At 41.9% G+C, this 144,179-nt stretch overlaps 1 protein-coding gene and 1 pseudogene across 1 annotated transcript; both read left to right on the forward strand.

Annotated features, from left to right (window-relative positions):
- Positions 1–19,480: 19,480 nt before the first annotated feature.
- Positions 19,481–81,901, forward strand: LOC126094866 (myrosinase 1-like). The gene is made up of 11 exons (XM_049909498.1): positions 19,481–19,627; positions 20,216–20,346; positions 23,048–23,182; positions 28,622–28,744; positions 28,829–29,009; positions 40,119–40,213; positions 40,369–40,516; positions 47,539–47,654; positions 63,300–63,434; positions 63,523–63,629; positions 81,735–81,901. The coding sequence occupies exons 1-11, from the start codon at positions 19,492–19,494 to the stop codon at positions 81,859–81,861; spliced, it is 1,434 nt and encodes a 477-aa protein (XP_049765455.1). The 5' UTR covers positions 19,481–19,491; the 3' UTR covers positions 81,862–81,901.
- On the forward strand, positions 72,994–73,111 carry LOC126095848 (5S ribosomal RNA; annotated as a pseudogene).
- Positions 81,902–144,179: the final 62,278 nt, after the last annotated feature.

Raw genomic sequence — 144,179 nt, forward strand, 5'->3', positions numbered from 1 at the left:
CTGAAAGGAACCCAAGGAGTTACGGAGTGGGAGGATGAAGTGGCAGATGATATTTTAGCGTTTCTGCATGATGAGCCAGTGGAATGTGTGTTGTCATTTACGCTCAACCGTGTGGACAATGTGCATGAGGAGTACAACGATGACGATGTGTGCTAATTAAGTGATATTGAAACAAGTGTCTAGCCATGTAGTTCATGATCCTTGTCAGATAAGGAGCCACAAATCCCTTGTCCAGTGGAACGAAGTAAAGAAGAATCTTTGCCCAAGAAGCGGGTACTAAACATAATTACGTACGGGGAAGATCATCAAGAAAAAATACATACACTCCTGGAAATTGAAATAAGAACACCGTGAATTCATTGTCCCAGGAAGGCGAAACTTTATTGACACATTCCTGGGGTCAGATACATCACATGATCACACTGACTGAACCACAGGCACATAGACACAGGCAACAGAGCATGCACTAGTACAGTGTATATCCACCTTTCGCAGCAATGCAGGCTGCTATTCTCCCATGGAGACGATCGTAGAGATGCTGGATGTAGTCCTGTGGAACGGCTTGCCATGCCATTTCCACCTGGCGCCTCAGTTGGACCAGCGTTCGTGCTGGACGTGCAGACCGCGTGAGACGACGCTTCATCCAATCCCAAACATGCTCAATGGGGGACAGATCCGGAGATCTTGCTGGCCAGGGTAGTTGACTTACACCTTCTAGAGCACGTTGGGTGGCACGGGATACATGCGGACGTGCATTGTCCTGTTGGAACAGCAAGTTCCCTTGCCGGTCTAGGAATGGTAGAACGATGGTTTCGATGACGGTTTGGATGTACCGTGCACTATTCAGTGTCCCCTCGACGATCACCAGTGGTGTACGGCCAGTGTAGGAGATCGCTCCCCACACCATGATGCCGGGTGTTGACCCTGTGTGCCTCGGTCGTATGCAGTCCTGATTGTGGCGCTCACCTGCACGGCGCCAAACACGCATACGACCATCATTGGAACCAAGGCAGAAGCGACTCTCATCGCTGAAGACGACACATCTCCATTCGTCCCTCCATTCACGCCTGTCGCGACACCACTGGAGGCGGGCTGCACGATGTTGGGGCGTGAGCGGAAGACGGCCTAACGGTGTGCGGGACCGTAGCCCAGCTTCATGGAGACGGTTGCGAATGGTCCTCGCCGATACCCCAGGAGCAACAGTGTCCCTTATTTGCTGGCAAGTGGCGGTGCGGTCCCCTACGGCACTGCGTAGGATCCTACGGTCTTGGCGTGCATCCGTGCGTCGCTGCGGTCCGGTCCCAGGTCGACGGGCACGTGCACCTTCCGCCGACCACTGGCGACATCATCGATGTACTGTGGAGACCTCACGCCCCACGTGTTGAGCAATTCGGCGGTACGTCCACCCGGCCTCCCGCATGCCCACTATACGCCCTCGCTCAAAGTCCGTCAACTGCACATACGGTTCACGTCCACGCTGTCGCGGTATGCTACCAGTGTTAAAGACTGCGATGGAGCTCCGTATGCCACGGCAAACTGGCTGACACTGACGGCGGCGGTGCACAAATGCTGCGCAGCTAGCGCCATTCGACGGCCAACACCGCGGTTCCTGTTGTGTCCGCTGTGCCGTGCGTGTGATCATTGCTTGTACAGCCCTCTCGCAGTGTCCGGAGCAAGTATGGTGGGTCTGACACACCGGTGTCAATGTGTTCTTTTTTCCATTTCCAGGAGTGTATAAAGATTTCGAAGAAGTCTGTACCAATATGACAATCCAGCGTGTAAGGAAAACTACGGAGCCGGCCGGAGTGGCCAAGCGGTTCTAGGCGCTGCAGTCTGGATCCGCGCGATCGCTACTGTCGCAGGTTCGAATCCTGCCTCGGGCATGGATGTGTGTGATACCCTTAGGTTAGTTAGGTTTATGTAGTTCTAAGTTCTAGGGGACTGATGACCTCAGAAGTTAAGTCCCATAGTGCTCAGAGCCGTCTGAACCATTCTTGGAGAACTACGGATATTCGAGGGAGGACAGAGCCCAAAATTTACAGTAACTGGTGTTTCGCGTTTCAAGGATGCTCGAAAGTATTTACAGAACGTGCATTATTGTGATCTACTACACTCTTCACATCAAACTACGCACGACATAGACTACAGTGATTAAAAGGGAAGTAGTGGATGGTTGCCCAATTTCAAACAGTGCTGCAGATTTGGAATCACGGAACCTCAAACAAAGCACCAACTTGACGATGCACAGCGAACTGCAGAATCGGCTCAAAAATGTCTAACAGGCATAAACAAACTTACCCCATCGTTGAGCAAGGAATTCGTTTTCATCTCCGACCAATCAGGGTGTGAAGAGGAAATGTGTATGAAAAGAACGCTGGATATTAGAGGTACCAAGGGAGTTATATCAAGGCCAATTGACATAAGTGATTTAAAACATTCGTATACAATTAGGCCGACTGTTAATCTGGATAGTTAATTGGCTGGAAAGTTATTTATTCTCCTGCAAGATACTGGATGAGCTCTGCCCCTACGATTCTTTCTAGTGAGCTTGATGTTGCAAGGTCCGCAGGGAATATTTACGTAACAGTAAGCAAGAGTAAGGAAATGGATGTATGAGAACTACAGCTATGATATAAGCACTGCTTTTGCCCCATGGCAGCTTGCTTTTGCTTGATTTCTGGTCCGCGCATAAAAATCATACTCTTTTAGAGCAAGCTATCCCTCCTGAATTACAGTTCATGCCACCTGGAACCATTGGACAAATTCAGCCTCTAGATGTTTGTTTTTTTTCCTTGCCTGTAAAACATATTATCATACTGTCAGCAGCTACGCCTTAAAGCATAGCTCGTTGACGATAAGCTCCAAGACAGACTGTTTCGCATTCGCTTGCATTCCATCACAGTCCATCAGTTTTCATCATTCCCATACGTCAGTATCGTTCTACACGTATTGTTTATCAATGGATACCTAGCTGAGCGTCCTGCAAGGTTCGAAAGTCTCAGGTATTCGCCTTCGATGTTAACGGTGCTACACTTTGTGACCACTGTGGTGCGCCAGTTACCATTTGGTGCTCATGGTACGAGCTAATGATTCGTTTTGAACATTTTTGGACTGTCGATGGTATCCATTTGGTGAAGCGTAGCACCTGCATCTGACAAAGGTTGATCTCTGCACCTCCCAGACTCTAATTTCCTGTCGCCCTCCTACTGCGCATGTAGGTAATACTGCCAGTAGGTAATATTTTTCCTGTCACAGTTGTTAACACAAAATTTTCAAATGTCATCGGTCTTCTGACTGGTTTGATGCGGTCCACGAGGAATTCCTCTCCTGTCCCGACCTCTTCATCTAAGAGCAACACGTCCTCAAATATTTGCTGGGTGTATTCCAATCCCTGTCCTCCTCTACAGTGTAAAATAATATATTCTACACGCATTCATAGGAGTGGACATCTAGCTAAACGTAGTGGACGGTTTGTGACTCCCAAAGCGTTCGCCTTCGATCTTCATGCAGCCAACCTTTGTCATCACTGTGGCCCGCCATTTTTCATTCGGCGTTCATGGTGCTAGTTAATGGTTTGTTTTGAATATTTATTGAATCTCGACGACGTCCATTTTGTGAAGTGTAATATATACATCGCATAAAAGGTTGATCTCTACACCTCTCAGACACTCATTTCCTGGACCTCCTGATGCACGTGGTGTGTCGTTACTAGGTAATATATTTCCTGTCCTAATTATTAACATGATACTTTGAAATGTGCCTTACTAAAGACTGAACATATCGCCCTTGCACTCAAGGGGTTCCTTGTCAGAAAAACTGTACTCTCTGACTGAGCGGTCCATCTCCCTTACACGGAAAAGACGTTTGCAGTTACACAGCCATTCAGCATGAATGGACGATTGCCGCTTAACAAAGAAAATCTTACACAGCCAAAGTGATCTCACAGAGATCAGTATTGACCCATTGGTCACTGCACCGGCTGCATACAGGCAGAATATCGGGCAATTCATACTGCAGAACCAGGAAAGAATTTGAAACTTTAAAACGTATGGACGCAAAGAATAACACAAAGCCAAATTAAAGTATGAGAAAGTTTAGCGAAGATGAGAAGAACAAGAAGGCCAGAGCTAATTAATGGTCCCACGTAGTGCTTAGAGGGCGAAACGAAATGAAGTGGCCTGTATGGGAAAACACTTAGTATATTGCTTATACACTGCCGAGGGACATTATTGTGAACACCTGTTCAAAGCCGCAATGGACATCTTTGGCAGCGCGGATGCTGTGAGACTTGTAGGAAGAGAGTCAGTGAAATTCTGGACGTCACCGAGAGGGATGTGGAGCCATGTCGACTTCTGCTCCGTACACCAGCTGCGCTAGGTTTCTCGGTTGAGGATCCATGGCATGAAGAGCACGCTCGAGTTCGTTCCACGGACTCTCGACTTGGTGTAAAACCCTGGAGTTTGGTGGTCGCGGGAGTACCGTAAGTGCGTCCTCGCGCTCTTCGAACCACGCATGAATACTGCGACCTGCGTGACACATTGCATTGTCCTACTGGTAGGTTCCATTATGCCGAAGGGAAACGAACTGCATCTAGGGGTGAACGTGGTCACCAGGGACAGATACATACTTGTATTGATTCTTTGTGCCTTTCAGAATGACGAGATCACAGAAGGAAATGCCACGAATACGTTCTCTGGGCCTTAACGCTGCCTCGTCCGGCCTGGACTCTTCCGACGATTGTTGCTTTCACATTTTCACGCCGATGGAGCATCAAAAGAGATTCATCTGAAAGGGCCACCCGTCGCCTCTTAGTGGACGTCCTGTTGTTGTACTGGAGAAAAAATTCCAGCCTTCGTCGTCGACGAACAGCCATCAGTATGGGTGCATGAATTAGGTGCCTGCTGCGGAGTCCCATATGCTGAAATGGAAACTGAACTGTAGCTGAGGAGACGCTCTTGGTGGTCCCTTGGTTCATCTGGGGGTCGCTTGCCCAACAGTTGCATTTCTATTCACCCATGCACATCTCCGTAGTTGTCTCCATCTTTATCTTCTCTCATCTATGGCCGCAGTTCAGACCGTTTGCCTCGGCATCGGTTTTGGTTAGCACCGTTTTGCTACACACAGTTTACAAATACAGCCGCTTCGGAAATGATTCCAACCTTGACGCGAAGTCAATGATCAAGGCATTCTGGAAATGAAATAAATCGGTCTATTTCCACATCACGACATCGACTGCACTGTTTTCCGCGTCCCAAAGATGCGCTTTATATACTCTCCAATGATACGTCTTCCACCAGCCGTCTGTGAGTGCTTATCCCTCTCGAACATAGGTAGTGGTGAAATAAATGTGACTGGACCGTGTATCAAGGCTGGCACCAGTGCACAACGCCCGAGACATGTAGGGGCCAACAGCGGAAATATGACAGCTACATTAAAATTCGTGTTATTACTAGGCCGCAATCTAACAAAACACGTGCTTGTATACAGTGAAGTTTATGACATCTACATTAACAACGCCTTTAGGAAGACATTAGCAAAGCGTTGCAAAGAACAGTACATCTAATTTGCTCCTGGTTTTAACATGTGACTCATACTAATTCTATTCACTAAAAATGTCGCAACTTTAACCAGAACTCAAATGTGTCTCACGTTTAGCAGGCAGTAACGAACTCCAGCACCGCTTTACCATTCTGTCTTCTGCGCTCCACCAAATTAACATGAGAAGGTCACACCATACCTGGCCTCCACTAGCAGTGAACATTATCGCGACTCCCAGGTAAGTGAGAGAGAATCCTGGGCAGATAGAGTGTTCTGCTGGGTCAGCTCCACTTAAGAAGCACAAGACAATTACAAGGCGTGTATAAATCCTTACACTATCTACGTTCGCTATTAGTTTTAAATATTTGCTTATATTAAATTCAAGTTTTCTTGTCTAAGTTTGATTTTTCTGTGTATGAAATTACTAATGAACTAAATTTAACTAGAAGTTAATTTTAATTATTAGTGTGTTACTCCAGTTAACTCTGTCCTGTGATTTGTTGAGACAGCATTTGGCGAGCAGCGATTGCTAGCCACCCTGCTGTCATTGCTGTCCGCAGAAGCCCACCTGCAGCATAGTTCTGGGCTTCAGGGTGGTGATTTCTCAGATCTCTCGTGTCTTTTATCTGCAAGTGGCACCACTGGTCGCTCGTCGTACTCGTTCAATCCAGATCAGAAAAACTAACGCACTTACAAATCAAGTAACTGCCTACATTAATGCATCCCAATACATGGGCGGGGATGCTCCATCGCCATACAATAGGCACAATCATCCGTATTATACACGTCTTTAGGCTTAATATTGCTGCTTAGGACATTTAAACTTCATACAGATCATACTTGGGTAGCTTTGAGTAGCTTTCAGTGGCATTTAGAAAATGAAATAGTGATTGCAATATAGGATCAAATACGTAAAGAGACAAGGACTAGCATTAATCCTTACATACCACACGAGAGATTGAATGTAGTTGATGAAAGGAGAAGAGATAGAAATGCAGCAAATGAAGCATGTGGAAGAGAATATAAGCGTCTAAACAATGAGATTGACATGAAGCGCAAAATGTCAAAGCAGGAGTGGCTTAGGTGGAAAAACAATACTGGGGAATGAAAAGAAAGTTAAAAAATTGAAGGCGTATATACAGGGTCTGTATAGCGGAAATTAACTTGAAGGCAGTACCATAGAAAGGGAACAGGACGAAGATGAAGATGAGATGAGAGATACGATACTGTGAGCAGAATTTCAAAAGCACTGACATACTTAAACGGAAACCAGACCGCTGGAGTAGCCGACATTCCGTCAGAATTTCTGATACTCTTGGAAGAGCCAGTGATGGCTGAATTATCCCATCTGCTGTGCAGTATGTACTAAACAGGCAACATATCATCAGACTTCAAGAATAGTGTAATAATTACAATACCAAAGAAAGAAGTTGCTGTCAGGTGTGACTATTTCAGAACTATCAGTTTAACAAATCGTAATTACAAAACACTTATACGTATTTTATATAGAACAATGAAAAGGAAGGTAGGAGGGAACGAAGGAAGCGAAAGGTTGTTTACAATTTTTATAGAAACCTGACATCAGATTCTAGGAGCACGAAAGGCAAACTGTGCGTGGGAAGGGAATGAAACAGCGTTTTAGCGTATCCCCGATGTTGTTCAATCCGAATATTGAGCTAATATAATGGAACCTGCCAGCCCGGCTAGCAGCGCGGTCTAACGCGCTGCTTCCCGAATGGGAAGGATTGCTGGTCCCTTGCAGGAATCCGCCAGGCGGATTAGTTCCGAGGTCCGGTGTGCCGGCCAGCCTGTGGATGGTTTTTAACGCGGTTTTCCATCTTCCTCGGCTAATGCGGGCTGGTTCCCTTAATTCCACCTCAGTTACACTATGTCGGCGATTGCTGTGCAAACACTGTCTCCAAGTACACGACCACCATAATTACTCCACCACGCAAACAATGGGCTAGCACTCATCTGGTAAGAGACGTTCCAGCTATGAACTGCGGTGTGTATTACAGTACATTGTTCCATATCAAAGGTGGCTTTCTCATCTCTACCATCCACTGAGCACGCTAATATTTACCACATGATGAGTAACTGACACCACTCGGTTGAGATGGAGGGAGCCTTGGTGGAACACCGCGTATCTGTTACTTCTCACTGTGGAGCATGGGATTAAATGTAGAGGTCAGCACCTGCAAACTATTGTTTGGTAGCGTTCCTCAGTGCTACAGACTGGTCCTATTACCATATGCTGCGATGCACTCTGTATGTTTTTAATTTTACCGCCACTATTACATCAATAGACACACAGTATAATGTTGCCTCGACGAAAATTATGTGATTGTTTCCCTGATTCACAGTGCTCCCATCTCAACGTTTTCCAGTATTCCTCTCGCTGTCGTATACTCGTTCCAATGTACAATAATTGTTCTGCACCAATCAGAAGACATTCAAGTACTCCCTGAATTTCCCAACGTTTCGGCGTATATTCCCTCAATTTATACGCATTTTCCGTTACTTTATCGATTTTATGTCACTTCTATCCACGCGATCATGAGATCATTTCTCGTTCTCTGTTCTAAAATTGCTTGTAAATATAGTACAGCTACCAACAGCTAGCGCAAATGTACTATTTTTCTGGTCAGGAGCGCAACCAGTCGCCTCCAACAGCATATTCTACAATAACAGCACATTTTCTCTGCTTTTTGTGTGTCTATATCTTGCAAGCGACATCGATCACTGGCCACCTGCCCCAATGAATAAATACCTGTATATTCAATAGGATCGCCACACATACTCAATGTTGGCAAATAGATGGTATTCGTTTTTGATGTATCGGAAGAGAGAGATGCGGTAAAAATCTATCAGATGAAGTTAGCGGAGCCTTTATAGTTCGTAAGTTTTCTCTGTTGGATGATACAAAACAACGATGATAGAATGTTTGGGTGATAGACGTGAATGGACCCTGAGGGACACAGATCTGCTACAGACTGTTGTACCTGTACGTAATTTTCCTGATGAGAAACAACAACGTAACTGCACGTACTGTCTTCTATACTATGTCGTGTTGCAGGAGATGGCTTCGTTTGGCGCTGAGCTTGCACATCGTACAAGGGTGGCGGACCTATCGCAACATGTTCCCATTTCCACCAAATGGTCAAAAGACAGTTTTATAGCTTTTAACTCATCTCCCTCTGTTCCTATACATGTTGCAGTATGTGACAGATATAGCTCTCTCCGACTTCTGGGTAAAATTGATCTCGCTATCAACTGCGGTGTGTATTACAGTACATCATTCTTATCAATGGTGTCTTACTCATCTCGACTGGCCACTGGATACCCTGATATTACCACATATGATTGGCTCACACCACTGGGCTGAGATGGAGCGAGCCTTGGTGGAACACCGGATATCTGCTCCTTGTCACTGTGGAGCATGAGATTAAATATAGAGGTCAACACCTGCATACTGTTGTTTGGTAGCGTTACTCAATGCTACAGACTCATCCTATTTCCATATGCTGCGGTGCCATCCACATGTGTTTATTTTTTTCCACCAATAAGGTGAAAATACCTCTTTACTTGTACTACCTCATGTGTGATGTGAACAGCACCCTTCTGTCGATGGTCAACAAAGGAACAGTAATCATGTATATGACTGACAAATGAAGGAAAAATGCTTTTCTTAATGGACCACCTAGACATCCGCTACCCTGTCGATGGGGAAGATGAGATTACAGATCATCATCTTGAAGCGCTCTACAGTACCACAAACTATTCCAGTTTTCAAATGTTGCTATCTCTTCCACATTTTTATCAATGAGAATCATCGCCTGTGTGTTTTATTTCTACCAGCCTGTATCGTGGTAGCCACACAGTTCAAGCCATGCAATGTTAAGCTTTCTGTGAGAGCCAGAGGATCTAAACCTGTTAATGTCAGTTTATCAGCAGCTGACACGGATCATGGTTGGTCATCCTACAGTACAGGTGATGAAACATTACACTGGTCTCTGGGAGCGAGTTCGATCACAACCAAGATGCAGCAGAGGGACTTTCCATAAAAATAGCGCTGGAGTTTTTGCTGTATGGGAACCCTAGCAGATAGATTCGAAAACGTGACTCGTTGAGAGTGGCACGAATGTGATTCACCAATGGCTGTAATCATTAAAAGATGTCTCTACATGATAAACTGCAAGTATGTGGTAGAATGGATAGACTGGATTCCAAATCGCAGACAGCATTTCTACCCAAAAGCGTAACACTTGTGTGTGCCTGTAGACTCAAGACCGCTTTTTATGCAGGGTGACGGTAAAAAAATCGCTACGATCGTGTTTTTAATAGCGCAGTTCTTACGCGAAATGGATCGTGTGACCTGTAGAATCCCTCTGCGGCTAGCATCAAATGTCCGTTTTCAATAGTGTTCCTCAAAAGTAACATCGTCTTCCCTCCACGGATTCCCATTTGACCTACCAGGTGACTGTAATCCGACTACTGCAGAAAAAAGAAAAAAATAATTCGCCATGCAAACTGCCTTTCATGATCAATTTAATTACTTAGCGCATCAAATTAATATAAATGACTTACCGCCTGGAGTGTGGAGAAAAAAATGTTCAAATGTGTGTGAAATGTTATGGGGCTTAACTGCTAAGGTCATCAGTCCCTAAGCTTACATACTACTTAACCTAAATTATCCTAAGGACAAACACACACACCCTTGCCCGAGGAAGGACTCGAACGTCCGCCGGAACCAGCCGCACAGTCCATGACTGCAGCTCCTTAGACGGCTCGCGCGTGTGGAGAAGATGGCTGTCGCACGAAGGAATGATTCTTGAAAGGCGTTTTTTTTTTTTTTTAGTTGTGACGATATCTTACAACGAAATTTCAATCTGCAACCTACACAGGGTGAGACAGGCTCTCACGATTTATTTCATAAATGCTAGTATGATAAAACATCTCACAGGTAAAAGGGAACCTGTCATAGTGTATAAATCTGCTATGTTCCCTTGAATTACTGCTTGATGTTATCAAACTTAATAAAATTAATGTGTATTTTTGACGGCCAATGTGGCCGAGCAGTTCTAGGCGCTTCAGTCTGGAACCGCACGACCGCTACGGCCTCGGGCATGTGTGACGTTCTTAGGTTAGCTAGGTTTAAGTAGTTCTAAGTTCTAGGGGACTGTTGACCTCAGATGCTAAGTCCAATAGTTCTCAGAGCCATTTGAACCATTTTTTCCCGACATGTGTGCCAATGGTGCGAAAGTTTATCTGAAATATTTGTAATACACACTTGCATGGCAGGTTATTTACAGACACTGAAAGTGAGAGACGCTCTCAGGTCATGTAATTTGTTCAAGCTGAAAGATGTTGCTTAACATAGATTTTTTTTGGAGATTATATTCTCGCTTTTCCTTTACTCCAATGATGAATTTGAGATAACGAAAACATCCTGCGGTGATCGGTAATTTTCGAAGCAAAATCTCTCAGCTTCATTTTCTTTTACTGTACCGTAACAGAACATGTGTGTTCTGCAAGAGCAACACATTCATGGATTCAATTAGAGTTACTCTCTGCACTGTGAGAAAGTCCGACGTGTTATGAATGTTTTAATTACCATGACATGCCACATCTGTTATCATTATTTTAGATTACTTGACAGATATTTGGTGGTAATGACAATGCATTGTCTTTTGTGGGTGGTCTGTATCTGAGTTTATTATGGACAAGCACTGCATCCACTGAGTCTGCTCTTAGTCGCCTCACAAACAGTCATGATTCAAGGCTTTCACTTGATAACCTATGATAAAGTTATAAGTGCTAAAAGACACTTCAACATGTGCTAGGTACAGCTTCGTGTACGAGATCCACGAAAAGACAATGTTTCCATACACATCTGCTACGACTAAAAGACAATGTAATCACAGTCAGTCTCACAAGCTTTTGTGCAGAATAACTACAGAAATAACAACCCTAAAATATCATTTTTTCGCAACTGATTACTTCGAATGCACCTGGTTACCAATGTAAACAACATTTGCAACTTTCCTTGGAGTGCAGCTGGACACGAAATGTACAAAGCTTTTTGAAAAATAATTGATGTGCGACTGAGCACCACTACTTACAAAACAAAAGCATTTTTCATGACTTCTTTACAGTGCGTAGATGCATGCCATGCACACATACACACACACATACCAATATAGTGTATTCCCTAATCTTCTCATGTTTATCTACGATGTATTGTAATACTTCCTAGATTACTACCGGTACTACTTTTGTGTAATATTATGTAGACGAATTTTTCAGTATAACTGTAGCTGTTGGAGAAACCAATTCCTTTATTTCCACATATATTTAGCAATAACTTAACACTACACACATGAATGAATTGTGTAGACATGAACAGCACGGAATAACTAACAAAAGCTAAGTCAAAGAATAACTATATCACTGCACGTAAATGAACACTTCACGGAATGTTTATGAAGCACTGTACACCTGTAGGGATCGATTGTCAGAAATAGGGCACTACATAATCTTTGCCATATGCAAAAATCATCCTGCAAAATTCTGGCCAGAGAGGCCGTCGGATAGCGAAACAGGTCTATTCGGAGTTTGTTACTTGCATTTCTGTAATCTGTGCATGCTTTCGAAATCTTCAGTCTTTGTTCAGAGTAGCTACGTCATTGGAAGATGCGCTTCTTTTGTCATCGCTGCTCGGTAGCAAGGAGCGTGGGAGTACTGTCGTTAGAGGAGTAGTAAGATATTCGCCGAGCAGAGGACCCGTTGCAATGTAGACGTAAACATAATACATCTGTGTTTAAGTTAAAAGATTTGTGTCTGAATATTGTGAAACAGAGGAGAAAGATTCGATTACTGCTTTAGAATGAAATCAGACGTAATGTGATTAGAAAAGCATGTGTAGAGGAATGAAGGGAATATTTTTTTTATTTAGTTGCATCTCATTCGCACGTAGTTGGGAATCATCGTAGACTGAGACATCCATATCAGGGACTTTCAGATTTTTCGTTCAGGATTGCGCAATTTTCACTGTAAGGTATTTCTCATGTTTATTAATTATTTCTCTAACATTTGTGAGACAAAGAGTTTGATCAATGTTGCCCTTTGTCAGTGATAATTAGTGCTTCAACATGAATTTCAAACTAGTAATAATATATCGTATAACTTAAAAGCAGTTTCTTAAAGAAATATTTTACCTACTAGCATCGCCTACATCCTCGATCCAAGTAATTTTTATTTAAAAACTCTGTTTCTTAGTGGTATGTATAAAATAGTTGTTTTCTAGAGCATTGCACTAAGCTCTCAGCAACTGTAGTTGCTGACGCACAGAGAGCAGCAAACATCGCGTTTCCAAGTGTTAAAATTACGAGATAAGAAATTTTCGTTTCAGGATCAGGTTGCTACGAAAATTATCAACGCACAGGCACCATTTCATCAACAACATTGTTAGGGCAGATCATTAACGCACAGAGACCACTTTTGTGTTTAAATAGATTGATGGTAAATATCAAGATTTAATCAGTTTGCACATTTTTAGAAAATTTTTAGAACAGATCCAAATTCATGTTGTTTTCTCGCTGGCAGATATATTTGGTTTCTCTCGCTCTTGTAAATGCACGAATTCACCCACAGCTACGCAACAGCTAAGTTACAACCAACCAACAAAGGCATTATGAGTTCAAAATCAGAAGGAAATAATTTTTAAAGGAAACTTTCAGTACCTTCGTTAACAATGGCACGGTGCCACTATGACACTGTGTCAAATGCTTGACAGAAATACAGGAATGTGATGGAGTCCACTTGTTGCCCTCATACACAGTTCTCAGTGTCTTATGTTAAAAAAGGTCTACCTGAGTTTCGCACGAGCGCTGCTTCCTGAAACAGCGCTGACTTCTTGACAGAAGCTTCTCCCTTCTAAGAAAATTTATCATTTTCGAACTGGGAATACGTTCAAGGTTTCTTCAACAAACCGATTAAAAATATTTATTTACTGCTTGGCCCATTTTTTTTTATTCCAGACAATTGCACAAAGTTTTCAACAGAAGTTTCAGAGAATTTAATTTAGGAAAAAATAATCGTAGTAACTCTAGCTGAAACTGTATGAATGTGTCAGATAATCTTCTTTTATTAATACAATAGCACACGTGAATTCATTTTAAACCGGAAAAAACAAAGCTCAGGAAATCGTACAGTGTTCATACAATTTCACAATACATTCACAGTAATTGTTCAAAAATGCTTCCACCGAGTTCAGTGCATTTAGCAGCATGTGTGTGAACAGATTTAGTTGCTCGTTTCAATTTCACAGGGTTGTTCCTAATTTCGTCTATTACATTCATAATGCCATCAAGTAATGCCTTACGTGTGTTGACTTCATTCTCATAAACTATATCATTCATCCATCCCCATATACAAAAATCCATTGGTGGGTGGGCGCAGACGTGTAGCACCATGACCAATCCCTTTATGGGGAAAATGTATTTAAATATGTAGTAACGGCGTTGGTGAAATGTGGAGTGCCATCATGTTGAAAATACATTTGCAATCACGTAGCGAGTGGAACATCTTCGAGCAAGCGGGTCATTTCTTCTTGAAGGAATCGTAAGTACAGGGTGTTTCAAAAATGACCGGTATATTTGAAACGGCAATAAAAACTAAACGAGCAGCGATAGAAATACACCGTTTGTTGCAATATGCTTGGGACAACAGCACATTTTCCGGCGGACAAACTTTCGAAATTACAGTAGTTACAATTTTCAACAACAGATGGCGCTGCAAGTGATGTGAAAGATATAGAAGACAAAGCAGTATGTGGGTGCGCCATTCTGTACGTCGTCTTTCTGCTGTAAGCGTGTGCTGTTCACAACGTGCAAGTGTGCTGTAGACAACTTGGTTTATTCCTTGGAACAGAGGATTTCTCTGGTGTTGGAATTCCACCGCCTGGAACACAGTGTTGTTGCAACAAGACGAAGTTTTCAACGGAGGTTTAATGTAACCAAAGGACCGAAAAGCGATACAATAAAGGATCTGTTTGAAAAATTTCAACGGACTGGGAACGTGACGGATTAACATGCTGGAAAGGTAGGGCGACCGCGTACGGCAACCACAGAGGGCAATGCGCAGCTAGTGCAGCAGGTGATCCAACAGCGGCCTCGGGTTTCCGTTCGCCGTGTTGCAGCTGCGGTCCAAATGACGCCAACGTCCACGTATCGTCTCATGCGCCAGAGTTTACACCTCTATCCATACAAAATTCAAACGCGGCAACCCCTCAGCGCCGCCACCATTGCTGCATGAGAGACATTCGCTAACGATATAGTGCACAGGATTGATGACGGCGATATGCATGTGGGCAGCATTTGGTTTACTGACGAAGCTTATTTTTACCTGGACGGCTTCGTCAATAAACAGAACTGGCGCATATGGGGAACCGAAAAGCCCCATGTTGCAGTCCCATCGTCCCTGCATCCTCAAAAAGTACTGGTCTGGGCCGCCATTTCTTCCAAAGGAATCATTGGCCCATTTTTCAGATCCGAAAAGATTACTGCATCACGCCATCTGGACATTCTTCGTGAATTTGTGGCGGTACAAACTGCCTTAGACGACACTGCGAACACCTCGTGGTTTATGCAAGATGGTGCCCGGCCACATCGCACGGCCGACGTCTTTAATTTCCTGAATGAATATTTCGATGATCGTGTGATTGCTTTGGGCTATCCGAAACATACAGGAGGCGGCGTGGATTGGCCTCCCTATGCGCCAGACATGAACCCCTGTGACTTCTTTCTGTGGGGACACTTGAAAGACCAGGTGTAACGCCAGAATCCAGAAACAATTGAACAGCTGAAGCAGTACATCTCATCTGCATGTGAAGCCATTCCGCCAGACACGTTGTCAAAGGTTTCGGGTAATTTCATTCAGAGACCACGCCATATTATTGCTACGCATGGTGGATATGTGGAAAATATTGTACTATAGAGTTTCCCAGACCGCAGCGCCATCTGTTGTTGAAAATTGTAACTACTGTAATTTCGAAAGTTTGTCTGTCTGAAAATGTACTGTTGTCCCAAGCATATTGCAACAAACGGTGTATTTCTATCGCTGCTCGTTTAGTTTTTATTGCCGTTTCAAATATACCGGTCATTTTTGAAACACCCTGTACCTCTCGCCAGTTAGACGTCCTGGGAAAATGAATGGTCCAATAAAGTATGTGTTAATTACACCACACGCCACATTTATGCTAAATCGCTGCTGAAAATTGCGTTGCACTGTTGCATGTGGGTTTGCTTCAGATCATATCTGCACGTTATGTAAACTGTTTATACCTCTCGAATAAACTGTGCCTCATCAGTAAGTAAAATGTATTTGTGTAACTGTCGATTAGTATTTAACTAGTTGCACAACTCCAAGCGAAGGGCAGGATCTCCTGGATGTAAATGATGCACATTTCGTTTATGCTAAGGATACAGATTAATGTACTTCAGTATATGCCATACCTTAGATTTTGAAATGCCCAGTCGTTGATACATCTTGTACTGGTACCCGAGCTGCGGTGAACAACGTCCACAATGTCTTCTTCACGTAACGAGCGTTAGTACTGAATATGAGAGCTAGGTAGACAACCTGTCCCCCATAACATTCGAAATACTCAACTAATGGTTCGTGCATTCGGAATCCTCCGACTTGTATAACGTACGCGATAGTCGTTAACTGCAGCCGTAGTATTATCACTAAATTTGCCATAAATAAACACCATATCGGCGTATTCCTCTGTCGCAAATTTGGAAGGCATCCCCATTTCATAAATAATCTACAACTACAAAAGTAACTATGTGCTTACACTTAAATACACCGTTGTTATTATGTTCTTTCACTGAACAATACAGAAAACTAATTCGTTTCAAGGTTAGGAAACGACTGAAACAATTCACTAATGATTGCCAACAATGACATGAACGTTTCTACATTCTTAATGGAAAGTAAACAAATTTTACTTGTATATAAATCTTTGCTTCTCTGGATGTTCTGGAAAACTTCTGCAGATAGACGACTGGGACATGTTTTATTAGATTCACCAGACCAATAACAACAAAATAGGTGGAAATCGTGCTTTACTTTTGACTTCGTACAGTTTTGCGATGGCTTCATATTAGTGAAGTTGCTAAATTTGAGGCAAAACCTTTTATTAGCCGTAACTCTGTAACTAAAACTTTGCGGACCTATGTTTATAAGAACTTTTTTCTTTAGTTTTACTTGAAAAATAACATACTAAAATATTTGAATATCTTCATGAATAACCCTGTTGTTCTTGTGGACTTCAGTCCAGAGACTGGTTTGATGCATCTCTCCATGCTACTCTATCCTGTGCAAGCTTCTTCATCTCCCAGTACCTACTGCAACCTATATCCTTCTGATTCTGTTTAGTGTATTCACCTCTTGGTCTACCTCTACGACTTTTACCCTACATGCTGCCCTCCAATACGAAATTAGTGATTCCTTGAAGCCTCAGAATATGTCAGGCCAAGCTATCCCTTCTTCTAGTCAAGTTGTGCCACAAATTTCTCTTCTCCCCAATTCTATTCGATACCTCCTCATCAGTCACGTTATCTACCCATTTAATCTTCAGCATTCTTCTGTAGCAAATAAGCCTGTATATGTCCATAAAATTATTTTTGTTGTAATTGTCGTGCAAACTAACCTTTACCGATGACAAAATGGATACAACGGTTAAATACTATTACACGTACACCAATATCCGTTTGAGATGAGAGATATCATCGCCGGGTGTAAGACTGCCTCATGTAACTACATAATGGCTTATGCAATTTGTCTCTTAGCACGCTATATGAAATTAAATGAATCCTACTGGAGCACTTAAACTGTGGAACGAGTGGCAGCCATGTAAAGGGTACCTGACTCTAATAATGTACAGATCTGAGCTTGAGCAATGACTGTAACAACATACAAATTCAACTAAAGAGAAACAAAAATATCCGAGCGGATCATACAGTCTACGCGATCGAAACAGTGAGCGCTCAAATAAACTTATTGTTATTTAAATTGAAGGTGGAAGGGGAGACAAAGGAAAGGGAACGAACTGAATCAGCCCGATATGGACTTCATGCGGAATAAGCGGCAACGAGCGAAAGTTTCGGCAGGCCCGGGTCTCGAACCCAGGATCTCCTGCTTACTGGACATTTGCGTTAACCACTGAACCATCCGTCCACAATGTTTATCAAAAATGTGCGTACTGTCTCGGCACACTCCCCGACCATCTCACATACCCACCAAGCTCCACCAATCTTCAGTCCCATTGGACATTCTGCATGCTCGCTAATTTTTTTATTTCCGTTGGAGGTCGAACGTCAATCCGCATCTCCACTGAAGGTTGTGCTGTCATTGCCCATCGAGATATATCAGTTGTATGAAAAAGTGGTGTCTGTTCTTCCCGACATGTCTGAATGAACAGATACCAGATGAAATCCTCAGTTGTGATAGATACTCTGTAAACTGAAGGTGGATGGGGGGAGAAATGAAACAATAGGAAAGGAACAAATGATCAGAAATCCGCGGCGACGAGTGAAAATATGCCGGCCAGAGTGGCCGTGCGGTTCTAGGCGCTACAGTCTGGAACCGAGCGACCGCTACGGTCGCAGGTTCGAATCCTTTCTCGGACATGGATGTGTGTGATGTCCTTAGGTTAGTTAGGTTTAATTAGTTCTAAGTTCTACTCGAACCTGGGACATGTCCGAAACAACAGACACCACGTTTTGATACAATAATATGTACCTTTCTTTTGTAATGTATATTGTGCGCCAATAGCAAATCCTCAGACATATCCAGTTGCAGCTCTGATTAGAGCACATCTAGTAGGCGAGAGTCGTATACCTAGCTCAAAAGCGCAAAGCATCGAGTCATTTAGTATTTGCACTAAAGTGGCAAAATTTGGGTCAAACGACTAACGTGCCTTTGCCGTATTTCTGATGCTCTGTAATGTCCTTGAAAGAGATTTGCTGACTTGGCTCCTCTGTTTCTTTGCCCAATTATTCCTAGAGTGTTTTGTACACCCTTTTGAAACAGATTCACCCGCGCCACATACCGTCGCATTCTGAAACATTCATCCGAATAGAAATTCTAATTCGACTGTGCGTAGCGATCTCTTAGCAACTGTGGTATTTCATGTGTAAAATCTGCAAAAAGGCTACGATAATTATACAGAATGCTGGTACGACGAGAAATGTCATGCACTGCCTTCGAATTATCGCAACACTGCATCCATTTTGTTTGTGATTGGTTGGAGGAAATGCATTACTACAACAATTTTGTTACTCTCACTGTCTGTACTTAATAATAAATATTCCTTGGACGAGAAAACTGCTGCAAAAATACTACTATCTAATAGAGCCAGTTTAAATAAAGTAATGATTTAAAAAAAATGAGAACTGGCTGTCCATGGAATTATATTGATTTATAAGCTTTTACCAATCATTCTTTTAGCATTATTCTCTTTGTAATTTTGAGTATTTAGCTAAGCGATGAGTAACATATAGCGTTGCAGTCGTTGACAACTATCCTTTTCATCAGAACCAACGTTGCTAAACATCCGACTCAAGCGTTTACAGCAGTTTTCGAGTGGAACAGGGAGAGTATCGAAACGCAATGGATAAGAATGTCTCTACTGATACCATTGTATAAAACGCACATACTCACGAAGTTCGCCTCCTTAAATCTCCGATAATATCGTTGAGTAGTACTTGTACGATAGAACAGAGGCTATCCCTAATGAAATCTATTGATTAACCGATGATAACAGAAGATAATCTAACTTAATTTTTTTGAGGTTTTGTAAACATCTTACGAAACTACAGCGTAGCTACATTACATATAGCTGTAAGCCTCGAGCAGGTCACATAGAGGCATTGGACATTGCCAATCATGAGGTTGCTGATCGCCTTTGCGACTGTGTTGGCCGTTGCTTCGGCACAGACAGCAGCTGACAGATTCCCGGATGACTTCATGTTTGGAGCTGCGACAGCCGCTTATCAAATCGAAGGAGCCTGGAATGAAGATGGTGAGTTGAGAACGACTAACAGTATTCCTCAGCAAAGTAACGAAGAACAAAGAAACTGTGTGTTACAACACGTTCCATTATTATTTTCCTGTTGTGGATTCACAGCCTCGACGCAATTGTTGAATGTTAAAACAATTTTAAGCATCTACCAAAGGCTGCAAATTTCCTTATACCGTATGACATTTATTGTATCGTATATTACATTATATTATTAGCCAGTTTTGGCCCGTACCTATTTTGAAATGCAGGTCCTGTCTAGTGCGACACTAGTATGCGTCTGTGTGTGTGTGTTAGTGTGTGTGTGTCTGAAGGAGGGGGCAGGAACAAGCTTCTCTTCTCATGTAGAAAAAAATAGTTTTGAAACTTGAAACATATGCGAGTATCACGGACGCAAGTGCCTTTGAAAGTGGTCACACGCCGGAACTGACCGACGAATGAAAGTAATACACGATGCAACAAAGGTTACCCTGTGTAAAGAATTTGGCAGCCTACGCTGAATGATTAAAATGATTTTTACCATGTAAACGTTCAGTTAAACAAGTCATAGTGTTGTGTTACATACTGTAATGTTCTGGCATATGTGTATAGGGAAGGGAGAGAACATTCAAGACTACCTTTTCCACAACCACCCGGAATATACAACAGGAGACACGGGGGACGTCGCTTGCGATTCTTACCACAAGTACAAGGAGGACGTGCAGATGCTGAAGGCCATCAATGTAAGTATACTTTCCAAAACAAAGAAAACTATCTTCGGGATTTTCCGATCGCAATATAAAGTCTCCCTTCATTTTGTTTTCTATTCACTTTGGACTACGAGAAACTGGTGATTTATTCACTCTCCTTATGTGCCGCAGAAAGTGTTCTGTAGCTGTATAACAGGGCAGTTTTTCTGGAAAACGGATGTCAGTTAATTTTCAGGTAATGTTCCTTTGAGTAAACATCTAACGGCGAAATAAGTGGTGAACCTCAGTTATGCGGAAACTAGTTGAATCTAAGGAAGTCTAATATCAAGAGGGACTACAGTTGAGGAGTGATGCGTGTTCTCTAGAGCTACATGATAAAGACCCCTGGATAATATTATCCAGGGTTTAGACGAATAAAATGAAATACAAGCGACATTCCAGCAGCAGTTTCCAATTTTATAAAATAGACAATGAACAACAAAGTAAAAAAATCGGTAGTACAAAAACGAAAGGACGGAGGTTTATGATATCATGTCCCGTCAGCGACGAGTTCATTATACTTCGGGGTAAATCCAAAAACGGTGAAGGATGCTGAAGCAAAACTAGCGTTTTCTTTCTAAACAAACCATTGTAAAGCACTAAATGATCGATTTGGGGAAACATGGAAAACGTAGTTGTGCAGAAAAGGGTATTTGAATACCACTAGTTGTACATACGAGTCAGAGCTGCAGACAATGTGTCACAATCCCTTTTTTCCGGAACTTCGTACTCATCTTCATAGGTGGTCGCATTAAGTCTACAAAAATCGAGGTACAGTGCTTCTACATTACTCACTGTGTCGAGTGTGTGTTTCTGCCCTATAAGTGACAGTGATGAGGGTTTGTAAATTGTCTTGGTTTTTCCTGTTACTACGGTCGATTGTGATAATGAATAAATGATAATCGAGTAGATCAAATACTGTCTCACAGCCTATTCCTATTCCATATTGCCGAGGGAGACTAGGAGCTTCAACGTCTCCGTGAGAATGTCGTCGACCGTGAACGTTCAAATGGCAGATACTTGAAAAGATAAGAAGAATGCTTAAACACGAAACGAATTGCAGTGAACAATTGAAATTAGGAAGAATTTCGAGCACATATTGTCGTTGGAATATTTAGGGGAGGGGGGGGGGAGAGAGCAAATAATCTTCAAAATAACAAAGTAAACGGTTTTCGCGAAGAGATTATTTATACTCAACAAATCTCAACGATTCTTGTGAATAGGGCTTAAAAAAATGAGAACTGTTATTTATCGGGAGCAACGTAAAATGCCCATGTGCAGACATAGAAATGACAGCAGCGGAAATTCGAACTGCATATCTGATTTTCTGTGATTCATTTCAATCCTACAGTAACAAATCCAATATCATTTTGAAGCTGCCATCGAAGCCTATGTCTTCTACTGAGTGTCGTTCCCAGATGAAAACACAATGGAATTACAATTAGCGTTATTCACCATTATTTCCACGTTTGTTTAGTGGGACGGCAAACTGGAAATGTAACTTACATCCATTACCTACCAAATAATGTGGTTGCCTTCAACATTTTCTTTTCTCCGTTTCATTCTTCCACATTATTTTGTGAAGCTCCACACAATCTAAAATTCTTATTGTGCTGTAAGTGGTTTTAACTTCGTCCGTTATATTGACCTTCATTCACGTTAAGGATAGATATATTTCTTTTTCAGGTCGTGATTGTAATGTGTTCCACATAAATTACTCCTCATCGACAGCTTCTTTCATTCTGCAGAAGAACTGCTGTTGTAATTCTAAAAGATTGTGGGTATTAATTACTAATCCACGTCTGTATATTAAAAAAAATAAGAAAAAGAAGTGTCATAAATGTTCGCCGTACAGCCATATTTACAAATTACACTGTGACTGTAAAATGAGTAGTTCCAAATCATTACGAGTTATCGTGCAAAATGATTCACGGGACATGCATCTAACTAACTATTCCTGTCTTTGTGTGTTTCTTCCACCTATCACGCCTTCCTTTGTCGTTTCTTAGAGCCAAAACGTGACTTCCACACAGCACGACAGGCATAGTCATTACTTTGTTCAATTTCATAATAGCCTTTCCTCTTCCTTAGTTCTCATTCGCTAACAGTGATGCATTTGGTTGCGTTGGTCAAAATGGTACCTAGTTCTCTGCAAAAGTTCCCCCTGAACATGTACCGAGTGATAACTTATTACGCATACAGTGCCACCTAAGCTGCGTGCTTCGTTCTTAATTTTGTAATGTTCACTTCCGTATCCACCAACCAATTTGATATTTACAAGGTACCCTTCTTGTATATTACACAGCTCAACCTCTCACATTTTTCGTTTTTATCGCCGTGTATTTCTAAATTACTGTTCATAGTACATATAGCTTTCCACAATGACAGTCAGTTTTGTGAGGTAATTTCATCGCATTTTACCAGATATACAAATATAAAAGCAGGATTTATCTTAAATGTTCTGGTTTTTTTGCGTTTGTAAGAGAAAATGTTAAAATATTTTTCACACCTGACCAAGTTCTGTGAATACAGTTTATTGTACTATGAAGCTGCTTTCTCCAATACTGGTTAAACTGTTACAATCTTAAATTATTCTGATTCCGTAGTTTAGCATTCATATATAAACTAACGATCAAATACTAGCTATTAATAGATAACCTTTCTTTGAAGCTGATAATACATTGTGATTGAACAGGCGAACGTATACCGCTTTTCGATTTCCTGGTCACGAGTGTTGCCTACCGGGGACGTTGACGTTATCAACCAGCCTGGTATCGACTATTACAACAACCTCATCAACGAGCTGCTTGCCAACGGAATTCAGCCAATGGTACGTAATAAATAATATTTTCCACAAAGTTAATGTCGTAGAATAAACCTCTGTTTTGCATGCAAACACTTCCAAATACTATAATATAATCGGTACTTGGAATCGATGAAACTATGAATAAAGTGACAGCTTTTAAAGAGCTACACTACTGGTCATTAATATTGCTACACCAAGAAGAAATGCAGATGATAAATCGGTATTCATTGGACAAATATATTATACTAGAACTGACATGCGATTACATTTGCACGCATTTTGGGTGCATAGATCCTGAGAAATCAGTACCCAGAACAACCACCTCTGGCCGTAATAACGGCCTTGATACGCCTGGGCATTGAGTCAAACAGAGTCAGACAGCAGTCGAACATTTTCTGTATCCATAATGGCCCGTACAGCACCTGCAACATGCGGTCGTGCATTATCCTGCTGAAATGTAGGGTTTCGCAGGGATCGAATGTAGGGTAGAGCCACGAGACGTAGTACATCTGAAATGTAACGTCCACTGTTCTAAGTTCCAACAATGCGAACAAGAGGTGACCGAGACGTGTAACCAATGGCACCCCATACAATCACGCCGGGTGATACGCCAGTATGGCGATGACGAATACACGCTTCCAATGTGCGTTCACCGCGATGTCGCTAAATATTGATGCCACCATCATGATGCTGTAAACAGAACCTGGATTTATCCGAAAATATGACGTTTTCTCATTCGTGCACACAGGTTCGTTGTTGAGTACACCATCGCAGGCGCTCCTGACTGTGATGCAGCATCAAGGGTAACAGCAGCCATGCTCTGAGCTGATAGTCCATGCTGCTGCAAACGTCGTCGAACTGTTCGTGCAGATGGTTGTTGTCTTGAAAACGTCCCCATCTTTTGACTCAGGGATCGAGACGTGGCTGCACAATCCGTTACAGCCATGCGGATAAGATGCCTGTCATCTCGACTGCTAGTGATACGAGGCCGTTGGGATCCAGCACGGCGTTCCGTATTACCGTCCTGAACCCACCGATTCCATATTCTGCTAACAGTCATTGGTTCTCGACCAACGCGGTCAGCAATGTCGCGATACGATAAACCGAAATCGCGATAGGCTACAATCCGACCTTTATCGAAGTCGGAAACTTGATGGTACGTATTTCGCCTCCTTACACGAGGCATCACAACAACGTTTCACCAGGCAACGCCGGCCAACTGCTGTTTGTGTATGAGAAATCGGTTGGAAACTTTCCTCATGTCAGCACATTGTAGGTGTCGCCACCGCCGCCAACCTTGCGTATATGCTCTGAAAAGCCAATCATTTGCATATTGCTACATCTTCTTCCTGTTGGTTAAATTTCGCGCCTGTGGCACGTCATCTTCATTGTGCAGCAGTTTTAATGGCCAGTAGTGTATGACAAAATCTATAAGCCATTGCCGACAACTGAATTTTCCCTTCGCTCAGACAGGTATTAAGGCTAAAATTCGTCATTCTGTCAGATTATCTAGTTCACTATCTAATTGGGTATAACGAAAATGAAGCCTCATGTTTCTTGACAGAACATAGGGGGACGATGCAGGAGACCACCACCGCCGTACTAGGCAAGGTCCTATTGAAGGAGGTTTGCCATTGCCTTCCTCCGACCGTAAAGGGGATGAATGATGACGATGAAGACGACACAACAACACCCAGTTATCTCGGGGTAGGTGGAAATACCTGACCCCGCCTGCAATCAAACCCGGGACCCCGTGCTCGGGAAGCGAGAACGCTACCGCGAGACTACGAGCGACGGACATTTGGGCATAACACATATGTAACTCATTTCTTTTAAATAAGATACTGACAAACTATGGATATGATTGTGACATTTAAAACGCTTCGGACCACACGTCTAGAACAGCACATCCCACAAGAGTTCACAGGGTCATGTTCAAAATTAGGGGCGACTGTTCCCAAAAATACTCTCAGAAACAAATTAATTCTGCGCGTCTTTGACAGTACCAGGAAAATCACAAGCGTTTCAAACCATGTGGATGTATGTTACCTTCTCAGCAAGTCAACAATATACCAATGTGAACAGAAAGAAATCAATCTTGGCAACCATAGAAGAAAACGGTGCTGGCTAGTCCATTGCATTAGTGAGAGTGATATCACAAATGTAGTTTCTGTTATTTCGTGGGGTAAAGTTGAATGACACTGACTTCCAGTACTGTTCCCGATGTATCTAACCGAATAGAATAGCTGAAGGGATTATTCTCAACACTGCTCTAGAGGATAGAAAACAGCAAAGAAAAATGTGTACGCATTAGTTCCACTAGCAAACGGATGGCACAATTAGCAAACAAATGAGATGGAGTAAAACTGAAGGAAAATAATAGATTAAGCATCGTCGTCGACGAGCCGTGTACAGATATGACACCAAAATGAAATAAGGAGGCATTGGGAGCGATTGAAATAACGCTGCAGTCGATTTACGGAAACGTTGGGAAATTTAACGAAGTCTATCCTAATCCTGAATCCAATATCTTAATCAATGATCCTTCGCCCATGACGAGTGTCATTGTAGTGTTAATACTACAAGAAATACTAATAGTTAGGTAGTGGGGCAAGAGGTCCGTAGTAGTCTTGTAACAGCAGCAAACAGATTTCTTAACTGTAGGGTCTAACAAGGAGTAATAATTAATGTGCGGAAAATGATGGGATTAATTACCCTTATACATTCTTATACGAATAAGAAATGGGCAGATGTATAAGTATAGATAAGTAACACAACATCTAATATTCCCAATAACAGTGAGAGCTATTTTAATTTTGTGCAATTTACGAATCTAGTGTATGGACATCCTCAGAATAAGAGAAAATGGTAACACGTGATTTTAGTTCGTATTTTGACTATGGTACTTTCATGTAATGTATCGTCAGTGACTGTTTCAGATGAGGAGTTTTGACGAAAATATGTTTGTTTGGTGAAGGCTTTGTGTTTCAGAAGTCAATCAGAGAATAGCTAGGATAAAATATAGCGCTAAGACAAAGCGTCGTGCACAGTACGGAGCTTAATGTTGCTTTCCAATCAACGAATCATTTCAGCTCTGCGCTATGTACATACCCGATTGTAGAGACGAGACTGAACCAAAATGTAGCACATAACCTGGTCAACAGGACGTGTACACCAACAATTCTTCTCCGGTTCAAGTGAGCTATTTGTGGTACTAATTTTCTTGACCGGCTAAATTTGAACAGATACTCCAGTCCGACTCTGTTAAGGGGTTGACAACCTATTTCTGTACCAGGTTTTCTCAACAGGCATTACCATTCTTCCCAGTTTTGGAACTTATGCAACAAGTATACTAAAAGTATCAGAAAATGAGCCAAGGTTACGGTTTTGGGGTACACCCCGTAATGTTAACCACTGACCATGAAACATATTACGCACTGAAATGACATTCTTACGTCGTACTGTACCGAAAGTACGCAGACTGCAACGACGTTGGTTACTTTGGTTTGCTCTACAAGGAGATGGAGTGGAACTGTAACATATAAAATTTTAGTCCACTTAATTACAATTTTTATGTGCACATCTACCTAACATGCATAATTTATTTCTATGGGAACTTTCTGACTATTTACAATCGTCTCTGAACTGTAAAGCATCACTTGATACACTCACTTTTACAAGTCTCTTCACTGGAAGAATGACCGACCTAATGATTAAGTAAAATTCATCCTATGACATTTAATACACAGATGGCATGTCTAAGACGACGCTGTCGTCTTGATCGTTGACTGCTAACTTGGCCGAGCCATAAGTAGACCATCGATTACGACGTCCTAGCGAAGCCCTAACAGACGTACCTACGACTGTATTTCTCATGCGTCATGCGGCATGTAGCAAGTATACATTTCTGTGGTTGCCAACCTTGCTTTAGCACCCCACTCTTCAGACGACACCACACTTGTCAAACCAGATTCTGGTCCATAACTGGAGGTCCATCTGGGAAAAGGAAAGATCTAAGGTCATTCCCAGTCTAGCACAAGATTCAATACAATCATACAAATGGCATCCCAACGGAGCTGTTTCGTAGATCTATTTGTGCACAACTAGTTTGAAAGCTGTCATTTTTATATTATTTTCCAATGCACTGCTTGAATTTAATGTCAGATCACGGGTGCCATGGTCAATAAATTCCTACCGACGTACTGTGATCCGTGCTAGGTACTCACCAGATAAATCCTAATGTAGGGTGCTCAGAAATCCTACTGAGTTAGACAGCATATAAATTTTTCGAACTCACGTATGTTTGTCAACTCAGTTGTGGTTGTAAGAAGCATAACTGGGAGACAGAGCATCTAACTCTTGCTCGTACTCCTATAATTTCATTTCCATTAGTTCCCATAAATCTGTTGCGAATTCTGCAAGAGTTTCTCTGATAAGACTGCGACCGATATCCGTCTCTACCCTTTTTCCTCGTGACCAAGAGTTCTGCTCTCGCAATGTTGTTGCTTTCCTTTTTGTATCAGTCCCGCTGTTTTAATGTCCCGCAGTTTAATATTTGGAATTCTCTTCTCGCAGTGTACCATATTCATAATGGATGATGAAAGCTACAGAATGAAATGTGTCCGCACAATATTTGTCCACCATTCATTGCTCTGTTAACCTCCATTGATAGTTCTTGTTACCTGTCATCTCTGCACACAAGATTACGTTCTGCAACGATTACGAAGTTATATTTAGAAAAATTCCATTGAATGTAATTACTAACCTCATGTTTCAAATCATTATATGCCCCTTTTTTTATCGAAGTCAGCATCCTCATTGTTATTATAACGTCCGTTAAGAATCATCACAAATCTCTGAAACACAATTAACGAAGAAACAGACATAAAAACAATCAACAAACTACCAGCCTGAGTCACTTCTGCAGAATCCCCAACACTTCAGGCATAATTACATGATTCTTATTGCTGCTGCTGTTGTCGTTATTATTTTTGTTGTGGTCATCAGGACGAAAACCGGTCTGATGAATTCTAGTCTATCCTGTAAAAGCCTCTTCATCTCCGAATAATTACTTCAAACCACATCTGGTTGAACCTGCTTACTGTACTCATCTTACGATCTCCCTCTGCAGTTTCAAGTCTTCACACTGCCCTCCTGTAGTAAACTGACGAATCCTTAATGCCTCAGAATGTGTCCTATCAATCGATCCCTTCTGTTACTCAAGTTACACTACAAATTTCCTTTCTCCCCAACTGTGCTCAGCGTCCACTCGTAATTTCCGCCATCTACCCCTCCAATCTTCCGCATTCTTTTTCCTGATGATGTCATTCTCCTGTGTAGTCACTGACCTGAGATCTGAATAACGTTAGTATTTCACCTTCGGAATATTTTACCCAAAAGGATTCCATCATTATTTACTATACAGCATTTCACAAATTTCACACTGCAGTATGCCATCTACAGGTGACTATGTACCATTGGGATCTTCCTCAACCACTGCAGTACATCGGAGGCTGGCCCAACGAGTTGCTGGCAGACTACTTCGTTGAATACGCCAGGGTACTGTTTGAAAACTTCGGAGACAGGGTAAGTAAAATGTTTCAAAACGTTTATAGGCTAGCCTCACATTTTCTTCGCCTAGGAGCATAATGGTGGTGTATGGTTCCTTAGGTGAAATGGTGGGTCACGTTCAACGAGCCAGCTACCTTCGTGCATGGCTACACAACTCTGGGGATGGCTCCTTCTCAGCCCGCCAAAGGAATTGGCGACTACCTGGCGGCACATACCATCATCAAAGCCCACGCTCGCGTCTGGCACCTGTATGATGAGCAGTTCAGAGTTTCGCAGAATGGTCAGTACCTGAAGACAATTGTAACATCGCCAGAGGCACTTAAACATTACATTATCTCATCAAATGCTGCCTATTAGTAGACATAAACATAAGTGAGTCACCTCTTCATCTTTATGAGGGCTTCAACTTTGCTGTGGACAGTTTCAATGAGACCTGTGACTGTCTATGGTATTACAGTAACCTATCCCCAACAAACGGAACCTGAGAAGGTAGTGGTGGTGGAAATTAGGTTAGTTCATGACCAAACTCTTGGTTGGCTAGCCCATTGCACGAATGTTATCGGCCGCAAATCAGTCCCATACAGATGCTCCTTTATGACATGGTGCATTGTGATGCTGATACACTGATCGGCTATATTTCTCTACTGCATGCAGAACACAATACAGTAAATTTTTTTCGTATCTCTCAGCGGTTGGCATTTTATTAAGTGATATTAATTGGACTGCACCAAAACTACAAAAAATATCCCTGCACGCTAACGGTAGCCCCTCCATAGTTCACTTTTAGCACCACACATATTTATAATTAACTTTCTCCAGGTATTCACCAAACCCAAACTCTTCCATCGGATTGCCGCTGCTTACAGCGATTCATCACTCCAAATTACTTGCTTTCACAAAAATTTGTGGATTATTAGGAGCTACTTTGCCATTGCAGTCCACGCTTTTTAACTCTCTCCACAGTGATGGTCCTAGATGGAGTTATGGTAGCAGTCAGGAGCGATTCCATCCGCTGATTTCTTTTCTTTTTTTTCAGTTCATTTGCATTCCGCTCGTACACGTTGAGCCACTTCAGAATTAGGAAGACGGTACGGCAGTGTATTGGAAGCCATGTTCTTGTCAAGTACAGCGATACGAACATAAGGACAATGGGACAACCAGTGTCCGACCAGAGAAAATCTCCGACTTGACTGATAAACGGGCCAGGGGCCGTTGTTTAGCATCCGCTGATTTCAGAAATGGTTCAAATGGCTCTGAGCACTATGGGACTTATCATCTGAGGTTATCAGTCCCCTAGAACTTAGAACTACTTAAACCTAACTTACCCGACGCAGAATTCGAACCTGCTACCGGCGCGGTCACGTGTTTCTAGACTGAAGCGAATAAAGCCGCTCGGTCACAGCGGCCCGCCTCCGCTGATTTCATACGACTTTTTATACAACCATCCTTAGCAGCGACCGATCGTGCCTGTCCTTCATTACATCAAGTCGGCATGGTCTTGGTTTAGCTATGGCTGTTTGTTCGCATTTCTACTTCACAATAACCTCCCCAACAGTAAACGTAATCATATTTAGAAGGGTTGAAATGATTTTCCATAGGTATGTTACTCAGGTAACATCTAATGGCTAGTCCAGATTCTAAGTCACTGAACTTTCATGGCCCACTTATTCTGCTGTAACTGCCTCTATACTGACAACATACTACACTACGCTACACTTGTCCTAACGAGCAACCCTTGACTTGTGTGTGGGCACAGAGTGAGCGGCGAGCACTATTCCTGTAGTACATGATTTCAGAATGAAAAGAGAACTGGCTCAAGTGGACTGGCCTATCGGATGCGATGCATCCATCGAGTGACTCACAACACGGCACTCCTCGTCTCCTTTTATACGCCGTGTCCACCTATCGAGACATCTAGTGGTCAGTTCTGAATTATATGAGAGTGTCCAGATTCTTTTGATCAGATAGTGGTAGGTAGACACGTACACTGACCAGCCAGTACAGTACAATCACTGTTCACTGTGGTATTAAATGTTCATGATTACGTTGAGAAAGATGATGCAGCAAGGGAAGTATATAAGCGAAGTAGAAACATTCAAGGAATCATTGTAAGGAAGATAAAAATCGCACATGAGTATATACACTACCGGCCATTGAAACTGCTACACCAAGAAGAAATGCAGTTGATAAACGGATATTCATTGGACAAATATATTATACTAGAACTGACATGTGATTACATTTCCACGAAATTTGAGTGCATAGATCCTGAGAAATCAGTACCCAGAACAACCACCTCTGGCCGTAATAACGGCATTGATACGCCTGGGCACTGAGTCAAACAGAGCTTGGATGGCGTGTACAGGTACAGCTGCCCATGCAGCTTCAACACGATACCACAGTTCATCAAAATTAGTGAATGGCTTATTGTGACGAGCCAGTTGCTTGGCCACCATTGACCAGACGTTTTCAGTTGGCGAGAGATCTGGAGAATGTGCTCGCCAGGGCAGCAGTCGAACATTTTCTGTATCGAGAAAGGCCCGTACAGGACCTACAACATGCGGTCGTTCATTATTCTGCTGAAATGTAGGGATTCGCAGGGATCGAATGAAGGGTATAGCCACGGGTGGTAACACATCTGAAATGTAACGTCCACTGTTCATGGTGCCGTCAATGCGAACAAGAGGTGACCGAGACGTGTAACCAATGGCACCCCATACCATCACGCCGGGTGATATGCCAGTATAGCGAATGACGAATACACGCTACCAATGTGCATTCACCGCGATGTCGCCAAACACGGATGCGGCCATCATGATGCTGTGAACAGAACCTAGATTCATCCAATAAAATGACGTTATGCCATTCGTGCACCCAGGTTCGTTGTTGAGCACACCATCGCAGGCGCTCCTGTATGTGATGCAGCATCAAGGGTAAGCGCAGCCATGCTCTGAGCTGATAGTCCATGCTGCTGCAAACGTCGTCGAACTGTTCGTGCAGATGGTTGACTCGGGGATCGAGACGTGGCTGCCCGATCCGTTACGGCCATGCGGATAAGATGCCTGCCATCTCGACTGCTAGTGATACGAGGCCGTTGGGATCCAGCATGGCGTTCCATATTACCCTCCTGAACCCACCGATTCCATATTCTGCTAAAAGTCACTGGATCTCGACCAACGTGAGCAGCAATACGATAAACCTCTATGGTGATAGGCTACAATCCGGCCATTATCAAAGTCGGAAACGTGATGGTACGCATTTCTCCTCCCTACACGGGTCATCACAACAACGTTTCACCAGGCAACGCCGGTCAACTGCTGTTTGTGTATGAGAAATCGGTTGGAAACTTTCCCCATATCAGCACGTTGTGTCACCACCAGCGCCAACCTAGTGTGAATGCTGTGAAAAGCTTATCATTTGTATATCACAGCATCTTCCTCCTGTTGGTTAAATTTCGCGTCTGTAGCACGTCATCTTCGTGGTTTAGTAATTTTAATGGCCAGTAGTGGTCATTTGTGACGAAGGGAAGAGGGCTATGGCCGAGCATCTAGCAACATTCATCTTGGAACAGCTGTTTGCAACTGATGTCGTGAGGACGAGTATGGGACAAGGTGTTGAATGTGGATGCCTCGTCGCGCAATGTGGATGTTAGAAGAGTACGTGTTGTGAAAATCTGGGCTGGCGGCGATCTGTCGCAGGTCTCATGACAGAGTACAATACTGGTGTAGGCACGAGTCTGTTGGGGCACACTGATGAACAGTGCACATCGTTCCTGATTGGTCTCTCAGTTAGACGACCCATATAAGTTCCCGTGCTTACCCAAGACATCGTCAGTTAAGGATGCAGGTAGTACGGGATCATCGCGAATGAACATGGATCAGCTGGAACGATTCAGCTGGTTGGATAAATCACATTTCTTGTCACAGCTGGTCGATGGACATTCCAGGTAAGCCATCATCCACGCAAACAATTGCTCGATACATGGACAATGCCATGAATTCAGGCTCCTGGGCAAAGTTTTCTGTCATTATGGGGGGGGGGGTTCCATCGAGTATATGACAGTAATCTAAGTTACAGTGATACCAGTGGACTACGTTAACGTTATTGACGATCACCTGCAACTTTTCTTTATCCGAATCCATGAAATGCAGCAACTGTGGTCTGTTGCGTTCCAAAGTTAAATAGACACGCTATTAAGCATACGGTTATAATGGATAGCCTCATCAAAGCCGTGCAAAACATAGAAGGAAGAGTCATACAAGAATGTACACTGCTTGACAGTTGTTAAAGAATACGCACGTGGTCCGTCGCCGGTAGAATTAGAGTCGTTTATAGTGAAGTGTTTCGTACTGACGGCAGTGGCATCGTGGCACATGGCCTGCACACGAAAATGTTAAGTGTTGGGTACCCAGACTTATAAAATGGCTTTTCTTAGCAATAATATGAATATTTATATATGTGTTTGGAGAGAGAGAGAGAGAGAGAGAGAGACTGATTTTTGATTGAGAATATTACTTCAAGTCGTAACTGGTACCTGAATTTTTTTTGCTGTCTCCTTGAATGATCAGCTTCTGAACCAGTTGGTGACGTATTACCATTTGGAGGAAGTTATTGTTCTTTAAGATTTAAAATACGACTCTGTTAGTTACTTGGCCGTATTGCAGATAGCTTTGAGCCCAAGTTTTCGTAGCTTTTTATAGATAAGGGACCACCGTTGTAAGTAAATAAGATCAAACAGCAATCTGCTTTTCGTGAGTAAAGGAGATTGCTTAGCACACAAACTTCCTTCAAACTACACGTCCTGCTACATCAAAATTGATCAGTGGAGTTCAGCACCATACTATTGTACAAGAACATAATCCACTTACTGTAATTAAGAAATCATGAGAGGTTGTTACTTATTGAATGAAAATTATAGACAATGCATTTCCTTTCCGGTATTTTAGTGAACTTTGTATACTTACAATTCTGTCGATTGAAAGACGGCGACGACAGTGAAGTTCACCTCTTTATCCATAAACAAGATATTTCTATTCTTCACTTCCAGAAAATTTGTATACATAAATGTTTGGCAACTCTTACATATACTTTACTCGGTTTTATCACTAAAATATCAATTTTCATTAAATGTAACAATACGTTCTGAGCGACGGCCTAGCAACACACCCTCTTTCCACAAGATACAGATTAACAGTCCTCTTTTCTTTTTTTAATAAATCAATTGTCTTTTTCTTAGAGTACATACTCAAAAATTCACAACTACTATCGTTGCATGGATTGCGGGCTAAAGAGTTTGTTGCTGTCCAGCTGCGCTTCACTTCACTTCAAGTACTTTTTGAATCACATTTACATTTACGGTATTTACGTACATTACTGAGCTTCTCAGAATAAAATCAGACACAAATTAGTTTAAAAAAAAAACTAATGAGGCACACATATCATTACAGACTGTTCCATTATTCTTCGATCGTTCCCCTTATGTCAAGGAGATTTGTCGGTGCTTGGTCAGTGGCACAGACATCTTGCTCCACTGTATCTCTCTATAGAAGCCCCTACTGCACTGAAGGTAAAACTAGTTGTATCGTTACAATCTTTTCACATTTTTCAGTCATACCTCAGTGAAGTCTCATTTGACATGGAGATGGCAGCCAGCACTGGATGCATGCTGTTTTGCCCTCCAACCTGCTCACATTTAAATGGGTTGCCGGACAGTACTTTTAATCGATGGCATGTGTAAACTGCACTACTCGACGACAGGGAGTGAATTGGCACCCCACTGTGAGCAATGATTGGAGGAACCAATTTTTCTGGTGTGAAGAGTTAATTATTAGTTACTTTTAGTCCTTTGTAGCAACCTAGTGTTTGTGTGGCTTTCCTCACACAATTATAACCAAAATCTGGTATGAGGGTATGGAGCAACCACTTGACACGGTGAAGAAACCTATATGGAACAATATTTATGGTATGTTAACACTCCTACCACGCGAATACGGTGCCTCAGTTAGCTGCCAGAACGATGTGGGTTTGGCATTTATTGCCCTACTTTATCTAGACGAACCCATATCATGTAGTTGTAGCAAACGTGTAGTGCAACTCATCACTACAGTCACCATTGACTTAAAGTATAAACAACGGTGGCATTTTTTCGCTTTTGCAGTGAAGCATCCATCAGACAGAAAGTATGTTGGGACAGTACGGTTACCCACCAACTGTTGGCTTCCATCACTAAATCTTAGAGTGTGTTGCAGCACTTTAAACCGTCTATACGGTGTTTAAGTTCGCTACAAACTATGACGACGCATGTCATCAACAACTTCGTGCCGTCAGAAATCAACATCTGACGGCAATTTGCTTCGCATTAAGGCACTGACGGTATCTGCTAGACAAAGTAAGATGTGGAATAGATAGTAACCGCCCAGTGTCGAAGATCGGCATGGCGATGCTAAATTTCACTGATGTCGGCATGTTGCACATTCTGCGCGCCACTAAGACGACATAGGCCTGTACGAAGTATCACGCTGTCGCCGTCATGCTAACATACTCCATTTGTCGTGGCAAAGGAGAATTTTTTTTCCAAACGAGAAAATATCTCTATCTAATTTTTAGTAAGTCTAAATATCAAACGAACAGCAAGAAGGTGTTACAATTAACGCAAAAGGGCAGGATTTTTCGCAATGGATGAAAGAGAGGGAAATCTACATTTAAAGAAAAAAATGGCCAGGAATATCATCTCTCCGTGAATAAAGTTCACGTGAGTTAGGCGTATATTCCACGGAGAACAACATGCATGGGCTTGGTACTTTTTCTGCTCACAGTTACCTTAGTGTGCTCCCATTCCTCCATCTGTGTACTTTACAAGTTTCTTTCTACACAGAAGCGCCAAAGAAATTCGTATACGCATGCGTATTCAAATACAGAGTTATGTAAATACTCCGAATACTGCGCGGCGGTCGGCAACGCTTGTAAAAGACAAGTGTCTGACGCCGTTGTTTGATCGGTTGCTGCTGCTACAATGACAAGTTATCGAGATTTCAGTGAGTTTGAACATGGTGTTATAGTCGAGGTACAAGTGATGGGACACAGCATCTCCGATCTAACGATAAAGTACATCTGTGAGGTAGCGATTAAGTAGGGTTTTTCCCGCATGACCATTACACGAGCGTACCGTGAATATCAGGAATCCGGTAAAACATCAGATCTCCGACGTCGCTGCGACCGAAAAAAGATCCTGCAAGAACGGGACCAACGACGACTGTAGAGAATCGTTCAACGTGACAGAAGTGCAACCCTTCTGTAAATTGCTGCAGATTTCAATGCTGCTCCATCAGCAAGTGTCAGTGTGTGAATATTCAAAGAAACAACTATATGGGCTTTCGGAGCTGAAGGCTCACTCGCGTACCCTTGATGACTGCACAACACAAAGCTTTACGCCCCGCCTGGGCCCGTCAACACCGACAACGTACTGTTGATGACTGGAAACCTGTTACATGAACGGACGAGTCTCGTTTCAAATTGTATCAAGCGGATGGACGTGCACGGGTATGGAGACAACCTCTTGAATCCTTGGACCTTACATGTCAGCAGGGTACTGTTCAAGTTCGTGGAGGCTCTGTATTGATGTGGAGCGTTTGCAGTTGGAGTGATATGGGACCCCTGATACTGGTGGCACGTACGTAAGCATCCTCTCTGATCACCTGCATCCATTCATGTCCTTTGTGCATTCCGAGGGACCTGGGATTTCCAGCAGGACAATGCGACAACCAACATATCCAGAAAAGCTACAGAGTTTTTCCAGGAACAGGCTTCCGAATTTAAACACTTTCACTGTCCATCAGACTCCTCAGATATGAGCATTATTGAGCATATCTGCGATGCCCCCTCGTACTCTTAAGAATTTATGGACAGCTCTGCAAGATTCATTTTGTCAGTTCCCTCAGCACTACTTCAGACATTAGTCGGGTCCATGCCAACTCATGTAGCGCTACTTCTGCGTGCCCGCGGGGGCCCTACACGGTATTTGGCACCTGTACCAGTTTCTTTGGCTCTTGAGTGGAATATCGAGTATGGAGTCATTCTCAAAGATATAATGAAATATCAAGTGACTCGGGAACACCGTCGCTTGATATTCTAGTGTATTCGAACACTTGTACACAAAATAATAGTTTATAAAACCACTAATAGAAGAGACAATTACAAAACAATTTTTATTGAACCTGGGTTATTTAAGAGTTTCACTGGGTAATCTTCAAGCTTATAATTTGTGTCAGATATCCGGGCTGTACTCGTATAGTAATCATCCTCAGTCGATACGGTATTTTCTCTCCAGTTAGAACTGCTTGCTGGGCTAAACAATAACCAGAGGCCAGTAAGTACCTTATTTGATTTAACCCTGCTACTCCGTTCGGATCTATATGACCCGAAATGGTTATAATTTTCGCTTCTTATTATTTAAATATCCAAATAACTTTATGAAATTTTGTAACTTTGTCTGAAAATGCAATTAAAGTCATATGGTCATAAACCTCGAGAGTTGCACTCAAAATATGTGGATCAATGTGACCCGACATTAACATGATTACTCTAAATTCAAATACTTCCTGGTTGTCTCATATTTTATAGTAGTAATGACTTTCAATGTTCATACATAATGTCAACATTCAACAAGTCAACAAAGGCGCTGCGTTAACTACAACTGAAGTGTCATTACGACTTGTCAACTGTTCGAATTATCCGTTTTCTCTACTCCGTTTGTGTTCTCCATAATTTGCAATCAGTCTGAACCGTGACATAATTGCTATTACATCAGTTACTGGCACTGAGTTGGACGAATCGATAAATATCTCAACAGACGAAAGACAACTTTCCGAGTTCGAAGATCATGTCAGTAATGCATCAGAAAGTGCGTGTCCCGATGAAATTGACGGCAGGCCTCAGCCTGTTCAAAGTAGTGTACAGACTTCTGTTTTTAAAAACTGGAACCCGGAATGGCAGTTGCAACCACCACCACAATACAGCCGTCTGCCTGCTTCGAACTTCGTGAGGAATACCACGGGAGTTATCAAGTATGTAAGCAGCAGAATAAGTGATGTAAGAAGTTCATTTGGAGTATTATTTTCTACAGCACATCTCAATGAAATAATAGAGGTGTCAAATACTGATCAGCAATGAGTTACTGTGAACAATGGAAAAACACTGATGATTATCTTTTTCACGCATACTTAGGACTCCAGTTACTGGCTGGTCTGTATTCCTCATATGGGGAATCTACAAAAACTTTGTGAAATAAGAATACTGGGCGGAATATATTTCGAGTAACAATGTCCCTAGGAACATTCTGTAAAATATCGCGTGCCTTGCCATCTGATAAGAAATCCACGACAGAGGAAAGACGATATACTGATAAACTCACCGCAATTTGAAGTATCTGGAAGAATTGGTTAGAAGTTTTTCCTACACAGAATAATCCAGGGGAAAATGTGATCGTCGACGACCAGCTTTTAGGATTTAGAAGCAGCTGTCCATTCTAGCAGTACATCCCATGCAAACCGGCAAAATATGGGGTCAAGATGTGGACTCTGTGTGGCAACAAATCTTCACGTATACTAAAAGCCCAAAGGAGACATGAGTGCCACCAGAAAAAATCAGGGAATGAAAGAAGTTGCTGATCTTACCTGTGATTTGCGACGTCAGAATGTAACACGTGAGAATTTTTCTACGTCGTACAATTTGGGACAGCTGCTCCTGAAAAAGAAAGTGCCAATGTTATGAACCATACATATAAACAAGCCAGAGACACCACAGAATATGACCGACTGGAGGTTCACAGCTTTTCATTTTAATTCGCAAATGACGCTACGATGGTCAGTTATATCCTTAAGAGAAATAAGAATGCCGTGCTAATGAACACTCTCCATCGTGGTGAGGATATAAGTGCAGGGCTGATAAGAAGCCAAGTATGATTTTAGATTATAATTCAACCAAAGGGGCTGTATACACGCTCGATCAGCTAACAGTACATATATATGCAAAAGAAAATATAATGGATGGCCCATGATAGTTTTCTACAATATTCTTGATGTTGCTGCTTATAAAGCATACGTCTTGTGGACTTCGATTGACCCTAACTGGAATGTAAGAAAACTGCCTAGGCGGAGGTTAATGTTGGAGGGACTTGGAAAGTCACTGGTCTCAGAGCACATTGCATCAAGGAAGCATTTTCCAAGAACAGAAAATTCTTTGAGAATGATCAGAAGCATCCAAGATCCTGAAGGAGTGGCAGGTGTGGCTGAATAAATAACAACAAGAAACTCTATTTAAAGGGCATGCTGTATGTTCTGTCCTTCAGGCAGTGACAATAAAATAAACATGTTATATGGAAAGCGTAATAAACATTATGCAAAAAACACGGTGACTATGGCTTACAAATGTACTAAAAATAAGCATGAATAGGAGTTTTTCACCATTTTATTATGTCGTGGCATACTGATCTGAAAAGTGCCTTTGTGTAGTAAAAGTGAACAGGACACCAGGGTTAAAAATGTTCATCTTATATTATGCATATGTTGTATACTTTAAAACCAGGGGAAAGGTCCCCCAGTGGTTCATCAGATATCTATCAATCTGGAAACAGAGCGTAGAGCTCAATAAATGTGGAAGAGTTCTGAACCTCACTGGAATTTCAGGCTCATGATAACATCTATTATTTCTTTTTGTACATGAAACAAGTTTCACTCCCAAAGATGAGAGTCGCACAGCAAATAATTTAACTAGTAGTATAGTAAATTGTTGCTTATTTGGAGTAGAACTTGTTGCATCCAGTTTCAGTCAATGAGTTCTAGAAAAAGTGAAATGTTATTATGTACTCAGAGTTTCAAGTAAACAGAACATTTTAAGTTCCTTTCGATGTAAAATTTAAATTTTTACCAAACATCTCGCATTATATAGTGATGGGCAGATATGTCAATGATAGTATAATGTCTTTTTCTAAAGTATGAACTGATAGGAAGTAATTGATCTCCCGTGAGCTTACAAATGAAGCATAAATAATCTGAGTAAATTATTTATTAAGGCACTTTTTTGAATTACCCCGTAATACTTATGCACAAATATATATATATATATATATATATATATATATATATATATATATATGTGTGTGTGTGTGTGTGTGTGTGTGTGTGTGTGTGTGTGTGTGTGTGTGCGTGTGTGTGTGTGTGTATAGTAATTATGCCAAGAAACACACTAGGTGTTTTATTCGAGAACTCTGAATACATAAAAGTTATAGTTGATGTTTGTACTATTTTGTGCATCATATCAATGACTATACACTATGGTCAATAGTAACATAATCTGATAGCTATGAAAGTGATTGTCTCGATATGTTTTACAGGTAGCGTGGGAATTACGCTTAATATGGATGGGCTGGAGCCAATGACGAACTCGACAGAGGATTTAGAAGCTAGTGAAAGAGCACGACAGTTTCAGGTTGGTACTGCAGCTCTGCCGTCAAGCATTTACGACTTTTCAGTGTGTTGCTAGCCGCTTAGAGGGTGCAAAAGATACTAATCACTTTATATGTATGGCGTATAAATAAAATTCTGATGCCTATTACGAAAGCTAATGTGTAATTTGTTTTGCAGCTGGGTCTCTATGGACACCCTATATACACACAGAGTGGTGATTATCCGGCAGTGGTGCGACAGCAAGTGGATGGCAACAGTGAGGCTGAAGGACGACCGCGATCAAGGCTGCCAACCTTCACACAGGAAGAGGTCGAGTACATTAGGGGTGAGTACCGAAATACATAGCAGTTGAAGACAATCGAGATTGATTAACGTTATCCAGCACTGTCTGGAAATGACTCTCAAATAAATTTTCTTCTCACATGTTCTCCATCTTAGATTATTAGTACCAGCCATATTTTCTGAGTGACAAATGTCACATCCGACATTGAGCGGTAACAGCTGCTGCTTTTCGAGACTCTGGAACTTCTCAGAATTCATAGGCATCTTCTATACCAATATACTGAGTAGAACCATGCCTGAAGAGAATAACAATAGATTATTCGATAAAACTTCGAACAATTACCAATTAAATTAATTTGTTTCACAGCGTGAAGCTGTAGAGTATGATAAGAAAGTGTTCTTAATTAAATACGAAGTGTCAAGTAAAAGTAAAGACAAGGACATTTCAAATGTATCCAAATAGTTTTCGGGAAGGTAACCGTTCGACAGAATCAATAACTGCCGATATTTCGAGAGGTGAAAAACTTGTGATCCTCAGGGCACAAATACTAATAGAGGGCGCTGAGCAAGGAAGTTCAAGACATCGGTATGAGGGGCATATACAGTAAGACAACACACAAGAACGGTAAACACTAGCGCCACTACTGTGAAGCTATAGATATTGAATATTACACTACTGGCCATTAAAATTGCTACACCACGAAGATGACGTACTACAGATGCGAAATTCAACCGACAGGAAGAAGATGCTGTGATATGCAAATGATACGCTTTTCAGAGCATTCACACAAGGTTGTCGCCGGTGGCGACACTTACAACGTGTTCCCAACCGATTTCTCATACACGACCAGCAGTTGCCCGGCGTTGCCTGGTGAAACGTTCTTGTGATGCCTCGTGTAAGGAGGAGAAATGCGTACCATCACGTTTCCGACTTTAATAAAGGTCGGATTAGGGCCTATCACCATTGCGGTTTATCGTATCGCGACATTTCTGCTCGCGTTGGTCGAGATCCAATGACTGTCAACATAATATGGAATCGGTGGGTTCAGGAGGGTAATACGAAACGCCATGCTGGATCCAACGGCCTCGTATCACTAGCAGTCGAGATGACAGGCATCTTATCCGTCTCGATTCCTGAGTCAACAGATGGGGACGTTTGCAAGAAAACTACCATCTGCACAAACATTTCGACGACGTTTGCAGCAGCATGGACTGTCAGCTCGGAGACCATGGCTGCGGTGACCACTGAGGCTGCATCACAGACAGGAGCGCCTGCGATGGTGTACTCAACGACGAACGTGGGTAAACTAATGGCAAAACGTCATTTTTTCGGATGAATCCAGGTTCTGTTTACAGCATCATGATGGTCGCATCCGTGTTTGGCGACATCGCGGTGAACGCACATTGGAAACGTGTATTTCTCATCGCCATACTGGCGTATCACCCTGCATGATTGTATGGTATGCCATTGGTTACACGTCTCGGTCACCTCTTGTATGCACTGACGGCACTTTGAATAGTGGACGTTACATTTCAGAAGTGTTACCACACGTAGCTCTACCCTTCATTCGATCCCTGCGAAACCCTACATTTCAGCAGTATAATGCACGACCGCATGTTGCAGGTCTTGTACAGGCCTTTCTGGTTACAGAAAATGTTCGACTGCTGCCCTGGCCAGCACATTCTCCATATCTCTCACCAATTGAAAACGTGTGGTCAATGGTGGCCGATCAACTTGCTTATTACAATACGCTAGTCACTATTCTTGATGAAATGTGGTTACCTGTTCAAGCTGCATAGGCAGCTGTACCTGTATACGCCATCCAAGCTCTGTTTTACTCAATGCCCAGGCGTATCAAGGCCGTTATTACGACCAGAGGTGGTTGTTCTGGGTACTGATTTCTCAGGATCTGTGCTCCCAAACTGCATGAAAATGTAATCACATGTCAGTTATAGCATAATATATTTGTCCAATGAATATCCGTTTATTATCTGCATTTCTTCTTGGTGTAGCAATTTTAATGGCCAGTAGTGTATATAACTCTTCTATCTGCGTTCCTGGGGGATTTCAATACCTCTGCGTCGCTTCAAAAGCCCTCGCGCTTAAGACCTTGCTGTCGTGTGCCCACAAGACTTTTTCATCGTCATCGTCGTCATCGACAGGTTTCTGATCTGGGTACGTGTGTCGTCACTTGGAAAAGGGTCGAATTGACACTGAGCCAGCAGTGAAGGGTTGTAGTTTCGACAGGAGTCCGGTTGCTGCTGCTGGCAGCGGTGGCTGTCTAGTTATGCCTTTTGAATGTGACGGAGTAACATACCGTCACATTTCCTGCCCGTTGGACTGTAGTGTAAGAATCTAGCTGCAACAGAGGCAGTGGTGTATGAATCACTGTTTGAACATTTTTAAATTCATCTGCATAAATTCGTAGTAAACAGTTCTTGTGTAACACTTCCCCCTCATGTCCTTCTTCCATTTTGATATTATATTATGGACACTGCCTCACTCTTACAATGCTCAAGCACGGAGTTCCTTCCTTTTCGCACAACTCTACGTCACTGACTGAGACTGAATGACTTCTTCGTTGTTGCCACACAACTACTGTGGACCTGTAGGTTAAAGGAACGTAAATGTGGCATATGGGCAACTCTGCGTTTGACGTGGTAGCACAGCAGTACTTCAAGATGACACATGCAGCAGACGTGGAAATTCCTATAGTGCAAAGCAACCCTACCATCAGAAACTGCCGAAGGGGGTTACATGTACCGTAACCAAATGTAGTTGTTTTGATGTTCTCTACCTTCTGTGTTGATGTGAACGAATGGTTCCAGAATATCCTGTATATCATTTCCCATAATACTTTCTCACAGTGTTTCCGTCTGCTTTATTTCTGAGAAAAAAGTTACTCCAAAAGCTATGCAATGTAGAATACTAACACCTTATTCTCTTTCTGTGCTCAAAATATCAGTTGCTGTAGAGGGATGCTGACTCAACCTCTCACTTGTTATAGAGGGATGCTGACTCAGTTTTGTGTGGGAAATTTGTAACCATCGGCGCAATGGTCATGACATCAGCTGGTAGTGTGTGTGTAGTGCTACATTATGAAGCATTGTGAGAGAGCAGTGGACAGGAATGAAAAATGAATGAGTAGTGTGCTACTAGCACATTATTAAATAACTCCTTCGTGAGACAGCATTGTACACAAGGGATAGAATAAGGTAGCGCTGTTTTAAACAGACTGTCCTTGTATTCCGGAGGTTGAAGGCTCCAACCTTTATCCGGCCATTGTGGTTCAGGTTTTCCGTGGTCTGCCTAAATTACTTCAGACAAATACTCATATAATGGAAAGATCGACTACCTACAAGATCCTTGTCACATCTGTCTGTAAATATGTAAATGCCTTTATAGATGCATAACGTTATTTTTGTTGTTCTTAAATTGCAATACCAAGACACGTACAATATCTTAGAATACGAAATCTACGGACGAATAAAACTACTATTACTACAAGACATTATCACATCGCTGTGAAGGCAGGAATAAAGTACTGTTTTGAGGGGACGGTAAGTCTCGGTACATGATGTGTCACTTATACACTCCTGGAAATTGAAATAAGAACACCGTGAATTCATTGTCCCAGGAAGGGGAAACTTTATTGACACATTCCTGGGGTCAGATACATCACATGATCACACTGACAGAACCACAGGCACATAGACACAGGCAACAGAGCATGCACAATGTCGGCACTAGTACAGTGTATATCCACCTTTCGCAGCAATGCAGGCTGCTATTCTCCCATGGAGACGATCGTAGAGATGCTGGATGTAGTCCTGTGGAACGGCTTGCCATGCCATTTCCACCTGGCGCCTCAGTTAGACCAGCGTTCGTGCTGGACGTGCAGACCGCGTGAGACGACGCTTCATCCAGTCCCAAACATGCTCAATGGGGGACAGATCCGGAGATCTTGCTGGCCAGGGTAGTTGACTTACACCTTCTAGAGCACGTTGGGTGGCACGGGATACATGCGGACGTGCATTGTCCTGTTGGAACAGCAAGTTCCCTTGCCGGTCTAGGAATGGTAGAACGATGGGTTCAATGACGGTTTGGATGTACCGTGCACTATTCAGTGTCCCCTCGACGATCACCAGTGGTGTACGGCCAGTGTAGGAGATCGCTCCCCACACCATGATGCCGGGTGTTGGCCCTGTGTGCCTCGGTCGTATGCAGTCCTGATTGTGGCGCTCACCTGCACGGCGCCAAACACGCATACGATCATCATTGGCACCAAGGCAGAAGCGACTCTCATCGCTGAAGACGACACGTCTCCATTCGTCCCTCCATTCACGCCTGTCGCGACACCACTGGAGGCGGGCAGCACGATGTTGGGGCGTGAGCGCAAGACGGCTTAACGGTGTGCGGGACCGTAGCCCAGATTCATGGAGACGGTTGCGAATGGTCCTCGCCGATACCCCAGGAGCAACAGTGTCCCTAATTTGCTGGGAAGTGGCGGTGCGGTCCCCTACGGCACTGCGTAGGATCCTACGGTCTTGGCGTGCATCCGTGCGTCGCTGCGGTCCGGTCCCAGATCGACGGGCACGTGCACCTTCCGCCGACCACTGGCGACAACATCGATGTACTGTGGAGACCTCACGCCCCACGTGTTGAGCAATTCGGCGGTACGTCCACCCGGCCTCCCGCATGCTCACTATACGCCCTCGCTCAAAGTCCGTCAACTGCACATACGGTTCACGTCCACGCTATCGCGGCATGCTACCAGTGTTAAAGACTGCGATGGAGCTCCGTATGCCACGGCAAACTGGCTGACACTGACGGCGGCGTGCACAAATGCTGCGCAGCTAGCGCCATTCGACGGCCAACACCGCGGTTCCTGGTGTGTCCGCTGTGCCGTGCGTGTGATCATTGCTTGTACAGCCCTCTCGCAGTGTCCGGAGCAAGTATGGTGGGTCTGACACACCGGTGTCAATGTGTTCTTTTTTCCATTTCCAGTAGTGTATGAGAGTCTGAGTGGAGACGATGATGTTCCCTTGTATTTACTCTGGCCACGACTTGTCAATAAAAAATTCAACAAATGTTTATAAGAAAACAATTTAAAAGGTGATTGTCTGTACAAGTGGTAACAGTTCGAAAACGAACACATCCTATATAATCTTGATAATACTCTGCACACAAATCAAAGCCCATTCCATCGCTGTTCCTAAAATCAAGCAAATTACATAGAGAGGATTTCTCAACATCTTGTCTAAGATTGCTTTGGAGTCGGTTGCCCTGTACATCTATTCACCCAAAACAACACAACAACTTTCCACCTTTCATCGTGAAGAACATAAAAAAACTCAACAAACCGTGCTTTACATCTGCAAGGTGACAATTATTGAACTATATGAAAAGTAACGTAAATTATTTACAAACTACGGCGTTCACATGCTTTATTCAGCGTGTAAACGTCACTACAGATATTCGGATTTCAGTTACGAGATGTTCGATATGCCTGCCATCATTGGCGACGATGTGGTGCGCACGAATAGCGGAATTCTGCATGACCCGCTGAAGTGTCAGAATATCTGTGCTGTCGATGACCTCCTGAATTGCTGTTTTCAGTTCAGCAATGGTTTTGAGGTTATTGCTGTACGCCTTGTCCTTACATAGACTCACTAAAAGGGGTCGCATTTGTTTAGATCCGAAGAATATGGTGGCCAACAGAGGCCCATGCCAGTGGTCTCTGGTTACGCCAGAGCCAGAATGCGGTCCCCAAAGCGCCCCATTAGGACGTCAAACACTCTCCTGCTTCTATGGGGTCGAGCTCCATCTTGCATGAACCACATTTCGTGTGAGTGCCACTTCGGATAATGGGGATGAAATCATCTTCTAAAACCTTCACGAATCGTTCGGTAGTCATCGTGCCATCAAGGAATATCTCAGCGATTACTCCGCGACTGGACATTGCTCACCACACAGTCACCCGTTGATGGTGAAGAGATTTCTCTATCACGAAATCCGGAATCTCAGTCCCCAAAATGGGCCACTTTTGCTTGTTGATGAACGCATGAAAATGAAAGTGAGCTTAGTCGAAAAACCAGACCATGCATGCATATTAATTTCAATCATGCCCTCCCTCGGTGCAGTCTGAACGTCCTAACGCAAACAGTTCAGAAGTTATGGCGATTGTATTTCATATAGTTCAACAGTTGTCACACTGTAACTGGACAGCGTTTCTCCGATGTTAAACAGTGTAATAACAGCATTGCAGACACTCACGTTACTTTAAACATGTCTTCCCTCTTTGGAAGTAAGAATAATTGCCGTCCAGAATCTGAAGTGATACGATTCCAAGAAAAAAATATCCTGGTAATACTGGACTATTAGAAATCTATTCTACACATCACGTTCATCTACATTGGTGTAGTTCGTAACTATCAACCATTGCAATACTAGTGTTCTGTAGCACTCTATGCATGTCCTTTATCAAGCGTTTCTTCTAACACGGGTGTGTCACCCGTATGAAGCATTAAGAAACAAAGTAATTTCATCCACTCCTATTTGGTATAAATTTATCGCGTAGTGAACTACCTGTTACGATCTCCGCTTCGACCTCATGCACTGACTATAATCTTTAACACGTCATTGGTTCCTTCGTAATGTACCTACATTTATAATACACAGGCAAGTAAATTATTATTCATAGTCGGTTTCTTCAGCACCGGCGATGCGACGTGGAAGAATGCGTTGCATGAGGGAAAGTCAGACAAAACTGCAGAACTTTTTTGTTAATAGTTCAATGGTTCGAATGGCTCTGAGCACTATGCGACTTAACTTCTGAGGCCATCAGTCGACTAGAACTTAGAACTAATTAAACCTAACTAACCTAAGGACATCACACCCATCCACGCCCGAGGCAGGATTCGAACCTGTGACCGTAGCGGTCGCTCGGTTCCAGACTGTAGCGCCCAGAACCGCACGGCCACTCCGGCCGGCTTTTGTTAATATTAGAGCTGTCGTTTCAGTTAATCAGGCAACTGAAATAGAGAAATTATATCTTGTTACAGGGTCAGCGGACTTCTTTTCGATAAACCATTACAATACGACTTTCGTGACGCCTGGACTCACGGGCGATTCACCTTCCAAACTGCGTGACATGGCTGTAAACAGATCAGAGGGTCAGGTAAGTTTAGTGGAAAAACGTGTGAGGCAGACAAGTGTTCATAAATTGGTGTGGAGTGAAATGTTCACCTCGAAGGTAAAATAGATCTAATATTTGATAATCAGATATTCCACTGGAAAATTCTCATAGCAGAAATCATCGAGCTTCAACTCGTGCTGTCCTATAACTCTTCCACAATATGTTGCCGAAAACAAGGTCTTCCAATAGGAAAAGGGTTAGCTCCAACATAGGCTGATATATTTATTAATGACTTGCAAAATATTTTTAAAATAAATTCTCAACCCGTAAACATCACGTAATTTACTATAAAAGTTATATAGGTGGTATGTTGGTCATGTCAAAAGGTAGCGCGTACTATATCGATGCCTTTGCACGACGGCACTGTCTTATGAACACCAAAAATTTATATTACCACTGAAACAAAGGAAATTAACGCTATTAACTATTTGGACCTGACGATCCCTAAAACTAACAATACACGTACGTCAGAACTGATAGGAAGACGAAAGTGCCCTTATAATACTATTCATGCCAAGTCCTATCGCTCACTGCGCCATATAGGAGAACTTTTTACCGCTACCGCTATGATACACCGACTTATTTGCTTACCCTTAGACAGCCAAAAAAATGACAAACGATATAGCCGTGGTAAATATCTTTTTTCTGAAGACCGTACAATAAGACAAAAAATAAGACCATAAACATTCAAGAGCACAAGAGGCATTAACAGTAACAAAAATTTGCCCCGATGAGATACCACGGAAAAGAGCGTTGCAACAGTTGGAGAAACAGCTTCCAAACAGAACCGTCAGATGCGCCTTTCAAATAAATAATACCCTAAAAATTCTGCTTAGATACAAGATGCGTAACAGATCTAATTTTTTATTGGAAAGACAATTAGGTATTTTAATATCAGAGTTAGGGAAACTGAACATCCGCAGAACAGAACTGCATGTGGACATAGGTAACAATATGACTGTTGTACATACTGCGGCAGAGGGCGGCCTATCGAAAACTTTGGAAGAACTAACGGTCTATAGCTACTGAAGGCGACACCTTACTAAAATTCTAAATTAACAAATCGAATATTCACCGGACGCTGTTTGTCACTTCAGGACAGACTACTGCAGTTCTTGCAACTCCTGATGTTCGGAAACTTAGCACTCTCAATTAGTAAATATATCTTTATAAAGACGGAGTGAAAGATTTTTTAACTCGTTCATGTAGTTGGTAAAAAGGAAATACCAAGATCTGCAACGAGACTTACGTTGCCTAAACTTTCTGAATGCAAGAAACACTAATAATGTCGGACTTCATCCAACTTTCTTCTCAAAATCTCAGTTTCTCGTGCTCCGAGCGCTTTGAGAGCTATGTCCTATTCAAAAGAGCGCAATGTTCTCCACAGATTCCATTACTAGAACTTTTATCTGCACCCAACACCAAGGGTGCTACAGTTTTTCAAATTTTGTGCAAAATGGCGAAATACGAAGTTTCTGAGTTCTTCTATTTCCGTTTCTGTTTATAAAGTAGAAATGTATTACACATTGCGTTCCAGATTGGAAGTGAACATCTCAATTCCTGATAACAATTATTTCATCTACATAGGGGTGAATCCTAGGAACGGTGAGACACCTTCTTCTTCTTCGTAATTTCGCCGCCCATTTCCTCAATAATTTCCATAAAATATACTTCTCCATCACTTTCACTGGTGCATTTTCACGGCTGACTACGCTGTAGTTATTGCCAACGGAAGCAAATTTCAAATCTGCGTTTCTACAGGACCACGCTGCACCAAATCTCAACTTAGATGAGCACGAAACAACGTGAAGAACTCACTCAGGTGCTGAATCTTGCCGCGTCATGAGCCTCGGACCGTCAGGAGGTTTCCAGTTTCCTATCCAATTTTTGACTTGCTGGTAGTTCCGTAAAGAATGATATTTCTCAACATCTTCTGTGGGTGTCAAGATTCAGTTCGCTCTTTGTGGCAAACTTAGCCTATAGCTGTTACTGCAAGTCGTCAAGTATATGGGAACTGCTGACATCTCCACTTTACAATGGGATTATAAATTGTCCTCCAGCTGTTATTAATTCTTCGCTCGTAGAGTCTGGTTTCTTCAACGTGCCATGTGCTAAGTTTAGGTGTTATTTTCCTCCATAATATTCCAAAACTTCACTTTTTCTTGAACGAAAGCAGAGGATGTTCCATACATCCACTAACAGCGTGACTGGACAAATTCTGTTCTTCCGCAATGGGCTACAAGTAGGTAAATATTGGCTTCATCCCTTCATCTATTTCTGTTGCAGGTAGGTACCCTAGTTGAGTGGCCTCAATACGGTAGTTTGTAGGGTTGGGAGAGAGCGCTTGACCTTGGGATATGGGGTATTTTTAATATTTTGGAAGGCGAATGGTGACTTTTAAGTAACCATAAAAATTCTAGTTCCGATCCACTAACCTGATTAATTGTGACTTTTAAATCATTTTCGTGTCAGAAAAGTACTTGACTACACAAGACCTGTGTTGAAACAAAGCCCCGGGAGTAGACAACATTCCATTAGAACTACTGACGGCCTTGTGAGAGCCAGTCCTGGCAAAACTCTACCATCTGGTGAGCAAAATGTATGAGACAGGCGAAATACCCTCAGACTTCAAGAAGAATATAATAATTCCAATCCCCAAGAAAGCAGGTGTTGACAGTTGTGAAAATTACCGAACTATCAGTTTAATAAGTCACGGCTGCAAAATACTGACGCGAATTCTTTACAGACGAATGGAAAAACTGGTAGAAGCCCACCTCGGGGAAGATCAGTTTGGATATATGGGAACACGTGAGGCAATACTGACTCCACGACTTATCTTAGAAGCTGGATTAAGAAAAGGCAAACCTACGTTTCTAGCATTTGTAGACTTAGAGAAAGCTTTCGACAATGTTGACTGGAATACTATCTTTCAGATTCTGAAGGTGGCATGGGTAAAATACACGGAGCGAAAGTCTATTTACAATTTATACAGAAACCAGATGGCAGTTATAAGAGTTCAAGGACATGAAAGGGAAGCAGTGGTTGGAAAGGGAGTGAGATAGGTTTGTAGCCTCTCCCCGATGTTATTCAATCTGTATATTGAGCAATCAGTGAAGGAAACAAAAGAAAAAGTCGGAGTAGGTATTAAAATCCATGGGGAAGAAATAAAAACTTTAAGGTTCGCCGGTGACCTTGTAATTCTGTCACAGACAGGAAAGGACTTGGAAGAGCAGTTGAACGGAATGGACAGTGTCTTGAAGGGAGGATTAAGATGAACATCAACAAAAGCAAAACGAGGATAATGGAATGTAGTCGAATTAAATCGGGTGATGCTGGGGGAATTAAATTAGGAAATGAGACACTTAAAGAGTAAAGGAGTGTTGCTATTTGGGGAGCAAAATAAATAATGATGGTCGAAGTAGAGAGGATATAAAATATAGACTGGCAGTGGCAAGGAAAGCTTTTCTGAAGAAGAGAAATTTGTTAACATCGAGTATAGATTTAAGTGTCAGGAAGTCGTTTCTGAAAGTATTTGTACGGAGTGTAGCCATGTATGGAAGTGAAACATGGACGATAAACAGTTTGGACAAGAAGAGAATAGAAGCTTTCGAAATGTGGTGCTACAGAAGAATGCTAAAGATTAGATGGGTAGATCACATAACTAATGAGATATTTAATAGGATTGGGGAGAAGAGGAGTTTGTGGCACAACTTGACTAGAAGAAGGGATCGGTTGGTAGGACACGTTCTGAGGCATCAAGGGATAACCAATTTAGTATTAGAGGGCAGCGTGGAGTGTAAAAATCGCAGAGGGAGACCAAGAGATGAATACACTAAGCAAATTCAGAAGGATGTAGGCTGCAGTACATACTGGGAGATGAAGAAGCTTGCACAGGATAGAGGAGCATGGAGAGCTGCATCAAACCAGTCGCAAGACCACAACAACAACAACACATATTCTTCTTTCCCTGAAAACTACGGATGCCTGTCTCCCAAACCCGCAACGCCACCGCTTCCGCTTCCGCTCTCGCCGCCGCCCCCTAACCTCATAAGTATGGGTGTCCTCCCCTTCTTTCTCTCAAATAGTTTAACTACGTTGAAATAGACTTCTGTAGCAAAATACCCGCCTGCAGCCACCAAGTCATTCAAGCTTTGAATTTAATCCACCTCTTGTTGCCAAGTTCATCACCAAGTCGTTTAGCTTGTTTTGGTATTGTAGATTGAAGCTGCAATGTCATTCCTTTCTTAACAAAATTTCGCTTGGCATACGGCAGTTTAAATTACTCGGTTAAAAAGTCATCAGGCTTTCCTTTTGCAAATAAGATGCACTGGTCTTTGAACTTCCGTTTTCCCTGCCACCGTCGTCACACACCTGTTGGTTCCTTAGGATACCGAATGCTAGTTGCTATAATTCCCCCATGAACGTACTCTTTGTAGCATAATTCAAGCATTGTCACTTTACTAATCCTTTTCAATAGCATGTGTAAGCAAATTCCTTGCTGCGTTTAACACTATTATCTATTAGTGTGCTCGGTCCTTTCTTTACCATAACAGATTCATGAATCATCACATTTTTTAAACTAATAAACGTGAATTCTAGGTATACGGACTCACTTTCAGCATCACAATATCACTAAAATATACCGAATGTAATCAATTACATTAATCCACGAACCTTATTATTTTATTTTGTGCCAATAGCTTTGAGTGTGATATGAAAATTAAAGAAAATTGTCTTATTGCTGATCATTAACGTCATTGTTTGGTAGATCATGTATGACACCTGTAAGCACTCTTATATGCGAAAAACAAAAAAACAAAAAACCAAAAAAAAGTATTCATGCAATCCCTAGTGACTGTGTTACTAGGTACTGACTGTAATCTGTGCGATGCTATATATGCTGTCCGTGCACGAAGTTCAGTTTCAGTGTACAGCACAACGTACAATATACTTCACTAAATAAACAGAAGGTGAAATGAAAGTGCTATAAACTCGGTATTTTTGCGATTCTGTACGAAATTTTAAAAATTATACTTTTCTGACGAACTGAAAAGCCACTGGTATTGGGTGTAGAAAAACAGTTGTAGCAATCAAATTTGTTGAGAATTTGGTGCACTGTTAAAAAGGAATCAGGCGCTGAAGCCCTAGGTGCTCACGAGTCTGAGTTTTATCGAGACAACTATAAAAAAGTTAGACATTTTCAAAATTTTTGGACGATAGGAACTTCAACCAACATAAATTTTGTTGACAAAACTTGATTTTCAATATTTTCCTGCTTAGTCTCATGAATTATTCACCTACCTTTCAAGGCTTCAAATCTGATATCGTATATTTAATTAAGTTTTTAGTTAACTTCTTACTTTTGAATTGAAATTAGATATGAAACCACAAGTTTCAATAAAACATAAATAGTAAAAATTATGATTCGTGTAAAGATGGTATTGATTGGTACACGGCTGGGCTCGGTGTAATGCTCGCTCATTGCATAGTTCGATCACTTTTTTTGCAAGGTTTGTAAAATTAATTAATGGCTGTTCGCAAGCTCGCTCGCAGGCTTATCAAACTCTCAATTTCTCCATAACAAATTATTTTTCTGAAATCTGAAACGAAGATATGAGAAATAATAAAGGGACTTCAGGAATCCCGTTTAGCCTCACCATATTTTCGGAGAGACGTTTGTTATTCAATCTTCCGTCATACAATTAAAAAAATGTTAGCACAATCTCCTGTTAACAAGTTTTGAAATAGAAAAAGAGGCAGTTGCGTTAAAACACTGTAGGACGGCAGAGAAAGACATGGGATATAAACTAGAACAGAACTGGACTCAATCCCTGACGCATATGATTATGATGACATATGGTAATTTCATTCTATGTAATTAAGAAAGTTACCATTTTTCGATAGGCCGTTGTCTCGACTTTGATAGCAGCCTTTCGTTACTGGATTTCGTCGACGTCTACGTAACAATAAGCTACCCTCAATCAGCTACAGAGTACCTAATTAAAAATGTAGAAGTGAATTTAATTAATTCAAATCGTTCCATCACACATATAGCTTAGTGTTCGTCGTTTAGCTTTTATGTTGTCTTCTGATACTTCTTTGTGGTGAAGTTTAGTAGCTATTTTCTTGTTATTACCTTAAACTTTTCTTTTAGCCCAGTATTGCTTAATTTTCCTGCTCAGCTCTATCTTGCATTCTTCGGTGCACTTCTTGGTCTTACTGTGGTTGTCTTTTGTTTGAAATATTAGAAATGGTCTGTTTTGTACAATTAAGTGGTAGTCACATCTGTTGTTTATTATATCTTGCCTATTAAAAAATTCTGCAACACCTCTCCCTATTGCATAAAATGTTCTCAGATTTCCAGCTGCATCAAGTGAATTACACGAGCTTTCGATGAATCACGCTTTGCGCATTGTCAAGTGATATGACTGCTATTGTGTTCCTGGTACGCCCTTACATACACTAACTGCCGGCTGGTGCCTGCAGGATCGCCATGTATAGGATAACGCTGGATCGGCATTCGATGTGCCCGTTTTGACCGTACTGTCGCTGGATCTCAAGTCGCACTGATCTGCAGGCCAACTTCTCTATTTAGGGTGTTTTCGGTGATTTTTATTTCGATGGCTTCTTCAAGTACATGGGCCTAGGTGTGTAAGGTTTAGTCAAATTCTACTCGGTGGCCGTTTTCTAAATCGTGCTTAACTAAAGCGTTTTTCTCGAAGTAGCATAGGCGATGCTAATTCTTTTGCTCCTTCCTGTGCTGCAGAGCCCAGGTGTTGTGAGACGTGCTGTTTCTTTAACTGGTCTCAGTAATTATCGGGTTTTTGTCAGAGGCATGAAGATCCATTTGATCTTGTGTCATCTCAACAGCTGCTTATCTTCCCCGATACGTAGTCAGAGAAAGGCAAAAAAACTAGTTTCTTTTCGTGATTCTCGTTGTTGTCTCATTCAGGTTCTTGCTTGAAGTAACTTTGTTTACTTGATGAGCGTTACAGGCATTGTTGCTCAATACCTTGGCTCAGCCCGTGGGGCAGGTTATCAGCATCTGATACCATTTTTACATGAAGCACCAATGTTTGCAACACAATGCGCCTCTGCATTGGGTGATAATAAAATTTCACGAAAATCCTATCGCGGCTCGCACTAGCAACGTCTCGTACTGTGTAATTAAAGAAGCCGTCGAAATAAAAATCGCCGATAGCACCCAAAATAGAGACCGTGGTCTGCAGCTCAGGGCGGTGTCTGATCCAGAAATCGCGCGGTCAAAACGGGCGCATCGAGGTGATGCTGCGAACACCAGTGACGTCAAAGCCGTCATCTGGAGCATGTAAGGGTGTACCAGCAGCCACCTGACAGTCATATCGAGGATTGCTTTGCCGAAACATCGTGCAATTTTAATCACTTGGTGCTACTGGAAACCCAAGAACCATTTTCTCAGTTTTAAAGCCACGAGTCTCTTCATTGTTATATCTTTCTCTGTTGGTTTGGTCCACAAGGATCCAGTGACTTTACGTTGTCGGCTACTTTTAAGATATTGTAGGATAGTAATGGTTGTCCATTCTCCACAGATGGCCGTAGAAAGCTAAAGGTCTTCTTTTGATGGCATCGGTGACCATTTTTTTTTCTAGGTGCCCATGGAGTTCACAATTAGGTTTCTATCTTCGTCTCCCGTCTGATAGGATCCCAGGTAGCACTATCTTTCGAAGGTGTTTTCTTTATTCTAATTCTAGGATTTTTGGTGAAGTCTTCCGGGATAAGGAGACGCACTATCCTGCATAGAAGATGGGTCTGACTACTGCGATATTCTGTCTTAGCTCGATATTCATTGGTAGATGTTTTTTGGTATATATCACAGTAAGCCCTGTTGATTTGCACCAGTGGTCTATGGGTAGCGTCATTGATTAATAATCAAAATGTCCTCAATCCCGGGTTCGGATCCCACCATGGATTTATTTTGATTAATAATCAGCATTGGCGGCCAAAGACTTCTGGTATTAGGAGTCACCCTCGTTCAGCCAACGGCCTTGTCAAAAAGGGCGAAGGAGGGGACAGAGGTTCAGGGCACTCCCTTGCCCGAGGGGCGGGAAACTGCCCCTAAAGGCGGAAGAATCTACAGTTGTCAACGGCATGAGGATGCCGAAGGCAATGGAAACCACTGCATTAAAGACACGTAACGTGTACCGACAGGAGATGTGGTCTGTAATTGAAGAAGTGTCATGATGATCTCTCCACTGGCAAATGATTCCGGAAAAATCCACCATTCGGATCTCCGGGAGGGGAGTGCCAAGGGAACGGGGGGGGGGGGGGAGGGATCGGGGGTGACCGTGAGAAAAAGGTTGAATAATCAGCGAAAGGATAATGTTCTGCGAATCGGGGCGTGAAATGGCAAAAGCTTAAACGCAGTAGGGAAACTAGAAAATCTGAAATGGGAAATGGAAGGGCTCAATCTAGTTATAGTAGGGGTCAGTGAAGGGAAATGGCAAGAAGACAGGATTTCTGGTCATATGACTATAGAGTAATATCAACAGCAGCAGAAAGTGGGATAACGGTAGTAGGAGTAGGAGGATAGAGCAGAGAGTGTGTTATTATAGACAGTTCGGTGACAGGGTTGTTCTTATCAGATTCGACATCAAACCAACACCGACAACGATAGTTCAGGTATATATGCCGACATCGCAAGCTGAAGATGAAGAGGTAGAGAAAATATATGAGGATATTGAAAGGGTAATACAGAACGTAAAGGGAGACCAAAGTCTAATAATTATGGAAGGCTGGAATGCAACTGTAGGGGAAGTAGTAGAAGAAATTTTAAGGGAGAATATGGGCTTGGGACAAGGAATGAGAGAGGAGAGAGAATAACTGAGCTTTGTAACAAGTTTCAGCTAGTAATAGCGAATACTCTGTTCAAGAATCACCAGAGGTAGAGGCATACTTGGAAAAGGCCCGGTGATACGGAAAGATTTCAGTTAGATTACAAATACATCAAGGTCAGACAGAGATTCCGAAATCAGATACTGGATTGTAAGGCTTACCCAGGAACAGATGCAGAGTTAGGTCACAATTTAGTAGTGATGAAGAGAAGACTGAAGTTTAAGATATCAATCAGGAAGAATCAATACGGAAAGAAGTGGGATACGGAAGTACTAAGGAATGACGAGTCACGCTTGACGTTCTCTAAGGCTTTAGATGCAGCAATGAGGAACAGCTGAGTAGGCAGTAGAGCTGAAATCGTGGCGGGCCGCATCAAACCAGTCAGAAGACTGATGACCGCCCCCCCTCCCCAAAAAAAACCCTGTCTAGTTTGAATATTCGTTTAATTGAGATCTACCAATTTACTGAGATCCATTCCCCAAGGTAACTGACGCTCTTAGTCCCTTGATTGCATCTAGGAACACTTTTATATTGGCAATGAATTTAATTTTTCTGACGTTATTCAATAGACCTGTTTTCACTGCTGTGAAAGGCCGTGCATAGCAGATCCTTGCCTGTCATTTGCCAGTAAGGGCAGGTCATCAGCAAGAGCTAGGAATTGGATCCTCATGGCTGACTCAGCTGGTAGAAATCTGGTCCGTTTATAACACGACCGGCAGTGATGCTACAGTCGACGTTAAAGCTCAATCTCTCCACTCCAAGAAGTTAATGATGTATTCACTTTTGCTGGCAGCTTCTAGGAAACTAACATTAACGGGTTAGACTCATAACAGATATTAGCGAATCACGGATTGCACAGACTGTTACCGAAATTATAACTCATTTCAAGTGATTTAACCATATTCACTTTGAGTAACATTCCGCGTGCCACCATGCGACATTAATCGTTTCAAACTGAAAGCTTAAGATCGTCACAAGGTGGCGTGGATAATTGTACTGAAGCTGCTATTCTAAAGCCGCTCGTTTGACGCGAGCGCCTTTAGCAAGCGCATTCGACCACTGACGACTCACACACACGTTGAGTATTGAGCTGAGACTCAGCAGTACCTCGAGTGCACCCAAAGCAACAGCAGTGACTATATCAGAACGTACTGCCAGCGGGCGATGGTTACTCTAAAACGCTGCACGAGCTAAACCAGAGGAAGAGTTCACACAGAATAACGCTGCTGGCAGATAGACAGTTGGCAGGGTACGTCCGGGGAGGGCAGTAGTGCTGGGGGGAAATGACGAGCGCTCGACGGGAAGTCCCATTCTAAATCGAAGAATACAAAGTACATGTTTGTAATATATATTAAGTGGAACCCTCGATGCCCACACTTGCGTGATGACCATTAAAAAATATCTACTGTCACCTCTGCTTTCATTAGTATCTACAAATAATTCCACTAAAAATGCAACAAAGACAGGGATTTAATTTCGCCAGGTTTGTTAGCCATTTGTAATTTAAAGAGCAACATTTTGAGTAGCGAATTTTGAGTACAACCTGCATTTCTCTTTCTTACATATTAAAATTTGCTTCTTTTAGCGAAACACAGTGCATTTTACACAATGTCAGCTTACTAACATGTTGTGCAGTAATTTATTGATTTTATTAAGTGAGGAACATAGGAAGAGTAAGGTGAATAGCTTACAAAAGGACCGTCCTCAGTATAAAAATAAACGCGTAATGACTTCATTTACGTTGTTCCAAAACCCACACCATCTCTCATTTCACCAGCAATCGATGGCCCTTAAAGATTAAATTCTTTTATCGAAGAAGTCTGTGGTTAATGTAATAACATGTTAGATAATGAAGTTTTGCGTGACCACGCGGCAAAATATTCTCCTCTTTGCATACTATCACTTGTCAAAACCTCATTTCGATCTCACAAATCGTTTTTGAAATATGGGGATTGTTGTAGATATTTCATTCTGGTTTTAACTCTGAAATTCGCGATCGCGAATGAGTGTGCTGCATTAAATTAAGTTTCTCAAGATTGGCGACAGTTACCGGTCTCCAACCAACACTGACGAAAAATACAATCTGTTAGCTAAATTTCATATGCAGCAATATTTTATGTAATATGCACCAAATGCAAAAACATAGCGAGTCCTATTTTTCCTTGCAAACCTTTTGCGTAGTGTCATAGGTTAAGCGTAAATATTACAAAAACTATGACTATTAACGAAATGATGGACACATCATGAAACTGACATACAAAGTTAAAAGCAATACGAACATGATTTTTTTAAAGAATAGCTTCTGTAAGATCGCATGAGAATGACTACAAGGCATGCGTCTCGATTCTGTCATCTCAACGTACCGCAGACCAACCGAAAGCTGGAAAACTATTTCGGCCTCACCTTCTGAACAAAGGAATGAACTCGCCTAGCACTTCAGACGAAAATTGTTCACTGCGTCCTAGTCTCATAATACTGGAAAGGGAGTGGCTCTATTCATGTATTCGAACAGCTTATTTGTTGCTGTATTGATGCATGAACTTGAGGTCTTGTTTTTGTTCAGTGAAGCACCACGATGCTCTGAAACATGCTTGATGTTCCCTTAACTCATTGTCTTACTGTCTTGTTCCGTTTCGTTCCAGAATGTTGGAAAATATTTTATAACTGCAAGGAGCAATATTTCACTCCAGTTACCGGAGTCTGTTTCCTTCCATTTTAGGATTAAGTACCCCAGTCGGTAAAAACAGAAACCTTTTAGGATGACTTTGTTAATCATTTTTCGGTCCATATGTCCGACTGTTGAGAATCCATTTTCGTAGGAATAGGTAGACGCAATAAGTTGAAATTTATGCTACATACTAAAATCTACCGTCTGTTGGTGCTGTACAAAAATAAAGCTTCTAAATCAATGCAATCAATAACTATGCCCATTTATGACATATATTTTCATACTCCCTAATTATCTCATCAAAAACTGCTGGGTACTACACGTTGACCTAAAATATTTGACAAAAAGCCGGGTATCACAGTGTAAGTAAATGAAAAATTTCGAAAATGTTTTTGTGATGATATCAAGCGAAAAAAATTGTTTTTTTATTTGTTAAGCGCCCTAATAATTAAAACATTCTCGAAAGTCTTGGAATTACCGGGATCGATATTTCCGTGGAATCGACATCGATAACAGACGTAAACCCCGACAGTCTCGATTCCCAGGATGCCTGAACTATCTACACACATAACTTAGTTAGTATAGAACCCTAAATGCGAGAGACATAGTCGCACTTGGCCAATTTTTTGAGAATTTGCTGGATAGCAGCTGAGGTACAGCCATCTGCGAATTTCTCACTACACTTTACGTCCATTGTTACTGTGAGCTTATGCCACTATGTCTGTTTTCTCCACCTTGTTTCCACATTTCTGCCACTGTCCATACTTGTACAGAAACTTTGTTCTTGTTTGTGAGGGTATTTACCATCTCTTTGACTTTCTTGTATGTCAGAGGAAGAATGTGCTCGGTGTTGGAATTGGTGGATTCTCTAACAACTCTGTTTTATATTCAAAGTATCTTGCACTCTTTATATACTTCATTAAAGACTTTCATATATGTACTTTATATAATGACAAGGCTGCTTGGTTTATATTTTTTAATTTACCAGGATGATATCGAGTGTATGTTCATCATCAGCAGTTATTTAGAAAATTTATAAAAATAATACATAATCAAAGCTATATGCATTTTCAAACATATAGAAAATACGCCTGTAGTCTTTTAATTGCATATGCAAATAAAATATGATTAATAGAATTCCGTTTTTAAAATTTATATTCGCATTTTTACTATTTTGCGAATTCACTGTTGTAGGTAAGAAATTGAATTTAAACTTGCAATTATATATCTGTTGGGGTAAAACGTAACTGTTTCTGCTGTTGTTATTATCGTCTGTAAGACTGATTACAAACTCTTTAATTTTGTCTATATGATCCTCTTACAAAAAGTATATCTGATAAACAGGTTAATCTAAGAATAAATTCACCCATCTTCTCGATGATGTACACACATATTTAGGCCCACTGACCACTGATTCAATTTCTTCATCCTTTTATATTATAATATATGACCACGCATTGGCAATGTAGATCGATTTGTGTGCCTCTGATGCTTTAAAGTTCTATTTGCCTCTCACTTAATTCCATAGCCACTGTGAATGTTAATATTCCATATCCATGTAGCCTTCTGATTTTCCCATAATTAGCAGTGATCTAAGATCATTTCATATTTAACGAATACGCAATAAAAAATAAAGACTGCCCAAAATATAATATGGATTAATAACATAGATACAGGAAATTCAGGAGCTGCACAAATCATATTACCGAATAGTGTACGAAGTTTTCTCGATAGTGCTATTATATAAGCGAAATGTATATTAATATAGTTATATTTTGGGACTTGCAAAATTTGGCTACTTAAGCAAATAAACCTATTCCTTGTCTCTGACTGGTTAACTATTAAGAATTACTCGAATGTACTTCATTACCATGAATGCAATAGTGGTGTCCATAGTCAATTGAAGAAATGTTTGTAAATCTGTGTAAGTTTTACAAAAGGTGAATTACTGACGAATTAGTAGAAAAAGTGATTTACAAAACCTTCAGTTGGCAAGTTTTAAATGGGTAATATAAGTAACTGGTATGGAAAGCTTCAGTATTTGCCCTTGAATATTAATTATTTTTGTTGGCTTTTATTGCCTTGTAAATATGAAATAATTTTATACTCTAAGTTACGAGCTTCGAAACAAACAAGTATATAATATAAATTCGTCACAACATCGTAATATCCATTGCACAAAATGAAGTACATAAAAGAATTACCTAACTCTCGTAATTATTGTAACATGTCATTTAACAACAACATCAATTTACGGATTAATTTAAATGACTTTTTATCAAAAGATTACGCTATGTACTCAGTGAAACTAACAACTACAACATTCAAATATTGTGTGCAGTGTGCCTTAAGTACCAGGATGAACAATTTCACAGAGAAAACAGAGACTAATGTAGGAGATACAACACAGCCAGTATCATATAAAAGTAACATGAAGACACTAATAAATGTAACCAATGAACTGTATAAAATTTCTAAGTGTTGCCTTTGTACATAAGAAAGATATATAATAACAGATTCAGCAAAAATTTTTGCATGAAGGCTAGGAATATTTATGTCTTACATAGTAATATGAAGCTTACAGATATAAGAATAAAAAAAAATTAATGAGGAAAGAAAAGAAGTCAATCATGTTATTGGTGGAGCACAAGAGATGGACAGATGTGTTTCTTTAAAAATGATAGCTCCAATTACGTTCAGATTTGCAAACACCAATATCTCACACATTCTGTTATGTGCTCCAATAAGAATGGGGAGCGATGGGGATGGAAAAATTTGGAATATACAAACATTCACTTGTGTGCAGAATTAAAGAAAAAACCGCTGTTTCCCCATCCTTGTCTAAATCTCGATATAACCACACAAACTGTCTACCAGATGTCCGTACAATCGCGTTCTGCATGGAAGATGGCATTCCAGTCAACGGATAACCAAGACAACAATGACGTCAGGACTCCTATGAAAGGAGGTAGTTTTTGCTGGGTAGCTCCACACCCACAATCTCTGTGTACACAGGCACAGACGATACAGTATGGCACAGAGAGTATACTTACCTGACTCTCTGCGGTTGAGGGCCATAGGGAGAATGGAAGCAGAGCAATAGCAAACTGATTTGGTTCAAATGGCTCTAAGCAGTCTGGGACTTAACATCTGCGGTCATCAGTCCGCTACACTTAGAACTACTTAAATCTGACTAACCTAAGGACATCACACACACCCATGCCCGAGGCAAAATTCGAACCTGCGACCATAGCAGCAGCGCGGTTCCGGACTGAAGCGCCTAGAACCGCTCTGCCATAGCAGCCGGCCAACTGATTTGGCCCAGTGGCTTAATATGAATCGTTCTGTTGTTTCTCGGATTTGGCGACAGTTCATAAAGACCGAAACTATATTCTGACGACCAGAGCAGGGCCGATCACGTGTGTCAGTCAGGATGGGTGCGTGGAGCAGGCGCCTGTTGCACATGCACATACGTGGCAACACTGTTGGTATACCCATGGTTCATCTGGACGGTCAGTTGCTCAACAGTTGCACCTCTGTTCACACATACATATTTCCGCACCATAGTTAACCCATGTCATCTATGGCCCATGGTGGACCACAGTTGCCGCTGTGCTGGTTTTGGACAGCGTCCTTTTGCCATGCATGATATACCTTAACCACAGTGGGACGTGAACAGTTTATAGACTTAGCCGTTTCGGAAACGCTTGCAACCTTGCCCTGAAGGCCATTTATCATGCCCGCCTGGTCTTTGGTTGATAATGGCTTTCTTTCCACATTACGGCAACGATTGCACTGTTTTCCGCCTCCCCCGACACGCTTTATAGACCCTAGTGCTGCCATTTGCCTTCTAGGAATCGTTATTGCACGTTGATGTCGAGCATATGCAGTTGTCTCAATAGTGTGACTGAACCTTGTACTTTCAAAGAAAAGACAGGAATGATTGTATGTAAGTAACTAGGCAATGTCACGTTGTAACTATTCAAGTGATAAAGCTTACAACAAGCTTGTTATTATACCTGCGCGTCCATTTTGAAGACGCAGGTGGTGGCAGAAGTAATGTCTATAATATGTCTCTCTCCTTTCAGCGATTACCTTGGGGATTTCGGAGTCAACTAAACTGGATTGCCAACGAATACCCAGGATATCAAATCATGATAACAGAGAACGGCCTCTACAATAACGGAGGAAGGAACGACACTGATCGCATCGCATACTTTCATGTAAGTAGAAATTGCTACAGTAATACAGCAGCCAGTTTCGTCTTCAGAAATTCATTCCTCTACCTATAATATGCTGCATTATTTCTAGGCATACCTTGGAGCTGTACTGGAGGCGATACACATTGACGGTGTTCCGATTATCGGATACACAGCTTATGGTCTCATGGACAACCTGGAATTTAACATGGGATTCTCGTGAGTAATTACAATATTTTTATGTGCTAAAAGAAAGAACATAGACTATACGTGGTCTGTGAGTAGGGTCTGGGTTTAGTAATCTAAACGTTTTCGTGCCCTGGTTAAAAACTCGCCATTGCTTCAGTATTGATTAATGATCAGCGTTGGTGGCTGAAGCTTTCCGGCATAAGAAGCCATCCTCATTCAGCGCACTGCCTTATCAAAAAGGGTGGAACAGCGGACAGAGGTTCAGAGCACTCTCTTATTCTTGGGGTGGGAAACTGCCCCTAAAGGCGGAAAAATCATCAAGGGTCAACGGTATGAGGATGCAGAGGACAATGGAAACCATTTTATTGAAGAAACATAACGTGTATACACAGAGCATGTGACCTGTAACTGAAAATATGTCATGACGATTTCTCCATTGGCAAAAGATTCCGGAATAGTTCCCTATTCGGATCTCTCGGAGGACACTGCCAAGGGAAAGGTGACCATGAGAAAAAGATCGAATAACCAACGAAGGCTAACGCTTTACTAGTCGGGAATGGAATGTCAGAAGCTTTAACATGACAGGGAACTGTGTTTGGTCTAAGGTTATACTTTCTGATCGTAATTTAATTGCTGTTGTAATAAATTTTGCTGCACCAAGAATTGCTGAGACACCGGCTAAGTGAAATGAAAAAGTGTCCAGATCTATAGATGCACCTCCATGTGCGATAGCTGACAGAAAATCTGAAAAGATAAGTGCAGAGGCTCAATCTAGATGCAGTAAGGGTCAGTGAAGTGTAATGGAAAGAAGACAAAGATTTCTGGTGAGACGATTATAGGGTAATATCAACAGTAACAGAAAATGGTATAACGGGAATAGGATTCTTTATGAGTAGGTAGGAGAGTACAGAGAATAGCTCAGAATGCTCTACAGTTGAAGAAGAGTGAACATTTCTAATATGGGCAGCCACAGAAGTTGGAAAGAAAAACGTACGAACAAAGAAGTTAACTGCAGAGACCCTTGGGTAACAGAAGAAATACTTCAGTTGAACGACGAAAGAAGGAAGTACAAAAAAATGTTCTCGGAAATTCAGGAATACAGAAACACTAGTCGCTGAGGAATGAAATAAATAGGAAGTGCAGGGAAGCTAAGACGAAATCGCTGCATGAAAAATGGAATACATCGAAAAAAAAATGATAGTGGGAAGCTTGTACTCAGCATATAGGAAAGCCAAATCAACCTTCGGTTAAATTATAAAAAGCAAAGGTGGTAACATTAAGAGTGCAATGGGAATTACACGGTTAAATGCAGAAGAGAGTGCGGATAGGTGGAAAGCATACATTAAAGGCCTCTACGAGGGGGAGGATTTGTCTGATGTATTTTATTGTACTGTGTTAAAGCCGGGACCTAGAAAAGACGTAGCCCTCCATGGTTCACAACCCATAACAGGGCAGAGCAGTCCACCTACCCCACCGCCGCTCTACACCGTATCCAGAGTTATTGTGCGGTTTGGCCCCAGTGGAACCCCCTCCCTTTCACCCCTTATGCGTACGCGGAAACGGTGTTTGCGCAGCAATCGCTGACACAGTGTAGCTGAGGCGGAATAAAGGCCTGGCCAGACAGAATCCGGCCTGCCGCTGCGACGGACGGCGCAGCGGTGGGCCGGACCCGTCGTCGGCCAGGGACGCCACACAGGCAACGGCCGGCCGCAGCAGTGACTCTTGATGCGTCAGCTGTTACAATGTGGAAGGGGCCGAAATCCATTATTAAGCTTGCTTGCATAGCGCAATTGTCTTGCGTTAGACGATTTAAGAGATGTTGGGTGCACGACATTGATAGCATGAAAGAAAGCTTAGGAGAATACCATCGTCTGTGTATTGATCTAGAATCTGACGAAGATAGGTTCTTCAAATCTTATCGTATGTCGCGAGAATGTTTCGAGGAAATGCATCGGCTGATAAAAAGGTAGCACCGAGAAGTGCACAACGAACTGGAGAAAGCCAATTGATACAAGCCACAGACAAGCCGTTTGTTTGAGGTAAGTTTTACCGTTTGTGGCCTCTTTGTGCTGGAAATAGAAGTCATATAAATTATTCCATTTCAGTTTTGCTGTATCATATGAAAGGTTCGGCGGAAGAAAGTGCTATCCCACAACGTAGTTACGAGTGAAGTGATAAATTTATCTGCAGTGTTTACGAATACAGAAACGATAGTTAACATCTATTTCCGTATGTCCCGCAAGAGAGAACTTTCTACTTAATAGATTGTTTTGTTTCATTGTATTCATAACATTGGCATTGAATTTAAACAAACATCTTTGGTCGTTAACTTATCTATTCGTTCTATCGGCATAATTGATTTTACTCTTTTCCAGATAGTTGACTGCAGGCGACAGCCACCAGACCATAGCCTTTTCTTTTTGGTTAGGACGTTCAACAGTCTCAGATATTGTGAAACAAGTGTGCCAGGCAATATGGACTGTTCTACAGCCCAAGTATTTACCTACTCCTACAACAGAGATGTGGAAGAAATCTGAAGAAGGATTTATAGAACTGGGGGTTTCCGAACTGCCTTGGAAGCATAGACGGAAAGGCTATCAGGTTAAAATGTTCTTTTCGCTAGTTCTCCCGGCGATCGTTGATCCATACTACCGAGTTTACAGTAGTTGATATTGGAAGTTATGGACGTCACAGTGACAACACTATTCAGCTTTCTATCAAGAGTATATCGAGGACAAAAGTATTCTACCTCCAAATCAGGATCGCGTGTATCATACAACAAGTTGTATTCTCTCACCTCCTCTATAAAAGTCTTCCTGTGTCCATGATGCATTCACTACGAGCTGCAAGACAAGAACCGCCTCACGCCGCTGCTTCTAGAGTGACAGCTGAGCAGTTGAATGCGCCAACAGAGGCAGGCAGCCGCTCCGGCTTGCGGCGAATCTGTAATCTGTGACAACCCGGCGGCGGCCGGTGCGGCAGGCCGCATGCCGGTGCGTCAAAGCCGCACTCTGTGTGACCGCCGCCATACAGTAACGAGCGATTCAACAGCGCGGCCTGCCGGCTGCGGTTCAAGGCCACAGGCCGGACGGCCAGGCCGCATTCTGTCTGGCCAGGCCTTAAGGGGAACCAGCCCGCATTCGCCGAGGTAGATGGAAAACCGACTTAAAAACCATCCACAGGCTGTCCGATACACCGAATCTCGACACTAACCCGCCGGACGGATTCATGCCGGGGACCGGCACGCCTTCTCGACGGGCAAGCAGCGCTTTAGACCGCGCGGCCAGCCGGACGGTCCTTTATCTGATGTGATAGAAGAAGAAACAGGAGATCCAATATTATAATTTAACAGAGCTTTGGAGGGCTTAAGGTCAAACAACACGGGAGGAATAGATAACATTCCATCAGAATTTCTAAAATCATTTGGTGAGGTGGCAACAAAACGGCTATTAAAGTTGGTCTGTATAATGTATGAGTCTGACGACATACCACCTGACTTTTGAAAAAATATTGTCCACAAAATTCCGATGACTGCAAGAGCTGACAAGAGCGAGAATTATCGTACAATCAGCTTCACAAATCCTTGTCTTCTTTCCATTTCTCTTCACTGAACCTTACTATAACTTGATTGAGGGTTTGCATTTACCTTCCAAAGTTTCTAGCTTCCCTACGAAATTCAAGCTTCTGACATTCCACACGCTGACTCGTAGAACGTTGTCCTTCAGTGGATGCTGATTATGAAAGAAAAATTAAGCGGTGGCGGATTTGAGAACCGGGACTCAGAACGTTTTGATTACGAATCAAAGAAGCTACCCCTAGACCACGGGTACTATCGTCGTCTTTAGTTTTATAAAATATTTTTTCCTAAAAATTTTATTTTTATTATTTATTGTTAATTTTTTATGGTAAGCTACGAAATAGTGCAAGTTTATCCTTTTCTTGTTGCTTTTTATGTCACTGAAAGTGTTTATTTTTATTTATGGGTCGTTACATGAAATATCCTTTTCCCAGAGTGATTAGAGACTGTTTTACCCTTGTTGATCGTTATCTTATTTCCATAATTGATATACATTCCAGACTCTGCACAGAATAAGAAATTTACTGACTACTCTGCTACTATAGTTGATACCGTATAAACTACTAGGTTTGTCATATGTGTGTTTGAGATTAGTTACGAAAGATCGCACTTTTTATTTCTTTTAGATGTTCCAAAAATCTGATGATGCTGAGTGCATCAACTAACTAAACTATTAGAATCCTATCTGATTCTCCAGCACAGCTTGTCGGTCGGGCGGTATATTTAATTCTTTGTGCTCAAATATTTTCTCGTAACAATACCACCGCCACCTACCTGAAAGGCGCCTAGTTTACGTGTGGGTTGTATTGACACATGCCCTTAGAAAAATTGTGAAAAATGAAACGTCCCCTTAGAAAAATTAAGAATGACTGTGCTAGTAAACTTCTACGTTATTTGATACAAAGACAGCTGAGTAAAAGTGAACGTACTCAGACAGTTCTGTCTTTCCTTATTCTTATCATCACTAAACTGATACACAATATCTTGAGCGCAACGCAATCTGACTTTCAAAAATCCCTACAAAAGAATGGCCCTGACTAATAATAACCTATACCTTTCATGAATCACTTACCCCACAAAAATCTTCGCCACTCGAACTACTGCAATACAGCGAGCGCCAATACTGCCAGCAAAACAAAAGATTCTAACTACAGAAGGCACTAAATACGGATAGGCATAGTTAGCAAATGAAAGACAGTGATAGAGAACAAACAATGTATTTACCTAAATAATGTTCAAAAGTCATCATATATATATCTATCAATTCATGACATCCATCTTTACAAATTTCCTTTTTCTGGCGGGCTCCTTTTTCTGGAAGGAACACGTCCTGATCGTCTGCTTATAGCGACCTCTCAAAACTCTGGCATCTCTCTCTCCACGTCCACCACTGCTGGTGGCTCACCTCCAATTGCACAACGTTACGGGCTGTTCACATCCAACTGCCCAACACTACACAAGCGAATATTCCAACAATGAGTCCAACCAGCCACAGACTCCACACAGCACAGTCAGAGATCTTCATACAGAGCGCTACGTGGCGTTACCAACATAAGAACCTAAACTGCCTACTTACAGTATTCCCTCGTCCAACTTCTGGTGATCATTCGTGAAATGTCTCATAGAATTTTCGACGTTATTTGTGATGTGATTTAGGTACATTGTGAAAGGTAATGGTCCTATATCAGTTTCCTGGAGCTTCCTAGAAGTTACTTTTATGTCTGAAGCCTTCTGTCCGTTCGGTACGACATTTTGTGTTCTCTTTTCCTGGAAATACTTCAACCCAATCATACTGTTGATCCGCTATTCCGCACGCCCGTATTTTGCTCACCAGGTGGGAGTATGGAAATGTATCCAAAGGATTCTTGGAGTCAAGGAATACGGTTACCACCTGGGCGCTATAGCTATTGCTTTCTGGGTCTCGTGAACTGACAGAGTCAACTGGGGTTTACGCGAAAGCTGTTTCCAGAAACCATGATGGTACCTATAGACGAGATTTCTGGCCTCCAGAAATGTCACAGTGCCAACGGCCTTGCCGCAGTAGGAACACCGGTTCCCGTCAAGTCACAGAAGTTACGCAGTGTTAGGCTTGGGTAGCACTTGGATGGGTGACCGTTCACGTCCGCCGAGCGCTGTAGGCAAGCGGGCTGCACTCATCCCTTATGGGGCCAATTGAAGAGTTGCTAGACTGAGAAGAAGTAGCGGCTGCGGATACAAAAGCTGACAACGACTCGGAGAGCGGTGTGCTGGCATCATAGCCGTATCCAGTGACGTCTTCGGCTGTGGGTGAAACGGCGATCGGTGGCGACTTTTGGGCCTTACGAGGTCTATTCGGACGGAATTTAGAAATGCCACAGTATGTGAGCATCAAAACAAGACATGCTTGTAGATTTGTGTGTACGACGACCCGTCTTGGACCTGTGGTTTCTTCCAACCATCAGGAACACTTCGTTCCTGCAAAGACCTACTGTACACTGCTGTTAGAAGAGGGGCAAGTTCTTTTGCACACTCGGTGCAGCATCGTATACGTTCCCTTCATGAACGATACGTCCAAATAACGGTTGTTGATAAACTGCCATATGAGGTATAATTTACATGATTTTCTCGTCTTAGTCGCTACGCGCGATGCATTTGGGAGGAATTAATGCCTTGTCCCATTCCTATAGAATCGTTCGCTCTTAGAATTTCAGAAGGAAGCTCTCCGTGATAGAGTACACCTCTCTTGAAGCGTCTGTCACTACGGTTTACAGGCGTGAGACGTTCACGTGACATAAGGTATTGCTATTTGTTGCATCTCCAGTATATATCCTATTAACCAATCCTCTTGAGGATCGCAGACGTACGAGCAGTACTCTACAACCGATGGAACAACTGCTATGCAAATGGCTTCTTTCCTGGTGCAACACATTTCCATATGATGTGTCCAATTAATTCCAGCATGACGTTTGGTTTTCCTACAACTAGTTTTAGATTGTCTTCCACTTTTCTTGCTGTGCTCAGTAATTTATCTTCAGTGGCATATTCTAATAGTGATGGATCTCTACGTCTATTTGTGCGCAGTACGTTAAATTTATTCAAATTCAGGGGAACTATTAGTAGCTGCTTCAATGATCAGTGCTCCGGAAATCATTTTGCATTTCGCTAGAGTTTTCTGGTATTGCAACCAATCTACAGACAGCAGCTATGTCGCCAATCAGCCTCTGGGAGCTTCTGATCTTATCCGCTAGGCCCTTTACTCGTACTCTCTAACGGCCCTATAACACGCATTCGTAAAAGAGATATTTTCCACTCTTCGAACGTTCTTCATAGGATTCATTCGTTCCCGAAAATCTCTGTGCCTTGTCGTGTGTGTGGGCAATAACAGCTTCACGCAACATTGAGGGTGTGGTTCTGCATGTGATGACTAGATGTTCCGTGTGTTCTCTGTTACAGTCTGCAGTAGTCGGCGTACAACTATCCTATCAACACGTCGTTGCCTACCACACACAGTCCACTCTGGAGGCGCTGCTTACTCCTGTTATCGAGCTGTTCACGGTTTGCCCTTGACTCTGTGGCACTTGAAAAGCTATAGACGGCCAACTCTAAGAGATGAAGAGTTCCATGCGTCACGTTCCCATTAATTAGATATTATCAAATCGATGATATCTAGCTTCTTGTCCAATCTTCTCTCGTCTGTTTCCAGTCCTGACAACATCTCAACCACATGACATGCCCATCTGTTACACTCCCTCCTAGAAAGCACGTAACTCTATATCTCTTCCTCATGACGGCCCTTTACTATGTAGTCTACAACCCGGATCGACAGGGTATACAAAAAGGAAGAAAACGACCAGATGATTACTCCATCCATCAAAACGACAGTTTGAACTTAGGTTTTTTTAAATGACTTATTTGAACTTAATATGTTGAATCGTTGGGTATAACGTGTTTGTAACAATACTACGACTAATTTATCGGCATTTGTGTCACATTAGGCTATCTTGTGTCATTTTATTATGCGAACTGCATCATAGAAATTTACCGTCGAATTGTGTTTCGATTTGTCACTCGGTTGTTAACATAATCGAAAAGTAAACAACACAGTGTAGACAGATTATGAACGTCGTCAACGGTGCACATACCCCTACAACACTAAAGACGATTGTGCGTCCACTTATAATACTGAGAGTGTCAAATGGGAAGAAAAGGGTGCACTAACTCACTGAAGTTGCCAATAGTTGTATGTTGAGTTCTACGGCAGCTGAAGTAATCCATTATTCAGAAATAAACGGCTTTCAGCTGTATATGATGTTTTATATTTACTGAAGTATGACCAGTTTCATGATATCAAATCACATCTTCAGGAGTACATTCGTCAGTAAAACATTAAACAGTCTATCTCAAAAGTACTACGGTTACTATATCCTAGTGCTCAGGCCATATTGCAATACTGCCAGAGCTGACTGTTGCTAGCCTGGCAGACGTTGATCGTAGGAAAAGAACACCATGTTTGACAATGCACTATTTTCCTAAGCAGGTCGCGTGTCCGTAAATAAGCGAGATCTCCAACCTCCCACACAGCCCCTACTGGCGCCGCACAGATCAAAGCCAGTCAGTTTCATTTCCACTCCACTACTTTGAGTTACCTTCTAGTTCTATGAGTCACCAAGCTATGGTCACCAGGAAGCCATTTACCGAACATCTAAATCTCTCTGAAGTATTTATGTTGGACTGGGGCCCAACCGATCATTCAATTTTCATAGATTAGACTTTCCTCCCGAGTGGTCTTTTAATTTACTTTATTTGGACTTCGCATTCTACATAATTATTTGCCCCTATTAGTTGAGACTTAGCAGTTAAACGATCATTTAACTCTCCTAATTTGGACTTGTATCAAAAGTGCTCGCTTGACTGTATAATTTGGAATTTGCATCTATGTGATAATTTGGGACATTGTGTAAGTCACATTTCAGCTCTTCATGTGAGCAAACTGTATACGCTGTTTGTTAATTTTGATAGGATTGTCATTGCTAATTACGTAGCCACCTGTAGAAACAGTGGAAATTTAAGGAGTGCAATTCACTACTGATTAACAACCATCACAAAACCGTCAAGAAGCAAATATTTAGATATACCTCAAAGGAGTTAGTGAGCACCGTCATCTACCTATAAATTTGCTTGTACGACTTATTTCAATGACATAATAATTATTTCTGCTCATTTTTCCAAATTTCGATATAGATGGCAGTCATTTTCGAGCTTTCACCAGTGAATTAATTTGCTATAGCAACAGATTTCAGTTGGTTCCGTATATTCCCCACCAATTGTAGAACGATTTGCTTTCCACCTTCCAACCTACCCCGTCGTCCGACAGAGTGGTAACCTGTCGGACCTCTAGCTTTCCTCAGCTGCAGCTGGTAAATGAAGGTGCGATGTTTACCCATAAGTTTGAACCACACATCCTGAAGTTGCTTGCAACTAACATTTGTGTAAATGGACAATCAGTCTCGAATAAATATTCGTGGAATCGTTAGTGATGTAATTACACAGACATCTATCTAAGAGATACTTTCAAAATAACTTAAACGTTGAAAGCCAATATTAATAGAAGATATACCAAATATATCAGAATAACGGCAAACGTTACTCGGATATTCGATTTATCTATGAAAATTCTGGCTCATAACACTTAAACATGGAACTGAACTTTGCAGTACCACTGACATCACAATTCATTAGCCACTATGACTTAAAAGCTATTTTGAACTGTGCCACATAACCAGGGTCATAAACCACACCATTTTTTGTATATTATGTTGCGGGGGGGGGGGGGGGGGGGGCAACAGCCTAGCCGCAGTGGATACACCGGTTCCCGTCAGATCACCGAAGTTAAGCGCTGATGGGCATGGCCGGCACTTGGAAGGGTGACCACCCGGGCCACCAAGCGCTGTTGCCATTTCTCGGGGGTGCACTCAGCCTCGTGATGCCAACTGAGGAGCTACTCGACCGAACAGTAGTGGCTCCGGTCAAACAAAATCGCCGTACCGACCGGGAGAGCAGTGTGCTGACCACACGCCCCTCCTATCCGCATCCTCAGTGAGGATGACACGGCGATCGGATGGTCCCATTGAGTCACTTGTGGCCTGGTGACGGAGTTTCTTTTATGTTGGTGGGAAATATAGATATGGATGAAGCACCGAAACGCAATGTACCCGCCCTGTTCAGTCTGAATAAATAGTATGATTTTTTAAAGAACAAGATACCTGACCTGTTGTGTAAAATGACACCATACTTTTTTTTTAAAAAAAAGTTGCTGTATTGTTCAAATGTTCATATGTATGTGCATTCCTAAGGAACCAAACAGCTGAGGTTATCGCTCCCTAAACTTATACACTACTTAAACTAACATATGCTAAGAACAACACACACACTTATAATCGATGGACGACTCGAACCTCCGGCGGGAGGCGCTGCGCAGTCCGTGACATTTGCTTATATTGTAGTATTTCCGAAATGCAAAAGCTTTAACTGAGTTGCGAAACCTGAAGCTATTGCCCCCTCTTTCTCTCACTTCCTCGCTTTCTCTCCCTTCCTACATCAATCCCTTCAGCCCCCCCCCCCCCCCAAAAAAAAAGTCTCTCCCTCATGCACGTTAAGCAGCTATTGTTAAAACCTATACTCCAGTGTTCGTACCGCGATTGAAGTAAGGCACAGACGACGTTCAAATTACATATTTCCACATCTCAGCTACTGAATGAAACATCTTACACTTACCAAATATCACAATGCTGCTTTCCCACACACATTTAACTGTCAAGACTGATATTTGAAATATGACTGTGAACGCTGAGATTAAGTGCCCCAATGGTATTTCCATGCGTAAATTGTTATAAAGCCTGTAACTGCACAAAATGCTTGTTGGTGAAAATATTATGATGGGCATGCAAGAAGTTATAGCTAACACATACGATCAGACTTCCTGATTACTGTCAGATCCTGGTAGAATGTAATTAATTTATAACTTATGACATGATTTTGTGATCTCATATTAATTTCCACAATGCCAATTGCTGTCTGAATTGTTCTATAACCGTACACATCCAGCAAGCTAAGTAACTAGGTAACATTTCATCCCAGGCCTGAATGGAGTGCCTGAATATGCACCATTTCAGAGACAAGAAGGTAATCCATCATGTTCTAGAGATATATGAATGGGTCTTAAATCTACATGCATTGATGTTCCACTGGTATTCAACAAACCTACAACACATCTTTCGACACTTCAGCACAACACATCGTTTAAAAATATTGCACTTTTGACGATGTGGTGAATATTGGCATTTCGATCGTAGGCAACTTGAGACAATGTTACACATGGTATAAAGATCAGACTATGAACACCTGACTTTTTATAAGATTTTAGATAATGCATCATGTTACCAAGCATGAATTTAGGGAGGAAGAGTGTAATGCGTCATGTTCTGGCCTAGAAAATTATAGTCAATGATATTGGCGGGCTAGGATTGCTTCTTATTAGATTTTATTTTCGCCTACTAAAGGTTAAGAACAAAAAACTGGGCAACTGTGGACAGGACTTATGGTGTGAGGGTTTCATACTAAATTATGAATAATAATAATAACAAAACAACTTCTTGTGGCTCAATGGCTTTTTGCGAGTCTTTCTATTGGGCTCCTCCTTGGCGACTTGCGTGTTATTAATCTACCGCAGTTATCTAGCTAAGGTAATGGGATGTGCAGTGTAACGTCGAATCTGAACCAAGTGTTGTTTGTGGTAACTCCTCACATCGATCAGAAATGAAGGCTAAGTTTAAACTCAAACTGAAAAATTCGTAGTCCTACCATGACCAGATCCCGCGACCACTTGTTTTCCTTGATGCACGCTTTACTCCTAGACCATCATGATTGACATGTAGATCGATAGGTTTTGCAAGTGACTTTGTGGGTATAAAGCAATGCGGCATATATGGCCATATATTTGACTGCATTTACTTAGAATCTTAAATTATTTACATGACTAATTAACCATAGACTTCAGTACTTGATATAAATTTCAAAGTGATACACCTGCTGCTTTTGATGTTACCCTATATTCGTCCTACCGGAAATGCTTATACTCTTATCACTTCACTAATCCCCACTTTATCTAGATAGGGTCTTTGCGTTTGTCTTTCCAGACGTCCTAGATACCCTACCACGTTCAGAGTTCCAAGTCCCGACTTAGGAAACTTATCCATTTCTCAGGTACACCACCCACTGGTCAGTCGTCTCCCGGAGATACGAATGGAGGATACGGAATCTATCGCCAATGGAGAAATCATCACGATAATTCTGCATCTTCATGTTTTCGCGGCGTAAAGACTGTTCCATAACATTTCGAGCATGCAGCCTCATAAATTTAGCTTCTTCTTCTAATATTTCGGCTGAATACCGTCCAGCCATCTTAAGAGTGAGCCGAGGTGACTCACGCTCCAGCACGTGCTCCGTTCTTTTAATCTCGAGGACCGAACCATTGCGTATGCGGCCAAAGATGAAGAGTATACTGAGTGACATTTCATACCAGAAGATCAGTAAAGACTCCAACCAGGTGGTAAGGAAGACTGCTTTGCTTCTGAATGCCTCTCCCCTTCCATCAGAAGTTGTACGAAGATTGCAACCAGGTGGTGCCGTTCCTCCAAGGCTTTATGAACTTCCAAATATTTGCAAGAATGGTGGTCCTCTACGTCCGATAGTGAGTAACATCGGATCTTCAACCTATGATTGTGCCAAACACTTAGCGCCGTTATTAAGGCCTCTGGTGGGAAAATGCGCTCATCACATACATAATTCTGTGGGCTTTATTGATTAACTGAAATAACTCAAACTGAACAATTCTGATATGTTAGTCGGTTTCGATGTAGTGTCGTTGTTCACAAAGGTTCCTCTTTCGGAATCATTGTCTCTCAGTGGAAATAATTTCGATAAAAATAATTCAGCTTTATTTAGACATGTTTCGACCTCGACATATTTATTATTCAATTACAAGTTTTATGAACAGACTGACGTTGTCGCCACGGGTAGTCCTTTGTAGCCATTGGTGGCCAACTTTTTTATGAAAGACTTCAAGGAGACAGCGTTGGAATCTGCTAGCTTGAAACCCTCAGTGTTTTGGAGGTACGCTGATGACACGTTTTTAGTGCGGCCCCTTGGTGAAGACAGGCTAAAAGAATTATTAAATCATCTGAATTCTATCCATAGACAAATTCAGTTCACGACGTAAATCGAAAAAGGTGGATGCCTTCCAATTTTGAACGTGTTGGTACGGCGCAAAGATAATGGCACTTTAGGATATGCAGTGTACCGAAAACGGACCCATACGGATTTATATTTAAGTGAAAATAGCTGTCACCGACTACCGCTGACGATGTGTACACTCAGAACTCTGGTACACAGAGCACACGTCATTGCTGCCGAGAGCAGTCTGGAGGACAAGCTTCTACACCTAAGAAGAGTTTTTGAAGACAACGGGTACTGTCCACAGCAGATACGTAAGTAACTACAAATGAAATCAATAGTGGACACAAGAAAAGCGAAAGAAGACACTGAAAATTTTAAATCCATGGCTTTTCTGCCATATGTGTAAAGCCTTTCCTCAAAACTAGGACGGATGCTCGGGAAACACAAAGTGAAAGTGATTTTTCACCCTCCACCAAAGACTGCAGCACCGCTGGGTTCCATTAAAGATGATCTGGTGTTTTGGAAGCCTGGGGTTTATAACATCCCCAGTGAGTGCGGCCGTCCGTACATCGGACAGATGACACGTACAGTCCAGGAGAGATGCACAGAACACCGTAGGTACACCCGTCTCATACAACCTAATAAATCTGCACTGGCGGAGCACTGTATTGACACTGCGCACTCTATGGTGTACGATAATGTCGAAATTTTAGACTCAACTTCATCTTTATGATTCAGTAGTGAAAGAAGCAATTGAAATTCGGTTGGCGACGAATTTAATTAATAGCGATAGCGGCTTCAGCTTGGACAAATCGAGGAACAAGGCAATTCCTGTATTTAAATCACAAAGACGTCGCGACGGTGCAGCTCTCCGTGATACATCGATATCACCTTGTGGATCGACTGTGCAGCCATAGATTTAATGTCCACGCATTTGTTACACGTCGTTGCCGCCTATCAACGTCTCTGGCGCCTTGTGTATCTTTGGCTGCATGCGCAGTGGTGCGGTCTGCGGGTTTGTAAGGACAGAGCATGTGCCGGAGCTTTAGTCACCTAATCTCACTCCGAAGATGGCTAGACGGTATTAAGCCGAAATATTAAAAGAAGAGGCTGAATTTATGCGGCTGGAAAGCCGAAATGTTATAGAACAATCAAAAAATGGCTCTGAGTACTATGGGACTTAACATCTGAGGTCGTCAGTCCCCTAGAACTAAGAACTACTTAAACCTAGCTAACCTAAGGACATCACACACATCCATGCCCGAGGCAGGATTCGAACCTGCGACCGTAGCGGTCGCGTGGTTCCAGACTGAAGCGACTAGAACCGCTCGGCCGCTCCGACAGGAAAAGAGCCACAGTGGTACAACAACCGAGTTAGAAAACTGCTGCGGAAGCAAAGGGAACTTCACAGCAAACATAAACATAGCCAAAGCCTTGCAGACAAACAAAAATTACGCGAAGCGAAATGTAGTATGAGGAGGGCTATGCGACAGGCGTTCAATGAATTCGAAAGTAAAGTTCTATGTACTGACTTGGCAGAAAATCCTAAGAAATTTTGGTCTTATGTCAAAGCGGTAGGTGGATCAAAACAAAATGTCCAGACACTCTGTGACCAAAATGGTACTGAAACAGAGGATGACAGAATAAAGGCCGAAATACTAAATGTCTTTTTCCAAAGTTCTTTCACAGAGGAAGATTGCACTGTAGTTCCTTCTCTAGATTGTCGCACAGATGACAAAATGGTAGATATCGAAATAGACGACAGAGGGATAGAGAAACAATTAAAATCGCTCAAAAGAGGAAAGGCCTCTGGACCTGATGGGATACCAGTTCAATTTTACACAGAGTACGCGAAGGAACTTGCCCCCCTTCTTGCAGCGGTGTACCGTAGGTCTCTAGAAGAGCGTAGCGTTCCAAAGGATTGGAAAAGGGCACAGGTCATCCCCGTTTTCAAGAAGGGACGTCGAACAGATGTGCAGAACTATAGACCTATATCTCTAACGTCGATCAGTTGCAGAATTTTGGAACACGTATTGTGTTCGAGTATAATGACTTTTCTGGAGACTAGAAATCTACTCTGTAGCAATCAGCATGGTTTTCGAAAAAGACGGTCATGTGAAACCCAGCTCGCGCTATTCGTCCACGAGACTCAGAGGGCCATAGACACGGGTTCACAGGTAGATGCCGTGTTTCTTGACTTCCGCAAGGCGTTCGATACAGTTCTCCACAGTCGTTTAATGAACAAAGTAAGAGCATATGGACTATCAGACCAATTGTGAGATTGGATTGAGGAGTTCCTAGATAACAGGACGCAGCATGTTATTCTCAATGGAGAGAAGTCTTCCGAAGTAAGAGTGATTTCAGGTGTGCCGCAGGGGAGTGTCATAGGACCTTTGCTATTCACAATATACATAAATGACCTGGTGGATGACATCGGAAGTTCACTGAGGCTTTTTGCAGATGATGCTGTGGTGTACCGAGAGGTTGTAACAATGGAAAATTGTACTGAAATGCAGGAGGATCTGCAGCGAATTGACGCATGGTGCAAGGAATGGCAATTGAATCTCAATGTAGACAAGTGTAATGTGCTGCGAATATACAGAAAGATAGATCCTTTATAATTTAGCTACAAAATAGCAGGTCAGCAACTGGAAGCAGTTAATACCATAAATTATCTGGGAGTACGCATTAGGAGTGATTTAAAATGGAATGATCATATAATGTTGATCGTCGGTAAAGCAGATGCCAGACTGAGATTCATTGCAAGAATCCTAAGGAAATGCAATCCGAAAACAAAGGAAGTAGGTTACAGTACGCTTGTTCGCCCACTGCTTGAATATTGCTCAGCAGTGTGGGATCCGTACCAGATAGGGTTGATAGAAGAGATAGAGAAGATCCAACGGAGAGCAGCGCGCTTCGTTAGAGGATCATTTAGTAATCGCGAAAGCGTTACGGAGATGATAGATAAACTCCAGTGGAAGACTCTGCAGGAGAGACGCTCAGTAGCTCGGTACGGGCTTTTATTGAAGTTTAGAGAACATACCTTCACCGAAGAGTCAAGCAATATATTGCTCCCTCCTACGTATATCTCGCGAAGAGACCATGAGGATAAAATCAGAGAGTTTAGAGCCCACACAGAGGCATACCGACAATCCTTCTTTCCACGAACAATACGAGACTGGAATAGAAGGGAGAACCGATAGAGGTACGGAAGGTACCCTCCGCCACACACCGTCAGGTGGCTTGCGGAGTATGGATGTAGATGTAGATGTAGATGTAGATAATTTTTCATTCACAAGCCACGTGTCTTGTGAATACAAAAAGAGTGTATTTAGAGCAGTGGTTTGCATTGCCTTTTACATCCTCATGAGGACAAGAGATTGCCCAGAAACTCTGCGCCCTTCCACCTTGTCTGACAAGGAATGTGAGTATATCCTTATATGAGGAGTCTTTGGATGCCATTTCTGACGGTTTTAATCAAAAGTAAACTTTGCCTGGAATCCAGGATCAAGGGCAATTAGGTTACAAGTGAAGACGTTACGCCTACACCAGGTCATTGTTTGAGAAAGATTGACTGTGTTAAGTTTTGATAGTACTTCAACTGCAGACGGTCCACAAGAAGGGCATTTCAAAACCAGTCACCATAAGAATTATGGTGTCACGCTATTAAAAAGCATAGTGTGTTCACGAGATGAGTTGTACCTCCATAACAGTAAATGCGAAATCTTCCTAGAATAAGTCACCATAAGAATAAACCAAAACTGAGCTACAGCGATAACAAACGAGCGTTCCCCTATTTATATTTTTTCCGAAGTGTCCCGTTACCATACAAGCAAACTTATCAAAGACAATAACTCCGTCTTATTAGGCAGGAAAAAGAAATTAAACTGAGTCAACTTACTCCAAAGAGAAAGCATTAATTTACTGAAGAAAAGGAAAATATTAATTCAAATAGCACATTGCGTAAATGAAAGGGTCACCTGAAAGAAGTCCTAAGTCTTAATTTACAAAGAATTATACTGATAACTTTATCTGATGTGTTTTAGAATGCACCAAAAGCCGGTAACAAGTAGTCTTGTGTATGCAGCTAGGAAACGGTATATTATTCACCTGTGGAAACTATGCAATTTTATAAACCGTTCTGTCTCGGGGTATTGATATTTATGTTTTGGAATTGAACCAAACTTAAGGCATGCAATACCACAAAACATTCCCTTGTGCCACGCGGGGTAGCCGTGCGGTCTAGGGTACCTTGCGACGGTTCACGCAGTCCCCCCCCCCACCCCCCACCCCTCCACCCCCGTCGTTCTCTTGTGAGTTATCAATTTCTTTTACCTGCCTTTGTTTAATAACGAAAGCTCGAAATCTGAATAAATTTCTCGTGAATACCATGGCATCTTGATGTACGCTAACGGAAAATGAGTTTGGTGTTAAACAAAGAGCAAATTTTGTATCTCAACTTGCTTCCTACGTTTTTTACTCACCTTGTTAATTGCTACTGACGTGTCTCCAACATATTCCCCTAGCTCTGCAGCATTGTGGCTGACATACACCGCGTGGAGTATCGGAGGGAAGGGGCATAATTTTATTTCGCCATTTCACAGTGTCTGTAATATGATCAAAGTTATTGTTGCGGTGCAGCTGGAAGTAAGTACAAGCTGGGTGCCTGTCACATTCTTGTACAGTCTCATCTTGCTGTCTATCTACAATTAACTAATCGTTCCAGATGTGCTTCTTAACTCAACCAGTTCTTCTAACATATTCTTTGCGCATGTACTACCTGTCTGATGGTTCTGTCTCTTGGCATACTGCAGTATCCCTACCAAAATGAGCATGACATTTAACTGTTCAAGGATTTAGGCACGATAACAAAATCATACTGCGAAACACCTAGTAATAAATGTTACCACTTAAACTCTGATGCACGCAACCTAGATATTACATTCAGAAAAATTTCTGTTTGCAATCTGCATGACAGTGGTATTCACTGTGAAACTATATATATACACTCGTGTAAAACTATTTAACAAGATATTGGCACTAGTAACATAAGAAATTTAAAACTCAACTTGTTACTAGACTGAAGTTTGAGCACTCGTTATTTGTTTAGTGTTTGGATGTACCTAGTGTTTGAATATGTGAAATACCAAACACTATCCCGAGGTTGATAACGATCGCTACACTATTCCTAGATAGGTTTAAATGAGTAAAACATACTTAGTTTTGATAGCTTCTGGTCTGTGTAATTGTACTCATACTCTCATGCAATGTTAGTGATAGCACATATTAGGTATGCATGGATGGTGACATTTGTTTAAGTGAACACTTTCTTGTTTACTATGCAGACGTAAGACTGGGCTGTACGAGGTGGATTTCAGCAGTCCAAACCGGACAAGGACGCCCAAGGCATCAGCCTTCTTCATGGCAGAAGTCTTTAGCAGCAAGCAGCTGCCCGACCCGTACAACCTGTAGGAGGTTCCACGCTCGAAAAGCGAGACTGATAAGCCATCATATCAACGGACTGTTTAATATGATCTCTTGTCAAATACAGTACTGTTATATGAAGTAATAAATGGATTGTCTGCAACTATTGAACATATATATTTCCAAGCACTGTCTCTGTAAATAAATTTCTGCAAATGAGCAGTTGAACCTTGCAGTTTCGGACATGGCTGTCTCTCAGCAACCATATCTACGTTTTAACGGAGAAATAACACAGTCAACCGTCTGAAGTTCTTCATTACAAGATATACATATCAAACGCTGGAACACTTTTAATTTTTAATTTTTGACTGGAGCATGCATGCATGCCCACTCGCAATCTAACTTCACAGTTGTTAAAATTTCATTGAGATGAAGACATCGTTAGAGGTGACGAAACCTACGTTAATGTATTAAAAATTATTTGCAGCATGTTGGCTGTGTTATTTCTCCGCTGAGCTGTATTTTGATCTCTTTCTTCCTTCCACTTTGCTAGGTGCGGCGTGGAGTATCAAGAGCTGACAAAAGCTGCACCCCACTTGAAGTATAAAATTGGGGAAAAGAGAAAAATGTTTAACCAGTCGCAGAGTGGTTACATGCAGAAAATTAGTACACACAGTTTCATTTGCCCTTATTTTTTCACACTCTTACAAAAATCGTAATCTATAAAAAAAATATGGGAACACGGCAAAGAACGCATACTTGAGTATAAATGCAGATGTTAGCCAGGCCTGCCGGTTTCCCTGTTCTCTTTGACCACGAACGGCAGCTATGCAACGTCTTAGATACGTTGCATGTGTCTCTCGGGGTCCAACTAGTGTCTTGTATAGTGCTGCGACTGCATTATGTTGCAGCAAACGGAATCCGGAAGTGGACAAACTATCTGTGCTCGTATGGTAGGTGTTTCCGTAAGCAAGGTAGACTGAAGATTTATTTCGCGTACAAGAGGCCCAGGAAAACGTCGTCCGCAATATCACAACGCGGTCGAAAATGTGTGTTGAGTGATCGTGATAGGCAGTTGGTGAAGAGGATTGTGAAGAAAAATCAGAGATGACAGCTGTGTAAGACACGGCAGGACTGAATGTCGCACACGCGAACCTAGAAAGCACCACAACAACACGAAGGTCACTCCATAAGCAAGGAATTCCAGGGCGCGCTGGAATTCAAAAAACATTCGTCACTTATACAAGTGCCCATAAGAGAAAAATGTGGTGCCGAAGCAATAAAACGGGGACTGTGGAGCAATAGAACAAAGTCATTTGGTCGGATGAGTCTTGTCTGACAGTTTACAAACTCTAACCGAGATTACGTGCCAAAAGTGAAACATCGGATGTGTTCGTGAGGATTTCGGCAGACATATCATCGTGTTCCATGGGATCCGGCGTACTTACCAAGGTTGCATCAGTGACAACGATTACGTTACCATTTTAACTGATTCGGTTAATTCCACAGAGTTCCCAATCGCTGATGGTTCCAAGCCAACAGGGCTCTTTTCCACACAGCTTTCATCACCCATGACTGGCTTTGTGAGAAAGACAATGAACTGTCGCATCTCCCCTAGGTACGACAGTCACAAATTCTCAATAATATTGAATGTGTAGGTCTACTTTTGTGAGAAGGATGGGTGATCATTATCCGATTCCATCATCATTACCTGATCTGGCCACTATGTTGCAGGACGAATGGTATAAAATACCCTTGAAAATCATACAGTACCTCTTTTCATCCATTCCGAGACCGTATTGACCATAGTAATTTGTTTTTTTTTAATATATTTCTATTCTGTTTGGATTGGCTCGTGTGGGAAATGTCCGACAGGTAACGAGAGGTAACTGGCTGAAAATATGATTACAGAAAAATTCGTTTCATGAGCAGAACACATTCCATTAAAACATGTGATTAAATAGACCGAAGTTTATTACATTAATATTACCAACTATTGTAGGAAAATTTTAGTGTATTGTTACAAATATTAGCACATCTAATACGCTGCTGATTTTGACACTTGACGCGTAATACCTCTGTCCACAAAAATCTGACAGTTCTAAAAGGAACATATGGGTGTCTTGTGTTTATTGGGCAGAAACTGGTTTCAGAACACCAACTACCAAGAAGGCGTACCAATTCTCCATCTTCACCTTAACCCGCTTACATGAAAAGCATAGGCCGCCAAGTCTCAACTAGCTGTTAACTTTACCACGTCTATCACAGAAGTGAGAAAGATTCATGGACAGATGCTACATTCTGCTAGGTGGATGTTAAGAGCGCCAGTCAGTCACATGGGCAGTAACACAGTCTCGAAACGTTTGAGACTGCTTTTTAAAAAATGCTTATATTTACTTCTGGTTTCTCTGCTCAGCCAGACTCGTGACTCTAATCAGCTACTATTAGTGAACTGCCCTGATTAGGTCTGTCATCTGATTTTGTGAGACAGTATTTGGTACGTAGCGACTGCAAGCTTACTACTGGAAGGATTGATAGGTGTCCTTACTGCACTCGGAAACCTACCTGCATCGAAATGATGGCTTTTAGAACGACCTTTTCTAAGAGTGTACGGTACCTTTGATCTGAATGTGGCACTGTTGATAGCTGGTGTCATCCCCTAGCTCAGCAAAAAGAACAATAACTATCAGGTTACCTTCCATTCGGAAAGCGGTTGCACTCATCGACTGTTATATTGACTTGTAAACTATAGATTGCAGCAATCAGTCGTCTTTTTTTAAATTTTATTTTGCAGATCTAGACTTCGGCTAGAAGCTAGCCATTCTCAATGCTGAGAATAAAGGAAGTACATAGTCACATGATGTCATAACAAGTTACTAGAAATCGCTTAACTCATATGGTTTGTATATTAAATACTACTATTATTTTCGCTCAAAGCATTTAAGTCCCTGTTGATTGGGCTTCACCCACAGTTCAATTAATACTACTGTTTATGGAAGGCAGGTTGTATGGAGAACACATCGGTTGGTTACATGGCGCCATCTACATGAACTGTGTACATAAAATTCAAGGGAAGTTAACCACTTCAAATTTACGTGAGAATCACATAAAATGAAACATAAGTAAAATTATTATATTTTTCTTTATTGTTATTTCACTCCCCAAATGGGGCTGGATGGCAGCAGCACAATACGCTGTCCTTCAGCTAAGAGAGTTACAGAAAAAACGTAGTCAAATAAGAAAAGAACACATAACATAGAATGGTATAAAGTGATGAATAAACAAGAACAAGAATAGATGAGTGTAAATGGTAGATTTAAAAACAACTTAGACGAGAGCCACACACACACACACAGGCGGAGAATGAACACTGTGAGTCGACACGAAAACAAAGAAAACCCCATAGTGAGAACACAAATGAAAGATGCTGGAGACACTGTTGGTGCTGGTGGAACATGGCACTGCACACGACACTGAAGAAACCCTGACACCACAACGAAAAACATTAAAAATCACTGTACCGAAGGGGGCCTACCACCAGGTGAAGGGAGGAGAGGGGAAGAAAAGGAAAGGGGAAAGAAGGGAGGGGGAACCCAGGAAGTGTGTAGGAGGGGGTCAGTGGAGGGGAGAAGGAAAGGATCCGGAATTCTGTGGTGGGGGGGGGGTGAAAAGGAGGAAAAAAGTATGTGGCAGGGAAAAAGGAGGAAGAAGGGAAGGGGGAGATGAAGGGAGACAGGGAGCCCTGAGGAGGGGGGGTCAAAAAAGGAGGGATTAGATTTGGTAGGAAGGGAAGATGGAAAGTATAAGGACATCATCATCCAGGAGGGGGAGTTGGCAGAAACCACCTGGGGTGAGGGTATGGAGTGTGTGGAAATGGAGACCAGGTGGGGCACTGTGGTACAGGTGTGACAGTGGGCTACGGTGGGAGAGGATGAGGGAAACCAAAGGATGGAGCGGTCCAGTTTGTAGGAGGCATTTAGGATGCGTAGTCGTTCAAGGAACAGGAGGAGATGGGGGAAGGGAGTCAGATCATAAAGGATCCATGTGGGGGATGGGAGATGGATGCGATAAGCCAGGCGGAGTGCATGGCATTCAAGGATTGAGAGGGATTTGTAGTAGGTGGGGAGGGTGGAGATCCAAGTGGGGTAGGCATAACATAGGATGGTGCATATGAGGGACTAATAGGTATGTAGGATAGTGGAAAAGTCTAATCCCCATGTTCGACTGGAGAGGAGTTTGAGGAGATGGAGACAGTTACGTGCCTTGGCTTGGACTGAGGGGGTCCAGGAAATGTGGCAGTCGAGGATGATGTATCTTGGAGGGATTGATCTTAAGGAGCCATTGCTTGCACCATGCAGTGAACAGGTGAAGGTGGGACTGGAGGAGAAGCTGGGAACGTTGGAGGGAGGGGGTAATAACAAGGCAGGCGGTGGCACCAGCATATTGCAGGAGATGGACAGGATGTGGGGGCTAAGGCACGTCTGCCGTGTATAAGAGGTAGAGGAGAGGGGAAAGGACAGAGACTTGGGGTACATCTGCAGAGGGGTAGGGATTTGAGGTGAGTGGAAAGGAGGTGTGTCAGGTGGAGGAGGACATCATTGGCAGAGAAGGACAGTTGGAAACCACATTGGGTAAAGGGAAGGAGGTGGTGCTGGTGGAGGTGGTGGTGAATGCAGTGGGTAAGGATGGACTCCAGGACCTTGTAGAAGACCGATGTGAGACTAATAGGCGATAGGAGGAGGTATCAGAAGGGGGTTTAGCACGCTTGGGAAACATAAGGATCCAGGAAGTCTTCCACATGTCGCAAAATTCTTTACATTGTAGTTTGACATGTTTCTTTTTTTTTCTTTATTGTGATTTGTATCACCTTACACAAGGCGGGCTGTCAGCAGCTGAGTACGCCGCTCTTCAGCCTTGAGGTTTACAATAAGTAATACATAGAGGGGGCACAGAGAATACAATCAAAACGGCGGGCAAAACAATGTAGACACTAAAAAAACAAAAAATATGGAGCCGTTCACGCTGGACGAGAAAACATCACTGACACCAGTTGACACGGTGCACAAAACATGGATGATGGCGACGGTACACGTGAACAGTGGCGGCGTGATGGCGAACAAACACTAAACACAAACGAAGGCACACACACGAGACCCTGATGGCGATGACATCCGGCGCGCGAATGTTCACTGTGCGTGTGCGAGTCCAGGGACCTGCCAAGAGAGTAGGAGTAGGAAGGAGAGTGGGAGAGTGAGAGGGGAGAGCAGAGATGCCACGGGCAGGGGAGATATGGGGTGGGAGGAAGGGGGAGGGGAAGCCCGGGGGAAGAGGGGTGGAGGGAGGGGATGAGGGAAAAGGAAAGAGAAGGGAAGGGAAGAGAAGGGAGGGAGGGTGCCTAAAGGAAAGGACACAGGAAGTGGGGGGAGGATCAAAGTTGATAGGAGGGGTAGATGGAGGGGAGGAGGACATCATCAGGGAGGGGGAGCTGGCGGAAGCCACCTTGGGAGAGGGTAAGGAGGGTGGAGAGATGGAGACTGGGTGGGACATGGGAAGACAGGCGCGGCAGCGAGCGGGGGTGAGGAGGATCGAGTTTACGGGAGGTGTACAGGACCTGTATCCTTTCAAGGAAAAGGAGGAGGTGGGGGAAGGGGATGAGATCGTATGACATGTTTCATATTTGCCAGCAAGTAATAAAATTTCCATGTTCACTCCTTGTGAGCACGTTATTATTATTAAAACATCTAAATTGCGTCTGATGGGTAAAACTTTTTAAATTCTTTAAAAATTTATAACAGACAAGAAGACACATGCTGTATACACCTATAGGTTGATATGACTTAAATATATTTATCCTTATATTATATCTCCCTTTATTAAAACATAATAAGTATATTGTTCATCATATTTACTAAATAGTTCATAGATCGCCAAATCTCATTCAGATGCATGGTTGGTGAAATTTGTCTATTCCGCTATAGATATAGGGGGTAAATGCAAAACAACCAATATATTGAATTGCTGTTATTAATACTATATATCCATCTGACCTAACGAATCATGAAAGTAGAACTTTTGGTTCAGAATTATGATCATTGTACTCATACATTATTATTCAAATGGCTGCTATATATTGGCAAGATGGCAGGAGTTACCTCGTTCCCCCTAGGTCAGACCCTACACTGTTTCCCAGCAACAAATCTTCTAACAATTCCCAGAACTGTGCAGTTTTCATAACAACCTGATCAATAATGAGGTTGCTGTCGGTATTTTTGTGATGGCAGAAGATCTCAAGCTCTTCTAGGAGGTCGAGGAACCTGCCCTTTTCGATCTTATGCAGCAACCGCACATTGGATGTCAAAGTCGGCAACTTTTGTTGTAGGTAAATGGGCACCCATATTCGATTTCTCTGTGGTATCTTTTCTTCCCAATGCGACGTGTTCCAAAAACCTTATTTCCAGCCTCCTTCCTGTTTGGCCAACGTAACAGGCACTACAGTCTGGGCAATCAATTTTGTAAACTCCAGAAACATGAAATATATTTATACGTATACAGAGTGTTGCAAAATACATCCCAAGCTATTTTTGGTACCAAAAGACACTATCACATTGTACTTTATAAGGATAGTTGTAATCCTAGTGCTCACTTTTCCATAGTAAAGTAAGCTGACAAACTTTGTATGTTCTTTAGAAGCCGTATTATTATTGGAAAGCATCATCCTATTTTTGTATTTATTAGCTATGTTCTTATATTTAGCACCTACCAAGTCACGTGGATAGTTATTTACTTTTGCAATGTGCCTTATTGTTGCCATGTCCTCATCGTGTTTGTCTTTTGACTACAGAATTTTAACCATCTGACTGATAGAAATATTGAAAAACGCCTTTCTATGTTGAACTGGGTGGTCTGAAGTAACATCAACAACGACATTGGTACAAGTCTCTTTATGAAATATAACATATGTGTACCTGCTATTTCCATTTCGAATTGATAGATCAAGAAAATTAATAGATTTCTTTATTTCAGTCACACAAGTAAATGTAATTGTCTAAGGAAATTATAAAATTTGGCTTTGTCCGCTAACAAAGCATTTTCATCGAAGAATCTGTTTTCTAGATAATTAATAAAGATGTCTGCAAGCATTCCCGATATTGAGCTCCCCATAATAAGACCATCTTGTTGGGAATAAATGCTCCCATTAAATTTAAAGTAGTCGAACTTCAAAATTATGGTAAGTAGCCAAATGAATTCATCTCTTTCCCTCACAGAAAGCTTGTTTTGTTCCATTAAATTACGCTGAATGATTTTCACGATTTTGTCAATAGCTATATTCGTGCATAAGTTGACGACATTTAGGGAAACAAACTTCATTTCATCTATTATTCGTGTTTTTCTAATTTTATCTGTAAGTTTGAGACTATTTTTGTTTGAAAATTGTTTATAGAATTTATAATGAGCCAGTTACGTTATAGAAAGGACTACTACTACCATCTACCACTGGGCGTATCGGATAACTTTGTTCCTATACCTTTATTTGAGCTCTAAGCATGGGTGCCATAGTGTTCATAACTTTTAGCCTCGATGCCTCACTTGGTGATATTATCTCACAGCAAGTTTTTAAGTGATCTAGGAATCTCTTCTGATCTAGCACTCTCTAATACACATCCTATCGAGTTTCTTAATCTTATTACCTTCAAGTAGTTATAAAATTATGGCAATATAGACTTCTTTAGCAACGATCACAATTGTTCCCACTTTAGCTGCCTTAGTTACTATGGCGTCATTTTTCGAAAGCTTGAAATAGATATTTTCAACAACTGTCTTCTCTATTATAGAATGAGGATAGGTTTATTAACCTCATTAGTAATAATCTTGTTCATCACTAAACAAATCTTATTCTGATCAAGTTTTGGTATTTTCAGTAAGTCAATCACATACTTAGCGTGGACTAGCGTGCCTTTATAGCCTTACGATCCACTTTCTCATTTATGTTATACTTCATACCCTTACTAAGCATGTCGGTTTCACTCTGGTCAAAAACAATGTTTGTGAAATTCAACACTCTTGGGAAGAAGTTAAAATTTGACACATATTCGTTATTACTCGCTGTTGCCCTATTTTCTAAACTCAGAATTTTATTATGATGTATTTGCTGTACTATATATCCACTATGTTCCTCAAACCGTGTAGCACTGAATCGAAAGTTACAGGTGAAAGTACACTAGCGAGTTCAAAATGTAATCTGTATAAACTATCACTGATCACTTGTTTTTCACAAACGGAACCCTGATCTCATTTTTCATTATAACTATTTCACATTTCCTCCTACATCTTGCCATTTGACTGTTTGTATTCTTATTATTGAACTGTGTATGTAGATACCTCACCGTGAGCTTCTTAGAAATGCACATTTTGTCAAATGCTGTATGCTGTATGCTTTATGTTGAGCTTGTTGTACTTGTAAAATACAGTACTGGCCCAGCTAGGAAAAAGAACGTAGAAACTAGTTACCTAACTTCTGTAACGTATCTTAATAGTTAGACAGGAGAGCACTGTACCATTACAATAGGCATGTCTTTAGGTGTAGTAGTGCTCCTTTGAATATTGAGATTTTATTTTGATGTTACTTAGTCCATGAAATGTAATACATATATCAGCCAAAAACTTACACATGCAACATTTTACAAAATAATTTAGCAATTTTGTGTTTTACGAAAACATTGTCATTTCACAATGACCTTTTTCCTTTTCTTCACACGATTACTGCAGTTGGATGTGAGGGGATCACAAGCAAAGGGGTATTAGAATTCTTCTAGTTTTAAGAAAACTGAAGTCAAGGTTCAGAAAGTTTCAGAATTCTCTTGAGATTTAAAATTGGAATCTCTAAATATTTGTGTATATTAGACATAAAAATACTTTTTATCGTTTTGTGTTCGCACATTGGACTAAAAGTTTAATATAAGTGATCGGTTATAAATCAGAATTCGTAAATGTCTGTATTACTTCTACCATACTGCTTCCAGAATACTGTAAGTCAAGAAGAATGTGATTTATGTTTTCAGTACAATGCTTTATTACTGCTTTTATCAATTAATTTATCATAAAGTTTCTATTTAGAGCTACATGAACGTCAAGGCTATTGTGGCTAACAATAGTGCAACTAAATGAGAAAGAATACTGTTAATACATACCCCAATATTGAAAATATTTTGAGCCACCTGTGTCACTTCCCTCTTCCCATGCATCATAAGAAGTCTATGTAGGTAATATACAGCATAAAAAATCAATATAATCTGCCTGAATGTAACTGTCTCATGACTTCTGGTAACTGAATTTCTGTTCGTTCACCACAGAGCAGTACCGAGTGCGAGATCACTTTTATCCCTTTGTCAGAACTATTTTACTCGTCTTAACATGCTTTAGATGCACTTATCTCATTTTTGTGGGAAATTTCACATGTATTCCTTTGCTTCCGATCCCCTTCTATGTGGATGGGTATTCAGTTTCTCGTAGTTCTGTGCTGAAGAAAGCTCTTGCTGCAGGTTACAATATAAATTTTTCCAGAAAGTACATTCTTGTTTATGTTTCCAGTTCTGCTCGCATTTTGCTTGTCTCAATACATCAGTTCCAGTGAGACATTCCTTGAAAACGGTGTTTGCTAATTCTATCAAAATTGCTGGTTATGAATTTAGTCCTTTGTAGATCCGTAATCTTGATGTTAGTACACACTTTAGACAAAAATCTATTATCTTTGACATCAACCAGTCTCTTATTAAATATTCTACAATATGTGAGGTTGTATTCACTTAGATCTTGCACCATATCAATCTATCTGGAAGAACCTTACTCAGCGAATCGTTAAAAAATATTGTTTTTTTTAATTACTGTCAACTGAGGCTTTAAAAATAGGTAACGATGCACAGGTAACATCTTCGCATTAGCTGATTAAGTGAATTACTTGAGATTCATTACCTAAGAGAGGTGATTAATAATTCAGGAAGGTGCTTTTTCTTCTGTATATTTTTCTGCTTCTTCGATCCCAGTTCCATTTTTACTTTAGAGCAATGACACAAGGATATTTGGAGTCTATGTAAAATACTGTTAAGAAGCGTTTGAAACTTTATAGATGTTTGGATATGAATCACATCAACTAAAACGGCCTGACGAAAGTCGTGAATGTCTTTCGTTCAACTACGCTCCTCAGACAATTTCTGAGTGCCCATCAATACACTCCTTCAGGTACCTGAACATGCATGCTGATTACAATGAAGTCCGCAACGTGAGCGAAACTTTGTCAAAGTGCGGAATCTGCAGTAAAATTTTTCTTTCTATATCACAGAGAGGAAGGTAAAAACCGACCAAACAAACAAAAATACTCTAGATATAAATTTTACTGCATCAACACTACAACGTTTCGACATTTAATTCTTTGCTGATACACTATAATTCAGAAATTATACATACACAATTTTAATAAAAATTCATTCCAATGTTCTCTAGCTTTTGAAATGCAATCTACAAGATCATAATCATCGCTATAATCATTAACATCAGTTGCTGAACACTGTAACTGGTACAGTACAGAAAAAATCACTATATATTGTATTTAAAATAACAATATTCCGTCATATTTAATGTTTAAAAACTGTGTTCCGTTATTAATTTCGATTAAGAGGAACTTGTGCTGGTCACTTGTTCTCTCTCTCTTTACAGAACGCATAGTATTTGATATCTACAATGCATTTATTACTATATGATACAAATCGTAGGAATGGTTACAAATAGGCGAATCTCCACACACACATATTTTTTCAGGTTTTTTTATGAAAATCGAAGTATATACTAAAATGTAGATCCATTTCTCCCTGTAATGGCTAAAGCAAATGTAAATACAGTGTGGGGACATTACTGTATTCCAACGAAAAGAGTTATCACATGCATGTAATTTATTAATTCTACATAAACAATGTTTTTAGAGAAGAATAAGCATATCAATGCAAAACTCAGCACGTCTCATACGCTGTTGCTTTAACAGTAATTCACTGCAATTCTATCCACTAAGTTCACAGTTGTACATGAAACATAAACGTGAAGTCTGCTGGGCACACGAGTTTCAACACATCAGCTACCAAAGTGGTATACTAATCCATGTTATGCAGTCTGCCAAGCCTACATGAAAAGTCAAATCCACCAAGTCTCCACTAGCTGAGAAATTTATCAGCCACCCAGGAAAGTGAAGGGAATTCCAGCAGGTATGACGTTCCTCTAGGTCAACAATTCTTAAGAAACGCCATCCAATCACAGGTTAAGATCTCCCAGTCTGTCTGGCATCGCCACTACTTTTTAACACTGTCTTACATTAAATTCCTTTGTTGGTCCCTCAGACAGCGTTGAACCTATCTTTATCTTCTAGTTCTCTCTCCTGCAAGCTAATTTTAATTATTAATGAGTCACTCTATGTGGCACTGTGATGCGATTTTCTGAAATAGGTTCGCTAGGTCGCGATTGCTAGCACCTTACTGGAACGAACATTAGGTGTTTTTGCTTCTTGTAGAAACTCACTCACGCCAATATTATACCCTTTAAGGTGGTGATTTCTGAGATTGTCAGGTCTTTCATCTGAAAATGCAGCCAGTGGGAGCCCACTTAACTTGCCCAGCCCTCCACAGAGAATCCAATGGACGGATGCCAACTGCCTACCTCCTTAATGCATTTCAGCAAGTAGACGAGTCTAATGTACTGTTGCAGCACACAGAGTAATTAAAAGTATAAGCAACTTTACTATAGAGATTCTGCGACAAATCCACGTGACTAGTGCCTGAAGGGATGTTATGATATCATCGGTAATGTCGTCATCCTTATCTGTGATGTCATCTTGCCTCTCAATGATGTCACTGTCCTTATATGAGACATCAACAGTGACATCATCTGTTACCATGAATTCAAGATGTAATCATTGAAATCATCATCTTTATCAGCTAGAAGATCACAGTGCAGTATTAAAAATTCTAAGATGGGGAAAAATCCAATTATATTAGTGGAAAGATTAAAAAAAACCATTCCCATCCCCACCCATCTCCAAACAGTCACAGTGCAGTACTACGTACGTCTAGCCAATCATAGAGCAAAAGATCCAAGGTGCGGATGTACTCCATTAGTGTCAATCGGAAATACGATACCATAAATTTTTCTTATGGAAACAGATTGATTGCAATCTTTGTACAACCTCCGATCCCTCTTTCTTTACAATCAGTCAGAGGGTTGTATTAGAAAATGGCGTCAGATTTATAGTAAACCTCAACTTAAAACTCTCTTTATTTTCTTGAAAGTCAAAAATATTCATTATTTCCAACTGAAAAGTGGTGACTCTTTACAATATTTACGCTAGGACCAATTGTGTACTGTATACCACGTTTCCTCCTATCCCCAAGCAATCAGAGTTAAAAATAGTTCCAGATCTCCAATAAAAAGTGGGAAACTAATGTAGGCTGCACCAACGTCTCACACATCTGATTGTGCCCATCTTTCCACCTATATATCGTCATTAAATCTAATCTCTAAGAAGAGTAAGGTTCCTTGAGATTTACTAGTATCGCGAATTTGAAATGAGATAATGTTTAAAGAAAAACTGCATGAAGTAGATCAATATTGTACACCCCAAGAACCCATTTAACTTTAGGAAACTTCAAAAGCCAACGTCTATATGAGAAGTTTCCCAATCCTGTTGCCGGCAAGTGTGGCCAAACGGTTCTAGGTGCTACAGTCTGGAACCGCGCGACCGTTACGGTCGCAGGTTCGAATCCTGCCTCGGGCATGGATCTGTGTGATGTCCTTTGGTTAGTTGGGTTTAAGTAGTTCTAAGTTCTAGGGGACTCATCACCTCAGAACTTAAGACCCATAGTCCTGAGAGTCATTTTGAACCAATCCTGTTAAAATTCTGATAATAAAATCCTTTGATAGTGGAAAACAGTAAAAATACACTGAAGCTAATTTGATAAGCAATGACACAATATACTGTAATTTTGCTTACAATTAACTGCAAAACCCAAATAAATTTTCATCTAAACATGAATGAATGGAAATACGTCGTTAAGTGTCATCTAAACAAAGGTCGCTTACTTTGACGGCTGTCAGATTCAAAGTTATCCTCTAATATGCTAACTTGAACCAATTGCGAATAAGCTACTTCTTTGTAACTGGTCCGTGTCAATAACTTCAATGGCGGATGCCTCATCTTACACATCTGGCCATGTTTCAGCCGGCCGGAGTGGCCGAGCGGTTCTAGGTGCTACAGTCTGGAATCGCGCGACCACTACGGTCGCAGGTTCGAATCCTGCCTCAGGCATGGATGTGTGTGATGTCCTTAGGTTAGTTAGGTTTAAGTAGTTCTAAGTTCTAGGGGACTGATGACCTGAGCAGTTAAGTCCCATAGTGCTCAGAGCCAGCCAGTCAGCCATGTTTCACAGTACAACACATAAATTCTCCTTCCTAAATACTGTATATACACATCGAAGCACACCTTCCAAAAGACCCATACAACGCCGGAAACGACTAATACAAATACACTGAGAACCAAATACAAGAAAATTATGGCAATGACAACTGTTAGTGGTGGGCTCAACAGGTGGACAGTCTTTACAATATACTACTTTTATCTACAGAGAGAAACATTAAGAGATAGTCTATTACAAAGCAGAATGATATTAAATTGGTTACATTAGTGCTTCTTGAAGAGAGGAATGGTTTTGAGTCTTTCCTGTTCTGGGTCGGTGTGATGTGGCGACGGTGGTGGAAGCAGTTTGAAGTTGCTAATATGAATCCTGCAACATCGTTCAGTCGTGTCCCTGGCATTAATATATCCTCTTTTTTTCTTACATCCTGTTTCCACTGGCGGTGGTAATATGATGTGTAGCATCCATTTGTCATAGGCTGGAACAAAGTAACTGTCTACGCAGCACCTGAAGGACGTGTTAGTTCAACTGCAACATTCACACACGAAAGTTTGGCCAAGTCCAGGCGAAGTGTTTAAATTAACATTCTGTTTGCTATAATTTGCCAATTCGAGGTTAGACACTCCATCTACAGTTAACATTCATAGTTCACGATAACATTGTTCCCGCGAAAACAGTCACTTATGTAGCAACACAGTTCACAGTATCCACATTGGCTGTTAGTATTTCGGCATATGTCATACATTGTAGTCAGGAAAGTGAGCAATATTAAATTCACAGTTTATGTGACGCAGCTCAATTCTAAACCAACGACAATACTGTCTGTTCACGAGTGCATTGTCACTGCCACAAGCATCAATCTGCAAAAACCAAGACGGTATGCATAATACAATTTTGGTTTAGAATATCTATCATAAAGCCCAATTTCAAACCAGGCTAACGCACGAATGTCCAGTATTAATTGTGCATTAAACGCACACCATTACTACACACAGTACTTGCTTTTGTACCACCACGCTCATGTGCCATCCGCGACTGTCTGCATTACTGATAGACTCGACAGCTATTCATACCTCCCTCGCTCCTCAGTTCTGACAACCCTTCTGCCTACGGCACTCTGTTTCACACAATACAGTTAAGAGAACTATCTGAAAGGTAATCAGAAATAAAGTCCAAGTCCTTACATAAGGAATTTGTGTAGAAAATAGCACAGTAAACATAGTCACATACACTTATATTCTACACTACATAACCAAATGAAAAAATTCTATGTGATCAGAAATAGATCAATGAAGTACAAAGTAGTACAGGAAAGGAAGAAAAGTATATGTATTTATTAGTCATGGCATCACACATCTCAACTTTTTCTTGAAAAGGAAACTTTTTTCACACGTTATTTAAAATATTCGTGTTACATTCTTTAAAGTAATTACATATATTTCACAAGTCTTTACTTTTTTAAATATAAAATGTAGTTGAGATACATAACTAAATTTTCCATCAGGAAAAGGTGGTACACACCTCTAGTTGCAATCTACAATTTACATTCAATACAATAAAATCAAATTGCTATGGATCACCAAATTTTGCCATCAAGAAAAGATATTAACCACCTCAAATGACAATCTAAAATTTATATTATTTACAATGACACTGAATTATAGTGGTTGACTAAATGTTTCAATCAGAAAAAAGTGTACTCACACAAAATTACGATTTACATCCATTTATGTTTCTACACATTTTTGTTTTATTTATAATCAATATTATATCACATAGGGTAATGACCTGGTCACTATACTGGATACGTCAGCAAGTATCAACCAATTACTGTCTTGTGCGGAAAAAGGAAGTTTGTGTTCCCCAGTAGTACAAACAAGATGATTTTTGGATTAAATTATGCCCAGCAGAGTCGATTTTTCATTGTCATTTCATGAAAAACGCAGTAACAATCATGTAATCAATAAGTCATTTTGCGTATGAATGTTTCATAACTCTTATTCTCTACATTATGCGTCTTGTATCAGCTTCTACAGCCTACATTTTTGCTCTCATTAATTACTCTCCTGACAATTCACCATCCGTTATACCAACTTTCTTTTTTGTTTACATGGGGATGCCATAAATGTTGTTCTAAGGGTATACTGATACATCTAATCACTAGAGCACACAATTGTATCATAAATATTTGATATTCTTACATGATATATTAGGCTACGTGCTTTGGTCAACCATATTATAATTTTTTGGATGAAATTTTTTCAGCTTATAGTAATAAAAAAAATCTACAAGTAATGGTTTCAAAATATCTAGACTAGCCATTTCCATGGCTAGCTACTTGTAGATAACAACTTTGAATTTGATTATTTCAATACCAACTACGTTTTCTTTGAATACGATGCTGCAGTAGATATTATGTCTTCGAGGAGAGCAAGAACTCAGTGTCTCCCTTCCAACACGTTACCATTTTCAAGTCCTGCGTTTTCCACATATATTCAACAGGTTTGATAAAAACGCCATTGTTCATCAAGTACTTTTTTCTTATAACATCTTTGCACTCATATGCGTTTCAGCGTTGATGTTAATACCTATATACTGTTTCACTCAGCCTAACTAACGGAATGACAATACACAGTGAATTTAGTGGAGAAGAACTTTTTCTTAAGGTACTGCTTTAAGTTTCTATGTTGAACCACATAATTTTTTTATTGTACAAGATGGTATTGAATTTCTTTGGAATACCTGATGTGCTGTTTGCAATGTGGAACAGATTCATTCACACATACAGGTAGATCATAGGGGAGACCATGCATATTTTCAGGGAACTATAGATCAACTTCTAGGATGTAGTCTGCGATTGAATAATTGAGTACGTTCATTCATCAAAACTCTTAACAGACATCTATGAAAACTCATATTAAGGTAGGTGGTTTATCATGGCCACAGTAAACAGCCTGTTATCACCAAGATATATAAGAGTCATCTTTATATTGTTCATAGTCAGCCATGTACCAATTGTTCGCAACTGCATGTCTATGGGAGCATAACAATATCACCATCGACGACACAATCAACGTATTACCGTTGCTCAATATGTATAATAAGTTGCAGATTTTCTTTAGTGGTTTCCAGCAACAGGTCTCACGCCCAGTCAGATGAGGTCACATAGTAGGCAAAACCTAGTTCGTTAATATAATGTGTACGGATGTATTCATACACATCAGCTAGAAACAAAATATCGCTTTTTAAATAGATACCGATGATACAAAACGTTATGACAACTCCACACCGTGACGGTGGATGCAACATTATGGCGTTGTGGGCACGTGACGCGGTAACAGAACTACCTAAGCGGAGCAGACACGGACTAGGTATCATCCTAGAGACGATATGGGCTGCGAATGAGGAAATCCTTTGAGATAATGGACGAAGGTCAGATATTCTTACGCAGTGCCTGTGAACGAGTATCTCCAGAAAGGCGAAGATGGTCGAATGTTTACGTGCTACTGTGGTGAGCATCTACGGATAGAGGTAGTGCAGTGGAACTAACACTAGACGCTAAGAGTTTGGAGGTCCACGGCTCTTCACACCACATGGGATTCGGAGGTTTATCTGCTCTGTAATGTAGGATAGTGCTGATCTTTGGCATCTCTGCCGAAACACTACAATGCTGGTACACCACAAGTGTTCCTGAGGACTCAGTTCGTAGTACATTTTTGGACACAGAGCTCCCCAGTAGACCACCCTTACATGTTCATATGTTGTCCCAACGAGATAGTTAATTATGATTCCAGAAGGCACGGAACCGATGGTTCGAGGGTCAATACAAACGTGTCGCCTCTTCAGGTGAATCGCATTTTTGCGACATTAAGCCGATGGCCGTCTCCACAAACGCCATCATCGAGGCGAACGGCCGCTCGAAACGTACAGCCCGCCACGGACGCAGGCTGATGGGAACAGTATTATGTAAGCTACAGGATACATTCTCCTAGGCTTTCGTGGTACCTGTGGTAGTAACCGAAGACACGCTGACAGCTGCGAACTAACTGCATCCCTTCATGCTTGATGTATTCACCGACGACGACGTCATCTTTCAGCAGTATAATTGTCCGTGTCTCGGAGCCAGAACCATGCTGATACAGTAGTTTGAGGTGCAGTATAGTGAACTCACGTTGATGACTCTGGAACCAAATTCGTCTTATATAAACCCTGTGGAACCTATCTGGGTCGCTGTCTACCTCATCATCGCGTACGCATATCAGCGGCCCGTTATTTGCGCGAATTACGTGGTATATGTGTAGACGTCTAATGCGACGTACTTCCACAAACTTAACTACGAACTTTTCGATCCTTGGCACGCAGAATAAGTGATGTATTTCATTCGAAAGACGGACAAAGAATCTATGAAGCAAGTGGTCATTATGTTTTGGCTCATCAGTGTATCTGTGTGTATTCTCCACAGGTGCTGCAGTCAAGTATGCTTCATCGATAGCTCACTACTCAGCAAGCTTTAGAAGGTCTCATTCGGTTTCTCCATCGAAACGTTTTCAGCAGTTACGTGCCCGTAGGGAAAGACAGCTTTCTTGTTGATTCAGCTGAACTGCTCGCTGTTGGGGAAACGATCACTTGTTATCTTTAACTCTTCGGGCATTAAATTTGAGACGAATTATTCCAAGGGACCTAGAAGTTGAAGAAATCTATAAAGTGAAGTCTTATGTCGCTGCTCTATCTCATAGTGACTTAGCGATTGTTTTGATTTTTTCCCATACATTCTGCAATCATAGAAACTTGGACTGAATTCATCTAACCTTTTTCTTTTAGTTGTTTGCAGATGTTCATGATTATGAAATGTGCGTTCTGATTTGTTATATAGTGAAACACAACAGTCACAATAAACTTAGATCTATAAAATACGCGGCACCACCAAATATGTCTGTAAAATGGCAGTGTCACATCTGTATTCGTAAAGTGTTTTTTTCAGCTGTCACAAAATTTCTGCCGTTAGAAATGCTTCTTCCTCCTCGGTGCTAATAATCATGGGCTTGTTCTGCAACAAGTAATTTTTTTTTTCGCTCAGCAATCTGATACAGATGATTGGTAACCTGTCTGCATCTCAGTACAAGTGAAACTCTGAATATTCAACTATGTAACTGCAGTGCACTTAGAAAGCTATAATATACTGTCTATGAGCATGAATTGCGTTATCAGCATCGGGCTGCGGCAGGCATTCTATGTCTGCATAGTTAAAATCAGTAATTTCACTTTTTTGTTAAATCACTCGAATTTAATGACACATTTGTCTACTTTTGGCATCATACATCAGTTCAGAATAGTAAGCAGTCAAGTAAACACGCTGCCAACTTCTGTTTAGAATGGAGAAACCGCAAACAGTGTTCACACACTACAAGGAGCTATGACAAGCGATGATGTTGCCTCGTGCTAATCTCGAAAGGTGTTTAATGTAGCAGAAATGGTAACTTTGTGAGTTTGAAACAGGCAGCAACATGAAATTCACATTCCTCTCATGGTTAAAATGTCTCGACACATACAGTTGAATCAATTGACATTTTTTCTTCTTGTTTTTTTTTCTGCTCCTCCTATAACCATCCACTCTTGCTCAGTTTACTGTATGCTACACTCAACAGCTATCGTTTTTCTCAAGTATTACCACATGGTTCAGTTCACTGGGTGTTGGAATTGTAGCAAAAATTTAATTTCCTTACATTTGATTGGTATTTCGACTCTAATTGGGCCTTGTTAATTACAGGATATAATTCTGCTACATTGGACCATTGTCCTTTGACCCGATGTTTATGACTGCATTTTTATCTGTTATTACTTTATGGAGTTTTATGTCTACTCCTGCATGAAATTCTCTGATTACGTCAATGTCAAAGCAAAATTTCATGATTTCTTTCAATGTCCACCAGGAATCGCGAACTTTATGAATTTCCAGTTGTTGTAATAGTCGCTCCCTGACATCAGATGGGTGACATTCAATCATGTCATCAGTTGGCAAAAGTGACATGTTCTTGGTGTTCATATACATTTCCTTACTCTCACCCGACTTAACTAACCAGTTCAGCTACAGCACTTTGAGAATAGCGGGAAACAAATGACAAGAAATTGTCTAGGAACATGAGTAACAGTTACGTCCCTACATGTTTGAGTTTTATAAGCCAAATCCTTGCAGACCAATTTTAGACCGTTTTTTGGGTGGCTCGCCGATAATTATGTAATGCAAACGCGTTTCTCATGACACACGATTCAGTGGTAATGCTGTACATATATTGGGAACACGAACTAATGCGATTTAGAAGTAACTGGCTTGGTTAACTATTGGGTGACCGTGAGTTTTAAATATCTCAAGCGTGTATTGGCGAATCGGACTTCACAAGTAATATAGCAAGCAAGCTCTATATGATTACTACAATTAGTAGTTGTTTCAACGATATAACCGTAATGGAGCTCGCCCAAGCCAGCATAAAGCAAAGTTCACTGACACTTCCAAATGATGGTATTAGCGTTAGAAAAAGTCAAAAGTACACTTCAATGTCTCTATTTGATGGTAATTATTATTACCATGAATGACTTACACATCTGCATACGTCTGTACAGATAGAGGCTAGTAGGAAAACAAGTAAGGCACTATCACCAGAAGGAAGAAAGACAAAAAAATATATTTGGCAGATATATTTTCTTTTCATAGTTTTCAACTCAGAGTGATTAGTATTTCAAGTTCATGCATTATGTGAGTCTCCGTCTTATAATAAAAAACCCAATGATCGAACAAATCATTACAAATGTCCATGTAAAATAATTCACAAAAAAATTTAGTCTCTCTTTACAGCCCCTTTCATTGTGGTACGAAGGCACGAAAATGATAGTATTTATTTGGTGAAATCAACTGTAGATACCTTTCACTAAATTAAAGTATCTATGGATCACAAATATTTAGCAGAATAGATGGATTACAAAATTTTCATCGTTACCAATGTTAAATTTCTCCACCTAAAGGTCTATAACAACGTATTACATTCACAGGCTTAATTGATTATTGTACTCCATTCAGCTGAAGCCAGCACAAAAATACTGAGGGTAAAAACTGTAGCAGGACTTTCAGACATTATTAGATTCATACAAATATTCACTGTGGCCTGAAACTAAGAATTTTGCTTTATCATTTTTTAAACTCTAACTTTATATCTATATACTTAGACAAAATAAAGTTTTACTATATTTAACATCCAACTTACACCAAAAATCTTAAATTTTCAGTACATGTCTCAGTCACATAGATACCACAACTAAAATATATGTTAGCCGTTCAGTTTCTATGATCACTTATTACTTGACAAAAGGGTATAAATTATTTAGTCCTTATGACACTTTCTTCCTTAAAAAAGGTTTTGGATAAATAAGGCCTGTCACTTATGTCAATTCAAATGAAAGTTTTTACTGGAACTGACGGTGATGACTGCGTTTCCGACAACGGAGGACTGTAGGCATGCTTGCATGACGTCATAGGATCCATTGTCCGCAGCCATGAATATCCTGGTAATGCTTTCGGGATCAGTGGAGAGGGTATCTAGAGCCTGCTCAGAACAGGGTTACAGGCAGTTATGTTTCCCACATTGGGCGAATCATATGAAAAAATACATAGGAGTGAAATGGAAAAGCTGCAAGCACAAGACACATTCGGATTGATTAAGAAAAGTTCATTGTAAGGTACAGTTACATTGTTTTCTGTAAATGTTGCTAATGAACATCACTTTGCTTCGAAATTCATAAAGAATTCTCGTGAGTTTCACGTGAGGCAGGAATATCACTCGATGAGCATGACAGCTGCAGCATTAACATAACCAATTTACTGTAAACATGTAGTTAGTTTTAAAATGTCTTCATTACTCAATGGTCAATCTAGAGGTAAACAGCCACTGGCATAGCATGCAGTGTGGCTGTCTTAAGTTTTCTTAGTTTGTAAACTCTCTGTATTTGTTCGCTTAACGTCAAGAATATTGACGTTTGCATCAGAATGCCTACTACAACTGAATTTAAACCATCGCACTGGACGGCATAAGAGTTCAGGTTGCGCCTAGCTGCCATCCTTGCCGTTACATGCATAGTTCGTGTTGCTTTTCTTAAAGTTCCGGACAAGTTTATGAGTCATCAGCGATTTCGCAACATTTGGTGCTATCCACAGGAAGAAGCGAATACCTTTTCTGACCTCAGTCACAGTCCATCTCCGCAGTACTCCAGCACTAACAAGTACAACAAACTTTCATTGTCAACTACCTTTCCCAGTAGGCGACTGTTTACTTCGCACCACCACCTACTACCATTTCACATTTCATTCATCTTCACTAAGAGTTCTGAACGTGCACAGCACAGTTAATAATATTGATACTCCTCTTCGCTTTATTTATACAATATTTTGTACATGGTCAAGCAACACTCACATGTAGTTTAATATTAATTGACTAAAAACTCAGATAGTGTCTCTAAATCGAAAAACAACTATTAAAACATTTATAATTTTCTTCTCTTGTGCCGTGAGAACGAACGATTAACAAAGAAGTAATACCTAGCGTTTTTATGTTATATAGTTTATATTGAATCCTCGTCAGCTATACACAGCAAGACAATGTAACTCACTCAGTTACTAAGGAGTAATTTAGCAACTCTGAATATACGAAACAGCACATTACAAGCACCACTACGCACAGATACTATTCTCAAAGAAAGAAGACCGAAAATAAAGCCCTCACCGCGAAATTTAAAGGGTAAGAATCTATTTATTTGAGAATCTTACATACAATTCCACAATATCTCTTTCATAGTAACTTTATAATATATAGGAAGTAGAATACCACAATGAAAATATTTTAACTGGCAATTATCAGCTAATGTTTCTGAGCAACAAACTTTTTCTTCAATCACAAAGATAGCACCTTTTTTATTAGCAATTATTCAGATGAGATATCATTTACTTACTACCTACAAATATATAAATATACTTATTCTCAGATTTACAGAAACGAGAAATGTAAATATCATGTGCTTCTCTAATTGTACATCTCCATTTAAATCCTTGGATCCATATTATCGGGACTTAGATTATTCTGTAAGTTCCAAAATTTCTAGCTAGTGGAACATTTTTAGCACATCAAGAGTAATGTTGATATTTGATAATTAACACTAACGAATAAAACCCTTATTAGCAATTGTTTATTATATTACATGCTGTATCAGTCATTCAGCGTAAATATTAATGTATCAGATTATTAGACAGCTATGGTTTTCCATGAATAGATTATCATTTTAGGTTTGTACTACTATCTTCCTGTTTCCTTTCACTGAGAACAGCTGTTTTCAGTGATCACATCCTTTTCATATTTTCATTCTATTACTCCCTCTATTAAAATTTATGTATTGTCAACATAGTTAATTTATGATAGCATAATCTATATGAAAAGATACCAAAATAGTCATTGCTCTTTGTAAATACTTCCATAGTTACATCACATTGTACTACGTAATCACCTGTGTACCAAGCGATTTATCAGACTGTAGTTAATCAGTTAGATAACATCAAATGGACATGGTTACTTACTGTTACAATTATGAGGTGGGGACATTAAGATCCCTTACATTGTATAAGAAGAATATTTTCACATTACGGCTCGCTGAAACCTTCAGGCCAAAGTACACATACTTATCTCACCAATCACCACAGTTAAGCTTACGCTTTCATGAGTGTTTGCCACAATATTAATTATTTGTCCAGGTCTTTGAGAATGCTATTATTTACCCTTGAGTTCATGTGAACTAATTACGGGCTTCTACACAAGACAGAATTTGTTTTATCCCATTAAAATTTCACAGAAGTTATAAATACCTGTTTACTGATCTATCGTTTAAATTCCATACCTGGTAGAAAATTGATTTATTGGTCCCTTCTGTGCCGTCCCAGCGACAATTGTGCTGTAAAGGCATTTTAAAAAATAAAAAATCAACTTGGAACGAGAAGTGTATATCGCCACGAAATTCCTTACGTGTTTCACCGACCGTACTGGGGCGTAAAATTTTACTATTTTACACTAAATAATAAATTTAATCTTAGTATCAAGGAGTAAAATTCTTAAATGTAATAACATCTATGCCAGTAATAAAGAAGAAGAACGCTCCTGGATTGTTCTTCGCTTCCCTTCTCTTCGCTTGTTTCAAGTTGACATCAAGCAGACATATTGCACCACGAAAATAATGTAAGCATTAGTGCTGTTAACCTTGATAATATAGTACGTGAAAGTTTATATGTGAATCATTTTTATGTGACCCCTCTCTCATTTTCCTTGGATGGAGTTAATTTTTCTTAAGACGTTTACAGCACCCCAATTTTAGCGGCGGTTGGAGCAACGGACGCCATTTGGCGTCATCGTATACGGCGAAATCATAGCAGATGCGCAGAGATCGCCCGTTTTAACATTTAACAAATATTTCTTCAGAGCAATGAGCCACAGGGGAGAGCAAATTTAGTTTTGAGATTTTGCTCTTCAGCCTACGCAGAGAGCCAGGATTCGACCACCAGAGCCCGAATATGATAGTAAGAGGAGAATTCTTCGAGTTTTGTGTAGGTCCACGATAATATCAATATTTGAGTCCATGTTCCTGAAGTACAAATACGCCGAGGCTAATTATAATACTGTTACATTTCCATTTTCGATTACTTGTAAGTAAATCAGTCCATTATGTTGAATGATTCTATTACTGAGTTGCGAGTTAGTCGAATATCAAAGTGTGTATTTAAGACTCTTTGAATGATATATTTCAAGTAAAAATCAATCAACAATTTTGGCTTATTTGACGACACTGTTACATTTACGCCTGTTTTTAAAGCCACCAAACAAATGAAAAAAATGTAAATAAGTAAATAAATATACTCCTCCCGAAGAGCCAATTTATTTCCTAGGTTACAACGTACTTAGCAAACTGCATTGAAGTAGCTGTGGCAATCGTATCCATTTCCCTTCCATAGGCTAACCTAATATTAAAGTGGTCGTAAGAAATTTCTTCTCTCACCATAACAAGCGCATTCCTATTGATTCATAGCAACTATTTACTATTTTATCACAGTTACGTATTAATAATAGTGAGAACAACATTCTGTAATATGTTCATCTTTCTCTTTTATCGACCCGGCCTAATCTTAATGTGAATAGTTCAGTTGTTTCTCAGAGGTAGGGTCAGTTTATGGAGACTGAGGGCCAATCATGTGTGGCTACAGAAGCGAGGACTGATATTTGGCTGTATGGGCACGTATTACCACTGAAGTACTGCCAGGTCCCTGGCATGTGAGCTCGCTGCATCCACTGGACCTGTTGCGTCGAGGCAAACGGTGTGCAGAAGGATTCGGCAGAATGGGATTTACTGTCGGTGACATGACGTATGTCTACCTCTGACGAGTCTTCACAGAAGGGAACGTCTAGTGTGAGTCATTACCATGCCACCTGGACGGTCGAAATGTGGGCCAATGTTGTTTTCACAGATGAGTCCCTATTTAGTCTGGAGAGCGATTCTCGATGGGTTCCCATCTGGAGGGAACATGGAAGACGATTTCGAGGCCTAAAAGTTGTGGAAAGAGACAGAGACCGAGGAAGATCCCTAATGGTGTTGGCAGTGATTATTTTTATCACTCCAACCACTCTTCATGAAATTTTATGGGTGAATCGGCAAGGTTTAACTGCTCCCAGGTATGGTGACGAGTCCTTCGAACCACATTTGTGGTTGCTGAGGCCTGCAGCGGGCCCAGACATCGTACTGACTGACCATAATGCTCGACCTCATGGAGCACGGTTGGTTGACGTTTACTTGGAAATGGAAGATGTCACACGCAATACGTGACCTGCTCCATCTCCCGATCTGAATCCCATAGACCATGTCTGGGATGTACTAGGGAGATGCCTTGAATCATGTCAGCATCCACCATCCACCCTCCAAGTCTGCAAACAACTTTGCAGGAAGAATCGGTGTTACTGTCTAAACATGAGACTGATGACACGGTTCACAGCATGTCTTGACGTTGTCATGCCTGTACTGCTGCCAGAGGTTGTCACAACCATACTGAGCACATTGACCAGTTGTCAGGATGTGTGTGCAAATCCGTCAGGTTGGGAAAACCAAGAACAGCTTTGTCTACCGTTATGAGTGTTGGAGTCGATTGAGTTCTGCATTGTTTAGTTTGTTCCTACTTTATTATTACCTGTTTATGCTGTTTAGAGGCAAAATAAACGCAGCGTGGCAAATTTCCTTTTGTTGCTTTAATTTTGGACACCATTGTAACTCTAAACGATCGATAATAGTGTGGAACTGAAAGTTTTCACAGTTTACGGACACATTTGTGACCCAATAACCCGTAATTTCTACTTGAGTCAAACAGAACACGTAGAATCTAAAATATTCTTGAGGCTTGTCAAAAAATATAAGTTATCAGAATCTTTAGACTTTTTGGAGCCTGAAATTCTAATAAAATCCTTTAGTGTCTGAGGGTGGCAACACAGGTATGTTCAGTGGTGCTCTACTCAAAAGCAGAAAGTTCGACACTTTGCGGTGCAAGAAATTTTTGACACCCAGTATGAGGCTTCCAAGAGAAAGAGCACAGTGACGCCTTCCTTTTTGGGAGTAACTGCAGTTGATTTAGAGAAGGGTGAGTTACCCTCTTTCATATTTCACGGGTTTAATGTTTCACTGCCGTGTATTACATATTGGTTGTCATATGGTTTAGATTATAACAATAGTCGTCCGGTTTGGATCATAAAGTCGGCTGTATATTTTGTATCTTATTCAGATGTACATCTGAGTATTTATCCTGATATCATGATATCGGTCGTGTTCCTGTAAATAAAGGTTCCTATTCATCAGAGAACGGTTTACCTTTCACAGATGGTGGCGTAAAGTTCCTCATCAGCAGACATTGCGCCAATGTAATGGGTTATAGTCCAACTTCCTCTCCAGGGTCTCGTGATGGGAGAGAACATGGCACACCTGATGCAGATCCGTCTGTCGGATGCAGAAGTCTAGTTCGACAGCCACTTGTTGATATTCAAGTCCAGCAGGTTGTATTCGGCATAGGTTTCACCTTCTCCCTTTCTTTCAACCAGAAAAACACAAACACACCATTACACTGCACAAGCACTCATCACTGTCATGCATACGACGATTGATGCTCTGTAACAGGTCATAAGAAAGAATGGCAGAACTACTCCACTAGAATCTTTCTCAGGAACGTGGGATTCTCGGAACTGTTCCAAAATCTTATTTCCTTAGGAAGGGATTAATTTTGAATCCTTGTTCTAAGAAATTCCTCTGGACATATTCATCGATTCTTCAGAATGCTTCAAATTGCTCTGAGAACTATGGGACTTTTCGTCTGAGGTCATCAGTCCCCTACAACTTAGAGCTACTTAAACCTAACTAACCTAAAAACATCACACACATCCACTCCCGAGGCAGGATTCGAACCTGCGACCGTAACAGTCGCGTGGTTCCAGACTGAAGTGCCTAGAACCGCTCGGCCACAGGGGCCGGCGATTTTTCGAGGGTGAGGTTTTAGGGAAGAAAGATGCTGCAATTAGTACACTGTGTTAATACATAAAAGAAAATGCAAAAAATTATTTGGATTTTACATTGTGGTGAGATTTCGGTCCTTTTAAACGGTCTAGTCACATTAACGTCACCACCTGCCAATAGCCTGAATAATCACCTTTTGCAGAGCGGACTGCAGCAAGGTGGCCGGAAGGGAGTCAATGAAGTTCTGGAAGGTACATCAGGGTTGTGGAGCCACACTGATTCGCGTCGTGACAAGGTGCGTTAGATTTCTGGTGCAAAAGAGCCCGATCAAGATGGTCCCATAGATTCTACATTGGGCATGGACCCTGTAGCTTGGTGGCCAGGGAAATATGCTAAACTCATCCTGGTACTCATTGAACCACACACGCTCACTGTGAACCGTGTGCCACATTGTATTGTCCTGCTGGTAGACGTCATCCTCAGTTGGGATATAAAAAACTGCATGTAAGGGCGGATATCGGCCCCAAGGATAGACGTATACAGGTGTGCATCTACTGCCTCTACCAGAATGATGAGATGAACCGGGTTAATGCCATGAAAACATTCCTCAGACCATAACAGTTCCCCCTCCGATCTGCACGAATTTTGCAGTGACGTACACGCCAATAGCCATCTCTCCAATGAAACCTTTAAAAGTGATTCATCTCACAAGGTCACCTGTTGCCAATCAGTGGACTTCATTGAAGTGTTAATTCCAGCCTCTGTCGCCAATGAACAGCAATCAGCACAGGGGCCTGCTGCACAGGCACATACGTGGCAACACTGTTGGTACCCCTGTGGTTCATCTGGTGGGTCAGTTGCTCAACAATTGCACCTCTATACACTCACACAAACTTCCGCAGCCATTGTTAACAGATATCATCTATGGCCCATAGTCCACCACAGATGCTGCAGGGCCACTTTTGGATAGCGCCCTTTTGCCATGCATGATACACCTTAACCATAGCGGTACGTGAACAGATTATAAATTTGGCCGCTTCGGAAACGCTTGCAACCTTGGCCTAAAGGCCATTTATCACGCCCGCCTGGACTTCGGATAATAATGGCTTTCTTTCCGCATTATGACAACGATTGCGCTGTATTTCGAGTACCCCGACAGGTTTTATCGATCCTTATGCTGCCACCTGGCATCTGTCAGTGTATATTGTACGTTGACGAACATACGCAGTTGTCACATTAAGATGGCTGGACCGTGTATTACGAATAGAAGATAGGGCAATGCCAGGTTGTAACTAATGAAGAGATAAAACTTCTTACAACCTTAACATTACATCCGCGCGATCGTTTTGAAGAAGCAGGTGGGGATATAAATAACGTCTATAACATGTATTTCACCTTTCAGCACTTTCCAAGGGGATTTTAGAGTCAACTAAACTGCATTGCAAACGGATATCCAGGATATCAAATCACGATAACAGAGAACGGTCTCTACAATTCCGGAGGACGAAATGACACTCACTGCATCGAATACTTTCATATAAGTAGAAATTTCTACAGTAATACAGCAGATATTTTCGTCTTCAGAAAGTCATTTTTGTGCCTACAATGTGCTGCAGTATTTCTATGGATACCTTGGACCTGTTTTGGAGGCGATACACATTGACGGTGTTCCGATTATCGGATACACAGGGAGTCACGTGAGTAATTATAATATTTTCGCGTGTTAAAAGAAACAACATAGACAATACGTGGTCTGGTGGTAGCGTCTGTGTTTAGTAATTAAAACGTTCTGATTCCCTGGTTCGGAACTCGACACTGCTTCCGGTTTCATTAATAATCATAATTGGCGGCCGAAGGCTACCGGCATAAGAAGCCATTCTCGTTCTGCGAACGGCCTTGTCAAAGACGGCGGAAGAGTGCACAGAGGTTCAGAGCAGTGTCTTGACCATAGGGGTGGGAAACTCCCCCTAAAGGCGGAGAATCAACAGTGATCAACGGCATGAGGATGCAGAGGGTAATGAAAACCACTGTATCAAAGACACATAATGTGTGTCCACATTACAGGTGGCCTGTAATAGAACAAGTGTCATGATGATCTCTCCATTGGCAAAAGATAGCGGAATAGCCCCTCATTCGGATATACAGGACCACGCTGCAAAGGAGGAGGTGACCATGAGGGTAAAAAAAACGAATAACCAACGAGGACTAACGGTCGACCAGGCGGGAAGTAGATCGTGGTAGGGAGGATAGAAAATCTGAAAAGGGAAATGCAGAGGCTCAATCTAGATATAGTAGGGGTCAGTGAAGTGAAATGCAAAGAAGACAAGGATTCAGGTCAGACCAGTATAGGCTAATATCAACAGTAGCAGAAAATGGTACAACAGGAGTAGGATATTAAGGTAGGGCAGTCAGAATATATCAGTGTGCAGTACAGTTAAAGAGAAACGGACGGACATCTCTGAAAAGTGCAGTCACAGGCACTGGAAAGGAAGACATACGAACAAAGAAGGTAACTGCAAAGAAAGCTTGGGTAACAGAAGAAATACTTCCGTTGATCAACGAAAGAAAGAAGTACAAAAAAAATGTTCAGAGAAATTCAGGAATACAGAAATACTAGTCGCTGAGGAATGAAACATATATGAAGCGCAGGGAAGCTAAGAAGAAGTCGCTGCATGAAAAATGTGAAGAAATCGAAAAAGGAATGATAGTCGGAAGGATTGACTCAGCAAATAGGGAATTCAAAACAACCTTTGGTGAAATTAAGGAAAGTGAGGGAGGTGACATTAAGAGTGCAACGGGAATTCAACTGTTGAATGCAGAGGAGTCTGCGGTTTGGTGGAAAGAGTATATTGAAGGCCTATATCAGGGAAAGATTTGTCTGGAACAGGAGTCGACTGAGAAGATATGGGGGATGCAATATTAGAATTTAAGAGAACTTCTGAGGACTTAAGACCAAATTTTGCAGAAGGAAATGATAACATTCCATCAGAATTTCTAAAATCGTTGGGGTAGTGGCTACAAAAAAAACTATTCACGTTGGTGTTTAGTACGTATATCATATACAACAATTCGGAAGACTGAAAGAGCTGAAATATGCGAGAATTATCGCACAATCTGCTTAACAGCTAATGAATCCATGCTGCTGACATCAATAATATAAAGAAAATTGGCATTAGGAAAATGTAAAGCTACAACAGAAGAAATTCTGACGTTGCGGCTGGCAATGGAAGAAGGACTAGCGAAAAATCAAGACACATTAATAGGCTTTGGCGACGTGTAAAATGCGTTCGACAATGTAAAATGGTGCAAATGTTCGAAATTCTGCGAAAAATATGGGTAAACAGTAGGGAAAGACGAATAATATACAAGATGTTCAAGAGCCGAGAGGGAATTAATAATAAGAGTGGACGAGCAAGAAGGAAGATTTCGGATTAAAAAGGGTGTAAGACAGGGATGTAGTCTTTCACTCCTGCTGTTCAGTCTTTATATCAAAGAAGCAATGATGGAAATAAAGCAAATGCTCAGCGGGGGCATTAAAATTTATGGTTAAAAGATATTAATGATACGATTCGCTGATGACATTGCTATCCTGAGTGAAAGTGAAGAAATTTACGTGATCTGCTGAATGGAATGAACAGTCTGATGAGTACAGAATGTGGATTACGAGTAAATCGAAGAAAGACGAAAGTAATAACAAGTCGCAGAAATGAGAAAAGTGAGAAACTTAACATCAAGATCGATGGTCACGAGGTATATGAAGTTAAGGAACTCCGCTACCTAGGCAGCAAACTAACCAGTGACGGATGGAGCAAGGAGATCAAAAGCGTACTAGTACTGACAAAAAGGGCATTTCTGGCCAAGAAAAGTCTACCAGTATCAAACATAGGCCTTAATTTGAGGAAGAAATTTCTGATAACATACGTTTGGAGCACAGTATTGTATGGTAGTGAAATATGGATTGTGAGAAAACCGGAACAGAAGAGAATCGAAACACTTGAGATGCGGTGCTCTTGTTGAGAATGTTGAGAATTAGGTGGACTGATCAAATAAGGAATGAAGAGGCTCTGCACAGAATCGGAGAGGAAAGGAACATGTGGAAAACACTGAGAAAGAGAAGGGACAGGATGACTGGACATCTGTTAAGACATCAGGGACAGACCTCCATGGTACTAGAGGGGCTGTAGAGGGCAAAAACTGTAGAGGAAGACAGAGACTGGAATACATCCGGCAGATAATTGAGGACGTAGGTTGCAAGTGCTTCGTGGCATATGAGGGGGGTTTGTGGCTGGCTGAAACCAGTAAGAAGACCTATGACTAAAAAAAAGAAAGAAAAACAGACAAGGCACAAACATATTTATTTATCAATAAAGCCCTTCCTGTGAGCTCAGTACAACATTGGGTAAAGATGATTATTCCACCATAAAACACGTCAATTCGTTGATGAGAGATGATAGAGGACTGGTAACAGAGACAAGGAAATGAAAAGCAGCGACATCTGCTCAACATTGCTGCTTGTATTGCCATGAGTTGGTATACGGGTTAAATTGCCATCCAATATCATAACGTTTACGTCTCAACAAAGCAAATGAAATATCTTACGCCAAACCTATTTGGGTGTTAGGACGGCTCATAATAACACAATAAAACTACTATAAAACCGACTTTTCGACCATATGAACAGCGGTCCTCCTCTGTTGAAGCAGTTTCTTCTCCCGAATACGCAGCTACGAAAACGGTCGAAACGTTCGTTGTATAACCGTTTCAATCTTTGAAAATTGGTCAGCCGAACAGCCAAAACCGTTTTATTCGAATTGACACGAGTTTTGTAAATGTACCTGATTACAGAAGCCGATATTTGGAGCAACTGCAATACACAGGGTGATTCCGTGTTGATGTTCCAAATTTTTAGGGATGTTGGCGAACGGTAAACGTGTCTGTGTCAGGTATGGGTCCAACGTATATAAAGGACCAAATCGAAAGTAATAAGCAACAATAGCTTTGGTACCTCTGACAGTGTTAAATGTATGCAGCTGCCGTTGTAGCTAAGATTGTGCGGTAAGCTATCCTGTCGAACACTTAGCTGTAGATGTTGGAATAACAACTCGACTAATCCAATGCAAACGGCGTGCTCTGTACTGACAAGAGAGTCCTGCTATACAGCACCTGTAATTGAGTGTAGTAGCTTGCAGTCTGTGTATAAAATATGTACTAACGTCTATCAGCTCTAACCATAGGGAGTTGTACCCGATGGCGGATCTTGACAGCATTATTTTCTTATATGGGCTATCAATTGGAAGCAGCAGGGAAGCGGAAATGTGCTGGACCAACTATCCGCGGAGAAGACATCCTACTCACACCATATTTACAGGACTATTCCCACCATTAAGTTAAACTCAGCGATTGGTACAACTGTTCAACGACTGCGGAAGACGACGAACTAAACAGTCTCCCGAGTTAGAAAATGTAGTGCTTGTTCGAGTGGATGAGACGTCTCCTATCAACTGTCCACAGTAGCACGTGAAATGACTGTAGAGAAGTGAGAGGTGAGTATTACCAGAAATACGGCTAAACCACTAGAGAAATTGCATACTTTGACTCCGGCTATCTTCGAACGATGGCTCACACCGTGCTTTACACTCGCTTTTCACGTTCCAGCGTACCTATTTTTCACTGATTAAGCCTGTTTCACCGGAGATGGAATGCAAAAGGCTGTAGTCATATCTGAGTCGAAGAGAATCCTCACGCTACAGTTGTGAAGAGGCAACACAGACCGAGCGAGGGTTAGCGCAATGGTTAGCACACTAGTCTCACATTCGGGAGGACTAAGTTTCAAATCCGCGTCCCGCCATTGTGTTTTAGCTTTTCTGTGATGTTTCCTTCGAAATGGGACTGCCGCTTTCCTTCTCCATCCTTCCCTAATCCGAGTTTTTGTTTCGTCTCTAAAGACCTCATTGTCAACGGGACGTTAAACGCTAATCTCCCCTTCCTCCTCCTACATTAACTCAGATCATTAACCAACGTGGGTACAGGTGTCGTTAATGAATACATAATAGACACGTTTCCGCTTCCATCCCGCTTAAATGCTCCAGTGCACAGAATATTTATCAACGTCATACTATCTATGTTCTCTGAACATGTTCCACTTGTTATTCGTCAACGGATGTGGTCCCAATATGACGAAACCCCACTTCACTTTGAAGGACAGCTTTATCTGAAATTCCTGAAAAGTGGATAAGCAGAGGAGGTACCGTTTCGTGGCCAGTACGTTAACGTGATCTCGCTCAAATGGATATCTCCTTTGGATGCATATAAAGAGTCTTGGGTACGAGAGGCTTATAGTGACTGTCAAACATTCTCGCTGCCTGTGGCACTATTCACGCTACGTCGGGGATATTAGAACTGGTGAAACAGAGCTTTCTGCGACGATGCCATGCTTACACTGATGCTGCGGGACACCATTTCGAAACTTTTGTAAAAGTAGCAGCTTGTGAAATTTGTACAGTTAAATAATTTTCAGTCCGTCGGACATCAAGTGACGTGCGCTGTTACTAGTCCAACAGGGATGTTACCTGTGGGTATTAGGGAGTACTGAGCGGAAATTCTGTATGTCGTGACCAGGGATCGGAAGGCGGGGCCCTTAGTTTGAGCCCCACGCATTTCTAACCTGAGTAGATTTTCGTTTATACATTTTCTAGCCTGCCTTTTCTAGACTGGGGTGCCTTATCTCTCGTTGGTTCATTCACCCATCTTCAATGACAGTTTGTAACAACTTCAAGGCATCAACCAGTAGATTATACCTGATAGTTTAGAACATTTCGTTAGTGTTTATTTCTTTTTTTTACTAGTTTTTGATGTCACTATTTATTTACTTCTTTTCTTTAACATTTTTAGTATCCTCTAATCAGAGCAGTCTCATTTATACACTGCTGAGTCAAAGAATTATGACCACCTAGCATGTTAGTTCATCTTTGGAAGAAAATAGAGCAGCGATTTTCTTGATATGATTTCGAGAAGGCATTAGTAGATAGCACAAGACGTCTAGTTCATTTAACGAGAATCCCCTAAATTACACACCGACGGTTTATAGGGACGAGTTGGCAAAAAACTGCATCCCAGACGTCTTCCATCGTGTTTAGATCAGGAGAATTTTGTGGCCAAGACATCGGTTTCAGTTCATTGCAATAATTGTGAAACAACTGTAGCATGATTCTGGCCCTATGAAACAAACAGTTATCTATCTAAAAGATGCCATCGCCGCCAGGGAAATCATCAAATACCAATTGATGCAGATGCCCCTCAGTAATGTTAAGGGAGTTGACAGCTGCATTGGTGGCTTCGATTACTACCACAGGTCACATGATAGTCCAAGTGTATGTCCCTGTTCACGGAGTTGACAGTTGCATTGGTGGCTTCGATTATTACGACAGGTCACATGATAGTCGAAGTGGATGTCCCTGTGGCATAGTCCTGCTGTCGCCAGCTTGCTCCGTGGCGTGGTGCATGTTTCGAGCAGTCGTTGGCTGACTGAGAGCGTACCTGAACACGACCGTCGATCCGGTGTAGCAAGAAAGGTGACCAGCCAACGCATTACTTCTCATCGACATTTCAACCTCGATGATTTAGTGCGCACTACAATCGTAATTTGACAATGCTGCCTACCTGATATGGTCAACCAAAACGTAATAACAATTTTAGAAACTAGGCAAAGGAAACGCGGAACGTCGAGGCAGAGTTCAGGGAAAACGCCTTTTACCCTGTAGTTCACGTACGAATACCAGAAGTTAAAGTCGGTCACTAAGTAGTCGAAAGACGACCAGAGCGAACGATGATCCACTTCAGAAGAACGCAAATACCTGTGGCCCTCTCGTTCTGAAAACCGATGGAGCCTCCTGTCAGAGCCCCGCCACCGACTGCCTTGCGTCGATCACTCCAGCCACCGTACTGCCGATCGCGCCCTCTCGCATCCACTGTCGCTTAAATCGAGCTGCTGCCGCCATGCCAGCGCCTCCACCACAACAAGAACATCTCATAAACCAACAAACAAAGGATAGGCTGACCCAAGAATTCGAAGGAAGGTGAGGCACAAGGCTCAGGTGCAGCATGGGAAGACGTCGGGACAATCTGTTGCAGAGTCCCATGTTCAATAGGTTCCACCACAAGATCCGCTCAAAAATATCGGAACTGTGCTGTGGTGTCAGACTTGCCATAGACCACCACCTTTCCTGCTCTACAGAGCAGCAACTCTTTCGATCTCCTCGTTCAGCGGTGAGGAACAGTCTTTAAAAAGTCGTGTGCGTATGCAGATTTTGGTTTCTAACAGCGTCCCTGAGTTTTTTTACTCGTAAATTGAGTGCCGTGATGGTATCTTTCACAGACCCATGTTCTCTTTCCTTTCCATACTTGCACAGTCGGAGCTTTTTCTCCATCTGTAACAACCTCATCATCAATTAAACACTGATTTCATCAATGCTTACTGGGAACTATTGTATTTAATTGATTTGTGTCTTTATTCATAGTGGTGGCAGGACCAAATGGTGTCTGTTCTTTCGTACATGCCCGAGAGGACGGACACCACATACACAATTAAAACGAGTAAGACTAACGATCACTTCAGTGTGGATGCACACCGTGCTCTAATTCTTACGGGGATGGGTGAAATGCAGCTAGTAATGAGGATAATGGGCAATGGGCACTACATTACTAGTTTGTGTGTGTAAGCTGGCAGTTTGGGTCTGACTGGAGGCCTGCTATGGTAGTCCACACAGTTGCGATGACCACTGAGTATAGCTGCCGCGTTGGTCAGTGCATGTGCCTAGCAAGCTGGAGATTCTGGTCAGAATCCGGATCTGCCACAAATTTTCTGTTTTACGCATTGATTCCGTCAGTACCAACTGGCAGCTAGTCTCTTTAACTCCTTCATGTCTTAAATACTTCCATTTTTTTCCATATGGGTGCAATTTATTTTAAGTCGGCACAGAATCACCTTCTAATAGCAATTTATCATCATGGCTTCTGGTGCAAAAACTGAGTAGCTCAGGGGCTGCTTGGGAAGACACCTTCAGAAACTGGGTTTTCTGGGCCACTACTTCCTCCTGGGATTTCGTTGCTTCCGCTTCCCCTGGAAGTAGTTGCACTTCGCATGTTCGTGCATCAGTCTTCTCTGGCTGGGCAAATTACTGTTTTCTCTTAGACGCTTCTGTACGTCCCCAAGTGACATAAGAGAAGGAGCTTTTCCATGCTCAGAAACTGTTTATACATCTCGCGCTTTAAGTTGTACCCCTGTACTCGTTGTGGCTCTGAGCACTATGGGACTGCACATCTTAGGTCATAAGTCCCCTAGAACTTAGAACTACTTAAACCTAACTAACCTAAGGACATCACACACACCCATGCCCGAGGCAGGATTCGAACCTGCGACCGTAGCAGTCCCGCGGTTCCGAACTGCAGCGCCAGAACCGCACGGCCACCGCGGCCGGCTGTACTCGTTGTCCCGAGTCTTACCGGATAAGGATGAATTCCTGCCACAGGTACCTGGGTCATTACATATACTTTGATCTGTCCTTACTCAGTTACAAAATAGCTATGTGGTAAAATATATCCAAGTTCTTTTCCGTGACATCACGTAGTTCCGCAGAAAATTCTCTTCCTACTACATGCAGCCACTTAAAAAATTGTTGTCGCGGTAATAAACACTGAACTCAATTATTTGTTTATCCCATGGTAAGCTGCTGCTTGTAATGGGAGTAGATACTGTTCTGGCATAGTACACATAGTGGTTTAAAAATACGCAGTGACAGAAATGAAAAATGTGATAGATGAAGTTCTGCAATACACAACAAGAACACCTTGTAATTATCAAATAAATGACTGTATATAGCAGTGGCGACACTTGTGTGTGCCTGTAAACCCGTGACTGCCTTTTATGCAGGGTGACAGTAACATAATCGTTATGATGATGTTTTTAATAGAGGAGTCCTTACGTGAAATTTATGGTCTGGGTGGCAGAATCCATCTGTGGTCAGCTTCAAATGTCAGTTCGCAACAGTGTTCCTCGAAAAGAACATCATCTTCCTTCCATGGATGCCCATTTGACGTACCTGGTAAGTGCAATCCGAATATAAAAAAAAACTACTCACCATTCAAAGTGACTCTCAAGATCAACTGAATTAATTAGCCTATTAATTTGATATCAATGACGTGCCATGTGGTAGGTACAAGAGATGGCTACGGCACCATGGAATGACTCTTGGCAGGCGTTCCTTTTCTTTTCGTTGCGCCCATATCTTTTAACGAAATTTAAATCTCCCACCTACACAGGGTGAGAGAGGCTCTCACGATTTGTTTCGTAAATGATAATGTGATATAGCATCGCATTGCTAAAACGGGACCTGCCATAATGTACAAAACAGCTAGTCCTCTTGAATTATAGCTTCTTGTTGTCTAATGTAAAATGATTGTGTTTCTTCCGACATGTGAGCCAATTGGGTGAAAGATTATATTCTCTAAAATTACATATGAGCCTGAAACGTTTGTAATACACGCTTGAATGGCTGTTTATTTACAGAGATTGATTTGAATGTGGGAGACACTCTCAGCTCTTATAATTTGTCAATCAAGCTGAAGGAAATTGCTTAACATAGATGTATTTTTTTTTAGTTCAAATTCTCACTTTTTCTTTACTCCAATGATGATTTCGAAATAATGAGGACATTCTACGGTGATCGGTAATTCTCGCAACGAAGTAGTGGAAGTTACTTTCCGCATTTTACACAGGGTGTACATTTCTCTGGTGATCCTCTGTAATGGGCTGCAGCGTACTCCGTTGGACGTCGCAAAATAATGAGATGCGAATTTTATCCCGCAGTTAAACTTAAAAACTATATATATTTTACTCATAAAACAAAAAGAAAATGGACTGCGCCTTATTTCGTTGTAAGAGCACTTACTGGCTAGGCTACTGGAGGCGTGGGGACTGAGTTCCATAAGAGGTCATGGCTGTCCTTCAGTCAAGCAACCAGAGACACGATAGTCTTCATTTATCTGAGGGACGCCAGCGTCGCGCTTTATTGTATGTGTAGCTTTTGTCGGCGTCGATAACTCTGACTGCCCAGACACATGCCTGTGGGGATGCGTTGCACTGAAGGCACAGTGGTGTGAGGCTGCTCTGTGGTCGCTTTAGGCCGAAGGCTTCCTGTTTTCCAAGCAGCCGACTTTGAAAAAATCATCTAGAACATTCTCTGGAAATTCGTTGTTGTTCCATAGGAGTCCAGTTTTTCCGGGATATACATTTAACTTGTTGCATCAAAGAGTTGTGTTGACATTAATTAAAAGTGATCTCCATTGCAGAATGACAGCCCAATTGAAGACATTGAGGATGTGGTTACTCTGTGTGAGGTCGCCGCCGCAGTTGCGCCCTCAGACCATGGGTGCAGCTTGTGGGGGGGGGGGGGGGGGGTGGGGTGGGGGGGGTGAGGCATGCACTTGGGGTAGTTCATCTTTTTTCTTCTATTGTTTAGGTTGGCTATCACGTTTTTTTACTGGCGAAGGTCCAGCTGCTCACTGACTTTCTGGGATACGGTGTTACAGTTAGCGAATAGGGGTACGTGGACAACTTTCAAAAACTGAATCTAAACACTCAGGAATGTTGACGAATGGCGTCACTGCGTTTCAGGATAAATATTTCCACATGTTTCGACTATACTGCAAAAATTTCGCTCGGAAGCCCTTACACATCCTTGAGACGATTTTCATATCTTTGGATCCCTAAAAATGGATATTCGCGGACGTGTATTTGCTATAGATCAAGAGGTGCACGTCTAGGTATGGTCATGGTTCTTCAGGCAACAGTAAACATTTTTGCATGTAGACACTGACCATCTTTTCTCATAGTGTGATTAATGTATCAACAATTTTTGCGATTACCTGTGGAAACACCTTACTTAAGGGGACTTGGAACGCCCTATCCCGACAATGTTACATTTAGTGACTTGACTTCCCTGTGTTTCACGAACCACTGCAGCCGTTGACATGAAACGTTTACAGTACATTAAACTGCAGGTAGTGAGTCTACTGAACTACAATAATAGCATTTTAGCCTCTGCTTTCGGAATTACCATTTTTTATTATAGGATTAAACTTTTGCGTACTTTTTTATACTTTAGCGTAAATAATTTTAATTATACATAACATTACGTTCTTCTTTTAGTTCAATGGTATTATTCCCAGAAAATTTTAATACTCTACTCGAAGGGGTTTCTGAGATTTAGGGAAAAATGCAACAGAAAATGTAAATTTTCACCAAGGGCTTCTAAAGTTTAAAAAGACTGTAACTCAATATATGCTTAACTTTTTATTTTTAGTCACTCAGAAGCACCCTGCACCAAATTGTATATCATGCTCTTGATCTTTTTCCAATTTTTTTCTTCTTTTCTCCTCTCTGGACTCAGTGGCCAACTGTGCTGCTTACTCTGCTTTATCAGTGCGAACCTTGTCCATCCGTTCAGGATTTGCCAGGTCTCTGTAAACAGGTTTTAAGATATCCATGACTGTTGCTGGAATGGAATGTTTATGGCTGTATGAACTGTTTGAGTGCTGGGTAATTGCAATATGAATCAGGTTCAGGAGGGCAAAGGTGGTGTACTGATTTTTCATCAGTTGACACGCTGTGGAAGAAGATAGCCCATAGTGTCTGCTTCATTTTCAACAAATCGTCGGTATTATTTCTAATGGCCATTCCTTAATACTGCTGTAGTTCATCAATCATTTTGTCTGTCAGCGTGCCTCTTACGATTCACCATCAGAAAGTTTCTTGTCTCACAAACTTTCTTTAAACTTCCTCAACCTAGTGCCCATCCTCTTCTGGACATGACCAACACATTCCAGTTTTGTAATAATCTTCTCACCATAAGGCTGAGCGGCTACTAGACTGTTATATGCTTTGATTCTCCATCACTAGGAACTTAGTGTAACACACTCCCCTTTCCTTCACAGATCGACTAAAAATTTCAATAGCTGCAGAGGCCTCCATACCACCACTTGTTCCTTCATAATTTCTATAACAGACATGTCCTTCAACATTCACTGATTTACAGTTATGACAATGTTTGTTTAAAATCTGGAAATCTATTACTTTTCCAGTATCCACACTTGTCACCGTAGCACCAGAATTCTTAGAACTGTAGCCGCACTTCTGCCAAGTGCCATCAAAAGCTATTGATATGTCAGTCACACCATCATTTATTTCAACAGCTTCGTTTGCAGCACCTTTCATTGACTCACATGCAACAGATTCCACAGCAGCTCCAATAAATTCTGCATACTTGTCGATTTTACAAGGTGGGCGTGGCATATTCATTATGGCACACACTGTTTCTGCTGCTGTGTGTCCCTTGTCAATAGCTCTCAATCTATAAAACCATCTAACATTTACTTCAAAATAATTATCTTTACACTTATCAGAATTCCAAAATTAATGATTATATTTAACTGGCACAATTAATCATAAGTTTCGTGGCAAGTCCATTTGATGTAAACTAACTGGCCCTCCACGTATTTTACAACATACACACACATACACACATACAGAAAACGCCCTTGTTTGGATGTGTAAATCTATCAGAATATAACCTAACCCACCATTTACATCACTTTCGTTATGAGAAAACTGTGTATCGCAACGTTTTATTTTGATCGTCGTAGCACTAACGCGTGTTTCTCTAGATACTGACGAATTTACCTGTATTTTATTGTCTGTAACTTCACACGCCACATGTTGAATGCACTGTTTCCCTTTATTCGAAAATCTATTACCATGTAATCCAAGTTTCTTAAAAACACTTCGTTTTGGCGCCATGCTTTACTTTTTGAGAGATTTGCCAATTTATTCGTCACTTTTCCTCGAAAAACGTTAAAACTTCGACAAACAACGCGTGTTTCTATTATGAAATGATACGATACTGTTTTTGACAGCCGTACCAATACAAACACGTAATTTAACCTTTATAACACAGCAATCCACAGCCTTCTATATAAAAAAATTACCGATTTTATTAGATCTTGAAGTAATGCACCTAAAAATTTTAACATTTTCAACTGGTGTAGATTACATTTAAAAAATTAAATAAAATACTTCTCATGTTAGTATATACACTCCTGGAAATGGAAAAAAGAACACATTGACACCAGTGTATCAGACCCACCATACTTGCTCCGGACACTGCGAGAGGGCTGTACAAGCAATGATCACACGCACGGCACAGCGGACACACCAGGAACCGCGGTGTTGGCCGTCGAATGGCGCTAGCTGCACAGCATTTGTGCACCGCCGCCGTCAGTGTCAACCAGTTTGCCGTGGCATACGGAGCTCCATCGCAGTCTTTAACACTGGTAGCATGCCGCGACAGCGTGGACGTGAACCGTATGTGCAGTTGACGGACTTTGAGTGAGGGCGTATAGTGGGCATGCGGGAGGCCGGGTGGACGTACCGCCGAATTGCTCAACACGTGGGGCGTGAGGTCTCCACAGTACATCGATGTTGTCGCCAGTGGTCGGCGGAAGGTGCACGTGCCCGTCGACCTGGGACCGGACCGCAGCGACGCACGGATGCACGCCAAGACCGTAGGATCCTACGCAGTGCCGTAGGGGACCGCACCGCCACTTCCCAGCAAATTAGGGACACTGTTGCTCCTGGGGTATCGGCGAGGACCATTCGCAACCGTCTCCATGAAGCTGGGCTACGGTCCCGCACACCGTTAGGCCGTCTTCCGCTCACGCCCCAACATCGTGCAGTCCGCCTCCAGTGGTGTCGCGACAGGCGTGAATGGAGGGACGAATGGAGACGTGTCGTCTTCAGCGATGAGAGTCGCTTCTGCCTTGGTGCCAATGATGGTCGTATGCGTGTCTGGCGACGTGCAGGTGAGCGCCACAATCAGGATTGCATACGACCGAGGCACACAGGGCCAACACCCGGCATCATGGTGTGGGGAGCGATCTCCTACACTGGCCGTACACCACTGGTGATCGTCGAGGGGACACTGAATAGTGCACGGTACATCCAAACCGTCATCGAACCCATCGTTCTACCATTCCTAGACCGGTAAGGGAACTTGCTGTTCCAACAGGACAATGCACGTCCGCATGTATCCCGTGCCACCCAACGTGCTCTAGAAGGTGTAAGTCAACTACCCTGGCCAGCAAGATCTCCGGATCTGTCCCCCATTGAGCATGTTTGGGACTAGATGAAGCGTCGTCTCACGCGGTCTGCACGTCCAGCACGAACGCTGGTCCAACTGAGGCGCCAGGTGGAAATGGCATGGGAAGCCGTTCCACAGGACTACATCCAGCATCTCTACGATCGTCTCCATGGGAGAATAGCAGCGTGCATTGCTGCGAAAGGTGGATATACACTGTACTAGTGCCGACATTGTGCATGCTCTGTTGCCTGTGTCTATGTGCCTGTGGTTCTGTCAGTGTGATCATGTGATGTATCTGACCCCAGGAATGTGTCAATAAAGTTTCCCCTTCCTGGGACAATGAATTCACGGTGTTCTTATTTCAATTTCCAGGAGTGTATATATATTCGTTAACCTTTTCATATCGTACCTCAGATTCAACATCTCAAATCTCTTTACTCACCAAAGCATTTTAAAATGCCAGTTCGGGTGTGGTCATTAAATTTGCCACTGTAGGATGCCCACTAGAGGATTTACATTGCCTTCTGTTTTAATTTGAAAACGTGGTATTTACTTGTTGATCCACACAGCTGTGTGGAAAAAACGTTTAGCCTCAAAAAATACGTCGGGGTCATGATGCAACTAGAAAGATATTCAGTCAATCACATACTACGCATTATTGTGTCATCTTCTCATTTAACCACTATTTTCCCAACAATGTTTCATCTGAACAAATTACTATTTCAAAGCCTGGAATCGATGTAATTTCATTTCGTTAAGCATTGGTCATTTGTAGAACGTAAGTAATATGATTCTGCGTAGCTATGTTGCAGTTGCTGATTTACGCTGAGTTACCGATCTTCCGGATGCCGTCCTTTTAAATCATTGCACACTCCATCAACACACAACATCGAACGTTTGTCTGTCAGCTTCCATTTAAAAGTTTTCGGCTTACGTAGGAAAATGGTGACTCTGCATCTCAGGAAGACCTTCGATGTTTAATGAAGAACGTTTAAACGCATTAATCCACAGTGATCCTCTCCATTGTGCTCGAGAATTGGCAAATGTGATGAACTGTGATCATTTCACCGTCGCACGACATTTGCACACAATGGAGAAGGTTAAAAAATCGGGAGTATGGGTACCGCATGCTCTAAGCCAAAATCGCAAAAATAGCGTGGTGGCAATATGTGCATCTCTGCTTGCTCGTCATCAACTGACTTATGAACAACACCCAGCATTCCTATCCCGTATCGTCACCGGCGACGATAAATGTATCGTAAGGAAAAGAAAGGAACGGTTGAACCCAAACAAAGCACGAACTCTCCGTGCAAAGACCTTCGCGCATCCACGAAGGATAATGTTACGCATCCGGTGGAACCGCCACGGTGTGGTGTACTACGAATTGCTTCCCCGAGGTGTAACCATCACTGCCGATATTAATTGTCAATAGCTGAGACGTCTTGCAGACTCAGTCCAAAGACGACGGCCAGGAACACAGTGTGAGGTGATACTAGTCCCCTACTACGCCCGCCAGTATTCCGCCAGACTGATGAAAGACATTACACAGGAGCCCGGTTGGGAAGTGATTCTGCTCCCACCTCAGTCACCTGATCTTACGCTGTTGGAGTTTCACCTTTTTCGTTCTCTACCGAACAATTTTCCAAGAGCTTTCTTTCCTGATGAAAATGCGCTGCAAATCTGGCTGGACGAGTGCACCTCATAAATGCGTGATTTGTACAACGGCGGAATCGAAAAGTTACTCCAGCGTTGGCAGATTGTTCTAACCAGTGAAGGAGAATATATTATTGATGACAAGTGTCTGTTATGTATCTATGTATATGTGACTGCATCTACAGGCAAGTAGGTAACACGTGCAGTAGCTCAAACGACGTGCAAAGCACTACAAGACAAAATATGCGTGCACCAGACTGCACGAAGGACAACGCGTTAGCTGACGCAACGCGCGCGAGATCCAGCTTGCATGACGTAGCAGTAGAGCTCTTATAGACTACATGCGTATCGTCACTATATCAAATGATATGCTGTTTATCGCGTACCATCTGCGTCGCAGTAAAGAAAATTCAGAACAGAATTTTTCGCTCAACTATGCAGGCGAGGGTAGGACTACATCTACACAAGATGCCTTTTTAAATGTTCTCATCAATTCTTATTATCTTTGCTGCTCAAATATTCAACGAAGTTTCGGCAAAATGGATTCTTTAGCATCGGTTCGTGAAGGGAAAACTGTGGAGTAAAAAATCGGCATACTTTTAAGCAAATATCTCCTATATTTCTTTTAACCAGTCCGTCTGTTAGCATGAATCCTAAGTGATGCTACGTTCTGTGCGATAAGGTGTTGAGCAGCAACGACCGTGATTTCACCTGCTGCTGGGAGAAACGTTGAGCATAATACTATCTTTAGTGAAATTTAAGATTCAACACTTTCTTATCATTGTAATTCAGTTAAGATCGTAATTGTAAATACATTATCTCATGATTTTTGATCTTTAATTTAACAATTATAGATCTCATAACATAGGAAACTGACGATGATGATGATCACAAAACAATGCCGACACAACAGTGTAATGAAAAGAGAGATGAAGCGTTGAGAGTAAGTAAATCTTTATTGACATTTAAGATATCTCAGATTTTATATTTACTTCCGATGTAAGATCGTAATTTTTCAGGAAATCAATTTATGTTTTTGTTCCCTCCTTTAACAGTTAGAGATCTCGCAACGGAAGACAATGTTGATTATGAAGATGATGAAGGAAATGTTTTAGGGTAAAGCACTTGAATACTCATATTTCACTGTGTGTGATTGCATAATGTATAAAACGACTAGGCCTATTAGACTAAATTCATAGTGAATTATTGTGTAAATGTAAAAAAAAATATATTAATATTAATTTCAATAGTATTTATTGTTTTGGGCTCTTCGTCTTATCCCGCCTGTGTTATAATGTTATTGCCTCAAAGTAAGAATTATTGATAAAAGAACGTTGACGATGATGATGATGATGATGATGTAGTAATATTGTACGCAATTTTTTGGTTTTCTCGCATTCATAGGAGATGAAATTTAGTGATGAGGCAGAGTGGAAAGAGTGTTAGGATATATAATCTGATGTATATCAGAGAGATCATGTTGATGATGTCGCTCACATGGAAATATTGTACATTATTCCTTTAATGCTGAGTGCACACAAGTGAACTGAAATTTAGTGATTAGGAAGAGGTGTAAACAGAGACAGGCAGTAAATCTTTTTTGGTGCGTAAATCGGAGATATGGTGAAGACGCAGGTAAGGAAATACATTACATAATTTCTTGATGTCTGCGTACAACTGACATGAAATTTCATGACTACGCACTTTGGATTTACAGAATTGTACAAATCGGAGAGATCATGACGTGACCGATGTAAAAATTGGAAATTTTTCAACTTGGTAACAATACAGGTATGGCTTACACAACTTCCTGGCTATATCTGAAGTTAGAAGGCTGTTTTGTGCTATTAATGGCGGTTTCTTTTGAACGAATGTAATTTTCTTAATTTCCCCCCAGCGGCCTGTGCATTTTAAAGTTTTCCCACCATCACCATATTGCATTTCTTAAAAAAAATTCTTGCCATCTCAATCTAGCATTTTTTCTTCTGGTTTGCTGCCATCTACTTTTTATTCGTAATTTCCTGGCACTATCATTTTGCATCTTTAAATTTTGCCTCCACTGCTATCTTGCATTTTTCAAGGTTCCTGTCAGCACCATTTGCAGTTTTGTAAACTTCCCCCCATATATGCCACCTTGATATCATCACGTACTCAAGATAATGACATTATCCGTGCATCTGATGGGATACATATAAGACATTCATGATCATATAATACGCACTTGATGACCCTGAAAGTCAAATGGAGATCACAGTGCGCCACGTAATTGGTAGCCATATTACTCAACATCCTCACCACTTAGGCTACGATGTAGTGGTTTCAAATGTATTCTACCAAATACATCGTTGTCTTGAAGCACGGGGAAGCTAACTCGAGTTGTTTGAAGTGTTTTTACATAGGGCGATATTTTCCACCATGTACAAACTCTAGGGACTGATCGATAACAGGATAGCGAACAAAAAGGTCTAGTGACGTCCGGAAATGCATGGTTTCCATACTAGAGAGCATTTATTCAATGATACATTGTTACAGAGACTGGGCTGTAATACGCGCTGTACCATGGAGCCACAGTTACAGTACGTGCTGAAAGTGGTTTCCATGTGCCTCAACGCATGCGTGTACACGCCGTAGCATGTTCTGCCTCACGCGTTCCCATCGGCCAGGCTGCATCCGAACAGTGTCAAAGGCAGCATGAATACGCTATTCCAGCGTCTCCACATCTGGAATAGGCTCTGCTTACACGATACTTTTGAGATGGCCCCGCAACCAGAAGTCGCACAGGTTGAGATTCGGTGAACGAACAAGCCGTACAACTCCCTCGCCCAATCCATCGACCAGGAAAGACACTATTGAGATGCTAATTGCGATGGAGCACCATCATGTAGCAGCCACATAAACCTTCGAATCATCAATGGCACTTCTACCAGCAGGGGTGGAAAATTCACCTGCAATAAACGCCGATGTTTCGGGCCTGTTATGTGACGTGGAAGGAAGACTGGTCCCAACATACGATCGCCAATTGTACCGGCCCACACATTCCAGATGCACCGGTGCTGATGAATCGCTGTCACCATACCATGGGGTTCTGCACACTATTGCACAGATGACTGTTATGAAAGCTGAAGGTACCACTCCGCATAAAGGTGGCTTAATCTGTGTGTAGAATAGATGACACATATCCCGGAATTGGGGTTGCGTGGTGAAGAAACCAGTGACAAAACTGCTCTCTAAGTGGAACATCTGTGGCTAGTAAGCTGTGCACACGACCTAAGAGGTAAGAGTAGTAACCATTGTCGTCGGGCTAACCCTGTACTGGCGGGCCAACTGCCTGGTATTGACGCGGCAGTCGCCTTCCACAGTGTTAATCACATTTTCCTGCATGTCTGGTGTCCGAAAATTTTTGATACATCGTAGTTGATGTCCTGCTTCCTGAAACGACCATATCTCAGACAAACGTCGAAACACTGTTGCAACTGTTGAATTCTGTGGTTGTTGCAGGCGGGGATAGATCTCCTGGTAGAAATTTGCTGACTGCCGCCCGTTGCCATTTGCCTTTCTATAAGTAAACACCATTTGGGCAAGCCCTCGATTCGAATATGGAACCATTGTGTACAGCGTTGTATCACATCCACTACGAGGTGACTCAGCAAGAGAAGTGAACCGGACAATTACTATATCAAGAGAAAGCGCTACGGCATGACGTATGGGGAACAGTACCACCCTCTAGGAGGAAAACATGCATACTGTAACGGTGACTGCGTGGTACAGCGCGTATTAGACCGCAGTCTCTGTAACAATGTATGATTGAATAAATAATCTCTAGCACGGAAACCATACATTTCCGGACATATGTTCATTAGACCTTTTTTGTTGGGTATCCTCTCATCGATCAATCCCTAGAGTTTGTACACGGAGGAAAAAATTATCTTGTATGTGTTTTGCCTGTTCTTTCAGACATATCCGAAAGAACAGACACCATCTTTGATTGAGATACCATAAATATAATAGTACATGCTCCTGATGGCGATGCTCCTTATGTGTACGGATGCACATTGCATCTGAACTCCTGCAGAAATCAGGTGAAGCTGCGAGCAATATGTAACATGCGACAAGTTGAGAACTTGGACACAATGGGAAGAGTGTTTGGGTAGCCGAAGTTGGTAAGGCAACTACTAGTGTGAAGCGGAAAATCCGGATTCGAGTACAGGTCTGGATAAAAATTTTCGTTTGTCTCCATTGATTTCAATGCTCGATTGCTGCTCAAATCTGAGTTTTTTCTTACATCATGTATATATGTGGCCTATGAACAAGACTGGCGTTTGGTATTACAGACATGTGTGAAAAAAGAGACAGTAAACATGGAATGATGTAAGTTCCTGACGGCAAATAATATCTTCAGTGCGGACGCACATTATGTATGCACTCTTGCGGGAATTAGGTGAATTTACTAGCAATGAGTGTAATGGACGGTGGGCACTACATGTGTAGTGTGCAACAAGGTGAGCATTTGAGTTGGACGGGAAGTGTGCTCAGATAGCCTCAAAAACCTCTTCTCATCGGCTGCCACAGTCATAGACTCGGCCCAGCCAAATATAAGAGTATGGGCGCGAAGTATCGATATCCAAATGGGTCCAATTGACCGTTATGCTCGCACGGCACAGTTACCCAAAAACAGGTCAAAAACCTGCATTCATTCTTTACTGCATAAATCACCACAATCTATGCGTTATAAGACTACTTATTTCTTAAGGGAAAATCATGTGCCAGTCGCAAATCAGTACATGCTCTAGGATTCTGTAATACAATCTCTAGTTTAATCACACTGAAGCAGATAAATTCATTTTTGTTTTCGGCTATGAATGACAACAAGACAATCCTACATCTGCCTGTTACTTGATGGATCTTCGGAGCCATAATGAAACTTTTTTTAAGTTAACCCTAAATATTCGCCGGCCGGTATGGTCTTGCGGTTCTAGGTGCTTCAGTCTGGAACCGCGTGACCGCTACGGTCGAAGGTTCGAATCCTGCCTCGGGCATGGATGTGTGTGATATCCTTAGGTTAGTTAGGTTTAAGTAGTTCTAAGTTCTAGGGGACTGATGACCATAGATGTTAAGTCCCATAGTGCTCAGAGCCATTTGAACCTAAATACTCGCTTGCAACAACTTCAAAGTTTCCTATTTCTCATCACTTTCACTTCCTCATGTTGTGCTTTGACTTTATGTGTATCGCGGTTCTTACACTTACTATAATCTATGAGATCTTGTTCTAACCATTTGAGGCGGCAGCGCCGTGCTTCTACGAGAGCCTGAAAATGTTTTGCGGTCAGGCATAAAGCGATGGAGAACACGTTGACAATAGTTTCCAGTCTGCAAGTCGACATTCTTCTTTGGTTCACTGAAATGAAATGTCGTGTGACGAGGGCCTTCCGTTGGGTAGACCGTTCGCCTGGTGCAAGTCTTTCGATCTGACGCCACTTCGTCGACTTGCGCGTCGATGGGGATGAAATTATGAGGATTAGGACAACACAACACCCAGTCCCTGAACGGAGAAAATCTCCGACCCAGCCGGGAATCGTACCCGGGCCCTTTGGATTGACAGTCTGTCGCGCTGACCACTCAGCTACCGGGGGCGGACTTTGATTCACTGAAAGAAATGTTTCTACTCAGCAGGGTCAGGAATTATAATTAAAATAAAAGATTTGAGTTCTTACTGATTCAGATACATCCAAGAGAACTTCACACGAACAACGTAGTAATATTTCTGATAGTAATAATAAAAATGGTGTCTCTATCATAAACAGCACTATGAGCAGTCCAGAGGCTCCTCTACGATAAGTTCCCTTTAAACGAATTTTTGCCCTGACTTCTAATAAAGTTAATTGCTGACCACAAAAGAGGAAAATAATGTCACCACTTGCCACGCGGTTTCGTTAACATTACGGGCGACACACAAACAGTTTCTTCCGCGAAATCTAAGCGATCTAGGACGGTGTATAGTCCCCGCGAATTTACATCGTATTTGTGCCATAGTAATGCGCATAGTTGCAGCCTGGCTGTGACGTCATCCGAGGCAGCGCGTAAACCGGCGTTCGACTGAAGCGGACCGACTGATAGCTGGGTGCGAAGTGTCGTTACTGTCTCCCCTGTCGTATTTATATACGGGCGCAGCGGACGACCGAAGGGAACATCTGCCCTCATCTGTTGTATGCCCAGGTAGCCACTCCTAAATTCCCGCTTTCTCGGACACATGTTATTGTACAATCCTGTCATACTTCAAATTAAAATCTTCGTAATTTTTATTTGAATGGAGAAACGTTGGCTTTATTCTCAGAAAAAGTTTCAGTTCGACTGCATTTAAACTTTGCCCTCTATAATGTTTATAACGCAGCTGACTGTAGAACGTGACCTCTTAACTACATCTTTAAGAGTATTTGTATTGATTGGTATTTGCGTCAAAGTCTTGAAATAGCTTTACTATTTAATGGGTTTCATCACGTGCTTTAATCAAAACTTTCTATCGTTAACTTTAAATGCTGAAGTACACACACATAAACAAACACCGCTAAATGCTTAAAGCAATTATTCCGTAATAATATTGTTATGATGTATATTCTTTGCACTTTGCGATTATGTCTTCACTTCTGCTACACGAACCTTGTACCCAGCTGATTCCAGACGCCATATTTGTTTGCAAATGTGGCAGTATACATGTGATGTGTTACGACAGCAAAAGGAACCTGTGATCACTGAAGGTACTGTAGTTTACTTATTTAATGTTTACCATTAAATATCAGTTTAATTTTTCGTCAAAAGTAATCCTTAACCATATTCTGAAATAGCGTTTCGTTTCTCTACTAGGCAGTGCCACAAGTTCCTCCAAAAATCGTAACACAACACACAGACAAATGTAATACTTACTAATGTAAATCCACCCGATGATGGAGGTTTAAACCTTCGAAACGCGTCGTGGAAATAAATAAAACGGTGACTGGTAATAGTGAATTTGTTGTTTCATTTAATTTCTATCGTTAGTATAAACGATACTTAATCTATTACAAATAAGGGCGTTTTTGTTCCAAATTTAGTTCTTACTAAATTGCTCGAAATCTATTAGAGGTAGCTTGATGGGGTCCCGTGTTTAATGTTTTTATATTGAACTGAAGCTTCATACGAATTTTCATATCTCTGTGTCTGATGTTTAGCGTCTTTAGTTTTTCGTTAGAACGCCGGTGTTGACCAAAATATAATTCCAGCCAAGTTGATTGTTGTAACAGTTGATTTTGACATGCATTTGCACATTCCGACCAGTTTTTGGCATTCTAGCTTTATTAATAAATCCCCCTTATTTTTTCTTAAAACGATGTATTTAGGAACAGATATTCATCTGACCACTCAGAGATTTGACAATTTAAACATTGATATACTGAAGCATATGCTGACAGAGTTCGGAAAAGCTTGTTTAATTTTTAATATCATTCTTAAATTATGGTGCAATACTTGTATGCTACACACAGACGCGTTATGATGACGTGGCGCTAGTAGCAGGGAACTGGGTAAGTGCGGGCACATTCGCTCGTTTCTGTATCTCTTAAAAGATACAGCTCTTGTTCCGCCGCAGCCAGTTTCAATACAACGATACAAATTCTTTAGCAGTCTCCTTTCTTGATCGCTGTGACAAACTAATGTCTTGGCGAGTTAGTTAAATCTTGACCTATTTCTTGGTGTCTGTGAGATATGTGACCGAGTGTAGTTCAGATTTGGTCAGCTGTTCGGACTTGGTAAGGTAAATTCGAACAGACGTTCCTGCAGTGTTCTGTTGTTTGAGAAGAAGCTGCTTTTCGTCTCGTGGAGGTCCACACTGTCGAGCAGACACTGTAATGCGTAAGGAATCGAGTGACATCAGATCAATCTATTTAATTTGATGAACGTTAGTTTCTCATCCATAGGTTAGTTTGGGAATGCCTGGTTGTGTTACTCTGTGCGTATATAACTCATCGCGTGTTTCCGTGCAGGCTAGTATGGCAAAGCTTGCTGTCACTAACCGTTTGGAAGCTACATGTTGTGTCACATATTGCTTTGCCTGGTTGGCAGTGCTACGCTGCTTGCTCGCCTTGTTGTTAAATTAACTACACGAGTCGCAGCCACTCTGACGAACGGCCAATCGATTACAAAGCTGGCACTGGGAATGACAAATGGTAATTAGCTTCCAAGTGCTGATAAACGTAGGTCACCTTGTGTGGGACTGCTCAGTGCTACTACGAGGCATTGCGCTGCATCACCTCACTCAGATAGGGCAATGGGATGTATGGAGGAAATTCAGATTTCAAATGATCACTCTGTTAATTAACTATTGCTGCTTTTGGAATTCATGCATACCCAAAAGGGGAGACAGCACACCATTTCACAGCAGGCCGCTGCAACTCGAGAGATAAAACATGTTTAAAGTATTGCAATGTGAACCTACCCATTTTGTGCTGCTTGCACATATTAGACACGCGGGGCCAAACTTCATTTATTTTTGAGAAGGTGTCTGTTGAATGACTATTTTCTATTACTTTATCGAGTCAGGTCGCGTGACTTAGTTTGTTCTACTGAGTGCCACGTATATTTGTGCATACACAAATGGAGTGACATGAAACATACTGAATATCTTCAAAGTATCGGGGCTTCTCTGTCACTACCTATGCGAGTAGTCTACGCCTTTCAGCCCACACACGCTTACCAACCTTTCTTATTCACTGTCCTTAGGACTGCATCAGAATATTTCAGTAACCGAACAGCAAGTAGCTAGTGCAAAAACATAGTTGACTGCTCCAATAAAGAAAACCAGAAACAGAAGAGTAAATACTGTGTAGCATGGTCGAAGACGTCTCGTCACGTAGAGTCTCCGTAGAGTTTCAGTGTCAGTGTGTTAATTAAGAAATTTTGTTGTAGTTATACTAACAAATGGTCCAATGAGGCACTTGTCGATTCCTTACTTCTTCTCCTAATTCGATAGTTTCTCGAACGTTACGTGCCGTCGACTATAGCTTCAAGAAACCCTTGCAACTGCACTATTGGGAAAAAAAATTCAAATAAGTTTCGATTTCGCTGGACGAGCTTATTCGATTTGAACAAGGAGCAGTGTAATCATAATGGAAATTCCTTTTAAAAATTGAGGTACATCGTATGATGTTCCACAATGATATTTATTCTATAGTTTAGGACCGTCTTTCGGCTTCCTTGTCAACCTCAGACAACTATTACTAAAATGATAGTCCACAAAACGGTTCAAATGGCTCTGAGCACTATGGGACTTAACTTCTGAGGTTATCAGTCCCCTAGAACTTAGAACTACTTAAACCTAACTAACCTAAGGACATCACACACATCCATGCCCGAGGCAGGATTCGAACCTGCGACCGTAGCGGTCGAGTGGTTCCAGACTGTTTCGCCTAGAGCCGCTCGGCCACTTCGGCCGGCGATAGTCCACAAAACATCATTTTATATCCGTACAAAGATACCTTCTATTATCATATATAAACACGGAAAACACAAATACGGAAAGAAGATACAAGCCCGTTTACCTAATACAGTAACTAATCAAAATGATCTGGACACCCGAACGTAATGTGAAATTGAGCGCTAGATGTCGTGTGAGGGGCCGCGCGGGATTAGCCGAGCGCTCTAAGGCGCTGCAGTCATAGACTGTGCGGCTGGTCCCGACGGAGGTTCAAGTCCTCCCTCGGGCATGGGTGTGTGTTTGTCTTTAGGATAATTTAGGTTACGTAGTGTGTACGCTTAGGGACTGATGACCTTAGCAGTTAAGTCCCATAAGGTTTCACACACATTTGAACATTTTTTTGTCGTGTGAGGTAGAACTGTCCGTAAATAAGAAGGCAGAGTGTATTATGTTGTCAATACAAAAGCGGTAGCTACCGCATCAGCAGCGTTCAGTGACTTCGCCCGTGGACTAGTCACTGGATGTCACTTGAGTACCTGTGTAAAACAAATCGATCAATCCTAAAATTGCACAGGTGGACTTTTCCTGATGTGATTATGAAGTGTAAAGGCGAACGAATAACCACAGCCGAATCAAGACCACCTCATCCACTGGCGAACAGTGAGTGTCGATCATTGCGGATGGTTGTTGCAAAAAGTCGCATGAAGACAGCGGGAGGTATCACTGTTGAGTTCTAAATTGCTACCAGCGGGCCAGGTAACGCAATGCCTGGACGTAGGGAACTAAAGATATTGAGTGAGGTACAATGGTCGAACAATTCATCATACCCCATACATTTCTATACGCAGTTTTAAGCGACGCTGGAGGTTATGTGAAAATTAGGGTTTGGCTGTGATTTCTCGTTGGCAGGGTATGATCCGCTTTTTGTGCTTCAGATAACGGTAAGTGCGGAAGGATGTGAACGCATTTTACAACATTGTGCACTGAGTACACTTGAGGAACAGTCTGGAGGCTGAGGAGCATGACAATGCACCTGGTCATAAGTGCATCATCTGTGAGGCAGTGGTCTGTGGACTGTAAAATTACGACCAATAGGACACCATGACGATCAGTTAGTACGTCGACTTCGCTGTATACCTCAGTGTCCTATATCACTACCGTCTCTGGTTTCGGGTCTTCAGGAGGAATGAACCGCCTTTTCTTCACTTACATTCAGACACCTCAGTAAAAGCAAAGTTGAAGGCCTTACAATCTCAAAGGGTGGACACGTCCGACATTAATGTCCTGTAATAGGCCCATACAATTTTGACCAATAGCACATTTGATTAAAATCAAAGATCAAAAGTATAAACTGCACAGGCCAGAACAGAACGTAAGTGATTAACGGCATATAAAACTATACATTGCGGATAAAATAACTGCTAAATTTGATGAAAAGGAAAAAATGTGAGGGAGGAAGGTGGGGGGTGGAAGGGTGCGGAAGGAGTCAATGGGATGTGGGTGGTGTACAGTTATGCTGCCTACTACAGGTATATTATCATTATCTTACGATGAGGAAAAGGTTAACTGCTTTCTGCTACTTTAACAATGATGAATAATAGAACTGTATTTGATCATTAAGGACTAATTCAGTATAATTCGTAGCCATAATTTACTGCCTTTAATTACCCTTTGGAGAACATCGCACTTGAAATCATAATTATTCCGTTCATTCACAGCATCTTCAGAAAAGCTGGTATATTTTGTTTCTAGCCTCCTACTCCTTAGAAAGTTCATCCTGTCTTGTGATTACAATCTTTTCTGACAGAAATGCGCACAATTTGACAGAAAAATTGCAGGAAATTCTAGAAATTCCATCTCTTATCTAAGTGTGCAACCTTGATTTTCTGTTCAGAATAATGTGGACAACAGTATTCCAAGTACAGAAACGTGGAGTACATTTCCTGGATTTTGGTTTGCTGGCAAATATCTGTGATATACTACCTACGTGGAGCGCAGAGGCCCATTTTTGTCAGTTTGATTTAGAGCTTCTGAGGAGTGTACAGATCGCTATTTCTCTCGTGTTTCGTATTTCTCCTGAGTATGTCATCAATTTCTTTCATTCGTTACAAAGATATTGGCAGTTTGGACATGTAGTACACTTCAAGTCTAAACTTGAAGAAATGTGTGATTTTGCTTGGCAGTTTCCTAGTCCCAATGGCTTTAAATAAAATGCTTCTGTTTCGTCTGCATAAACCTATCCCGTGAACATAAACATAAACTGGAATTTTTGAGACTACATAGCAGTTTTTAGCATCAGATTCACCGACCGAAATCAAAGTCTGTCAGTGATCACTGCAGCCAAAGCTATATGGGGCAGTGTCTTACTGGAGTTGGTTTGCTATTCCTCTCCTCCGACCTGTCAAGATATCTCTACACCTTCTCTCCTCAAGCCATCGTAAAGTGTGTGTTAGAGGGTACTTTGTGTACAACTGACACTTCCCTCCTGACCTGTTCCAGTCGACAATAGTTCGCGTGAACAGCGATTGATGGCAGGTCTCCGTGTTAGCACGAATCTCGAATTTTACCCACCCGTTCTTTTTGTGAGAAGTACGAAGGAGGAAGCAATATACTGACTGACTCTTATGGGTAAGTACGCTTTCGGAATTTCAATAGTAAATTGCAGAGTGATTCAGAATCCCTGTCTTGCAGCCTCTGCCACCAGAGTTCGATGAGAATTCCGTGACGGTTTCTCTTACTAAAAGAACTTCTAACGTAACGTTCTGCTCTTCTACGGATCTTCTCTATTTCCTTTATCATTCCTGTTTGTAACAGATCCCAGGCTAACGAATAATATTGAAGTATTGGACGAAATAGAGTTTTGTCAGATACCTCCCTCGTTGGTGGGTTTCACTCACTCAGAATTCATCAATGAATTTCAGTCTGACATCTGCCGTAACTGTGATGTTTTACGTGTGTGTTCCACTTTAAATCAATCTTCGCTCTTAGGTATTTAATGGATGTGACTACTTTGAGCCTGCCGTTGTGGCCGAGTGGTTCTAGGCGCTTCAGTCTGGAACCACGCAACCACTACGGTCGCAGGGTCGAATCCTGCCTCGGGCATGGATGTGTTTGATGTACTTAGGTTAGTTAGGGTTAAGTAGTTCTAGGGGACTGTTGACCTGAAATGTTAAGTCCCATAGTGCTCAGAGCCATTTGAACTATTTGACTGCTTTGAGTGATTGTTCTGTAATATTGTAATCACACAATAACGTGTCTTTCTACCTGTTCGTACTCATTACATTACATTTGTCAACCGCCAATCCCTGAACCAAGCTTCGATCCTCTGCAAGTCTTCCGTATTTCGCTATTATTTTCTAACATTGCCACTCCTCTGTATACAACAGCATCAACCGCGGCCAGCCTCTCAGAACTTCCGTAGTTACCCACTTGGTGATTTATGTATGTTGTGAAATGTAATAGACGTGTCATGACCTCTGAGAACTTCTCTCCGTTAAGAACTATCAAGGTTGCATGTTCATGAATGATGAGCTACTTTCACGAGTTTTTCTTCGTCACTCAAATTGAAACTTTCAGAGATATTCATGATGCGTCCTGAATGTACCGGGAACTGTCGATTTTGGCGAGTATTCTGTCGTTTTTGTTGTATTTTGAAGATCGCCGCCATGTCGCCAAAATAGTGCAGATGAAACTCCTTTGTTCTAAAAGTATTCCAACAGACTTCGTCCAGGTCGAGTGAAATCGCAATAACATTCTCTAGAGACTTTGGTTACAATGACCATTACATACTCCTATAAAAGCAGAATTAAAGATATTTGAGGATAAAGCTCGCCTGTAGTTCCTGGTATACCCGGTGCTCCATGCGCCCTTGATATTATCAAACCTTGCCCCAGGGCCGTTCAAGTATCTTGTGTATCAGTATCCAAACGGTTATCTAGACGAATTTTATCGCTTTCAGATTATCTATGCCAGGAGAACACTTGAAGTCTTGTCGTGCAGTAACTGTGTTGAGTACCTACAGCGTTATTCACCTCTGTGTAAAATTAGCATACCGAGTGCCAACAGACGAGGGAAATAATAGTACTTGGTCAGCCATTAATGAAGGTATTTTCTCTCCTCCCTACCTAAACTGCTACTGCTTGGAAGGCTGCAAAACGTCGGTTCCCTTTCTGCAGTCAGTGCATCTGTTTCGCGTTCAAATCGTGGAGTTACGGGCAACAACGCATACACCATATTCTACCGTACCGGTATAAACAATGTCATTACACAATGATAAGCCAGATCACTATGATCACTGTTCATCGCGATTCTTAAAGCCACCTAGTGGTGTTGCGGAAAATGAAGCGACAAGTGCAGTACAGGGTAGTTGTAGCTAAACTTTCGGTACCCAGAGGGCCCTGTGAACAAAAGTGATCACAGGTCAATGAATCTTTAGAAAGCATTTGTAAGGACACACGGAACAGAAATAACGAATAAGATATACACTCCTGGAAATTGAATTAAGAACACCGTGAATTCATTGTCCCAGGAAGGGGAAACTTTATTGACACATTCCTGGGGTCAGATACATCACATGATCACACTGACAGAACCACAGGCACATAGACACAGGCAACAGAGCATGCACAATGTCGGCACTAGTACAGTGTATATCCACCTTTCGCAGCAATGCAGGCTGCTATTCTCCCATGGAGACGATCGTAGAGATGCTGGATGTAGTCCTGTGGAACGGCTTGCCATGCCATTTCCACCTGGCGCCTCAGTTGGACCAGCGTTCGTGCTGGACGTGCAGACCGCGTGAGACGACGCTTCTTCCAGTCCCAAACATGCTCAATGGGGGACAGATCCGGAGATCTTGCTGGCCAGGGTAGTTGACTTACACCTTCTAGAGCACGTTGGGTGGCACGGGATACATGCGGACGTGCATTGTCCTGTTGGAACAGAAAGTTCCCTTGCCGGTCTAGGAATGGTAGAACGATGGGTTCGATGACGGTTTGGATGTACCGTGCACTATTCAGTGTCCCCTCGACGATCACCAGTGGTGTACGGCCAGTGTAGGAGATCGCTCCCCACACCATGATGCCGGGTGTTGGCCCTGTGTGCCTCGGTCGTATGCAGTCCTGATTGTGGCGCTCACCTGCACGGCGCCAAACACGCATACGACCATCATTGGCACCAAGGCAGAAGCGACTCTCATCGCTGAAGACGACACGTCTCCATTCGTCCCTCCATTCACGCCTGTCGCGACACCACTGGAGGCGGGCTGCACGATGTTGGGGCGTGAGCGGAAGACGGCCTAACGGTGTGCGGGACCGTAGCCCAGCTTCATGGAGACGGTTGCGAATGGTCCTCGCCGATACCCCAGGAGCTACAGTGTCCCTAATTTGCTGGGAAGTGGCGGTGCGGTCCCCTACGGCACTGCGTAGGATCCTACGGTCTTGGCGTGCATCCGTGCGTCGCTGCGGTCCGGTCCCAGGTCGACGGGCACGTGCACCTTCCGCCGACCACTGGCGACAACATCGATGTACTGTGGAGACCTCACGCCCCACGCGTTGAGCAATTCGGCGGTACGTCCACCCGGCCTCCCGCATGCCCACTATACGCCCTCGCTCAAAGTCCGTCAACTGCACATACGGTTCACGTCCACGCTGTCGCGGCATGCTACCAGTGTTAAAGTCTGCGATGGAGCTCCGTATGCCACGGCAAACTGGCTGACACTGACTGCGGCGGTGCACAAATGCTGCGCAGCTAGCGCCATTCGACGGCCAACACCGCGGTTCCTGGTGTGTCCGCTGTGCCGTGCGTGTGATCATTGCTTGTACAGCCCTCTCGCAGTGTCCGGAGCAAGTATGGTGGGTCTGACACACCGGTGTCAATGTGTTCTTTTTTCCATTTCCAGGAGTGTAGTAAGAAACACATTTAAATTTCCACATGAGAGGACAACATTTGATAATTGTGTATTATGTTTACTTTCGAAGTGCAAACGCTAAGTGGAACGACCGTCTGCATCTACGACAGCCTGGAACTGCAGTAGAGACTGCTCTACTGTTACCCGAAATATCTCTGCTGGGATGCTGGTTTCCACACTCGCTACGCTCATCCTCACATTCCAACCTGCGTTAATTTCCTGTCCCTCAGGTAACCGCGCAGCCAGAAATCACACGGGTTCACATCTGGTGATCTGAATGGCCACGCGGATTGGAAAGACTGGCCAGAGTAGTTGTCTGACCACACGATCAATGTGAGATGGAGCTTCATCGTGGCTCAAAACAACTGAGCATAAAGCGCCTCTCTTTCACAGAACAGGGATCACATATTGGTGAAGCAGAGCACAGTAACGTATGCCGTCCATACTGCATGTCTATGGGGTCCCAGTTACTCAAAGAAAAATGGACCAATCATGAACTGTGGTAACACAACATCACACTGTGAACCAAGGGAACTTCACAAACGTTCTTTGGCAGTGACGGTCACAAAATGCGACAACTCTGAGTGTTCACTGCCCCAGTGAGCGGAAAGTGTGTGTTATGACTGAACAAAATATTTCAAAGCCACATGTCGTCGACGTCAACACTTGCAACACACGATGTCGTCGACTTCACCCATGCAACAAACACGAGAGCAAAATCTACTCGAATGTCTACATCACATGGCAACAGAATGTGGGTAATGTAAAGTTTGCACTGACACCATTTCACCATTCTTCGCTGCACTTCCCGAAGAGTGAACTATGGAATGCTCAGCTGTCGTGACACACCTCGAACACAGCTTGAAGATCGCACATTGCGTCCAACATTCTTAGCCATGACCAGAGGAACTTCTTCAACAATTTGTGGTACAAATGGCCGTAGTCCTTTCGCGGTAGCAGTTCACAAATCACCAGTTAATTCCAACCTCTCAATCGTGTCTTTCAATACCGATGTGGCGAGAGGACTTCTCTGTATTGCTTTAATGTGTCGATACTCGCGAAGAGCAAGAGCGTTGTTGCTGTTGCTTTGTTAAAAATAGCGTTACGAATAAGGTCCTGCTCACCTTGTCCAGATCCATCTAGGCTCCAACTCTAATGCACATTGATGCTTGTGTTTCAGGCCTACGTCGACTTATCCTTACTAGCTCCTAACGGCGACTCACGACACTAACACTACTACCAACTCAAATCTTACAGTGTACAATCTGAACATCATTCCTATAAAGTTGGGTGCCCGTACCGTAATTAATTTTCCGTCTACAGTGGCACAAGTAGTGAAAGTTTAACTATAACACCATGTACAAGGGTTATTCGGAAAGTAAGGAACGACCGGTCTCGAAATGGAAAATACAGTGAAAATCTGATGAAGCTTTGCACAGATGCGATGGGCACTGTGTCTAGTACGCCCATCGATGGCATCATGTCACTCTTTTCAGTTCTGAGCTCACACTGAGAACGTAAAGATGAAATCAGCGTCTGCTGCCAAGTACGAGAGCCTGGCGAAAGATTTCGCCTGAAGCTATGCAATCCACATAGCATAACTATCATGCAGTTCGTTCTACACGACAATTCTCGTCAGTACTCTGCAGGGGCAATGAGTATGCTCCTGCAGCGTTTTCGATGGGAAGTGTTTGATCACCCACAATACAGCCCGTAATTGGCTACCCTAAGGTTCATCACTGCATGAAGATACTCCTGCAGCGTTTTCGATGGGAAGTGTTTGATCGCCCATAATACAGCCCGTAATTGGTACCCCTGAGGTCCATTTATGCTCAAATGAACTGCTGGCTATGAAGACAATATTTTGACACAGAGAACGAGCTGCAGTCCAGAGTAGAAATTTGTTGGAAAGCACTGGCGGCTGTCTTCTATAACGAGGGAATTAAAAAGTTGGCACAACGCTACGACAGATACCTAAGTCTGAGCGGCGACTGTGTAAAGAGGTAGCTGGAAGATGTAGCTAACCGTTCCAAATAAAACACTTTAGATTTTCACTGTGGTTTCCATTTCGCGACCTATCGTTCCTTACTTTCCGAATAGCCCTCATATATAATCGGAGCGGAGACGAATGGGGAATCATTCTAGCGACGATGCGTGCCGAAAATGGCGATAATTACTTACACAAGCGTCTTGGACGTAGGGCAAATTGTTACGTCGAGCTACCTGGGAACGAGCACATCGGAAACACCGAAGTTGGGCCGCAGTTTGTGTACGACTGACGTGGGCATCTGTTTAAAGTGGTTGAAGTATGGTAAAACCACGGGTAGGCTACAACATTTTGCATGTCCGCACCCCATTAAAAACTTTGAGGATGGAGGCTTGTCCGCTCTTCAAAGAAGAACAGAGGACGATGTGTGGCCACTCTGACCACAGAGGACAGTGCTGGTGTATGCACAAGTGTTTCAGAGTATGCTGTTGTTGAATATGTGACTCCACAGCAGAGGAATTACGTCTTTTCCTCTACTGATCTAACGACTTCGTCAATTTTGATTGCAGTGGACGTGGCATCATTGAGAGTGGATTCTGGATCAATCGAATCGTGTCGCCTCGTCAGATTAATAACGTTTTTTGTTACGCCAAATTGATGGTCGTGTTCAGACACGCCGTCATCCGGTTGAACAGATATCTGAAGCATGTACCGCGCTACGGGTGCACGCCAGCAAGGTTCGCGATATGTTATGTGGCACATTCGCCTAGGCCCCGGTGAATTAGTGAGCAATATCCGGACGATCCGTATTCCATTTTATTGCATGTCTTCCCCAATTATGATAGCATCTGCCGAAAGGAGAACTGCTCGTCTCACAAGGCCAGACTCCCTCTACAACAGTTTGAGGAGCGCGGTAGTGAATTCACGCTAATGTCTTCGCGATCAAATTCCCCTTATCATATGCTGATGGAGCAGATCCGCACCTGGCCGGCCGCTGTGACCGAGCGGTTCTGGGCGCTTCAGTGCGGAACCATGCGGCTGCTACGGTTTAAGGTTCGAATCCTGCCTCGGGCATGAATGTGTTTGATGTACTACATAACAATAACTAGCAAGTTTCGTTACAGTTTCAGCAGAGCATTTCAATGTTGGAACAGTAAATTAACAGAAAAAC

Source organism: Schistocerca cancellata, chromosome 8 (genome assembly GCF_023864275.1).
Source record: "Schistocerca cancellata isolate TAMUIC-IGC-003103 chromosome 8, iqSchCanc2.1, whole genome shotgun sequence".
NCBI lineage: Eukaryota > Metazoa > Arthropoda > Insecta > Orthoptera > Acrididae > Schistocerca > Schistocerca cancellata.

Coding starts and splice junctions, on each gene's coding strand:
- LOC126094866 (XM_049909498.1), top strand. CDS start 19,492: ATGAGGTTGCTGATCGCCTTTGCGACTGTGTTGGCCGTTGCTTCGGCA. Junction 29,010..40,118: donor GTTCAGAGTTTCGCAGAATG/GTCAGTACCTGA, acceptor TATGTTTTACAG/GTAGCGTGGGAATTACGCTT. Junction 40,214..40,368: donor AAAGAGCACGACAGTTTCAG/GTTGGTACTGCA, acceptor TTTGTTTTGCAG/CTGGGTCTCTATGGACACCC.